General features: G+C 37.4%; 4 protein-coding genes across 7 annotated transcripts in view; 2 read left to right on the top strand and 2 right to left on the bottom strand.

Annotated features, from left to right (window-relative positions):
- Nucleotides 1–18,726: 18,726 nt before the first annotated feature.
- LOC105045041 (DNA-directed RNA polymerases II, IV and V subunit 9A) lies at nt 18,727–33,239 on the top strand. The gene is made up of 4 exons (XM_010923201.4): nt 18,727–18,886; nt 18,982–19,057; nt 20,841–20,999; nt 32,855–33,239. Exons 1-4 carry the CDS (start codon nt 18,858–18,860, stop codon nt 32,933–32,935), a joined length of 345 nt encoding a protein of 114 aa, XP_010921503.1. The 5' UTR covers nt 18,727–18,857; the 3' UTR covers nt 32,936–33,239.
- Nucleotides 33,240–58,630: 25,391 nt separating this feature from the next.
- LOC105045040 (uncharacterized) lies at nt 58,631–77,263 on the bottom strand. Of its 3 annotated transcripts, none has more exons than XM_073257671.1 (13): nt 77,127–77,263; nt 76,642–76,791; nt 76,322–76,439; nt 75,865–75,961; nt 74,193–74,299; nt 67,938–68,060; nt 67,589–67,742; nt 65,613–65,673; nt 65,122–65,486; nt 61,891–63,481; nt 60,669–61,129; nt 59,388–59,431; nt 58,631–59,175 (listed from the first exon to the last, which is right to left on the bottom strand). In XM_073257671.1, exons 2-11 carry the CDS (start codon nt 76,767–76,769, stop codon nt 60,874–60,876), a joined length of 3,000 nt encoding a protein of 999 aa, XP_073113772.1. In that variant the 5' UTR covers nt 76,770–76,791; nt 77,127–77,263; the 3' UTR covers nt 58,631–59,175; nt 59,388–59,431; nt 60,669–60,873. The 3 variants fall into 3 exon arrangements, with proteins under 3 accessions (XP_073113772.1, XP_073113771.1, XP_073113773.1); XM_073257670.1 differs by having other exon boundaries at nt 76,990–77,210; XM_073257672.1 differs by lacking the exons at nt 75,865–75,961; nt 76,322–76,439; nt 76,642–76,791; nt 77,127–77,263 and having other exon boundaries at nt 67,938–68,068.
- A 71-nt stretch (nt 77,264–77,334) lies between these two features.
- On the top strand, nt 77,335–84,545 carry LOC140858107 (peptide chain release factor PrfB2, chloroplastic-like). The gene is made up of 7 exons (XM_073257673.1): nt 77,335–77,916; nt 78,284–78,496; nt 79,491–79,592; nt 81,121–81,258; nt 81,795–82,099; nt 83,768–83,921; nt 83,998–84,545. Exons 1-7 carry the CDS (start codon nt 77,422–77,424, stop codon nt 84,133–84,135), a joined length of 1,545 nt encoding a protein of 514 aa, XP_073113774.1. The 5' UTR covers nt 77,335–77,421; the 3' UTR covers nt 84,136–84,545.
- A 14,372-nt stretch (nt 84,546–98,917) lies between these two features.
- The window catches only part of LOC105045037 (uncharacterized), a 36,536-nt gene continuing 16,267 nt past the window's right edge, over nt 98,918–119,186 (bottom strand). For both annotated transcript variants that reach the window (XM_073257669.1, XM_073257668.1), the window contains exons 9-24: nt 119,033–119,148; nt 118,791–118,894; nt 118,634–118,711; nt 118,352–118,430; nt 117,359–117,527; nt 116,417–116,487; nt 111,088–111,168; nt 110,932–111,002; nt 106,924–107,020; nt 106,782–106,841; nt 103,604–103,658; nt 103,099–103,499; nt 100,973–103,030; nt 100,296–100,865; nt 100,142–100,200; nt 98,918–99,224 (exon numbers count right to left, since the gene is read on the bottom strand). In XM_073257669.1, the coding sequence (XP_073113770.1) occupies nt 99,029–99,224; nt 100,142–100,200; nt 100,296–100,865; nt 100,973–103,030; nt 103,099–103,499; nt 103,604–103,658; nt 106,782–106,841; nt 106,924–107,020; nt 110,932–111,002; nt 111,088–111,168; nt 116,417–116,487; nt 117,359–117,527; nt 118,352–118,430; nt 118,634–118,711; nt 118,791–118,894; nt 119,033–119,148 (4,265 nt within the window). In that variant the 3' untranslated portion in view covers nt 98,918–99,028. The remainder of the gene's footprint in view (nt 99,225–100,141; nt 100,201–100,295; nt 100,866–100,972; nt 103,031–103,098; nt 103,500–103,603; nt 103,659–106,781; nt 106,842–106,923; nt 107,021–110,931; nt 111,003–111,087; nt 111,169–116,416; nt 116,488–117,358; nt 117,528–118,351; nt 118,431–118,633; nt 118,712–118,790; nt 118,895–119,032; nt 119,149–119,186) is intronic.

The raw sequence follows: 119,186 nt of genomic DNA, 5'->3' as shown, positions 1-119,186 counted from the left end.
GCATCCTTCCGATGAGGCACTCATTGATCGAGATCATCAGAGGTTCTATCAGGGTGACTTAATATGAATCAAGTGTTACAAATTTTGAATAGGATCGGACTGGGATCAGATCTACCGCATAAATTTTGGAGCAATCTCAGATCATCTTATTTTCATCTTCAAGTTTATCCTAGGGTCCATGATGCAATCAGAGAGGAAGAAAAGATCCTAAAGAAACAAAATCCGTAAAGAGAGAGAAAAATCTAGAGAGAGAATCTAGAGAGAGAAATTGGAGAGAGAAGGTAGAGAGAGGAGAGAGAAAAGAGAGAGAAAGGAGAGAGAGGAAAATTCTCTCTCTTCTTCTTCTTCTTCTTATATTTTTTTTATTTTTATTTTTTTTCTTCTCTTTTCTTTTTTTTTTTCTTTTCTTTTTCTTTTTTCTTTTTCTTTTCTTTTCTTTTCTTCTTCTTCCTTTCTTTTTCTTCCCGCGGCCTCCCTTGGCTGAAACAAGGGAAGACCGTGAGGTCCCCCCTCGGTGGCTCGGGCTCCGGCGGCTTGGCCGGAGATCCGGCAATAGGTGGAGGTGGCGGTGGAGCAAGGGACAGCCGGCGGCAAGGTTCGGCCGGCGAGAATCAAGAAGAGATCAGAAAACAGGGGATCATTACTTTTCTTTTGTTTTTCGATCATTGGCCGGTCACCGACGGCCAAAACCTTCAGGGAAGAGAGGGAGAGAGATGAGGGTCCGGTCTCGAGGATGAGACGCCGCAACCGACGGCGCCGGTGGCCGGAAAAGGGAGAAAAAGGTCCCGACCGAAAAGAGCAAAAACAGGGGTCATCTTGTTCATGGATTTTCCGGCGATCCTGACGGCCGGCGAGGAGTCTAAAATCATGGGAAGAAAGAGAAGAGGGAGAGGAAGAAAGATTGAACCCTTACCTGAACTCCGATGGCCTCTTCGACCTTCAATTTCCGACGAATACGAGAAGAGGTTGCCGCGGCTTCTACGGAGAAAAGGAGAGGAATCGGACTTGAAGATCACCGGTGGAGGGTCTTGAGAGAGGGAGAGGCTTATTTATAGGGTCCCTAGGGCTCGGGTGATCCTAGGACTCCCCTTCCATCCAGGATTCACCGGAGAAGAAGACTCCCATCGGGAGTCTTCTTCCGGTTCTGTTTCTCTTTTTTTTTTTTATCTGGGTTATTACAAGAGCTTCTGATTCTATCGCCATGGCTTCCCTCCATTTAGATTGTTTATTGGCTTAGGTGAAACAAATAGGCTCGGTCTCAGTGGAAATAGAGGTAAGGAAGGCTTTAGTGGAAATATAGGTAAGGAAGGCTTTATGTTTGCTGATGAAGTGGTCTTAAGTAAGGTGATGGGCGCTAGAAGCAAATGATCTAGAAGATGATTGGTTGGGTAGAGTTGCATCACATTAGAAATCAATGAAACATATATATGTTCTCTTGAGCTTGTCCGAACAGCATAATATAAGCTAAGAAAGTGTGGGAGCTGGCTACCTGCAGAAGTAGTAGTAAGGTTAGTGGTTTCAGCTATCAGCAGGACTCAGTGGTGAATATGTAGGAGCTATGTTTTATTTTGGTTTATATGTCACGCCCCGAACCCAACACCCGGGTCGGATACGTGATGGCCGCACACTCCTTAGAGCAAGCCCTAAAGAATATGCAAGGCCAAATTAAATCATTACAATCTTATCAACCATAATATTTAATTTCAACAATAATTCATAAAACTTGCATAATTACAATTAACATTCCTTCAATCCTCTGATCAAGTATCAACGGTACTCTATCTATGCATCCGCTCACTCACAAATCCATACCATAGCCAACTATGGACATCTTGTAACTCTGAGAAGAAAAGAAAGATAAGGGGTGTGAGCTTTACAGCCCAGTAAGAATTTCCATATCACACTGATATAGTACTATAGTCTGAAAATAAAGATAAGCAGTAAAATATAAAATCTCATGTTCAATGTCCAGAATAATGCAAACATTCATAAATTTTTCTGTCTTGTTAAAATAGATGCATCATCAGGTAAAACACTTTTGTTCAACAATTATTTCATGTCTTATCTTTCACTTCTCCTTTCATAATCACATGATTTTTAACATTTTCTTTCTGGCTCTGGACTATCCAAGTCTATACCTCAGTCATCATCCGGATCGAATCCACTTTAAAAAAGTCTTTCAAGACTGTCCCAGGATGAGCTCCTGGCCGGCTGTCCCACGTACCAAAGCCCGTGAGAGGCTGTCCCAGGCATAAGCTCCTGGCAGGCTGTCCCAGGCATGAGCTCCTGACCGGCTGATCCACCTGTAAGCCAGTGGGGGCTGTCCCAGGCATAAGCTCCTGGCGGGCTGTCCCAGGCATAAGCTCCTGACCGGCTGTTCCACATGACAAGGCTAGTCCATACCACATATCTCTTTCTTTTCATTTAATTATTATGTGTTGTATTCATCAATCAATTCTGTCTTGCATTATGATCAATTCAGATATGTCATATCCATATAATCATACCATCAATCTCTGATACATATATATTAACATAACATACTCATGTTCAAAATCAAATAACAGTATCTCAGATATAATAATTTCATCAATCTCAAATCCGACGATGCAAAACCAATGAGATAAACCAACGATAAAATAATATATATAATGATGATCATGTACAGAGATTCTTACCTTTACCGGTGACTGATCCAAACACAGAAGTCAATGTTCTTCTTTGATTTATGAATTTCTCTAAAAAAATATTCCACTCGATATCATTTGCAGACAATCATCTCTTCATAACCCTGATCAATATAAAAATCACATATGGAGAAAATTACCGATAATCGACCTGATAACACAAATCTAGGATCTCTCTTAGGATTAACCAAAATTAGGATTTACCTAAGTATCTGGATCCTCCACTGATCCATAAGACTTCTAGAGAGAGAAAATCCATGAAGAGAGAGAAAATTCTAGAGAGAGAAAGTAGAGAGAGAAAGTGGAGAGAGAAACTTTCATATTCTTTCGATGAGGCACTCATGATCGAGATCATCAGAGGTCCTATCAGGGTGACTCAATATGAATCAAGTGTTACAATTTTGAATAGAATCGGACTGGGATCAGATCTACTGCACGAATTTCGGAGCAACTTCAGATCATCTTATTTTCATCTTCAAGTTTATTCTAGGATTCATGATGCAATCAGAGAGAAAGAAAAGATCCTAGAGAGACAAAATCCGTAAAGAGAGAAAAAAGTCTAGAGAGAGAAAATATAGAGAGAGGAGATAGAGAGAGGAGAGAGAAAAAGAGAGAAAAGGAGAGAGAAAAGAGAGAGAGAGAAAAATTCTCTCCTTCTTCTTCTTTTTATTTTATTTTATTTTATTTTTTATTTTCCTCTTTCTTTTTTTTTTCTTTCTTTTCTTTTCCTTTTTCTTTTGTTTTTCTTTTTCCTTTTTCTTTTTCTTTTCTTTTTCTTTTCTTTCTTCTTCTTCTTCTTCTTTCTTCTTCTTTTCTTTTCCCGTGGGTTCCGTTGGGCCAAAACAGGGGACCGTGAGGTCCCCTCGTTGGTTGGCCGGGCTCCGACGAGAGGGTGACTTGGCCGGAGGTCCAGCAACGACGGCCGACCATGCAAGCTGGCCGGCGACTAGGTTTGGCCGGCGAGCTTTCTCCCTTTCTCTTTTTTTTTTTTTTTCGAAAAACAGGGGATCCATCCCCTTTCTTCATGATTTCCGGCCATTGGCCGATCGCCGGCGGTCGAAATTTTCAGGGAAGGAAGAGAGGGAGATGGGGGTTCGATCTCGGGGATGGGACGCCGCAACCGCGGCATCGGTGGCCAAAAAAGAGAAGAGAGGATCCGGTCGAAACAGAGCAAAACAGGGATTACCTTGTTCATGGATTTTCCGACGATCCTGACGGCCGGCGAGGAGTTTAAAAACATGAGAAGAAAGGGAAGAGGGAGAGGAAGAAAGATTGAACCCTTACCTGAACTCCGGTGACCTCTTCGACCTTCAATTTCCGACGAACACGAGAAGAGGTTGCCGCAGCCTCTACGGAGAAAAAGAAAGAAATCAGGCTCGAAGATCACCGGTGGAGGGTCTTAAGAGAGGGAGAGGCTTATTTATAGGGGTCCCTAGGGCTCGGGTGATCCTAGGACTCCCCTTCCATCCGGGATTCATCGAGGAAGAAGACTCCCTTCGGGAGTCTCCTTCCGCTCTGTTTTTTTTTTTTTGTTTGGGTTTTGGGCTTGATCCTGGGCCGGGATGTTACATTCTTCCCCCCTTCAAATAATTTCGTCCTCGAAATTAAGTTATGTTGTTTGAGATATATTTCAAAGTATGCATTCTTCATGTCATTCACAAACTTACGATAATGTCATATATTATTTATTTCTCATGATCTTGTTATAACAAAATTTATTTGAAATCTCAAACTCATCCCTTTTTATTGATTTCTCAACTTTTTGAAGAACTATAACATTTTGGACTTGTATTAATATACTACCATTATTTGTCTAATACATTTCACTCGAAATTCATAATTATCTCAGACTATCCTTGATAGAAAAAATAAATAAAGGTCAAACATCGGACACTCTTCACAATCATCGATTTCTTTCTTCACTTGACCTTCTAACAAATTTTATATGTAGACTCTCATCTTAAGAAAAATCTCAATCTTCTATATCAGTTTGAGTAACAATATTAGATTTTTTAAAAAAATATGAGATCTATGTCAGGACTTTCTAAGTTTGAACTAATATCAAAACTATCAAGCTATTAATAAACTTGAGATATCTAGAGTTTTTGGCATTATCTACAATGAAGCAAACTACTGACAAAATTATCCGGCTATGATCAGATTAGATCAAAATTTATAGTATCCTTTCATTATCAATAAAATCCTTCCTTATTTGCCACTAATGTATTCCATCATATCTTCAAAATCAAAGAATTAATATTTCTAATCAATTTAACCCACCATATTTTTGCTGCGCACTCTGATCTTAATTTATCAAATTATATAATTATATCAAAGATAAAAATATCCTTATATGTTAGATAGATCCAACCTTCAAATTTCATATAAAACTTAGGACAAAATTTTAAGTTTCTTTATCTTTACTACTTTTGGGTATAGCATATAAAAATTAAATCTTGATCTACTTCCTATATTTGAAATTATTGTATAAGTTTCATCACTCTTCAAGAATCCAACATATCTAGAATCAATTGAAGTTAATCTTAAATTTACCTTACAATCATTTAGATAATTTCTAAATCAATCTTTCTTTTTAAAAGAATTAATTCTAACTTGACAACTAAAAGAACTCAAGCCAACATCCTTATGAGTAGAATCAACTTGATTATTTCTTATAGAGCTCTCTTCATCACAATCCTTAATATTAATTAATAAATCCATACAAAATCTTATTATCCATACAAAATCTTGTCCCTTGTATAAGTCATTCCAAATTTAATACTAGCAAGATATCTTATTTCAATTCAGAAATCCGAACTCTGACTTGAATAATTAATACACTCCACTATCTTCAACAATTAAAGAATCTAATCCAAAGATGAAAATATAAATTATTAAGAATTTTATCATAACCTAAGTTCAGATATCACTAGAATTACAATTCTGAATAATTATAACCTTAAACTCAAATACCACTTAAATCATATTTCCTAGTGATCATAACCTAAACTCTAATATCATTCTATCATACCTTTAATGATCAAAATCTTAAACTCCAATATTATCAATCATACTCTGGTAATTATAATCCCAAAGTTTTGATATCATTTATATGACAATCCCTAGTGACCTTAAACTTGGGTTCTAGTACTATTCTGTCATATCCTAATCACTTGTATCATTATCTTCAAATAAACGTAACCTAACCTCTAAGCTCAGATGCTACTCTGTCACATCCTACTGATCTTACATAAAATTTTAATATCTCTTCATAATCTCTAGTGATCTTAAACCTAAGCTTTGATATTATTCTGTCATATTCCAATCACTTATATCATAATCCCTAATGATCCTAACCTATGCTCTGATACCATTCTGTCACGCCCCGAACCCAACACCCGGGTCGGATACGTGATGGCCGCACACTCCTTAGAGCAAGCCCTAAAGAATATGCAAGGCCAAATTAAATCATTACAATCTTATCAACCATAATATTTAATTTCAACAATAATTCATAAAACTTGCATAATTACAATTAACATTCCTTCAATCCTCTGATCAAGTATCAACGGTACTCTATCTATGCATCCGCTCACTCACAAATCCATACCATAGCCAACCATGGACATCTTGTAACTCTGAGAAGAAAAGAAAGATAAGGGGTGTGAGCTTTACAGCCCAGTAAGAATTTCCATATCACACTGATATAGTACTATAGTCTGAAAATAAAGATAAGCAGTAAAATATAAAATCTCATGTTCAATGTCCAGAATAATGCAAACATTCATAAATTTTCTGTCTTGTTAAAATAGATGCATCATCAGGTAAAACACTTTTGTTCAACAATTATTTCATGTCTTATCTTTCACTTCTCCTTTCATAATCACATGATTTTTAACATTTTCTTTCTGGCTCTGGACTATCCAAGTCTATACCTCAGTCATCATCCGGATCGAATCCACTTTAAAAAAGTCTTTCAAGACTGTCCCAGGATGAGCTCCTGGCCGGCTGTCCCACGTACCAAAGTCCGTGAGAGGCTGTCCCAGGCATAAGCTCCTGGCGGGCTGTCCCAGGCATGAGCTCCTGGCCGGCTGATCCACCTGTAAGCCAGTGGGGGCTGTCCCAGGCATAAGCTCCTGGCGGGCTGTCCCAGGCATAAGCTCCTGGCCGGCTGTTCCACATGACAAGGCTAGTCCATACCACATATCTCTTTCTTTTCATTTAATCATTATGTGTTGTATTCATCAATCAATTCTGTCTTGCATTATGATCAATTCAGATATGTCATATCCATATAATCATGCCATCAATCTCTGATACATATATATTAACATAACATACTCATGCTCAAAATCAAATAACAGTATCTCAGATATAATAATTTCATCAATCTCAAATCCGACGATGCAAAACCAATGAGATAAACCAACGGTAAAATAACATATATAATGATGATCATGTACAGGGATTCTTACCTTTACCGGTGACTGATCCAAACACAGAAGTCAATGTTCTTCTTTGATTTATGAATTTCTCTAAAAAAATATTTCACTCGATATCATTTGCAGACAATCATCTCTTCATAACCCTGATCAATATAAAAATTACATATGGAGAAAATTACCGATAATCGACCTGATAACACAAATCTAGGATCTCTCTTAGGATTAACCAAAATTAGGATTTACCTAAGTATCTGGATCCTCCACTGATCCATAAGACTTCTAGAGAGAGAAAATCCATGAAGAGAGAGAAAATTCTAGAGAGAGAAAGTAGAGAGAGAAAGTGGAGAGAGAAACTTTCATATCCTTTCGATGAGGCACTCATGATCGAGATCATCAGAGGTCCTATCAGGGTGACTCAATATGAATCAAGTATTACAATTTTGAATAGAATCGGATTGGGATCAGATCTACTGCACGAATTTCGGAGCAATCTCAGATCATCTTATTTTTATCTTCAAGTTTATTCTAGGATTCATGATGCAATCAGAGAGAAAGAAAAGATCCTAGAGAGACAAAATCCGTAAAGAGAGAGAAAAGTCTAGAGAGAAAATATAGAGAGAGAAGATAGAGAGAGGAGAGAGAAAAAAGAGAAAAAAGGAGAGAGAAAGGAGAGAGAGAAAAATTCTCTCCTTCTTCTTCTTTTTATTTTATTTTATTTTATTTTTTATTTTCTTCTTTCTTTTTTTTTCTTTTCTTTTCTTTTTCCTTTTTCTTTTGTTTTTCTTTTTCCTTTTTCTTTTTCTTTTTCCTTTTTCTTTTCTTTTCTTCTTCTTCTTCTTTCTTCTTCTTTTCTTTTTCCGTGGGTTCCGTTGGGCCAAAACAGGGGACCGTGAGGTCCCCTCGTTGGTTGGCCGGGCTCCGACGAGAGGGTGACTTGGCCGGAGGTCCAGCAACGGCGGTCGACCATGCAAGCTGGCCGGCGACTAGGTTTGGCCGGCGAGCTTTCTCCCTTTCTCTTTTTTTTTTTTTTTTCGAAAAACAGGGGATCCGTCCCCTTTCTTCATGATTTTCGGCCATTGGCTGATCGCCGGCGGTCGAGATTTTCAGGGAAGGAAGAGAGGGAGATGGGGGTTCGGTCTCGGGGATGGGACGCCGCAACCGGCGGCGCCGGTGGCTGAAAAAGAGAAGAGAGGATCCGGCCGAAACAGAGCAAAACAGGGATTACCTTGTTCATGGATTTTCCGACGATCCTGACGGCCGGCGAGGAGTTTAAAAACATGAGAAGAAAGGGAAGAGGGAGAGGAAGAAAGATTGAACCCTTACCTGAACTCCGGTGACCTCTTCGACCTTCAATTTCCAACGAACACGAGAAGAGGTTGCCGCAGCCTCTACGGAGAAAAAGAGAGAAATCGGGCTCGAAGATCACCGGTGGAGGGTCTTGAGAGAGGGAGAGGCTTATTTATAGGGGTCTTTAGGGCTCGGGTGATCCTAGGACTCCCCTTCCATCCGGGATTCATCGAGGAAGAAGACTCCCTTCGGGAGTCTCCTTCCGCTCTGTTTTTTGTTTTTTTTTTTTTTTTTTTTTTTTGGGTTTTGGGCTTGATCCTGAGCCGGGATGTTACATTGTTTATATATAGGAGATGGAAGGTATAACATGTGCAGGCGTAGTCCTATCAACATGAGGTTCCTCTAATGCTACCCTGAGGGTGATAAATTAGGAATAGGAAAGGAAAGTATATGTGAAGAGGAAGAAGGTAAGGCTGGATAAGAATAAAAAGGAAAATAAGATTCATGGAAGATAACATCTCGGCTAGTAAAGTAAGTTCAGTGCGCAAGATCATAAAGATGATGACCTTTTTGGCCATTAGAATTCCCCGCAAAAATATACTTCTGGGCATTTGGAGCCAATCTATTGGTGACTAAACGCTCATTAGAAGTGAAATGAAGACATTCAAATAGCTGGATATGGTTATAATCCACAGGGGGTACGTCTTTGAATTAAAAGGGGTGTAAGCAAGAGATTACTTAGGGAAGTGATGGTAAGAATGCAATCACCCCAAAAAGAGGAAGGGAGTTTTGCTTGAAAGCGAAGGGCATACACAACATCAAGTAAGTCTTGATATTTATGTTCAACCACTTCATTTTGCTGCTCCATCCCTTAGCAAATATGTTGGTGCAAGATGCCCATGGACATTAAGAAAACATTGCATTTGATTGGCAAAACTTCAAATCCATTATCAGAGTGAATCATTTTAATTAATGCAATAGCCATATTACATTGGATACATATGCATGAAAATATTGGAATATGAAAAGGATTTCAGTTTTAAATGCATCAAACAAATCCATTTTGCATCGAGTATAATCATCAACAATAGTCATAAAAAATAAGCCTCATCAGTGGAAACAATAGAATAACTACTACTTCAAATATCACAATATAGCAATTCAAAAGGAATCATAGACATAAAACAACTATTAAACAATGGTAAGCAAGATTGTTTAGCTTTTGGGAAAATATCATAAATAATATCATTATTATTAGAACAAAAGAAAAGAATAGTATGTAATTTATGTAGCTGGTTATGAGAAAAATGTCCAATATGCCAATGCCATAACTCAAATAATATGATGCTGAAAAGGATTTATGTGGATGTTCATATTCATGAAAGTATAAACCACCACTTTCATGGCTTCAACCAATCACTTTGCCAATCGAGAGGCTGTTAGGATTTGACATTTCGAAATTCGATTCACATTGAGTCCACAACGAGGTCCACAATAAAAAAAGAAGTCCAACGAGATCAAGATCACCCCAAACAGAGCTCGGACGAAGAAGATACGTGCTTTTGAAGTCGGCACAAAATCCGAGACGGCGGAGGACCGTTGGCGGCCGGCGGAGCGTGCGGCAGCGAATGGGCCTAGCTCAGGTGCAGGCGCACGAGCCGGCCCAGGCCCGGGCGCGTGGGGCATGCTGGCCGGCCCAAGCCCAGGCGGGCGCAGCCCAAGCCCAGTGCACCGCTGGGAGCCCGATTCCGCGGTCTACCGTGGACCAGGTGGTCCACAGCTAGGCGCGTAGACCGCATAGGCATTTTTCACATGTTTTGCACGATCCACGATACTATTTCATGGATCGATCATAATCGGACGGTCCAGAGAGCTTCCGATCTTGATCCAATAGCTTGGGGCTTGATCTGAGGTTTGTTTGGGTCAGTTTAGGGGATCTAATCATGTTCTAACACGGGTTAAGACCTTTAAAAGGGCCTGATGCTCAACAGAGGGTGTGTGGCTCGGTTTTATGCTATAGAGGACTCGTGAAAACCCGTGGAAGAGAGAGAAGGGCTGAGACATTGAGAGAAGAAGGAGTAAGGCTCCTAGATAGTGGAGAGCGGTCACTTCAGGATTTCAGGGGGTTTTTCAAGAGAGAGAGCTTTTGTAAGGGAGAACTTTCTGTGAGGGAGAAATTAGATGTACTAGGGTTGAGGGTGAGATCCTCTTGTAAATTTTTTTTTCATAGTGAAGTTTGCATGCCCCGTAGAGGTGAGTCCTTTTTGGCTGATCCACGTATTTTGATTATTTTTGTTCTATTTCTTCTTTCTTCCTGCTGCATCGCGTGGTACTGAAAAGGTTCTAGGAGGTGATGCCTTGACCAGACATACCCCCAACAAGTGGTATCAGAGTGAGGCGGTACAAGAACACAGATTGTAGTGATGGTGAGCAAGACTGAAGATGAAGAAGACGGGATCAATCAAGATGAAGATCAATAAGTTTAATGGAAAGAGCAATTTTTCTTTATGGCAAGCAAGGATGAAGGACGTGCTCATCCAACAAGGATTGTTCGATGCTCTCTTGTGCGAGGAGAAGCTAACCACTATGGAGGTGCGGGATTAAAAATGGCTACAGATGTAGACGGTGAGTACCATCTGCATGTACCTAGCAGATGAGGTGGTGATCCATGTGCTGAGCGAGACTTCCCCGATGATGCTATTGTCGAAGCTCGGAGAGTTGTACATGGTAAAGTCTCTTACTAACACTTTTTTCCTCTGCAGGCAGTTTTACTAGCTATAGATGGCTGAGGGACAGAGCGTGCAGGAGCATCTAAACCACTTCCAGAAGATCCTCTCTGACCTCCTCAGTGTTGGCGAGAATGTTGAGGAGAAGATCAGGATGTTGGTTTTGCTAGCGTCGCTTCCTCCTTCGTACGAGTCCTTGATGACTGCTCTTCTAATGAGAAAGAGCACCATCAAGATGGACGAGGTCACCGTGGTGATACTCCAAAATGAGGTTCTCAGGAGGGAGAACAGGGCTTAGAGCTTAGATGGTGGTAGCTCAACTTTGGTGACTTCTAGAGGAGCAGGAGGCGGTGGAGCGACAGGAGATTGCGACAAAGGCGGTCCAAGTCCAGGAGGGACTTGAGCAAAATCAGATATTATCGGTGTGAGGAGTTGGGGCATCTAGTCAGAGATTGCTCTCAACTCAAAAATCGGATGATGACTGCTATGGCGACGGCCAGCAGTGATTCAGAGAGAGATGTCCTGGAGATATATGATGAGGTATCTATTTCTTTCCAACAGTGGATATTAGATTCTGCATGCACCCATCATATATATTGCAGAGAGAAGCAGTTTGACTTCCTGGAGAATAGTAAGGACACTGTATATCTGTCGGAGGGATCAAGCTGTGCGATCAGAGGCATCAAAACGGTCAGCTGGAGGACACATGATGGTGCAGTGAGGAGATTGGGGGAGATCCAATATACATTTGATTTCAGATGGAATCTTATCTCACTGAGCAGACTGGATTCGAGAGACTATAGGACAGTAGCTAGTGGAGGAATTCTGAGGATGCTATGCGGCGATAGGATTATGCTGGAGGAGAAGAAGGGGAGCAAAAGCATTATTACTTGACAGAGAGTCTAGTGCGAGGTGAAGCTTCAGGAGCTAGGTGGAGCTCAGAGCGAGGTGGAGCTCCAAGTGGAGGTGGATCGGACACGAGACAAGAGACTCGGGAGGAGGAAAGGCGACGTCGCAAGGTGAGATTCCTATTGCCGCAGGATGATGCCCCGAATAGGTCTCAGATCAGGAGGAGCACAGTATACGATGGAGATGGGATCAAGTGGTTTGGCTCGACTCTCATATTTGCCCATCCATAATCAGCAGGCGATTGCCCTAGGGCATATGGCCGAGGAGATCCGAAAGCTCTCAGAGTTAGGACGAGGCCGAATATCAAGTCGAGGTAGAGATTGTTAAGATTTGATGCCTCAAGATTCGATCCATATTGAGCCCACAGTGAGGTCTGTGATAAAAAATGAAGTCCAACGAGTCCAAAATCATCCCAAACAGAGCTCGGACAGAGAAGATACGTGCTTTTGAAGTCGGTATGAAATTTGAGACGGTGGAGGATCGTCGGCGGTCGGCGGAGCAGCGACGGTGCAATTGCAGGCGGCGGGATGCAGCCCAGCACGCGGCAGTGCGCGGGCTAGGTGCGTGCAGGGCAAGGCCCAGCGGGCGGGCCCGACCCAAGTGCGGGCGCGCGGGCCGAATCTGACCCGGGCACGCAGGCCGGCCCAAACCCAGGCGGGCGCGACCTAGGCCCAGCCACCACTGGGAGCTCGATTCCACGGTCTACCGTGGATCGGGTGGTCCATAACTGGGCGCGTGGACCGCGTGGACATTTTTCATACATTTTGTGCGGTCCATAGCACTATTCCATGGATCGATCATTATCGAACGGCCCAGGGAGCTTTCGATCTTGATCCAACGGCTTAGGGCTTGATCTGAGGTTTGTTTGGGCCTGTTTAGGAGATCTAATCATGTTCTAACATGGGTTAAGGCCTTTAAAAGGTCCTGATGCTCAATAGAGGGTGCGTGGCTCGGTTCTACGCCGCAGAGGACCCGTGAAAACTCATGGAAGAGAGAGAAGGGCTGAGATGCTGAGAGAAGGAGCAGGGCTCCTTGACAGCGATCACTTCAGGGGTTCAGAGGGATCTTCCAAGAGAGAGAGCTTTTGTGACAGAGAAATTGGGTGTACGAGGGTTGAGGGTAAGATCTCCTCCTGTAAAATTTTTTTTCATAATGAAATTTGCATGCCCCATGGAGGCGGACTCTTTTTGGCTAATCCACGTATTTTGATTATTTTTGTTATGTTTCTTCTTTCTTCTTGCTGCATCGTGTGATACTGAAAAGGTCCTGGAAGGTGGTGTCCTGGCCAGACATCCTCCCAACAGAGGCCTTAAAAAACATCATAGTTAGAGAAAAAAAATATAGAACAATGCGTCATATGTAAGCTTGTGAATAGATAAAAGATTGTAGTGAAAGCTAGGGACACATGTAATATTTTTTAAAGTAAGATGCATGAGTGATAAGATATATTGTACTAATGTATGAATCATATACAATATTGCCATTAGAGAGGTTGATGCAAGAGGTGGTGGAGGATGTCTTAGTGGGGGACTAGAGATGTGGGTTGAAAATTATGGACTCGTTTAGTTCATAGGAAGAATTTTTTTTCTCAAAAAGTAACTTTCTAGAAGTTACTTTCTGAAAAATTATTTTTTAGACATAGAATTTTAGCATATTCGGTTGATCATAGAAAAATAACTTATTGCAGAGTGGCTTATGTTTAGTTGAGTATCTATTTTTCTGAAAAAATTATGTAGAATACCTATTATACCCTTAATAGATATAAGACCATACTTTTTGGCTCCTAAACTTTATATAAGTAATAATATTATATTTATATTAATTTAAATATAATATTAATATATTATAATATAATATTAGATCATAATAATTTTTTGTATTGATATAATCCTAATATATATTAATATTATATTAGTATAATATTAATATTTCAATATAATAAATTTATTAGTATAAATACTATATTAATATTAATAAATAATATTAATAAATATTAAAATTTAATAAATATTATAATATTAATATTAATATTATATTCATATAAATATTAGGATGATATTAATATAATATTATATTAATATTTATAAAAATAATATTTAAATAATTTTTTCAAGAATTTGTATGTTCTATAATCACATATTTACAACATCATCATTATCATAATCATCTATTGATATTTTATAAATTCTTTGTCATGCATCTTAAAATTGTATTTTTAAAAAGAAAAGCATGATCAATTTTCACTCCATGGAAAGTTTCAAAATCGGCTTCCCCTATAGATTTTCATTTTTTATGAAATGTGAGAAGTGCCATCCTATAAAAAGAGGTTGTTTCATTCTCTCTTTTCTTAAAACTCCAACTAAATTATAAGAGACCTCTTTTTCATTTTTCAAAAAGTATCTCTTTCCCCCTCTAAAACTAGTCATATACGATCAATAGCATCTAGGTTTATAATCTAAGAAGAAGGCCATGCAGAGGAAACAAAAAATCTAGAGTTGCCTGCAAGATTGTCCCGGTATATAGCTGGTTTGTTGACCTCATTAAGAAGGCACAGAAGCTATTGGTATTCTATTGTGGTTAATGCTTGGGTAGACTAGTTATTAGTAGACCCAGGCTTCGACTAAGAGCGATGCTCCGGCATGTAGGTGAGAATCCGTGGAGCCAATAGCATACATCCTTGGAGACTTGGAGTGATTGGGGATACTACAATGTACACAACACTCTCTAGTGCATCTCTTTTGATTTGGAGTGGAGCCTGCAATTAATAGAAGGCGCTCCTGATGAAGAGGAAGAACATGATGGTGCGCTCGAGCTCGCGGACAAGAGTTTTTCCTCACTTTTTCTCAAAAAAGGCAAAAGAAAAAAGAAAACCCATAACTCTTGATGCTACAGGAAAATTGGAGTGCCATGAGGTTCTAAAGTCAAACATACATATACAATAAAGCTGATGTATTCTCTATTGAAAAAAAAAAAAACTGTATACTCCTAGATTACTGATATTAATGGTGATATCTTAGTAGAATTATTCTCAGCATGGGACTAGGGAACTCGGTTTTGGCTTGTGTAGATCTTGCGAGAATTGTTCTATTCTTTTGTCTTAACATAGTTCAAGTGGTTAAGGCAAAAAGCAATTGCAGCTACTTGTAGCAGTACTCGAGAATTTGCATGGAAAGAGTGTCTACCAGTAGTAAAATTACTGATTAAAACTTGGATTTCTTATAGGTATTTACCTGCCCGGAAACCTTTTTATTCGCCAATATATTTCTAGAGCATTGACTTAGGAGGAAAGGAAAGGAAAAAAAAAAAAGTATTTTTTTTTTGATATTTGGTTGAAGTAAGAAACAACATAGCTTCGTTAAGAGTTCTGGTTAAGATATGATTAAATCATTTTGAACCACTAAATTTTTTCTTTTCATTTTTTTCTCAGAATTACTATTTTTTTGAAGAACTTTACGCTTATTAGACAAAAATCTTGTTTCTTTATTCTTCCTTCGATTTACTTTCCTTGAATTTTGGTTTTACTTTGGAAAAAGAAAAGTGACTTCCTCACAAGTTTTTCATCTTTTTTACTTTTTAGAAATCAAAGAGAGCTTTATCCCTAAAATGAAGAAAGCTGGTGGGATGCCACCTATAGCTGAAAGAATCACATTGCATGGAGGGAAGAAGATGAGATGGAGGCATGTGAAAGAGTTCTTTCTTACCCAAGTTTCTTTGGTCTTAGTGACAAATTAACATGCTTCATGTTATTTATTAATTATCGATTCACTATTTGTCCTTTTGAAAACTCAATTCCATTTCTTCATTTGTCCCCCTTCCCCATTTTTCATATTTATGCTGTACTTATTGGTAGCCCTAACTGTTCAAGGATGCAAAATGTGGAGATTAGTAAACTAGCTCCCCAATGGTGAGTTATGCACTTTCCATGGGTCGGTGATGCCCGAGGTGTCCATAGTGGTCAGGTCTCGGCAGGCAAGCATGTATCACAGATAGAGGTTACAACTTGAACTCAAGCATAAATCAATTTGTTGTTGAATTCAAAAATCTTGCACAACAATCCCATGTATCCTGCAATTGAATTCTAGTCCAGTACTTCGTCTCTTATCAGAGCATAAGTCTACCATGAGCGGAGATTACACCAGACTTTAATTGCACTTCTCATCACATTAGAAGACGTCAAAATATTACAAAATGAAAAGTATGCATGGCTTCAGTGAGAGTCATTCTCCGAGGCTTCATATGTACCAGATATTAATACAAAACCACCCAACACAAAACTATACCTCCTAGGTCAACACCGAGGACTTGCAGGAGACCAACTTGACCAGGTGTATTGACCAGGTGTACAAATTAAAGGCCCAGGCCCAGCCAATCCCTACCCGACCAAGCCCTAAAACCCAATTCTCTGTCCAAGAAGACAGAGAGATGGTGAGCGATGCTGGAGACTCGGGATCCTCCGTGCTTTGCACTGCGTAGGGCCCTACAACCTGCGTAGCCCTCGCATCGACTGTCTTTAAGATGGTCGGTTATTGCTTGTCATATCGTTTGGGCAGTATGAGTGTATGACCATCTCTATTCTGGATGCAGTCAACCATCTTCAAGATGCATTACATGGCAGCTATCTAACATTGTATATGTGTGATCCTTTGTGATGCAAATTAAACACGCATCACAGAGAATCTGAACTCCCCGTGAGGGAGGATCCTGTAGTTGGCAGACGCTGTGATGGCATATCTTTCATGCCTGCCGGCCATTGGATCAATTATTATACAAATCTCAAAGTGCTCTGAGCTCCATCATTCATCCTGTAAATAATCGAACGATCATTGGGCACAAACAAAGGGGTATTTTTTTTTTTTTTTTGGAAGGATTCAACCATGTTCCAAGAAAAGATGAGCTTGCTTGTTATACAATTTAAAAATAATTTTTATATTATAATTTAGTTTGGGTCGAGGCCGGAAGTCTCAATTTTTGAGTTAGCTCAGGCATGGTACCCTTTTATATTCAGATTTTAGATATAAGCCCGGAAATTTTTGTCCAGGGTCTGACCATGATCGAATCAGGAGGGCTAGGTTAAATGATGAGTTCTACCAGTAGTGCATCTTTTCCACTCCCACATAACTAGTATTGGTTGGGCCAAATTTTTCTGGGTAACACCATTTTCGAAACTCAAAGCCGCCTCACCACTACTTTGTGAACCCGAAAGTATGATCATTGAGATGCACCGGATCATCATCATCATTATTATTATTGGCTCTTTCTAACGGTATTTGATCCCAAAAACTCTAAATATTTAGTGGATATTTGATAATTAATTTCTAATTATTTTAAAAAAATAAAAATTAGGAGGAAAACTAATATCAAACGAAAGTCTATTTGAGTAATAGCCTCCCAAAGTGAACAGATTTATTGTTTGGTAGGAAATGATATTTCACATCATCCGAGTGATGTGAGTTAGATAATGTAATCATCTTATTTGGTATTGCAAAATCTCATCCAGTGATGAAGGATCCAGTGATAAATTCTGTGATAGCATCACTGCATGATGCAGTGATGCTATCACCACACATACCCCAAGTGATAGTACATCACTGGATACTGATGATGTACTGAAATTATTTTGGGATAAAAATATCTTTAGTCAGTAAATTGAAAAAAAATAAAAATCCTCCTCATCTTTTTTTATAGATGCTTATCTACTAGATGTATTTTTTATTTTTATTGATAGATTTAGTTAAATGATATAGATACCTTTTATTTATTTATTAGATACCTATTTTATTTCTATAGATAGATATAATTAATTGGCATAGATAGATCATGCTAAATTCTTCATATTTTTTTTTCTCAATTTATTTTGTTGGACTAAATCATTCCTAATGGACAGTCCTGATATTGATGGTCAAAATTGGCTGAGTCTAATCAAACTTGATTATATATAATATTATTATAATATTATTTTAATAAATTCATCAAAATAAATATCTATAATAATAAATAAATAAATAAATATTATTATTTTTACTACGGCTACATATTCTTATGAAGAGTTATAAATGAAGAATATTTAATCAAATTGTAGAGTAATTATTATGTAATAATGTATGAAGCTGTTTATGATATTTTATATATTATCACTATTGATAATATATCAAATATAATAAAATTTTATTTTCAATAATATTTCAATAATATATTAAATATGATGATTATATATTATTTCAATATTTATACACCATCTTAATATTTATATCATCTCAATGATCATATTATTTCAATGGTTATATTATCGATGATATACCGTATGGTATCTTAAAATATATCTTTCATGCGGATGCATCATTCCTCATTTTTGGGACGTTAACCGTTGGATTCCCGAATGTCACGACGCGAGAACAACGATCCCTTCGCATGAAGGATACAGCCCGAACCCGAACTGAACGGCCGAAGACCGACATTATACTTGGCAAGTATCCAACACTTGCTTACGCGTGTACTCTCACAGTCTCCAACGCTATGAAACTAAGGTTTGACCAGCGTCGCTTTGGACTTTTCACCACCACCCACCCACCCCACGCCACCCCCTCTTGACCATAAACAATGCCCAAAGCGTCCGTTTTACCTTCTCTAGGGTGAATTTCCCGACACCTGCCATCTTTATTTGTAACGGAGTTCACCGCATCTTTCCGGTACCCATTCCTCCAGGGGGCTCAACCAAAAAAAAAAGGACTTCACCATAGACACATATCAGAGGAACAGGGCAGCAATAGAGGAAGCTCAGGGCCTTAGCAGAAGGAGCAGCAGCCATGAGTACCATGACGTTTTGCCGAGAATGGTGAGCTCCCACCAAGTAAAAAGATTATGACTTCTTTAGTGCATCCATGGATTTATTTTGATATTTTTTTTCTTCTTCTTGTGTTGGTACAACAGCAACAATATACTTTACCCAAAGGAAGACAGGGAACAGAAGATCCTCCTCTATGCCTGCCGCAACTGTGACCATCAGGTCCTTCCCCTCTCTCCCTTTTAGACTGATCTCTTCTCTTCCAGTCTTGATGAGAGCTTATATGATCCAAGGCCTAAGGGTTTGTAGCCTTTTCTAATATTATTATTTCTAGCACTTGGTCCTCCATCTTGTAACTCGAATCTAAGTTATTGCATTTTAATTGTTGAATATGTTGCTCAAAACTGTAAGCAGGATGCAGGATTTCTGTCATTAGAGATTTGGGGCTAAGAGAGGAGGCTCTTGAGTGAGATTTTATGGAGTGCTACTGTTATAAGATGATCGGTTTGTTGGTTTGGCTTTAAAATAGGTGCCTTTGGCAAATAAATGCTTAAATTGTCTTTTAAGAAGCCTGGAGAGTCATTCTTTAATGGGTGAGATACCATGAGTGGATGCAAAGCGGTTATTATTGCTGTGATGCAAAGGGTTTTGGACTTAATTAGGGGCTCGATTCCACTCTTTGTGATGGAGGGTGAGAAGGGGGCCACTTAGGTTTCATCCTTCCAAAGGTTTTCAATTACTATTTTAGAGGAAAAAACCTTATCCTTTTCTGAATGCTACTTATCCTTCATTCTCGTTCCTCAAGGTGGAGAATTTGAAGAATTGCTGATCGAAATTTAAGTGGGAACTATTTGATCTTACTGGAGTTTAGGAGAGTGGATTGTTTAGTTTCCAGAGTCCAAATTTAAGAGCTTTCATAGAAGGAATAGGCTTCTTATGGTCTATGGAAGTTTTAAGACTAGTGCCAGAATCCTTTAAATGTTGTTCAAGGTTGATTGAGATAAATCTTTATGCTTAATTGAATTGGAGTGTTAATCTTCAGTGGACAAGCCACTTTTCTTGTAAAAGATATTTCTTAAGATTTCTTTTTGCTTGCTTTTGAGGAAAAGAACAAGGTTGAACCATGTGTCCAATGCCCTTTCATCACGGTACTTGAGGTCTTCCGTGAGATGGTTTTGAGGATTGAGGGACTCCACTTCTTTAGCTAACTTTTTTCCTTGCATATGTTCAACAATATGCTTCCACTCGAATTGTTTTGTTGAAATGGAGAATGTGAAATTATGCCTTAGTTTATGAACTTTTAAATGGGGAAAAATGAATCTTTCCTGGTATAATTTTTTTCATGCTTTTAAATGTGATATATGATACAAGAGAACCATTTCATGTGACATCCATGCTTGATGCTTTACGAGAAAGAGGTATATGTTGGAGGATATAGGTTAAATCATAATTGCAGAGCATCTCTTAAGTATACTAATGCTACATGTGTGAAACCATCGGCATGATTTATCTCTCCAAAAGCAAAACTTGTGCTGCATGGTATAGTTTTTTTTTTTTTTCTTTTTCTTCGATATCCACTTTTTATTCATCAACTTCATCTGTCTTGGAACCAATTTCTTTTCTAAATATTTATAGGTAGTGGCTGTTAAAGATCTGAAAATATGTGATTCATCCACTCATCATGAACCATTTATGCAATTCATGATGCCCTTTTTCTGCCAACATGGACTTTTTCTTTTTCTTTTCTTTTTTTTTTTTGGGCCACGTGAGGGGGTGGGAAGGCAGACTTGTTATAGGTGACGATAGATGAGTTCATTCATTTCTAATTAACAAATAATGCTTTCTTGCATGGACCCTACCTTTTAAATTGCATGGTCGCCTAGGAAACATCTGCACCTGCCTCCCCACCATATGTTTCTAGCACCTTAGCAGTGCTTGCATAACATTTTTCTCTTCTTTTCATGTATTTCTGCTTCTTAATGTTTGAAGATCTTTTTGCTGTCAGGAGGTAGCCGATAACAACTGTGTCTATAGAAATGAGGTACATCACTCCATTGGGGAGCGCACACAAGTTCTGCAAGATGTAGCAGCGGATCCAACTCTTCCCCGGACTAAATCTGTTCGATGCGCGGTGTGCAACCATCCAGAAGCTGTTTTCTTCCAGGTATATTCTTGTTCATGTTTTTTGTATATGCTGGAATAGGACCATGTATTTGGAACCAGTAGACGCATGATGAATATCTGATCTTTTTTCTGCCAAATGAAAGACAGAAAGAAGCATGTAAAGCTAATTACCAGAGACTTTTATTTGAAAATGTGTTAGTTGTAAATTTTGTTAGTTTCAAACTATTTCAACATGCATGCTTTCACAAAGAATTGCCAGCAAAAAGAAAGTGTAAAGTGTGAGCTGCTCTGTATCACTAACAAATTTTAAACTAGCCTTTTTTTGATATTTTACATATTAAGCATCCCCTTTATCTGGTGCCATCAATGCCATTACGGTACCTCCTATATGCATCCTGTGTTTACATAGAAACTTTGTAAAGTCTGTTTAATCCAAGAAAGTTCATAGAAAAGTAACATATAGAAGGTTAGCATAATATCTCTTTCATATTATTTCAATGTTACTGGGTTGGTGTTTAGTTTCTATAATGTTCTGTGTTCTACTTGATACATATATGGCAGTGTTGGATTTTCTATAGGTGCTATTGCATGCGGATTTCAAAATTTTTCTAAATCCAAAATACAGTGAAAAAATCAGATTAAAATAATTTTAATCTAAATATGCATCCATCATATGAAAGTACCTATGGATCTAGTTTATATACTGAAATTAACATAAACTGATTTTAGGAGCAACAAATGAAAGCCTGTAATCAATTCACATATTTGAATCGCTTTCCCTTTTGCTTCAAACCTGTAACTGGGGTTGAATCCAATTCAATCTCTGGATCTGGACCTGGACAGATTCTGAATCAGTAGCACAAGCGTCTTGCCTCTACGATTATCTACAGGGCCGACCTGGATTGTTTTCTCTTGGATCCTGCTTGCCTGAACTAAAGCCTAAATAGGCTTGAACTAAACTTGGAAAGGCTTTTAATTTTGAACTCTTTTGATCTTTCTTTCTTGATTTTTGAAGAAATCAAGAATCTTTTTTTGATCCTTTAACTAAATCAAGAACAACAACAACCAAGAAGTGGTTGTAACTAACTCTCGACAAACTTGAGAGTAAAGGGAACAACAACCAAATAAGTGGCGCCAACTAATTGACACCACCCTTATGTGCCGCCCACCCCCTTTTTGGCTCCAAGGGAGGACGCCAAGAGAGAGAAGAGGTATGGGCTAGAGAGAGGAAGAGGAGGGAGGCATGGCCCAGTGAAGGTGGCGGCAAGGAGGGAAGAGAAAGATCTTATGTCACAACTAACGGGTTAGGGTCCTTTATATAGACAACTTAAGCCTAATCAAATTAGGATCCCTCATTTTAATCATATTAAAATTTCTAGTCATAATATAGTTGGATCAATTAAATGGGGCGCCACCCAAAACACACCCAAAGCCACACCTTATTCTAGGCGTCCCATCGTATGGGACCTAATTAGATGCACAAATCAGCCCACATGGTTCCATAAATTCTCTTCAAGGGTTCTTAACTAAGAAATTCTTTTTCAATTTAATTCAAGTCATAAATTAATTATCCAACAATTAGATCTTATTGAATCAAATTCAATTAGGTTCAAATCAAGTGTAGGAATTGGTTAAAACTCATCATATAAGTAAACCAACTACAAGAGAAATTGGATTCACTCAGGTGCTAGCAAGATTAATATGAACCTAATAGGATTTCTCTAAATCCATATTAATTGGTACTTCATAAGTCTAATTATAATCAATCCAAATCTTCTCCTTTTATGTGTGACCTCCTAGGTTCAATTCTGTCTGGTAGTAAAAAATATCATGATCTCTATCATAGGTATCACTGAAACACCTTTCAGTGGGTCGGAACAGTTTCATTCTAACTCGATAAGGATCATTAATCCAAAACGATCCTATTAAACTCTCACAATCTACTAGTGACATCTAGCAATATGTAGCTGCAATCCAGCAGAATTGAAATAGAATCTCTAGGTGTAGTTAATGTACGATACAGTCTCTCTATCATGAGTCACGATTAGATGGTAGGTCATGGATAAATCGTCAAACTCCATCATCAGTCATATGATAGATCCGATCAATTCAGGTCCTATAGTGATTTCGAATGAAAACTCCTTTCCATTAATCACACTGCTATAGCCATAGATTTATAGACTCAGCTTCTCAAATCTCATAGGACTACTCTTTATCAAAGTTGATAGATCCCATCTAAATGAACACATTACTCACACAGCTCAACCAACTAAAGCCAACATCCACTACAAAAACTCATGATCGAGTTAATATTTATGTGTAGCCAAACTATAGCAATCTTACTGTGAGCAACTGTGACACCGCAACTTAAAGGATCAGTCACACAACTACAGCATCGAGATGATCACTGACGTTCGAATAAAAATTCATATAATCTCTCGTATGGTCACGCTCAGTACTAGTTGTTCTCTAACAACTATCCGCACTTTTCGCTTAGTGTCTCTACATCATAAATTAGAGACTCATCTATCTCAAAGGAAGCGAATCGTGCACCGATCTATCTGGATAAATCACCGTCTCCATGACTTCTATAATCGAGAGCAATTTAGGAATCAATCATACATGTTTCTAATTCTCAATATTTGAGAATATGTATCGTTATATCAATTTCAAAGATGATTCAAGGACACATAACACTTGAATGAAAAAAAAAAAATTCTTTATTGATTAAATCAATAGTTTAAGTATAAATTTGTATTATAGAATAAAAATATGTCAGCCAACAATTGATTTCTAGGGCATACGTCTAACAATCTTCTATTTGGATTAAAGTCAATTGGCCATTAATTTAAGTCTCATTTTCTCAAGATGAGCTTTTATTTTGGGTTGGCTAAACTGCTTTGTCAGCGGGTCTACCATGTTATTTGCAGAGTCTACTCTTCGCACCTCTATATATTTCTACTTGAGGTAGTCGCATATACCGCTGATCTATGTGTTTGAATATTTGATGAGATCTTGACTTCTTAAAAAAAGTATGGGGCCATTGTCTTTAAGTATAGTGTCATAGCATTTGATGGCACAATATCCAGTTCTGCAACTAATAAAGAATTAGAATGCATCCTATACATCTGTAGCGTACTTAGCCTTTATTGATCGGTTGCTTTGGAATCCTTCCAGCATACCAAATCAATGATTCAGATGCTCCTTCAAAGACCAATAACAAATTCTTATTTTTTTGTGAGTATTTAAGGATGTTCTTCACAGCTATCCAATGCTCCTGACCTGAATTCGACTGATATCTGTTCGTGATACTCACAGCAAGGACAATATCAGGTCAAGTACATAGTATGGCGTACATAAAGTTCTCAATTACCAAAGCACAAGGGATTCTACTCATGCATTCGATCTCCTCAGAAGTGTTAGGACACATCGTCTTGGAGAGTCGAATACCATACCTAAGGGGTAGCAAATTTTTTTGGAGTTTTCTATGCTGAACCGCTTCAACACCTTTTCTATGTACAGTTTCTGTGATAGGCCAAGCATCTTTTTAGATCTATCTCTATAGACTTTTATCCCAAAGATATAGGACGTTTCTCCTAGATCTTTCATGGAAAATTTTTTAGACAACCAAGCCTTGATCGAAATCAGCATGAGAATATCATTCCTAATGAGGAAGATGTCATCGACATACAGTACGAGGAAGACAAGCACGCTCCCACTGACCTTTTTGTAGACACAAGGTTCCTTTTCGTTTCTTATGAAATCAAACGATTTGATTGCATCATTAAAATGAAGATTTCAGCTTCGAAAAGCCTGCTTTAGTCCATAGATAGACTTTTGCAGCTTGCAAACTCGATGATCACTATCACTGAATATGAAATTCAGAGGCTGTTCCATATAGATATCTTCCTTAAGATGTCTATTTAGGAAAGCAGTTTTTACATCTATCTGTCAGATTTCATAATCATGGTAGGCTGCAACAGCAAGCAATATGCGGATTGATTTCAGTATGGCTACAGACAAAAAAGTGTTATAATAGTCAATGCCTTCGTGCTGACTATAATCCTTCACCACTAGCCTTGTCTTATAGATCTTTATCTTGCCATCGGTATCTATTTTTCTTTAGTAGATCCATTTACGTCCAATGAGAATAATTTTTTTCGGTGGATCTACTAAGGTCCATACTTGGTTCAAGTGCATAGAGTCAATTTCTGACTTCATATATCTAACCATTTTTTGGAATCGATGTTAGACATCGTCTCGTCAAAAGTATTAGGATCATCACAATGACCCCCATCTTTTATAAGGAATGCTTACTCTACATCCTGTTTCAGCATATCCATGTATCTTTCAAAAGGATGGGAGATTCTACTTAATCTACGAGGTGGATGTGGAACAATAACTATTGGCTCATCCTAGATGGGTTCTTGAGGATCTATAGCTTGTTGTTCATGAGAGACATTCTTATCAAGCTCAATTAACCTCCCACTATCACCGTTCTGAATAAACTATTTTTTAAGAATGTAGCATTGCGACTCACAATCACATTATGGTCATATGGAAAGTAAAAGTAGTACCCAATGGATTCCTTGAGATATCCTATAAATCGAGCTACAATTGATCTATCTTCTAATTTGTCAGCTTTCTGTTTTTTAACATAGCTTGGACATTTTCAAGTCTTAAGGTAACTCAGGCTCGGCTTCTTACTATGCCATATCTCATATAGTGTGGTATGAACAGACTTAGAAGGAATTCTATTTAAAGTATGCATCACGGTAAGTAAAGCATATTTTCAAAGAAATAAGGGTAAGTCAGTGAAGCTCATCATGGATCGGACCATATCCAATAGGATTCTATTTTTTTTTTCGGATACCCCGTTGAATTGAGGTGTACCGGAAGGTGTTCATTGAGAGATTATGCCATTTTTCTTAAGATATTCTAAAAATTTAGCGCTTAGATATTTTCTTCCTTGATCAGATCGCAGGATTTTTATGGGTTTATCTGTTTGCTTCTCTACCTCATACCTGAATTCTCTGAACCTTTCAAAGGCTAAAGACTTATGTTTCATAAGAAATACATATCCGTATCGTGACAGATTATCAATAAAGATAATAAAGTAGCTATAACCATTCCTGGCCTGCACATCAAATGGGCCACACACATCGGTGTGTACCCGGGCTAGTAACTCAGTGGTCTTTTTTCTTGTCCCACAAAAGGTAATCTAGCTATTTTCCTCGAAGGTATGATTCATAGGTCGGAATCGACTCGAATTTAACTAAGTCAAGGATCCCATCTCTTTCCAGTCTGTTTATCCTGTTTTCTCTAATATGGCCAAGTTTATGGTGCCATAAGTATTTATGATTAAACTCTTCTTTGGGTTTTTTTGGCCTACGACATTTCCTACCTGCTCATTTAAGTTCATATTAGCATCAACATGCAAGTGATAAAGACTGTCAATTAAAAGATCAAATGCAATCAATTTATTTTGTAAATAAATAAAAAAAAATTTTATTAAATTGAAAAATATATTCATCCTGTGCGAGTACAGAGATCGAGATCAAATTTTGGCTAGCTACAGGAATAAAATAATAATTTTTTATATCTAATTTAAAGTCTAATGGTAATCGATGAGGGTAGGTTCAATGATTTTTGCAGCAACTTTTGTTCTATTGTCGATCCGAAAGATCATGTCATCTTACCTCAATTTTTTACTTCCTATTAGATCCTACATTGAAATACATATATGTGCACTCGAATCTAGTCTAATACCCAATTAAAAGTAGAAAAAATTGTTAGGTTAGATTTTATTACAAGTATGTCTTCATAAGGCATTTCACCCTTTTTCATTAGGCTCTCCAGGATAGAGTGCCTTGAACCTTTCAAGGTACTCTCAGCAGTGATCAGCATATTGACTAATTTGGATAAGTTGCGATCTAATTTATTCATGTGGTAGTTTACGATAAACTGTCCAAATGAACTGGTCAGAGATTGGAGGATCAAATCCACCTTTAGCTCTCTCTACATATTTAGCTCGAGCTTCTCAAGTTCCTCTAGATCTTTGATTATAGTCATACAGTGATTGTGAACTGACTGCCCCTGGCGTATCTTCATATTGAACAATCGGTTAGACAGTTCGAAATGTGCGGTCTGGTTCTGCTCATCGTACAACTCTTGCAAGTGAGTGATCATGGCACGAGCAGTGGGCATGTGCTCATATTGACTCTGCAACTCATTTAACATCAAAGCCAGCACATAGCACTTCATCCTTAGGTCATCATCCGTCCACTTGTCCAGAGCATTTTTTGCTCTGCGGTAGGATGGGCTAGTAAGACTGGAGGGTCCTGATCAAGTACATACCCAATCTTTTTGGATATCAGGATTATCCTGAAGTTTTTGAGTCAGTCGTTATAATTTGTACCAATCAGTCGGTTGGTTTCAAGGATGCGGGCTAGTGGGTTAAAGGACGACATTGTTTATCTACGAGAGTAGAGATTCTAGTTAGACATTTGTACTTAAAATTATATTTGCTTTAGAGATTTTTAGATACAAATAGACTTCCACTATTTTTTTCGGATTTTGATACTCTCCGGATGAAAAACGAAAATCTGACTTGACCAATGCAAGGTTTTTAGTGGGTGCTGCGGTCCCACCGATGTCGTGCACTTCACCTAACAGTTATTGATGATACGCACATCGATGCGTAATTTTTTATCCAGATGCTTCTTTAAGCATATTGCAGTGACTTGGTCTCTAAGTCATGAGAGCTCAGATAATACATATTGCTTCCACTCCTTAGTTAAGCTTGACCCATTGTTCACTAGTAGGTGTAAAGCAGTCATTGAGTTCCTCAGATAATATATATTGGGCCCAACCCCATCTTCATCCTGGAACAACTTTTTGTTAGTAGAATGGTTGTATGTTTCCGATGCAACTGAATCATTGTAACCAATCAAGAACAATCAACGTCAGTACTATGCTCGTACTTCTACAACGGTGGAGGACCATAAGGCTTAATGTTAATTAGGAAGATTTTGATTAGGTCTCATCTAATCAGTCATCACATGATCGATCTAATTAACATGGGCTAAATCAAAATTCTTTAATAATTAATGAACCCAATCATCCAATTGGCCAGGTAAGTAAGACCGATGGGAGGGTACGCCATTAACTCACCGTAGGCAAAAATTGTCCAGGTGAGTAGCCTCCCAATTAAAAACCACCGATCGAGACTTGTCTTAGACACCAAATGGCTTATTGGTTAGGTGAATTGGATTCAAATAATAAAGTCGAATTAGGTCTTAGGTTGACTTGATTTTATATATGGGGTTTAATCAACTCAATCTACAATACTTGTAGAATTATAAGCTCAATTGATCTAATCCAAATCAACATTTGATTTGATTTGATCAATAGCTACATCAATTTCAATCCAATATGATCTAATTGTAATCTAAGATGCAATTCATTGACCTAATGCAAAACTATCCATGCTCATCGATTCATGCACATTAATTTCAGATCATTGAAACAGATTTCATATTTATATTAATTGCATAAAAAGTAAGTTTTTGATTCTTAAAACACTTTCAGAATATGTACGCAATCATATATTATATACATAAAATTTTTAAAATTTTCAGAAATTAATTTCAGATCTAAACATGTTATTATATATCGTATATACGAAAAATTGAGATCGCAGAAATTTAATTTTTATAACTTATGCATGCTTTCATATATCGCATATATGAATAAAAATCAGATTTAAAACACTTTTCAGATTGAATATAAACATATACATTTCATGTATGATCTATAATCAAAATTTTGAAAATAATTTTTAAAATTTTTATGCTACTTTCATATATATGAACATGTAGCTCTGATTTCACTGTTGGATTTTTTTATAAATGCTAGTGCATGCGGATTTCAAAACTTTTTAAATCTAAAATGTAACGAAAAAATCATATTAAATACTTTTAATCTAAGCATGCATCCATCATATGAAAGCACCTATGAATTTAGTTCATATGCTGAATTAACATAAACTGATTTTAGGAGTAACAAACGAAAGCTTGTATTTAATTTACATATGTGAATCGCTTTTCCTTTTACTTTAAACTACAACTGGGGTTGAATCCAATTCAATCCCTGGATCTGGGCCTGGACAGGTTCTGAATTAGCAGCACAAGCGTTCTACCTCTATGAATATTCACAGGACCGACCTGGATTATTTTCTCTTGGATCCTGCTTGCCTGAATCAAAGCCTAAATAAGCTTGAACCAAACTGAAGAGGCTTTTAATTTTGAATCCTTTTGTTCTTTCTTTTTTGATTCTTAAAAAAATTATGAATCTTTTCTTGATCCTTCAACTAATCAAGAAGAACAACAATCAAGAAGTTGTTGTAACTAACTCTCAACAAATTTGAGAGCAAAGTGACCAAGAACCAAACAAGTGGCGCCAACTAATTGACACCACCCTTGGGTGCCGCCCATCCCTTTTTTGGCTCCAAGAGAGGACGTCAAGAGAGAGAAGAGGCGTGGGCTAGAGGAGGAAGAGGAGGGAGGCATGGGCCCAGTGAAGGTGGGGAAGAGATCTTATGTTATAACTAAAGGGTTAGAGCCTTTTATACAGACAACTTAAGGATGTCCTAATCAAATTAGGATCCCTCATTCTAATCATATTAGAATTTCTAGCCATAATATAATGGAACCAATTAAATGGGGCGCCATCCAAAACACACCAAAGTCACACCCTATTCTAGGCGTCCCATCATATGGGATTCAATTAGATGCACAAATCAACCATATGGTTTCATAAATTCTCTTCAAGAGTTCTTAATTAAGAATCTCTTTCTCAATTGAATCCAAGCCATAAATTAATTATCTAACAATTGGATCTTATTGAATCAGATTCAATTATGTTCAAATCAAGTGTAGGAATTGATTAAAACTCATCATATAAGTAAACCAACCACAAGAGAAATTGGGTTCATGTAGGTGCTAGCAAGGTTAACATGAACTCAATAAGATTTTTCTAAATTCATATTAATTGGTACTTCATAAGTCTAATTATAACCAATCTAGATATTTTTCTTTTATATGTGAACTCATAAGTTCAATTCTGTCTGGTTGTGAGAAATACCATGATCTCTATCATAGGTATCATTGAGACACCATTCAGTGGATCGGAACAGTTTTACTCTAACTCGATAAGGATCATTGATCCAAAACGATTCTATTGAGCTCTCATAATCTACTAGTGACATCTAGCAATATGTAGTGGTAATCCAACAGAATCGAAATAGAATCTCTAGGTGTTGTTAATGTATGATACAGTTCCTCTATCATGTGTCCCGACTAGATGGCAGGTCATAGATAAATCGTCAAATCCTATCATCAGTCATATGATAGATCCAATTAGCTCAAGTCCAATAGTGATTTCGAATGAAAATTCTTTTTCATTAATCACACTGCTATGGCTATAGACTTGTGGACTCATCTTCTCAAATCTCATAGGACTACTCTTTTCTATCAAAGTCGATAGATCCCATCTAGATGCACACGTTGCTCGGATAGCTTAATCAACTGAAGTCAATATCCACTACAAAAATTCATGATCGAGTTAATGTTTATGTGTAGTCAAACTACAGTAGTCTTACTATGAGCAACTGTGACACCACAAGTCAAAGGACCAGTCATACAACTACAGCATCGAGATGATCACTGACGATCGAATAGAAATCTATATAATTTCTCGTATGGTCACGCTCAATATTAGTTGTTCTCTAACAACTACCCGCACTTTTCGCTCAGTATCTCTACACCATATATTAGAGACTCATCTATCCTAAAGGAAGCGTACCGTGCGCTGGTCTATTTGAATTAATCACTACTGTCCTATAATTGGAAGCAATTTGGGAATCGATCATATATGTCTCTAATTCTCAATATTTGAGAATATGTATCGTAATATCAATTTCAAGGACGATTCATGGACCCATAACACTTGAATGGAAAAAAAATTTGCCTTTTATTGATTAAATCAATAGTTTAAGTATAAATTTATGTCATAGAATAAAAATATGTCAACCAACAATTGGCTTTAGGACATACATCTAACAGATAGAGCATGAGCATCCATGGATTTCTATGGTAGCACCATGAATAGCGCATAACAGAGTAGCACCTAATACTCCAACAATTCCCATCATATGAAATGGGTTCAACATTCAATTATGAAACCCTTAGAAAAAGAGGATGAATCGAAATATAGCTGCTACGCTAAAATTGGGCGCAAAGAACGAACCAGATTTTGAATATTTACTTGCAGATTATCATGATATCTCTATTCGATTTACAGATCTTGTTCTAATGCTCCATTAACCACTATTTTCTTGAGAAAGTAAAAAATGATGGTATTGACCTACCCAAGGTTCCCCGTATCGATACTGAACCCCATATCAGTACTATTTTATTACAATATTGACACCCACTTCAATGTGATACGAGACAGTGTATCGGTCTGATACCAGTATGGTATGCTTGATATTGTATGATACTGACTGGTAGGGCAAACCTTGGACCTTCCTGTTGATTATTATATGCAATGGAACTAATTAAACTAACAAATCAAGGATCAATACTTCTTTTAGCGAGTGAAGGAGATATAGAGATTATTCTTCCCGATAACAGTTAACAATAATTTTGCAAATGTTGATATTGGTACCTATAATGGTAGTGTCCTGAAAAATGAGAGAGAACTTCGGCATAAAGAGTCTATCCAGAACTGTCCTTCAAATCTTGATCGTCCATCTACCCAGAGTTTTTTTCTGGTAAGTTAAAAAGCCTTTAGTCATCTTGAAGGAGAACCAGGAAGGTTGAGGATATTGCCCCTGTGCCAGTTTTAACTTTTTGGGTACTCAGGGCAAGTTCTCCCTGCCTTTTATTTTGAGCAAAGTTCTGAGGACAAGTTAAAAAAGCACAGAAGAAGCTTCCATGTTATTTTCTCCACATTGTCTTTCCATCCCTGTTCTTTTTTTAATTCTTTCTTTCTCCAAAATAGCCTCTAGGCCAGTGAGAATATTGAAACTTTGCTCACAATATTTGTTGATAATTCTCAAAGACACTGAATGTTGCTCATTTACATTATCTTTAAACAATTAGCAATGGTTGTGCTATCTTACATGTCACGTAAGTGTCAAGGCTGTTACTTTTGAACACTTGTCAGGGCTGTGCTATCTTGCGTGTCATGTTAATGCGAAGTGTTGTTCAAGAAGGGGCATGCTTCCTAGTTGTTGATATTTGCTCCTGAAAAACTTTAATGTGCTAATTCTTGTTTATTGCTATTATGATCTTCATTGGCATTTTGTGTTAAGCTGGTGGCAGAGAGCTAAATTCGTTTACTGCCACTCAAATTGGTGGTATAATGTCCAGAGAGAACATCTCTAGAAGAGCCTTCAGACATCAGTGAACGGATGATTAGTTCTTTACATCTTACTATTATTCTATTCTTTGATAAGTGGTTGTGTTACTGACTGCAAATAAAGGTTCATCATGGATCAAGTGAGAATAAGTCTAATAAAGGCTCAGTAGAACATTGTCTTGAGCACCATTAGTAGCAATGTCTGTCCATTCTAATATTGTAAGAGTCTTTGTCAATGGGTAAATCTGTCATTTAATGAACAAAATGACCTAATAGAACGGTTTTATTGTTTTTGCCCATTATTATTCATGGTATGATTATAAGCTTATATTAATTTATGCATTCATTACTCAATGAGTAAAGTGCATACTCTGTTTTGTTCTTGTTAGATGATACTAGTGAATTTTGTCATGCTTTTGTAAATGTCTTTCATTTTAGATGCATTCATATTGGATGGTAAAAATTTTGCAGGCTACCAGCAGGGGAGAGGAAGGTATGACTCTGTTCTTTGTCTGCTGCAACCCGAGCTGCGGCCATAGATGGAGAGATTGATGGAAGTTGGTTTTTCTCACTTTTTCTGAGAAATGAGAATGATGGTTGTGTATGTTGGCTCTCCTATTAGGAACTTGCTAATAAAATTCACATGCATGTTTAAGGTATTGTTTTTGAGTTAGCAGAAAGTGATTTCAGTACCAAGTGTTAGTGTCTTTTTTTTAATTATTATTTTTAATTTTTTGTTAGTACCAGGTTTTGGATGTTCTTTGAACATGAATCTGGTTTGGTGTATCTTGCTTGAATGCCAGTTCTTGATGCCATAAACGCATATATGATAAGCGAAGGTAATTTTTATGAAGAACTGGGAGATATTTTTGTGCCCCTTACATTCACCATGACTCTTTTTGTTTGGAATATCCCTTTGGAGTGAGATATTAAGCTATTTTGAAAACATTAAGCTAAAATCATAAACTTAAATTAGTTTGAGGGTACTAGCATGGTGAGTCAACTGGTTAGATGCTAACGTCAAACTTCAGAAAAAATATCCTTATGATGTATGAACGTTGAGCTACAATAAAGTGCATTAATTGTGGAATTCTTGTAGAGATCAGACAAATTTTTGAAGTTTAGAGGGCTTCTTTTTAACTTGTTGCAGTGTAGCTTCTCATGTCAAGTGCCGAGGGACAAAGGGAGTTGGGGGTTTCAAGTAAATGAAGGAATGTTGTTGGTTGGTTCACCTTCCAATTAGGACGTGGGTGGTTCAGTTTTTTTTTTTTTTTTTTCTCCTCAATGTGTTGGGAAAAGATCTCTCATGAGTATGGAATACGGATCTTCTCACTCAAGATCTCAATATCGATGATGGTGTTGACGCTACAGCAAAAAATAAAAGGAGAGATAAAATAAAAAATACAATCAAATATGTGGATCAGTTTAAAATTTATCTTCATGAGGTATGCAAGTTTCATTATGAAAAAAAAATAAATATAAGAAAAATTATATTTTTAATTTTCATATATAATTTCTCCCAACAAGAAGCACAACTCTTACAAAAAGCTCTCACAACTCCAAGAAGACTCTCTCACAGGCCTGTCATGCTAGGATCCTTAACGCCCTTGGATGCTTCTGGTGATGCTATCAGCAGGTACATCATGTCTAAGCTTCTGCTTCTACACTCGCGGCCACTCCCACGATCGTTTCAGAACACTCTCGGTTGATGTTGATGCTCTTTGCTGTAGCTGCTTAATCAAGCTGCTTTCTTTTTGCTGCATAGTCTCTTAAACCTTTTTTATAGACCCAAAACTTAGTTTGGATCGAAATCATAATTTCATCATACTCAAAATGTCCCTGATCGTTGGATCACACTCATGGAGCCACCTGAGCCATCCGATCACGTACATCAGTCGCCTGATCATGACTACATGCAACCGCCATCGTTGAATCACGCAAGATCACCGTCCGCACATATTATAGCTGTCCAATCGTGCGTCACGTCGCCCGCTCGCTCACGCTCGCTAGTGCACCGTGACTTCTGGTTCTTGCACCGCAGCGCTCCACGCGTAAGGCATGGACCGTGATTTCCTCTTGTGATCCACCGTGGACCACATTACAAACCATAGGCCGCACACATCCGCACTTAGGCATGCTGCAGGCCCCTTGGGCTGTGCGTTGTAGCCCCATTGGGCCGCATTTTTGGGCTCCTTGCATCGTGCGCTGCATACTAGGCTTTTCCGCATCTGAATTTTTCTTCTGTGGGTCGAATTCGAAGCACCAAATCCCAACAATCTCCATCTTAACTCGACATTCGGCCTCTACATGATTTTGAGAGCTTTTGGATCTTCTCGTCCCCATATCCTAGGGTATATATCTGGCTACTCATAGATGGACAAACATGGGAGTCAAGCCAGCCGTCGATCTCATCTCTATCTTGTATGATCTGAGACCTGCTCGGGGTAGCCTCTTGGCAATGTCATGTATCATCCTTCCGAATCTCTTATCTTATATCCGATCCACTTTCTCTTGGAGCTCTACCTCACACTAGCCTTCCACTGGCACCTTCTATGGTAGACGGCTTCTCTTTGTACAGGAAGCATCGTTCAACCCTCTGTAGTTGATCTCTACCTTGATTGTGCCTGACTTTTCTATCTTCTTCAATCCCGATCAACACCACCGCAACCTAAACAACCTGGTGCTTTGGTACCATCTGGCTCTAATACCAATTATTGTAGTTTTGATATCACTTGTTGGAGAAGGATCCCTCATGAGTGCAGAATACGATCCCCCCAAGATCTCAATGCCAGTGATGGTGTCAACACCGCAACAGAAAGAAAGAAGAAATAAAATAAAGAACACAATCAAATACGTGAATCAGCCCAAGGCTTACCTCCACGGGGCATGTAAGCTTCACTATTAAAAAAAAATAAGAACAAGAGGAGATCTCATCTTTTCAACTCTCATACAAAATTTCTCTTCAACAAGAAGCACAACCCTCACAAAAGCTCTCACAACTCCTCCAAGGAGATCCTCTCATAGGCTTGTCGTGCTAGAGTCCTCGATGCTCCTAGATGCTTCCTATGATTCTCTCAACTGCTATATTATGTTTCAGTCTCTGTCCTATTAGAAAATCACTACGGTTTCGTGCATGAAGTTTAAAAATTTTTAAACATCTAAGCAGTGGAAGTAAATCAATTAAAATATTTTTAATTAAACTACATACCATATCTAATTTGAAAACCGTAGTTAGGATCTTGACGCGAACATTCAACCACGATCTGAAATCTGAAAAAAAAACAAACAGTTAGAAAAATAAATTGGAGATCAGATCTCCATACCTCAGATCTGTGGATGTTTCGGGTTCTGATCGTAGCCGTGCATGCACCCGACCTCTACTGGTATCCATACGAGATGCTTAATCAGAGCATCGAGATCATCGGTGTGCTAGCACCTTGCAGATCTCGCTCCTCATTCTTGTTCTAGATCTCTTCTTCTAGATCTCGAAGAAGGAGATCGCTGTGCGAACTCTTTTGCGCAGATCCGATAGGATCTGAACCAGATCATCATGAAGAGAAGAAGAACCCTTCTTCTTTTCATCTCTCTTTTTTCTCTTTTTAGATCTGATCACCATCAGATCTGAGCATTGGATGATGGAGAGAAAACAAGAGGAGGCGTTGGGAGAAGAAGTTATGATGTAAGAAAGAAGACTTTCTTCATCTCTCACGCACACCCTCTCCTTAACGCTCAAAAGATCTCATTTGATTTAATCTTAGGTGTTGAAATTAAATCAAAGATTGAAAAGGTGTGGAGATAATGATGTGATGCAAGAAAGAAATATCTTCTCACCATAAATGCACGTCCACTTTTTCTATTATTTTTATCGCACAAAAATAATTCCTTACACTCCCAATCTGATATGATTTAATCCTATTTTGAATCATATTCAAATAAAAAAAAATCTGGATGAGAAAGAATACCAGATAAGGTGGGGCGCCAACTATTGGTACCCCCTCTTCTTCACACACGTAAGAAGAAATAAGCAATGAGAAAACCATCACCCACTTTCCTTCTTGGTGTGATATTTGGAGAGAGAGTCCCAAAAACCTAGGCTCTCTGAGTAATGGTTCATCTAGTTCAAGTTGGGTTTTAATCAGATTCAAATCGAGTCCGAAACGAGTCGAATTAGAAAAAGTTGTCAAGCCTGATCCAATGAAGCTTGAAATCCAAATTTGATTTGGATAATTGAACCCAATTAACATTAAATTAAATTAAATCTAATTAAATAAAATTTGATTTAAATTAATTAATACTTAATTCATAATTTAATCAGTCTCAAAAAATTATAATATTTATAATTAAGTTCCTGCACCAATAATTAGCAGCTGTCAAAACTGTAACGCTTATAAATTAGCAGTTTCTAAAATTCAAACTATCAATCCGATTGATAATTTGAATATGATCCAAGTCATTGATTAGATCATGCTCTTTTTGTGTGTCATCCCTCAGATTCTATTCTGTCTGATAGTGAGATATATTATAATCTCCATCACAGTATCATCGAAACTCTTTTCGATGGGCTAAAACGATTCCAACTTACCTCAACAAAGATCATTGATTCAAAAATGATCTTAGTGAGTTCTCACGATCCACCAGTGACGTCTAAAAATATGTAGTGACAACTCAGTAGAATAAAAAAATACGAACCTCTAAGTGCAATTATCGTGTGATACAATCCCTCTATCGTGAGTTTCGATTTGACGGAGGTTATAGAGAACTCGTCAAACCCCATCATCAGTCATATGCTAGATTAACTCGACTCGAGTTCATCTGTGAATCCCGTGAAAATTTTTTTTCGATATTCACACTTACTCTGGCCAGAGATTTTCTGAACTCAATCTTACAAATCGCATAGGGCTTCTCCTTTTCTACCAAGATCAATAGATTCTATGTAAGTGCATCCTACTCTAAATAGCAAACCTGAACCTACAATAGCCAAAGTACACAGCAAGGACCCGAATGGCTAGGGATCAAGAAAACGTGAAGTCAAACTAAGTAGCCTCACTGCGAATAGCCAACACACTGTAGGTCAAAAGACCAATCACACCACTGCAGCATCGAGAAGATCACTGACGAGTGAGTAGACATTCAAGTAATTTTTCATTTTAGTCACGCTCAGTGTAAGTGTTCTTTAACAACCACCTATATTCTCATCCTAGTGTCTCTACACCGCAGACTCAAGACTCATCTGTCCTAAAGGAAAGTGATCCATGCACCGATCTTGAATGAATTGATCACTGTCCTCTGTGACGATCCTTCGATCGGGAGCATTTAAAAATTAACCACTAATGATGTATGTCTCAAATTCTCAATACCTTGAGAATATACAAAATCATCTTTGTTAATTTCTAAGATAAATCATGGACACATATGACATGATTGGTTATTAAAACTGCCCATCAAGTACAAAACATGCCTTAGAGTAAGGTATGTGTCAGTCAAAATTGGCTTCTAAGGCACACATATAACAAACTTCCATTTGCACTAAAGCCAATCTGCCGTATGCCTGAGCCCCATCTTCTGAAGATAGGCTTTGATGTTTAGCTGGCTAAATAACTTGGGCCTACCACTATTATGTGGAGTCTACTCTCTGTACCTTCATATATTTTTATTTGAGGTAATCACGTATATCTCTGCTGTATGTGCATGGACTTCTGGTGAGACCATGACTCCTTAGTAAGGGCTATGAACTATTATCTTTGCAGTACAATGTCATAGCATCTAATGATATGACATCAAGTTCCGTGATAGGTGTATAAATTTGCTCATAGAAATATTAATTTACGAATCAAATTATTTTTATTTTTTTAAAATTAATATTTTTTTATATATTTTATAGAAAAAAGCTACACCAATATGAAGAGCCCGATCTGCAGACTTAGAGGATCAAACGAGATAAAAAATGGAGTTAAAATGAAATTAAATTTAAAGTCGGAAGTCAATTTAATCCAATACGTAAGTCGTTGGTCCACCATGGACCATTTGATCTTCATGCAGCTCACAAGAAAAAAAATTATTTTGGATGCTTCACGTGGAGGAGAAAACTAGCATATTGTGCATGAAGCCCATGTGCATTCAAAGCAATTAAAGAGAAAGAGAGCTGGTATATATTGGGTTTTGGTGAGCTGCTGGCATGTGGGATATGGCTGATGAAGAACATGATACATAGTGAACCACATGAACACAGGAGGCCCATGACAAGGGTGCATGAGACCAAATGCTGGGCGATCGCGGGAAGAAGGAAGAAGCGGAGTGGATGCGGTGCAAGCTTGGGATGCGAATGCGGAAAGAAAAAAAAATTATATTTTTAGAATTTATTTTAAAGCCTTAATCGATTGTTTTATTCTCTCTTGCTCTTGAATCTTATCCATCCATTCGTACTTTCCAAATTAAATCCTAACCATTCATCTATCCTCTCTTTTTAGTCCCACATCGGAAAAATATAAAATCCTCCTCCCTGCCTACATCTATAAATAAAGCCTAATACCTCCATTCATGGGACATCTCTCTCCACTCCATAATTCTTGTTGGGGGTCTGTGTGACAGGCAGACATACCCACCTTTAAAATTTTTTAGCCACCTTGTCCCACTTTCTTCCATCCTTCCAACACACAAGAAGGAGAGTCAGCCAGGAGAAGGTTAATCCCAAGCCAAGAGAAGGAGAGAAGTCTGGTTCTGTAAGAGATTTTATTTTCTGTTCAAACTCCAAGCCTTGTTAATGGCTTAGGAGTTGAAAATTTTTGTATCAGAATTTTTATTCAGAAATAGATTAGTTATTTTTTTTTATTTAATTTTTATAATTTTAATTTTGCAATAGGATAGTTTAAATTTTTGCATCTTTTAATTCTGTAATTTTTAATTTTCGCAAGTTCAACTCTAGCAAGTAGAATTAGTCTTTATTTTATTTTTGACGGTAAATCAACTATGTTTGGCTAAGTAATCTCTCTGGGGTTTGCGATGAAGCTAGATCATAAATAGAAATCTGCTCTATTCAATTTCTCTTTTCGAGCTTTTAAATTTTTAGAATCCTTCTCCCTTCATCTCTCTCGTCAAGAAACTTGATGGGCTATTGTTGGGTCAGAATCTCTTCATAGTCCATGCTTGATTCGATGTAAGAGGGATGATTGATAGAAGGATCACAATTTTTTAAATCATTTCTTCTCTTTCCATGTGAAATCTTGATGGGTTATAGTTGGGTCAGAATCCCTTCATAGCCTATACTTGGATAACACAAGAGAAGTGAAGAAAGGAAGGGTCTCTTAATTAGGGTGAGAACAAAATATTTGATCGATTATAGTTGAGTTAAATCTCTTCATGATCCATGCTTGTTCATATTTTACACCTTGATTAAGGGACATTATAAGAGAAATCATAGGAAGGCTCTTAATTCATTGGTTTCGTAGATTCAAGAGCCCTAGATCTTTTAGATAATTTACCTTCATAATTTATTAGTTTATTGCTTTGGTAGTTCATAATTCAACAAACAATCTCTTCCCTTTTTCTCTAAAGCTCGTCTGAGCAAGTATTTAAATACAATTCAAAATCCAATTCCTCGTGGGATCGACTCGTACTCGTCGGACGTGCTACATTGCACACCGTGCGCTTGCGGTAAATTTAAGACACATCAAGTTTTTGGCGCTGTTGCGGAGAATTGATGTATTTAAATTATATTTCAGATTCTTATTCTTCGTGCTTTTAGTTTTAGTTTTAGTAATTTCTTTCTATTTTCTGAATTTAATCAAAATCTATCCTGACATAAGGTTGCCCTGACATATCGAAAGTTACGTTGTATGGTTGTTCTAGGATATATTTTGATTTATATAAAAAAAAATTTGTTACATTTAATTTTTAGATTTTTTTTTTAAGTGCTGCTTATTTGCTTAGTTAATTTTTCACTTTTAGATTAGAATTATCTCATTATATTTAGATTGCATAAGTCTCATTTTTCTTATTAACTGATTTATTTTTTTTATTTCTTTCATAACTCACTAATCCAAAAATTAACATTTACTTTAGTTCTGTAATTAGATTAACATAAAAAAAATACCAATCGCATAAGATTTAATTAATATAAAGAAATAACTAAACTTTAAAAATCTTTCACTTTATTTGATCACCTTGCTTTCTTTGCATTGCATTTTCATAATATATCTTAAGGGCATCATCCATTAATCAGATAAGGTGGGGATTTGATTACCCTTCTTTAGCCCACAAATCACCTCCTTGCATCTACATAACCTAATCCTTAAATAAAATTAATTAGACGCCAGCCTTAGGGACATTCAAGCTCATAGGATAAGAAAACCTAAAAGTTGGATCAGGTTCAAGTGGGTTAGCCTGTCAGTGTCTAGAAAAGTGGTTCAGAAACTACGTTCCGAAGAAAAGTGGTTATCTAATTAGGTCCATTGCGAAAGCACAGAGAACCTCCCACCAATCTTACACTTACCTGGCTGATTCAGTTAGCCGATTTCGAACTTGGAGTGCTCGAAGGCGACCTTAACAATTAGGAGCTGTCTAGAATTAGAAAAACCTTAGTCAGTACTCCTTTTCTTTTCTTTTCTCTTCTTTTGATTGAAAACTTGATTGAAAAAAAAAATTAAAATAAAAAAAATAGAAGAAAAAAATACTTTCTTCACTTCCTTCGTGGAAAAGGATGTCAGGTCGACTAGTAAGAATTAATTGGATTTCTGTTTCAAACCCAACAACTTCTACAATGGGAGAACCCAATCAACCCCAAATCCTTAAAAATTTATGTTATCCAGTCGGTTCCGTCCAATCTTCTTGCATCAGGTTGCCCCAACCCACTGCAAACAACTTTAAAATTAAACCTCAAATCATTAATATGCTTCCAAAATTCATGGGAATAGAGGATGCATACATATTCATTAGCGAGTTTGAAGAGGTTTGTGCAACAATGAGGCTGCAACAACTGTTAGAGGACGAGGTTAAACTAAAACTGATCAATTTTGCCCTTAAGGACAATGCTAAAAAGTGGCTCTATAGTCTTCCAAACTAATCTGTCACAACTTGGGAGGGTTTTGTAAGAGTATTCCAAAAGAAGTTCTTCCCCCATCACAAAATAGCTAGGATTGGAATAAGATAAACCAATTTTACCAACTAGCTGGGGAATCATTCTGAAAATACTTCGATCGCTTTAAGAACCTCTTGACCCAATGCCCACACCATGGAATAGAAATCTGGAGGCTATGCCAGATAATTTATGAACGGCTAGATTCAAATTCTAGAACTATGCTAGAGTCCATATGCCAAGGTCAATTTATGTATAAAGAATCCACTGAAGCCTGACAATTTCTAGAAGACCTAGCTGAGAAAAATTTACAATGGGAAACAACTAGGAAACCTGAGAAACCAACACCTTCAAGAGAAATGCATCAAATTCAAACTTTCCTAGCTGCAGAGGCCAAAATAGCAACATTAACACGTAGGTTAGAGGCCTTAGAGCTACAAAGACCAACCAGTGTGAACTAAGTTTTTGCACCCATGTGCAATGCATGTAGTGCACCCGATCATGTCCTTGAGGAATGTCCCTTCCTGATGAATCCAATAGAAAATGGATGTGCACAGGTAAATACCACATACCAGAAACCAGTGAACAATCCCTATGCACCCACATATAACCCAGGTTGGAGGAATCATCCAAACTTTTCTTGGTCACAAAACCCAAATGTAGGTGGTCCTAGCTACAGCCAGCAAAATCCAAGGCCTAACCCTATGATAAACAACCCACCAGGCTTCAATAATAATGAAAAGAAATTTAATTCTCTAGAGAAAAGTTTAGAAGTCCAGGCCAAATGCAATACTGACACCAATGCCACACTGAGCAATTTCATGCAAACCACGGGTCAACTCATAAACACTAACTCCCAAGCCATTGTCCGTTTGAAAATGCAAGTGGATTAGCTAGCTTCTAATGTGAGCGAGCGAGAATGAGGTAAACTACCAAGCCAACCTGAACCTAACTCGAGAAACCAAAATGGTCCACGACCCCAACAAGGGAACCAAGTCAGTCATGTGAATGCTATTCACACCTTAAGATCTGAAAAATAAGTGGACAATAAAGTAGGTACATCTGATGATAGAGAAAATTCAATTGAGTCACCTTATGAAAAACCTACCTTACAAACTCAAGCTCCTGAAATTGATAGTACACCAAGCCCAAAATCCAAAATTCCTAAAGCTCCTTTTCCAAATCGACTCAAGCCCAATAAAAAATCAAAATATTTGGATAAAATTTTAGAAGTGTTTAAGCAAGTCCAAGTAAATATCCCTCTTTTAGACATGATTAAACAAGTTCCAACCTATGCTAAATTTTTAAAAGACCTTTGTACCAAGAAAAGAGCCACCAATGTACCTAAGAGAGCATTTTTGGCAGCAAGTGTGAGCTCATACTTATCTAGTCATGTGCCAATAAAATATAAGGATCCAGGATCTCCAACAATTTCATGTGATATTGGAGAAACCCATATTGAGAAAACCTTGCTAGATTTAGGAGCTAGTGTAAATATTCTTCCATTTTCAGTTTATAAGCAATTAGATTAGAAAAACTTCTACCGACAAATATCACATTACAATTAGCAGATAGATCTCTTAGGATCCCTAAAGGAATGGTAGAAGATGTTTTAATCAAGATTGATAATTTTATCTTTCCTATAGATTTTATCATTTTAGAGATCAACCAGTTGCGAACCCCAAGGGTCATATCTCAGTTATTTTAGGAAGACCATTCTTAGCTACTGCAAATGCTGAAATTAACTATCGAAATGGACTTATAAAGCTATCTTTTGAAAATATGATACTTGAGCTAAATATATTCAACCTAGAACAAGAATCCATCCAGTATGCTGATGTAAATGTAATTCAAGAGAAAATTTATGAACCCATTGACATTAGCGATGAAGAAGTCGATTTCGAGTCCAATTTTTGGCCAATCAATGAATCTGAAGAAATCAATAAAATTTCTATAGATAATAGGAATAGCCAGAGACAAGAGCCTTCCATTGAACCAATCATAAAAATGATTAGTCCATCATCCAAACCATCAATAGAGAAGGCAACCAAATTAGAATTGAAATCCCTCCCCAAACACTTTAAATATGCATATTTAGGTCTAGAAAAAATATTGCCTGTAATTATCGATCTGACCTAAATTCTAAACAAGAAAAGGAGTTGCTAGAAATTCTGAAAAAGAATCATGAAGCAATAGGCTGGACCATGGCTGATATTAAGGGAATAAGCCCTTCCATAGTTCAACACAGAATTCACCTAGAGGAAGAGGCCAAACCAACTAGAGATGCTCAGAGAAGACTTAACCCAGCCATAAAGGATGTAGTCAAAAAGAAATTCTAAAGTTACTTGATAATGAAATCATCTACCCCATCTCTGATAGCTCGTGGGTAAGCCTGTACAAGTGGTACCTAAAAAGTCTGGGGTAACAGTGGTCCAGAATGAAGCAAACGAACTTATTCCAACTAAGATACAAACGGGTGGAGGGTCTGTATAGACTATAGAAAATTGAATGTTGCAACAAGAAAAGATCACTTTCTATTGCCGTTTATTGATCAAATGGTAGAAAAATTAGCCGGACAAGAGTTCTACTGTTTTCTCGATGGATATTTCAGCTATAATCAGATCCCTATAGCCCCGAAGATTAGGAAAAGACTACATTCACTTGTCCATTTGGAACCTTTGCTTATAGGCATATGCCCTTTGGATTATGTAATACGCCGGCAACCTTTCAGAGATGCATGATCAGTATTTTTTTGGATATGGTTGAATAATTTTGAAATTTTTATGGATGACTTTTCTGTCTTTGGTCCGACTTTCTTCGAATGCTTAGATCATCTGAGATTAGTTCTAGAAAGATATAAGGAGAAGCACTTAGTTCTTAACTGAAAAAATGCCAATTCATGGTTAGAGAAGGGATAGTTCTTGGCCATGTAGTTTTGAAAAAAGGAATTGAAGTGGACAAGGCCAAAGTAGATCTTATTGTAAGTCTTCCACCACCCAAATTTGTCAAAGAAATTATTCATTTCTAGGACATGCTGGATTTTATAGAAGATTCATTGTCAATTTTAACAAAGTGGCTGCCCATTAACTAATCTCTTAGTAAAAGAAATCAAATTTGAGTTCACTCATGAATGCCTAGAGTCTTTTGAATTTCTTAAAAAAGTACTCATTTCAGCTCCTATCATTCACCCTCTTGTCTGGTCTAAACCTTTTGAACTGATGTGTGATGCGTCTGATCATACTGTGGGTGCAGTTTTAGGTCAAAGAATTAATAAGCTTCCTAGAGTTATTTACTATACGAGCAAAATCTTAAATGATGCATAGCTTAATTACACTACCACTGAAAAGAAGTTCCTAGCCATTGTCTTTGCCCTAAAAAATTTAGGTCCTATTTGGTTGGGTCACACACCATTGTCTATACTGATCACTCAGCTATTAGACATCTCCTAGCAAAGAAAGACGCCAAGACGCACTTGATATGATGGATCTTACTCCTTCAAGAATTTGACCTAAAAATCAGGGACAAAAAAGGTATGAAAAATACAGTAGCGGATCACTTGTCCCGAATCATAGTCGCACCATCTAGTGAATCACCTATCAATGAATTTTTTCCTGATGAACAGCTCATGTCTGTGTCCACTGAACCATGGTATGCCGATATTGTCAATTATTCAGTCGTTGGTAAAGTTCCTTCTCATTGGACTACTCAAGATAGACACAAATTCTTTGCCCAAGTGAAGTATTTCATTTGGGATGATCCATACTTCTTTAAGCAGTATCCTGATCAAATAATTAGAAGGTATGTCCGGACAATGAGGTTAGAAGCATTTTATCATTCTGTCATAACCAAGCATGTGGTGGTCACTTTGCGTCCAAGAAAACAGCTGCTAAAGTCCTTCAATGTGGATTTTATTGGCCCAAATTATTTAAGGATGCATACGAGTACTGTAGAAGTTGTGCTCGATGCCAACAAATAGGGCGAATCACTAAGAGAAATATGATGCCTCTCAATCCAATCTTGATGGTTGAAATTTTTGATGTGTGGGGGATCGATTTTATGAGTCCATTTTCAAACTCATTTGAAAATGAATACATTTTAGTAATTATCGACTATGTCTCAAAGTGGGTACAAGCTCTTTCTGTAGATCTACTGATAGCAAAGTGGTCATAAAATTTTTTAAAAAATATATGCTCTCCCATTTCGGCACTCCTATAATAATTATTAATGATTGGGGGATACATTTTTGCAACCGACCCTTTGCCACATTAATGAAAAAATATAATGTCACTCACAAGTTGGCCACACCTTATCACCCTCAGACTAGTGGACAAGTAGAAGTGTCCAACAAACAGATCAAACAAATCTTGAAAAAAACTGTTAATACTAATAAAAAAGATTGGTCTAGAAATTAGTTGATGCACTATGGGCATATCGAACCGCCTTCAAGACCAATTTAGGAATGTCTCCTTATAGGATTGTGTTTGAAAAATCTTGTCACTTGCCTATTGAGCTAGAGCATAAAGCCATGTGGGCCATTAAAAATTTAAATATAGATTTGGACGTAGCTGGAAACCATAGGAAGCTTCAAATTAATGAATTAGAAGAACTTAGAAATGAAGCTTACGAGAATGCTAAGGTGTACAAGGAGCAAACCAAAGTATTTCATGATCAGACAATTATGAGAAAATTATTTACTCCTGGATAAAAAGTTTCTTTGTATAATTCTAGATTACACCTATTTCTGAAAAGCTTAGGTCTAGATGGATAAGACTTTCTTAGTTAAAGAAGTCTTCCCACATGGAGCTATGAAATTAAAATCCAAGTAATGGTGCTGTGTTTAAAGTTAACGGTCAAAGATTGAAACCATTCTTGATAACTACCCAAAGAATCTATTGACGAAGCCATGGTTCTCTATGAGCCAATTTATCATGATTAAATTGCTTGAAATATTTTATCTGGCTGAAGATATTAAACTTAGCACTTCTGGGAGGCAACTCAATTTTTTTTTCAACTAATATCTTTTCTATTGAATAAATAGAAATACCAGTCTTCGGACTTCGTGGACTTTCAGACCAACATCGCACCAGATCACCTTCAACAAAGAACACATATTCATCAGGTGACATCTTTCTTTTTCTTAATATCTTTCTTTCTTCATTAGAACTAATGATATTTAAGTTAGAGGATAAAAAAATAAAAAAATAAAAAAAATATTTTGAGCAAAATAGATTAGGAAAAGAATAATAAGAGTTAAAAATATTTGCTAATGACTGTAGTGAGTTAAGAAGTAGATTAGTGGACAGACTTTTAGCAGTTTACTTAGATCATTTAAAGGTTATTAGCACTTCTAACTGCACATGCATGCTGACAAGGCAAATAGGTGCTGGTTATGAGGCCGACTGAGGACTCAATTATCACTTAAAATTAGTAATTGATATACACTCCAATCAAAAATTTGAATTTGAAAAAGAGCTACTTGCCTAAAATAAAAACACAGAGTATATATGGATTGCCCAAAACTTAGTAACCAGATCTCTGCACCTAAGTCAAGTGTGAAGGTTCGCGTCAAACAGTGAAGGGAAGGCCAGATGCTCAACATGTAAAAAAAAAAAAAAGAGAAGGCTGTGTGAAAGCTACCTTAAATTCATGAACTTCATTTAAGGGTGTATAGAAAATTAATCAAAATAAGGTGATAAGAGAAGATACATTTATCCTTTACAAGTTAGCACTCAAATGCTAAGTTGGCCATCACAAACACAAGTGCTGTAGATCTTTCGATGTATTCTAAGGAAGTTTCTAATTGTACTAACTATGAAATTTACTTTTAAAGCTCAATATTTAATTAGTAATATTTGCTAAACTCTTTAACTTTCAATCCTAGATCTATTTTTGTAAAAGGTGATCTTAATAAATATTGTTTAAAAAAATAAAATAAAAATAATATATATATATATGGCATTGCTAAGAGACTAGCAATAAATAAGCTGGGGGATGTGATAGGTGTATAAATTTGCTCATATAAGTATTAATTTATGGATCAAATTATTTTTATTTTTTTAAAATTAATATTTTTTTATATATTTTATAGAAAAAAGCTGCACCAATATGAAGAGCCCGATCTACAGGATTAGAAGGATCAAACGAGATAAAAAATGAGTTAAAATAAAATTAAATTCAAAGTCGGAAGTCAATTCAATCCAATACGTAAGTTGTTGGTCCACCATGGACCATTTGATCTTCATGCGGCTCATAAGAAAAAAAAATTATTTTGGACGCTTCACGTGGAGGAGGAAACTAGCATATTGTGCATGAAGCCCATGTGCATTCAAAGCAATTAAAGAGAAAGAGAGCTGGTATATATTGGGTTTTGGTGAGCTGCTGGCATGTGGGATATGGCTGATGAAGAATATGATACATAGTGAACCACATGAACACAGGAGGCCCATGACACGGGTGCATGAGACCAAATGCTGGGCGATCGCGGGAAGAAGGAAGAAGCGGAGTGGATGCGGTGCAAGCCTGGGATGCGAACGCGGAAAGAAAAAAAAAATATATTTTTAAAATTTATTTTAAACCTTAACCGATTATTTTATTCTCTCTTGCTCTTGAATCTTATTTATCCATCCATACTTTCCAAATTAAATCCTAACCATTCATCTATCCTCTCTTTTTAGTCCCACATCGAAAAAATATAAAATCTCCCTCCCTGTCTACATCTATAAATAAAGCCTAATACCTCCATTCATGGGACATCTCTCTACTCCATAATTCTTGTTGGGATCTGTGTGACAGGCAGACATACCCACCTTTAAAATTTTTTAGCCACCTTGTTTCCATTTCTTCCACCCTTCCAACACACAAGAAGGAGAGTTAGCCAGGGGAAGGTTAATCCCAAGCCAAGAGAAGGAGAGAAGTCTGGTTCTGTAAGAGATTTTATTTTCTATTCAAACTCCAAGCCTTGTTAATGGCTTAGGAGTTGAAAATTTTTGTATCAGAATTTTTATTCAGAAATAGATTAGTTATTTTCTTTCTATTTAATTTTTGCAATTTTAATTTCTGTAATAGGATAGTTTAAATTTCTGTATCTTTTAATTCTATAATTTTTAATTTCCGCAAATTCAACTCCAGCAAGTAGAATTAGTCTTTATTTTATTTTTGACTGTAAATCAACTATATCTAGCTAAGTAATCTCTCTGGGGTTTGTGATGAAGCTAGATCATTAATAGAAGTCTGCTCTATTCAATTTCTCTTTTCGAGTTTTTAAATTTTTAGAATCCTTCTCCCTTCATCTCTCTCGTCAAGAAACTTGATGGGCTATTGTTGGGTCAGAATCCCTTCATAGTCCATGCTTGATTCGGTGTAAGAGGGGATGATTGATAAAGGATCATAATTTTCTAAATCATTTCTTCTCTTTCCATGTGGAAATCTTGATGGGTTATAGTTGGGTCAGAATCCCTTCATAGCCTATACTTGGATAACACAAGAGAAGTAAAGAAAGGAAGGGTCTCTTAATTAGGGTGAGAACAAAATATTTGATGGATCATAGTTGAGTTAAATCTCTTCATGATCCATACTGTTCATATTTTACACCTTGATCAAGGGACATTATAAGAAAAATCATAGGAAGGCTCTCTAATTCATTGGTCTAGTAGATTCAAGAGCCCTAGATCTTTTAGATAATTTATCTTTACAATTTATTAGTTTATTGCTTTGGTATTTCATAATTCAACAAACAATCTCTTTCCTTTTTCTCTAAAGCTCGCCTGAGCAAGCATTTAAATATAATTCAAAATCTAATTCCTCATGGGATCGACTCGTACTCATCGGACATGCTACATTGCATACCGTGCGCTTGCGATAAATTTAAGACATATCATTCCGCAACTATCAAAAGAACTAGAACGCATCCTGCACATCTATAACATATTCAACTTCTATTGGTCAATTGTCTAAAACCCTTCCAACATATCGATCCAACATTACTTAAGCTGATGTAGACATTCTACCATCAACATCAATGTATCCTCCCACTCTTAGCTCTAACCTTTCTTCAAAGACGAGGAATAATTTCTTAGTGCTTCTCAAGTACTTAAGGGCATTTTCACAGCAATCCAATACTCCCAGCCTGGATTCGACTAATATCTGCTCGTGACTTTCACAGCAAGATATACCAAGTCAAGTACATAGCTTGACATACACTCATACCTAAGAGGATAACAGATCTCTCTTGGAGGTTTCAATGCTGAATCTTTTCAGCACCTCTTCTATGTACTTGTCTATGAAAATCAAACATCTTTTTAGGATCTATCTCTATAGACTTTTATTTTTAAAATATTTGATCTAGATCTTTGAAAAAAAATTCTATATGAAACCAAACATCATAACCGATGTTAGTATGGAACCCTCCCACTGACCTTCATGTAACTACATGATTCCTCATATCATATCGTTGTAGGTTTTTGGAATCATCCCTATGCTCCCAATCTCCCTCAAGAAACACTTTCTCTGAATCCTTTGTAAGAATACCAAGTACCTTTCTAAAAAATGGAAGATCCTACTAGATCTTCGAGGTGGAGGATGTACTACATATACTGGCTCATCTTAAATAGGTTATACAAGTCCTGTGACTCGTTGTTCTTTAAAGATTTCTCTTTGAGTTCATCCTCCTACTGTTTCTAAGAAAATAGTATGATTGCTCACAATCATATTGTGAACAACTAGGAAAAGAAAGTGACATCCCAAACCCTTTTAGGATACATCATAAACGAGCTCTCACAGATCTATCCTCTAACTTGTCCATCATATCATATCTCATATGATGTGGTGAAACCAACTTTAGAAAAAATTTAATTTAAATTTCAAAATTAAATCTTATTCCTAAAGAAATAATAGTTAATTAGTAATATTCATGATGGACTGAACCATATCTCATATAATGCTATTACTCCTCACAGATATACCGTTCAGCTGAGGTGTACAAGAAGAATTCCATCATGAAATTATGTCATTCTCTTTAGATAATCGATAAATTTTTATTTGGTATTGCATCTTCGATCTGATCGAAGTACCTTTAAAATTTTTTTATTTATCTTTTTTACTTCATATCTGAATGTTTTGAACCTTTCAAAGTATTTTAGATTTGTATCTCACATATATACTAATACCATGACAGTTCATCGATAAAGGTGATAAAGTAGTAATAACCTCCTAGTCTGGCTCATCAAATGGGTCATGCACATCGTATGTGTACTAGAGTAAGTATCTCAATGGTCCTATTCTTTTAACCCATAAAAGATAGCTTGATCATTAATCCTCAAAAAGATGATTCACAAACTAGATATGACTTAATAGTCAATGAGCCCAAAGGTCCATTTTCTTCAGTCGATAAATCATTTTTTCTGATACACGACCTAGCCAAAAGAACCATCTATATACTTCAGGTTATTTAGTTCTGGATCTCTCAAACCCAACGGCATCACTATTTGCTCAAATAATTTTTACAAATACATTACGATGCAAATAATAAAGAATTAAATCTAAATAATAATCACGAGATTAGGTTCGACAGTCTAGTGCAATTTTTGCACCATTGCTGACTCAAAAGAGTCACTTCATCTTCTCTCAGTCCTCTTCCTTCTTTAGACCTTATATTAAAATACTAATATGCATCAGAATCTAATGAAAAAAAAAATTGTAAGATCAATTTTGAGCAATTCGACATACCTTCTGAAGGCATGTAAATGATTCTTTAGGTTCTCCAAGTATGTACCTCTGAACTTTTCAAGATCCCTTATTTACCAGCATATTGATTAATTCAGTTAAAGTGCTATAATATTTATTCATATAATAGTTTCACAAACTATGAATTAGAGATTGCAGGATCAAATCCATTAGCAATTTCTTATGCATGGTCATGTTGAGCTTTTCAAGCTCTTCAATATCTTGATCATCGATCATAGACAAACTACCCATCACGTATCTCATGCACTATACGACTCTGATCATCTCACAACTATTGCAGATGATTCAGTATGTCATTGGCAATCTACATGTCCTTATGCATATTTTTGATTCCATCAACTATGAAGTCCAATTTATAGCACTTAATCTAATTGTCAATGTCCAATTATTTGTCAAATATAGCTCGTTGACCATGAATTAGACAAGCTGATGACATTGGGTTAATCTGATAAAAAATATGGCTTAATTTCTAAAGCTAAGAACTATTCTTAGATTTTTGAGCCAGAATATATAATTGATTTCGATTAAGTGGTTGATATCTAAGATTCGAGCTTAACGGTTGGAAGCTGAAGAATTGATCATAGAGAGTAAAATTTTAATTAGATGATTATACTTGTAATAGTTTGTTCTAAGGACTTTAAAAACAAACAAAAGACTCTCACTAATTTTTTGAGTCTCTCATACTCCTCAGGTGGAGGAACAGAATCCCTAACGTGATAAATGATTCTATGGGTGCTGTGGTTTCATCGATGTACGGTACGTCACCTAACATTATCGATGATACGTATACCAATGCATGGATAACTTTTTGTCCAGATGCTTCTCCAAGTTGCAGCGACTTGGTCTCTAAGTCCTGTAGCTTCACCTAACAGTTATTGACATATTTCTTAGTTAAGTCCGACCCACTATTCACCAGCGAGTGCAAAGTCGTTATTGAGTCTCTCACCTAATAGTTATTGGGCCCAACCCAATATTTATCCCGGGGCATCTAATGCCAATAATGTGGTTGTGCTTTTCGATGCAACCGAACCATTATAACCAGCCGAAACGATCAACATCGAAAAAGGCACCCACATCTCTACAATGGTGGAAGATCAGTAGACTTAATATTTAGTGAGAAGATTTGAGTTCAGGTCTCTTCTAATTAGTCACATATATCTGATGTAATGACTAATCTGGTTTGAGTCAGCATATTTCATGTCTGATCAACTTAGTTGATATGGATGAACTCGAGTCAATAAGTAACCTAATACAAAACTTAATATCTCAAGATGGCCAGGTAAGTGAAGATGAGTGGGGGTCCTTCTGTTGCTTTCCTTAGACACCAAAGAATTGGTCAGATCAGACAACGAAATCAATTAAATAACTACCATCTAATACTTGCATTAGACACCAAATTGGTTGATTAGAATTAATTAGGTTAACTATAGATCCAGACTCGAACCGCTGAGCCAAATTCGATCTTGACTTAATCAATTCATATTACATGTCAATCAATTTGACCAACTACAACTAAATTTAATTTTGAGCTCCTTTGACCTAATCCCAACCAACTCTTAATTAGGTTTGATCAACTGCTCAAAATCAAAAAAATTCTAATCTGATCTAATCAATGACCCTAGTTGTAGTTTAGTCTCTAAACCTAATTTGTTCAACCCATACCCGAAGCTCATGTTTTATATATTGAAATTTAGATCTTAAATTCGTAATTTTAGATCTTATAATTTAAATCTTAATTCTCAATTGAGTACATTATGTACATGGATTTAAGTTTAGATCTTGAAATAATTTTTAATCTAAACTATTTATATTGTATCTCATACAATATGATTGTCTATAGGATCAAGTCGATTCACTCTGGTACACGAATCGACTTATCACAGTGAGTCGGCACACATTGAGATAAATAGAAATTATAGACCTAGCCTGCACAATTGAGTTGGCTCATCAGCAATTGAGCTGACCTACTAGGGTCTCGAATTGACTTCAATAAATTAAGTCGACTCTCCAAGCACTCAAGTCGACCCAATTGAGAATCGAGTTGACTCCTAGGCATACCAGTCACAGTTTCATGCTTTTATGCAAACAGAACCTAAGATTTTGGATCTAGGGTTTTGCAGAAATTAAGTTTTAGATCGTGTGCCAAATAATATATAAAATATAATATTTTAATGATCTAAAATATATAAAAATACATGCATAATCTATTTAAATCTAAAATATGTATCATATATAATTTTTCGTTCGCTGTTTATTTTCATAGAAAACATCACAGTCGGCACCCCTACACGTCATAAAAGAGAACCCATCAAATGGGCAAGAGAGGACTTTAATCCCTTCATTATCTTATGATCGGACGGTCATGATGACTATCTCAATTGATTACTAAGCTACTAAGAATTTAATCTAACATATCATATATGCAATCAATTAAAAATCAGATCAATTATCTTTCACATGTCAAATATATGAACAATAACATCGAATCTATGCATGTAATAAAAATTTTAACAATTATACTAGATCCAAATTAAATCTTAATTAATATTTTTAGATCTAAAATTAATTTCATATTTGAATATTTCATGATTTATTTCATATCTGAAACAATCTCAAATCCAAAATAATCCTATAATCATATTACAGCACGTAAAAAATTCAGATCTAACCTTAATCGATTTCTACATCGTTCTACAACAACCGTTCAGCATAACAGGATTATGCCAGGGCAGGGCAACCTTATTTTAGAACGAGTAGATCATCAAACTGACCTTTAAATTTAATTTCTACAAATCAGATTTCAGATTGAGAGGTTTTCATGTTCGTATCAGAATCTATACTCTGATACTACTGTTAGAAAATCGCTACAGTTTCATACATGAAGTTCAAAAAATTTTAAACATCTAAGTAGTGGAAGTAAATTAATTAAAATATTTTTAATTAAATCATGTATCGATCTAATCTGAAAATCATAGTTAGGATCTTGATATGAACATTTACCACGATCTGAAAAAGAAAAATAAACAGTTAGAAAAATAAATCGGAGATCAGATCTCCATACCTCGATCCTGTGGATATCCTGGATTCTGATCGTAGCCACGCATGCGCCCGACCCCTGCTGTATCTACACAAAGATGTCTGATTAGAGTATCGAGATCACCGGTGTGCTAGCACCTTGCAGATCTCGCTTCTCATTCTTAGATCTAAATCTTTTCTTCTAGATCTCGAAGAAAGAGATTGCTACGTGAACTCTTTCGTATAGATCCAATGGGATCTAAACTAGATCACCATGAAGAGAAGAAGAACTCTTCTTCTTCTCTTCTTCTCTCTCTGTTTTCTTCTTAGATTTGATCACCATCAGATCTGGGTGTTGGATGATGGGGAGAAAACAAGAGGAGGCATTGGAGAGGAAGTTATGATGTAAGAAAGAAGACTCTCTTCATCTCTCATGCACACCCTCTCTTTAACGCCCAAAAGATCTCATCTGATTTAATCTAAGGCATTGAAATTAAATCAAAGATTGGAAAGGTGTGAAGATAATGATGTGATGCAAGAAAGAAATATCTTCTCACCATAAGCGCACGTCCACTTTTTCTATTATTTTTGTCGCACAAAAATAATTTTTTACACACCCAATCTGATATGATTTAATCCTATTTGAATTATATTCAAATAAAAAATATCTGGATAAGAAAGAATACTAGATAAGGTGGGGCCCAATAGTTGGCGCCCCCTCTCCTTCACGCGCACAAGAAGAAATAAGCAGCGAGAAAACCATCGCCCACTTCAATTCTTAGCATGATATTTGGAGAGAGAGTCTCAAAAAACCTGGGTCTTCGAGTCATGGTTCATCTGGCTAAAGTTGGGTCTTAATCGGATTCAAATCGAGTCCGAAACGAGTCGAATTCGAAAAGGCTGTCAAACCTGATCCAATCAAGCTTGAAATCCAAATCTGATTTGGATAATTGAATCCAATTAATATTAAATTAAATTAAATTAAATTTATTTAAATTAATTGAGACTTAATTTATAATTTAATCAGTCTTAAAAAAATTATAATATTTATAATTAAGTCCCGTGCTAACAATTAGCAGCCGCCAAAACTGTAACGCTTACAAATTAGTAGTTTTTAAAATTCAAACTATCAATCCGATTGATAATTCAAATATGATATAAGCCATTGATCAGGTTATGCTTTTTTTGTATGTAACCCCTCAGGTTCTATTCTGTCTGGTAGTGAGACATATCATCGAAACTCTTTTCGATGGGTTGAAATGACTCCAACTTACCTCAACAAAGATCGTTGATCCGAAAATGATCTTAGTGATTCTCATGATCCACTAGTGATGTCTAGCAACATGTAGTGGTAACCCAACAGAATAGAAAAATATGAACCCCTAGGTACAGTTATCATATGATACAATCCCTCTATCATGAGTTCCGACTTGACGGAGATCATGGAGAACTCATCAAACCTCATCATCAGTCATATGCTAGATTGGCTCGACTCGAGTTCATTTATGAACTCATTAAATCCAGAGATTTTCTGAACTCAGTCTTACGAATCGCACAGGACTTCTCCTTTTCTATCAAGATCGATAAATTCCATCTAGGTGCATCCTACTCCAAACAGCGAACCGAACCTACAATAGCCAACATACACAGCAAAGACCTGAATGACTAGGGACAAAAGGAACATGCAGTCAAACTAAATAGCCTCGCTGCGAATAGCCAACACACCGCAAGTCAAAGGACCAGTCACACACTGTAGCATCGAAAAGATCACTGACGAGTGAGTAGACATCCAAGTATTTTTTGTATTGGTCACGCTCAGTACAAGTTGTTCTCTAACAACCATCTGCACTCTCATCTTAGTGTCTCTACACCGTATATTTGAGACTCATCTGCCCTAAAGGGAGGTGATCCATGCACCGATTTTGAATGGATTGATCACTGTCTTCCGTGACGATTCTTCGATCGGAAGCATTTAGAAATTAACCACTAATAATGTATGTCTCAAATTCTCAATACCTTGAGAATATACAAAATCATCTTTGTTAATTTTTAAGACAAATCATGGATATATATGACATGATTGGTTATTAAGACTGCCATCAAGTACAAAATATGCCCTAGAGTAAGATATGTATCAGCCAAGATGGGCTTCTAAGGCACACATCTAACATGCCCTTGCACTCACGGCCATCTCACAATCGTTCCAGAATACTCTTGGCTGCTGTTGATGCTCTTTACCGTAGCTACTCATGCCAAGCTACTTCTCCTCTGCTCCAAAGCTTTTCAGACCTCTTTTATAGGTCCAAAACCCAGTCTGGATCAAAATCGTAATTTCATTAGGACTCAAAACATCCTTGATCGTTGGATCACGCCCGCAGAGCCACCTAAGCCATTGATCGCGCACATCAGTCGCCCAATCATGACCTCATGCAACCGCCACCGTCAGATTGCACAAGATCATGTCTGCACATATCGTGGCTGTCTGATTGCGTGTCGCATCGCCCGCTCCTGCGCTGTGCACCATAACTTTGGGTTCCTGCACCGCGACGGTCCATGCGTAAGGTGAGGACATGGCTTCCCCTGCGGTCCACCATGGACCGCATTATAAACTGCATGCCGCATGCATTTCGGGCCGCATGCCGGCCGCATGCCCGACTGGGTTGCATGCGCCCGTGAGCGGGCCCAGTGCACTGCAGCCACCTGGGCCGTGCGCTGCAGGCCCTTGGGCCATATTTGTAGGCCCCTCACTTCATGTCTGCATGCTGGACTTCTCCATATTGAATTTTTTTCCTATGAATCGAATTTGAGGCACCAGATCCCAATACAATCCAACTCTAGCATTCACAGATCTGATAGTGTAAGGGTTCGGTCATTTAGATGGGCAAAATCGGTTTACAGGTTGGATCTGCATATGTTAAGGTGTGTACGTTCCCGGTCTCCAGCGGGTGGTAATGTTTAGAAAGTTTAATTTCCTTTATATCCTTGGAAAAATTTACCAAGGACAAGTGTTCAAATTCACACACAAAAAAAAAAAAAAAAAAAATGGCAACACACGTACGAAGAATTATGAATTCACAAAAAGAAAAAAATACTGGCAACACATATTTGAAGAAATAAGAAGGTATGAGTGTGAAAATATGTAAGGTTTGACTTCTTAAAGAAGAACATAATTGGGTCAATTCAGGTCATGATCTAGTAGCTTTTGCTAGACTTAGATCGGATCTTGAAATTTTTATGAGTCTACTTTTGGACGGAGTCAAACAAATAGGCCTGATGGATTCAGACTAGGTCTGGTATTACAGACTAAATGGTCCTATTGTCTCCGTGACAGCTCTAGATAAAATGTTACAGGAGCTAGTTGAATACACAGCCACAGATTTTGTATTATTGTCATCTGTGAGCATTTGGATTTCAAGATGGAAAGGTCAATTTATTGATATAACCCTATTTTACTGAATGCTTCCTTAGGTTTAATTTAATTTCTTTGCTAGCATTGGGCATTTGCCTTGCAGATTTCTTGTTGGAGCAGTGGACCATGGTGCATTCCCTCTCATCTTTTGCAAATGTTTTATCGTCGATGGTGATTTGAACAGTCTATACTTCATAGACAAGAATGAAGTGTGTTTACTTAGAATCAGGATTTATAAGAGCAAAGATCTAAATGAGAGAGATAGGTAGTTGCAAAAAATTGCATGTTGATAAAGAGAGATGGTATGGATGAGTTGGTCAGAGAAGACATTAGAGGCAGTCTGATAGTTCACAGTGAAAACTCCAGCATCCGGCGTGCTATACACACTCAAAATAAGACTTTTAAAATAGTTAGGATTTTTAGAAAAGAAAAATATGAAGATTTATTTTTGAATACTAATACGTGAGATTATATTTTTGCCCTGCATTTAAAACGGGCCTTGCATCTTTTCAAGACATGGAATCCAGCTTCAACGACGATAGGGATATATATTATAAAAAAAAAAAAGAAAAACTTTGCGCATATTTCTGAAGGAGAGAGATGGGGGGTCACTGTGCAATGGGCGATGTTTACACGAGGATGGTAGATTTAGCCGTTTCACACACACACACACACACAGATGGGGAGTCACTTAGCACAGCCTCGTGTTCCTAAATACGAGTTTCCATTATAATAATGAGAATATGAGACATATAACTTGGGAGATTATACCAGGCCACAGCCTGAATTCCCTCTTCAAGCTCCCTACTGAAATTCTTGCAAAGAGCCAGCAGGCCGAGCGTTCTTCTGCACGATCCAACAGAGTGCAAGGAATTTGAAAAGCTAAGGATATATTTGGTTGCGAGAAATCCATACAAAAAAATAATTTGTCATGAAAAAGAAAAAGTTTTATGGAAGCCAGCCATAGACTTCCCAATCTGTTAATGTTCTAACAAAAAAAATAGAAATCAGATTTTTTTTCAAAAAAATTAGCTTTCCATTTAATTCTTTTATGTCCAGATATATCCTAAGGTGACAAAATCCGTACATCAAATGAAAATCTTGCATGCAGCACATGTTGTCAACTGTGACGTGGATCACTTGCGAGCTACCATCTATCTAATAAGGAACAACAAATGCTAAAGGAGTTTTCAGTTTTCAAAGAGAAATTAGAGGTATATTTGGTTTGGAGGAGATGGACTACAAAATAAGAATAGGTATGAATGACTTCCATTCTAGTCATTTAATTCAAAGGAGTCCCTCTCAGATTTCAAATGGCATCAGAATGATCCAATCCTCCAAAATTTGATCCCCACTCTCATTTGGTAATCAAATCTCATTTCGATTTCAATTCTGACTATGAACCAAATGCATTGAGAGATATGGCCTTTCCAATTCCTATTCCAATCGGAAACCTGATGCACCCAAGATGTTAAAGAGATTCATCCAGTTGGTTTGTTTCCCTCCATCCCTTTTTTCAGACGGCCAGCTTTATTTTATTATAAAAGTCATGAGCTTCTGAAAAGGAAAAGTGCCATAATGCATTATTGACATACAAAAGCACAATTCTTTTTGCAAAACAAAATGCTCTGCTGATATGACACACTAATGTTTTCACAACCAGATACCATGCGTTTCCAGTTTAAGTGCAAAATTGCAGAAGCAAAAGCTTCATTAAGAATTTTGAATAGAACTTTCTACAATTGGACAAATATCTTGGACATGCTCACCTGATTTTAAGTAGTGTTACAAGGAATTGAATAAGCAAAAGACCCTGCAATGTTGAAGAAAATCTGTTAGATGTTAATATGGAAAGAAAAAAAAGGCACTTCAATCAAGATATGCTTCAAAATGGATGAATAACAAAGCCACAAGCAAGACTAAGAGAAATTGGGTAGTGCCACCCAATTCACATAAAGGCCTTTCATCAGATAGCTAGTAGATAGGTCACCTGATTCACATTCAAGTGTTGTCTGATCAGTCCATGGGTCTCATTTGGCAGGTAAGGACTAAAAATCAATTCAATGACCAGACCAAAGTGTTGGAATGTCACTCTAAGGACAATTTGCTTACTCTTGCTCAAGGTTAAGAGTCATAGACAAGTGAAGAAAAAACTTGAATAAAATTTGACACCAAAATCACATAAAAGTTCTATATATATAAGAAAACACATTTAACGAGGAACATGATCAAACAGCAGATTTCACCTAACAGTCAAACGTGTCTCCATTTTAGAAAACATATGTGTGCAAGCACATGCTGAGTCAGCAGGACCAAAGCTCTGTTCAGAAATTAGAGTTAATTCAAGAATGATACTGTCTTTTTAAAATAAATGATAGACCATCTTAACTGAGGAGATATAACATTAGTCACGAACTACAACATTTAATTGCCTCAAATTTACACGTTTTGGAAGCTTCCTATCAGAATGGTACTAATAGAGCTAATGCCAGAATGTATGGTCGGCTATGAATTAAGAATTTGTAATGCTGATCAAGAAATTCAAGTTTAATGATTCATGAATCAAAATTTAACAGGTTTAACTGCTTCTGATCCATACCAAATCAGATCAATGACTCCTGCTATTAAAAGCTGCCTATTTTGCATAACCAAATACACAGGCAAGAAACCTCAGTAAGTATTTTTCTGTTTTCAGGCATTGATCATGAAAAACACTATAAAATTTTATATTTTCAATTTTTAAAAACCATAAACAAAATGCTCATAGAGCTTCCTACCTATTCATAAACAGGTCAGATAATGAACTGTTTTCCAGTATCTGAACAAACGGTTAATCATTAGGCATGTGCCTCCTACCATATATTTTGTCTATTATTCCTAGGGGATCTCTGTGGCCAAGTGTATTGATATATATTAATTTGACTCAACAGCATTCCAAAGGGTTTCAAGGAACCCAATCAATTCTTTTTCAAATCAAAAAAACCCCACCTGCATGAACATCGATGGACAAAAATGGAGTGACCCCATAAATATAGTTAGACTCATCGTACCTTAATAGGTACACTTAGATGCTTGAAACAAGCAATTCCCAAGTATGCAGTAGAAAATCCAAAACTCACAACAGCCAAATCCTGAGGTGGAGAGATTCCAACAACCAACTGAAAGAGAGTGATGCCAACCGCATTTCCAGTGATGTAGAGGAGAATATGTCAACCTGTCAACTTCTGGACCCACCATTTGACACTAATCTTTAAATCATGAAGCTCTGGTTGCATACAAAGAGGCAGATGCAGCTGAAGCCTCTGCTATTAATGAAATGGGTTGACGGGCTTGCAAACAAGCACCTATATCAAATGGGTGCAACTGTGATCCATCAAATAATAGATTGACACCTGGCTGGACTACTTCTCTACCATCTGTATCATCTGATTCAAGCTTTACTGCATTTGTGGAAGTTGATTCTTCAATAGGCCTGGTGGCAGCCTCATACACAGGACTTAGTGCATACGACCTGTTGACAGGAAATTTTAAAATATTAGATGGAATGGCATCAACCTTGATTCTTATACTTATAGAAGATTAATAATCTCACATGCTTCAATATGGTAGAAGTTCTATTAATTAAAGATTTATTTATTTTAAAAACCAAATAAAGTAGTTTAACAATCGATACCCATACTAATAACAAGACTTTTTGCCTACTATGCCAAAATATGGGTACTTGCAAGTAAAGACAGATTGTTCAAAATAACAAGTATGATAAGTCATACACCAATACGTACTTTTCATATCCTATGGTGTCATATTATGTTAATCTACACTTTGATCGAATATGAAATTCAGATTAAGTGAGCATACTTCGGAAGTGTAAAGGAATTAAAGGACAGCTAGAAGAGCATATCAAACATAACTAGTAGTTGCATCGCGTGAAAAAGAGAACAAGGTTATTTTTTTAACTAGGGTTAGTATGAAAGCATGTAGGGAACCTACCCAACCATCTAAACTTGTCGGAACCAGAAAATATAAATGAGTAATGTAATTCACCCTGTAACAGATCTTTCACTATTACAGAAAAATTGAACATTTCAATGACAGGAGGGATATGAAAACATGGAAGCATATTCTCCTGAAATACAATTTATGAACTAGAGTAGCAGAATTGGTTCTGTAATTGACATCCCTAAGTTTATTGAAGCACTGCAAGAAACACAATAGCAGACGGTAATAGGCTGATAATGCATTTTACGTTGTTAACATTCTTTATAGAACTACCTGAGAATGTTCCCATCAAAACTTAGAACTTCAGTCCGGCATCGCTGTCGATTAGCAAGCTTGAGCCTCTGGTGATCACTGGAGGCTCCAGAGATTGGTGTTGAAGGATCCAGTGGACTCCACCTTCCACTAGCATAGTTGATCAAAGAGCGGGGTGACTCCCTTACATGTTCTGTGCGGTAAAAGAGCTTTGCAGTAGGACCGGTTGCTTGGTATTCAGAACAAATTTCACGTAACCTCTTTCTTAAACTCTGCATTGCATCATGATGTTCATTAAGTGAGTCTGTTTGTAGTAAATGAGATGAAACCACCCTTTCACATATTCTACTACATAATTTTGGATTGAACAGGGGGACTCCAAATTCCAAGCTTAATGGAACCCATTCATATTTTTCATTATCAGGGAGAAACATGTCAGATTCACTTTCTTTCTTAAGTCTTAAAAGGCGAATATATCCTACAGTACATAACTCAACTTTCCTTGAGAGATCATCTAATAATGAATTTAAATTGGCACTTTCTTCCATGGACAATCCCAACTCCGATCCTATGGGTGGAAGTGATCCATCAGAATTCTTAAGGGGTAGTGCAATATCCACTGTCACAATTCTTCCAGACTTATTAAGATCATATCCACTCAGAGGTTGCACCAGCACGGCTGAATGCTGGAGCATTGAGTTTAAACAGTGTAGAAGTACATTTCCATTAACCAAATTCCCTTCAAACTTGCCTCCTAGTCCGCCTATTACAGATCCATCCCAAGACCATATCAGGGCCTTTTCGCAGCTTGCTAATGGTGCAGGAACCAATCGTAGACGCTGTCCTTTCATTAGAACAACTGAAAGTGGTCCACTAGACATACTTGTATATAGTACTAGCTTCATCCATGGTGTCATAGAAGAATAAGAAGGTGGTCCAAAATGGATGGGACCTGAAGGTCCAGGTAAGACTGATGAAGAAGGAAGTGGAACCATGGATACAATAATGTCATAGTCCCTAAGAAGTAAGCGCTCTAGTGTTGCTGGTGGAAGAGCAGCCAAGCTTTCACAACGAAGGATATCAACTCGGTATTTCCTTTTTCTCTTCAGAATTGTTTTTTCAGCATTTGGGTCCTCTAACAACATTATGTTCTGACCATTCTGCAAATCGTTGTTTGGTGTGAGAGTATTACTTTCAGTTGAAGTGGTTGAAAATGAATCAGGAGGAACCTCTGTAGCATTGGATTCATTTGCAGAGCAATCAAGTTGAGGCAGTTCCATATTATCATTGTAGAGTGTCTTTGATTCATTAATGTCAGAATCACCAGAGTTCTCAATGGTATATCTATCAACTGTAAGGGAAGTAGCCTCATTAGAAGAAAGCTCCACATCAACTTGATCACTAGCTTTACCAACCACTTCATTAGTAGCCACTCCACCAGATTGCAGGCACTCCAGAATACATCGAAGACTATATGCATGGTTAGCAAATTCTTGCAATTCACCCTCAAACTTTTTTCCTTCTAAAGTAGCAAGATCCCTGCAAAGTTCTGCAATACAAGAATCACCAAGTTTTCCTGCTTCATAGAGTGTCACAGCATGAGACTTCAGTCCTGCAAAAGTTTAGCAAAAAATGAGGGCAGTAATCTAAACTGGCTTAGATTATTATAAACAGAAAGAGACTGAAGAACCAAGAACCGACTAGAGGATTAAGTGCTAAACATGCATCAGTGCAAATTACTCTATGTATAATTTACTTCCATAGAAAATTTGCTCAACGTAAAACCATCATATTGTGCCTCTGGTATGCTTCATCATAAGTATTTAATATTGGATAATGCTGCCGAAAATGAAAATCTTTTGAAAAAGATAATTTTTACCAACTATGGGCAGATATAAAAATCAATGCTTGATAACAGGATTGCATAGACTAAAGATTGATGAGTAGTTGGGATCTAATCTTAGAAAGTCATTTGTGAACAAGACAACCTATATAGCTTATGCAGGAAAATGTTGATTGAGAGAGAGAGAGAGAGAGAGATGTATCTTTCTAGACAACCAAGATTGAACCAAGATGTCAACCAAATTCCTGCCACTAATCAGCACATGCCTAGCACGACAATCATGTGTGTTTCAGTTGTAGGCATTCATTTCAGATAATTCTTGTCATTAAAATACAATTAGTTCCTCAACTTGCACTGAACTGCTTTCAAGATTCTCTAGTCAAACAATTCTGTTGTTCTAATTCCAAAAACACTTGCAGCTAGAACACAAGGACCTCCTAAATATGGACAGTCAATGCATCAGTTACAAGCAATGAAAAACAGAAAGCCCTCCTGGTTCTCCACTATAAATGATAGACACCAAGTGTGCTAGAAATATTTATGCAGAAGATTGTTTGTCCCACTTTCCTTTTGTAAGACCTTGCATTACGTTCTTCTCTTAATAAAGATTCCCTTCTATATTCACTCCTTGATAGACTACTAAGGAAGGAAAAACACAAACTAAAGGTATGAGAGTTGGAGTATGTTTAACAAATAGACTGAATAATCATGATTTATGGGATCACAGCCATCTTTTACATGATCCTTCACACTATGCAAACACACACACTTTTGCCCTCACACCTATATTCAAAAGCCAGGGTTTGTCGGATACACATTTAAAACACCTTCATAGGCATGAGAAGGCATATTGCACATTTTGTATATAAGAAGGTATATACAGATTTTATGATACTGGTTTACTTTTATGAACAAGCACTGTAAACACAAGGGACAATTTTCACCTTACTAACACTATTATTTGAAGTCAGAGAACAGAATTCCTAACAGAATGATGTATCCTATTACTTGATTGAATCAAATATTAATATAAGTTTTATTAGTTAGCACATAAGTGCAAATATCAATCCATCATCTGGCTGGTTATACCTGGTCAATTCGCTTGGCTTCTTAAATCATATGGTGATACATATAGGTTACATAGTGTTGGGCAAACAATAGTCTTCTATCAAGAATATTTGCAACTCACAACAATGACCAAGGTTGAATGTTTCTTCTTTTCTTTTGATAGGTTTATCATCTCAAGCTAGTTGTTAGTATATCTTCAAGTTTTGAATATAAACATGAGCCAATATTTCAAATATATTTAAAAGATAAAGAAGTTAGAAGAGACCCAGGTCAGCAAAAAAAACAAGGAAAAGCCAACAAGATTGCAATACAAAAAAGGGCATAAAGTAAAAGGATCAAACCTGGTGAAAGAGAACCCATCATTAGATATGAAGTTATATTAGCATCCACAACAAAAGCAACATGAGCATTATTGGAAACTGGCCTAGGTTTTTCTGTTCCTGGACCATGAACTTGTTGAGCAGATTTTTCTGAGCTGATACTAGCATTTGAACCATCTTCATCATCGCTGAGTATATTACTAGGAGAGCCAGGTATTATTGAATCTTGAAGAATAGATTCTGGGTCTATAAGCTTTAAAGCCCAGCCCAGTCGGCAAGCAAATGATGCAGCAGCCTGTAGCTGAGAAAGATCAGCCTGCAATGTTGCAGCCAATTCAGCAACAGTGGCATTCTCACTCGAGACAACAAAAACAGCATATAATAGCCTGCCAAGAAGATTCATGATATTAGAAAATAACATCTATGTAAGTCAAATGATATGGGCATGCCCAAAAAAAAATTCCTTGTTAGTATATGTTTAGAAATATCTTATTGGACTCCAAGGAACTTACTCTTCAATAGGATCTTCATATGACTGCTCTTTGTTAGAAACAAAACCTTCCAGCCTGGAAACTGAATCAGTATATGTTAGTGATATAAACGTCGTACAAGTGAACAAGAAAATAAACACAGAAAAAAGGACAAATGATTTACATTTTGTTACCGTTTTCTATTAAACTAATTAAGTCTTGTTTGATCATGAAATGTTATCAATTATATATAAAGGAAACTCTTGGAGTCGGGCAGGCATACCCGAACTTCAAAAGTAGTGATAATGCACACATTCATTTCCTTTTTTTTATTTTTAATTCTCTATCATTTTCAGTCTTTATGCAGACAGTCTCTCCAAGCCCACTTCGAAGTCAAAACTTTTATAGAGTCCAAACCTTTATTGGACTCCTCTACCAAAATTTTTCTTAGAAAAATACATATTGGCAGGAAAAAACAATAGATAGCCTTCTGGAAAATTTACTGCCATCCATATTTTCCATGTACATGGATAGCATATGCTAATAACTAGTAATTCTAATGCAATATACCAGGAGCACAAAAAGTGAAAATATAGCAATTTATATGCATTGCTTTCTAAATGAAATGATATAAACTAAAAAAAACTATACGGCAATATAAAAAGCAAAACAGGGACAAGTAAACCAAAATGGCTTATAATTGACCACAGAAATCCAATTGTTCATACAATTTTATTTTAAGGCTCAAATATGTTGATTTGAAGATTTGATTTAAAAATAAGTAGGATAAGAGGTTTTCCTTGTTTTGTAAGGTGGATAGAAAAGGCTAGGTTTTAAACTGAAGACAATAGCCAATTTGAAACCACAACAGTATCTGCAGGATGTAAAAGCCAAAATAATTAGGCTATAATATCCATATAGCACACCCTCCCATTAAAACTCATTTCTGTTTACTATGAATCTTCACACCTTAAGTATCCTTGGCTTTCGTGGCTATTGTTTAGCCTTACATCATTCTCTTCAACGTCACATTTTTTTTTTTCACCAGTGAACAGCTCCACTTTAAGCTTGCAAAAGCAGCTTCCTCAATCATAATTTAAATTGTATTCCAAGTCAAGCACATCATTGTAAACCACCAACATAATATACGACTACTTCCAAGGAGCAAGCGAAGAGTATTAAACAAAAACTCATTATCTAACTAGAGGCAGCCACCCAGCAATCCAAAAATGCTATAAGAGCATAATGAGGTGATAAAATGAATGATAACAAAAGTCTTCTTTAATAACATAGTAACATCATACCATTTAATTTATAATATTACATGCATGGAAAGAAAATCTGGTGTTTCAAGCAAATTCCCATTAATTGAAGCTCTGCTTTTAAAAGTAAAAGCATGTTTTATGGATAACATGATCAATTAATAGGCACCATAAAATTTTGACAATAAATAATAAAAAAAAAAGAGAGAAAGGCCGGATACTTCACCATAAGGAATAACATAACATAAATCAACTTAACAGAAATGAACATTATAAATTATAATAGTTCAACTAATTTTTTCCCACAAGGCCACGACAAAGCATGATTTCTCAGTCCTCTAAAGAACGTTCATCAACACCCAAAATAAAGACTAGCATCAAATAAAAGTAATGTAGGACTTTAAGCTGATAAATGAAACATTAAAATGACTAGAAAGATGTAACACAAGTAAACTAAGAAATATTAAAATAAAAACATCCAGCAAAAATCAACTCCTACGGTAGCAGACTTATTTAGGTTTCTAAAGCATAACCAAGGCATGTCGACCAAGAATCATGGTATCCAACGGATAACAGCAATTCAACTATACGTGAATCACATAAATACTATGCCTAGAGATCATTATTTAAAGCCATATGCAAATACAAGATCAGTCCTTGATAGAACAGTTGAGCAAAGTTTCACGATGTAAAGACTAAAAGAGATATTGCATTGCTATAGAAGAACAACAAATGTAGTTTAAGTTCATTACATACCTTTAAAACGATCATCAGGATACACAGGGACATCAAAGTAGATTAATCCCCTTCTATAAAGACCTCTTAAGATGTCAGGATCAAAGAGAACAAATGAATTTGCTTCCTCCTTACAGACTTTATCTATTGTTGCCATTTCTTCTTCTGTGAGTTTCTGTAAGAGAAAAAGAAAACCTACTAGCATCAATTACATTAACTATGATTTACCAGTATTATAAAAAGCAGCACCATATACATAAATGAAATCCTCATGAAAATACATGCCTTGAGTTCCTTTGCTAGACATTGTCACATACCTATGTTTATTTACATTTCATGAATAATAAATAACTTTCGTAATGGAACTCACCTTAAATTCTTCTAGTGTAAAATTAACAAGGCAAACTCCCCACCATGGTTCAATTAAGAAGTCCACAGGTTGTGTGGGAAGTAATTCTTTTGCAATCGACTTGTTCAGCTTCCACATTATTTTCTGTAGATCTCCCAAACAAAAAGCAATAGTCAAGGCAAGTAACAAATTCCAACTCATGAGAAGTTAAAATTCGTTCTTAAAAGGCATAAAATATTAAAGTGTGAAAAAATAGAACATTAGACATAAAATGTTCAGTAATACACATCAAATACAGAAGATGCTGCAGCATGGAAGATGTTTGTTAAATGTCATCTCAAGTAAAAGTGACAACAGAACTAGAATAGTGGTAAACATTAAAGAACAACATCACTAGCTTTCTCATGGAACAAGCTATATTATCTGATTCTATTAACTAAATAAAATGCTAAAAAACAAACTAGACTACAAACTATTCACCTAATTCTGAAAGGCAGAGCCAAATTCCAATATCCAAGTCTACATGTGCATTTACATATAACCACTATAACTTTCTGATTCTTTTAACTTCCTCGAGAATAATACAGTTACTCAACCACAAAGGCTCGAAGAGAACTTTAAAAATGTGGTAGACAAACTGGCAATAACATATGCATTCAAACATTGGGCGCCAAAAGGTGGACACACAACATGTGCAGCAGAAACATGAAATTAACAAGAATTTGGAGGTGACGGAGTACATTAAAGATAGCTTAGGAAGGTGATGGAGAACAGTCCTCGTCAACAAGGAGGCACAATAAAGATCGTAGTCAGTCCCGACAAGAAGCGTATCCAAATTTATGGAAGAGCCCACATAAGAGGAAGACCTAAAAATATACCTATGCAGTAATTTAGAAAGAGTATGCAAAACTGTATGATAGATTAAAAATATATATGCATATAAAAACTGGCCTGAACAATTAGATTTCACATAAACTTAGAAGTTAAACTAACCATCGACCTACTTCATCCCACTCCTATGTTGCTCAGGTCAATCCATATTTTAGCTTAAGATAGATGAGACATACGGGAATCAACCACCAGTGTTCACTCACTGTTCACTACCACATTTAATCATCCTTTTCTCTTCCAATTCTTCCTCCCTTCTTCTATTCATTTCTTAACACTCCATGCTCTCTCTTCCCTCCTTTTAATCTTCTTTATCCTTCACTCCATCTTCTTACTGGTCATCTATTTTCTTTTCATTTTTTTCCTTCTTTTCCCTGCTTTCTTATCATCTTCCTCCTTTTTCTCATGTGTCTTCTTTTCTTGTTCACTGCCTTAGGTCGGTTTGTGAAAAGCTGGTTGCCTTGACAAAGTTGAAGCTGCCCTTCTAGAAGCATTCAACCAAGTCATGATACCCAGAAACAAATACTAATAACAAAATGTTTAGAAAGCAACTTTGAGGCTGAGCACAAATTATGAAGTGTTTAAAATGCCATCCTCTACATTTTTTTGCCACCGGCAGCATTTGAGCATTGCAGTAGAAAAACAATTGACTATGGATCACTAGACATGGTAACATTATTTGATTATAGTTACAAAGGTTACACAATGTTCTAGCAATGATCTGCAAGATTAAAACCAATAAAATTATAGAGAGCAACGCACAGTAATTAGATGATAAGAAAGGTAAAGATATGTAAATAAAAAAATGTAGGTCGGAATTTTCTTAACATCATGAGAATCTGATGAGACTGTTGAATCACTTTTTAAACATCATTTTCTACAAATACATGGTTCAGAACCTGCTTGTACAACTCAGTATCTGCAACATGAACAGTTATTTTCTCGGCATGGGGAATCCAAATTGACTATTCAAAACAAAGGCTGAAGTTATGTCATACTTCATTTAACACAACATAAAGGATTTCGTTAGTCAATAACATGTGTGCATTTCATTGTCAAGATGTAGCACCAGGTCCGTACAGTATGAAGACAACCTGAGACAACCATAAAAAACAAGAACAAAGAGGGAAAAACAAAAATAGACTAAAAAATTGGTATCTTGGGATGCCATGCCATCCCAAGTCTTCGGAAGCAATGGACCCTATCTACCTTGGCCAGGAAGGACCAAGACGACCTTATCTATAGAGACCCAGGGTCTCGGATGCATCCCAACACCTGATCTCTCTCTGCTCTGGTACAATATCACCTAGATGGATTTAGACGGACTAGATTCTTAATATTTCAGCACATGTAACACTAGTTAGAGTTTGGAAAACACTGATGGTGTCTTCAACATATAAACAGACTATCTTTTTTCACACAAAAAGCATAAAAGTCGGCTCCAAAACCTTGCTCCATCACCAGCAACCACTTCCATGCACTTCCACCCATCTTTAGTTCAACAACTTTGATCATTGCTTAATCATATCAATTTGAATCTTAGTTTAGCCACAGTTTTGCTCCTAATGTTCTATAAGGGTATTAGTTATATTATGATTTATCAATGAACTAGCTGAATGAGCAAATATTATTATTTTGTAAGATTTAACATAATTTTGTATTGCTTCTTTCTAGCCATTTCTTCATTTTAAATCACCCCTCTGACACTTGCTCTGAATTCAGGCAACTAAGGTTCTTAAAGCAAATGTAAAGTAAGCCATACTTAATGTAATTTGTGTCCCTCACAGTCCCTCCATTCTTATTATACTTTTATTGTTTGAGGACCCATACCAGGTGAAAATGTTAAATTTAAGACTATATTGGTATTCGCATTTGTATTATGTTGTCACACACTAGAAGACTAATGTGTAGACCTCCAACTTGCTAAAAGATATAGCTATTGCAGCCCAAGTTAATAGGATATCATCAAAGTGGTTTTGCTCCTTTTGCTTATAGATTTGTTTTCCCACTTCTTGCAGTCTTTTGTTTCTTTTTGTAATTTGTACCCAGTTCCCAAATTTCATACAATTTCTGATGGAAATGGAAATGCTTAAAATACAGACTCTGGACATGATAAGCAATTCCAAACCAAGATTCTAATTCTCAGTCCATATTGGTCCCTTAATGATGACAAATAATATGAATGGACAAATGACATTCAAACAGCAACAACTCTGACAAAAGCTAAACAAAATCAATGAATAGAGTTAATAGACCAACTGCATACCTAACATAGCACATATTACAACAACTAATAATAACTACTCAAATTTGGATGAGTATCTTCTGTCATCATTTTGAGAATACGAGTTCTACCATTTCTCACAAATGTGCTCAAGCAATAAAACTAAAAAACCACCCAGTGGTGAGGCGATTGATCCAGCAACATAACCCCCATATATGTGTTTTCCTTGAAACTCGCTTGACTGGTCAAAGTGTGTTCTAGCCGGATGCCAATTGCCCCCAATTGGTGCTTCGATGCCGTGGAATTGCAACGGCTGAAAAGAGGTACCGTTGAAATTTTGCAACAGGGTTTTGCAAAGGTGGGATGTTTTCAACAACTGCTCCCAGCAGGAAGTCTTTGTGACCATGGAACCTGGTATAGAGCCATGGATTTTGTTTGCAGCATATTCAGATACAGAATATAGGCAAAGGCGAATCCAATGGTCAGAAGCTTTTGCATTGATAAACCAAGGTTTGCCAACAGTGACTGCAGCAGACTTCAATTGTGTTGATGGGCCTGCTAAGAAGGGAGATGGGGCAAGGATAAACCATACTATGAAAAGATTGGAGTTAGAGAATTCCATAACTTCATATCTTTTAATAGCTGTCTGATTTCAGGTATTTAGCAGTGTACTTGGCATAATAATCATAGCAATCAGGCCAGAGTATGGGACCGCATTGATAAAGCTTTTCCGACTAGGAGCTGGATTTAGAAGTTCCCAAACTACCCAGTATACCATTTTCCTTATATTGCATTTGATCATTGCCCTATTCTTGTTGATCTCTCTTTGGCTACATCTCAGAAACCCCCTTTTCACATTGAAAAGTTATGGCTTTATTACCCCCAATCATGGGATATTGTTCATGGTAATTGGAGTGTTCCAGTCAAGGGTGATGTCATGTAATGAGTGATCATTAAGTAGAGGTTACAAGAGGAGACTGCAGCATTGGAACAAAACAATAGTGGGTAGCATTTTCAAAAGGATTGAGGAAATCGAGTCTGCCACTGGACCCTTCCTTCCTCAAGATCAACTTTGATGAAGGTGTGCATCATAGGAGAGCCCATGGTGCAGTGGGTTTCATTATCAGGAGTCATAGCTGCTCTTTTCTTGATGCAGGAGGCACTCAGATATTTGAAAAAACTATTCTGATGGCTAAACTCTAGGAGCATGGTAAAGGGTTGACCTATACTGTTAAGATCCTAGGTGCATCACACACTGTGCTAGAGGGGAACTGTAGAACAGTGATTAAGTGGTTGTCAAACATGGTATCTAATGGTGGTGGTGCTCATCCCCTACTACAGGACTGTTGGCAGATGGTCATCTTTCTAGACTATTATGATGTAACGCACATTTATAGGAAGGCAAACAGTGCAGCTGATTGAATAGAAACCTATGCAGCCAACCTCACCCTAGTAACGTAGTGGGGGATTATGTATTTATGGCTGCTCCTCGACTCCTGGAAATTTTGTCCTCAGATTCAAATGGATGTATTTATACTGAAAATATATAATATATCCAGCCCACCAACGAAAAAAAACCACCCAATTCCAAAAGCTCAATAGGCTTACAAATGAGCTGGGTTCAGGCTGTCTCAAAAGATGTAATCCCAACCCAATCAGTGTTCAGGTCCATGATATTGATTTGGATCCAAGCAACTTGGATGTAATTCTAATACTAGTCAATCTAAAGTTATCTAAGGTCCAATCGATGATTTGGAAGCCAAGTTATTTTGACAAGATCGGATTTGGTTTAGTACAATTCATTGAAGGAATAAAGTCTAGAATTTAACCAAAATCTTACACAAGGTTCAGTATAAAGGGAAAGGTTCGACGAAACTTGAGTCCAGGCATAGATGCTATGTAGCTTATACACACTAAAGTGCACTAGCTGCTAGCATCCACTCCAACTGCATGCATTTTCTCACGTTCAAAGAGAAAATGATAGAAACTACCAACCAATAAAGGGAAATACCAAAAACAGCAAGAAAGAATTCTACCTGATATCAACATCTGACTGTTGCAGTGGTACAAATTTCATATATCAAGCAAGTGAAAATATAAAAGAAGCTAAAGAAAGGGTTGAAAGCAGGTCAAGTTGGATCGGGAATTAGCACACCTCAGATCCAATCCATATTTGAATCAGGTCAGAATATTGAATCCAAGCCTGATCCACTTTCATTTGGGTCAGGTTGGATCAGGTTAAAGATTTCTTTTTTTTTTTTTTTTGTTAATCCATCAGGCTCTTTAGTCAAACCAGGTCAAGAATACTCTAGACACAAACCATAAAACATGTAAAATTGGTTACTTAATTATATCATTAACAGACTGTGCAAGAAAATAACAATTAAACATGTAAACATTTGATTGACAACCACATATAATTTATAGCAAACAACATAAGTTGGTTACTAACAACATTAAAGTTATTAAAAGAAAATTATTCTGGTAAAACTTTAGAGGGTTATGCAATATAAAAACATGGTTCCCTGTATTGGATTATACCATCCTATACCAGGTGTACTGTATTGTATCGACAGCAAATGATACTAGATGCAAGGGGGTGTGTTGGAGTATTACTACCACAAACTGACTTGTACCGACACTATACCAGCAATGTATTGGCATGGGTACTAAAATTGGAACAATAAAATATGATATAAGGTAATAGTTTTGGGTAAGTTTAGGTTTCCTTAGGTCCAGATTAGGGTAGGTAATGATCCAAATCCAATCCATTTTACAGAAGGCTCATATTTTTCGATCCAAGCCTAATCCAAATAACATCACTTCAGAACTTCAGCTCAAATCCATATTGGCAGCAGGTCAATCAAATCCATTTAAGCACAATGGCAGTCAATATGCTATGTAACTTGTGAAGCACTATTTTTGTGGGAAAAAATATTGAAGAATGCAGATGTATCTCACATTATGCATAAGCACAAGCTATCACTTTCAAAATTATGTAAATTGTCTATGGACCAACATTGAACAACATGGCAATCTTTATGCTTCAACATATATAGAAGAGTCAATGAATCAAGAATAGGTACAAAGTTTTGAAACAATTTTTTTTTGAAAGTACGATCCATCTATTGCATACAATTGATGTGGGCTTATGAGATATATACCTTTGATCTGCACTTATTCATAATATCAATAAATTCATTTCTTCCAATTCCTGTAATCCTCAAGGCATCTGCAGCACTGAAATTAGGGATGCTGTCATATGGTTGCTCTGCAAAAGTTCTTCAAACATTAGAACTCATGCAGACTAATTGTTAGGTAAAGCAAGTAGCAGGTACAAATTTCCACAAAACAGTTACCTACTTTCTAGTCTAATAAGATGAATATATAGCAGAGAAAAGAGAAGAAAGTTCAAGAGGAAAAATTAAATAAGTGGATAAAATCAGGCAGTACCACACCATTGGTAATCAATCGATGGATGGATGGGTCGATCCATCAATCCATCAATCAATAAATGAGATTAACATTTCTCCAGTCATGATAGCAAAAAATGAAATGAACCTCCAAATGATGTCCATAAGCAGACTATAGAATTCTAAACTTCTAGAAGCTCCTATGGAAATGCATGCCCATCTGTCTAGTAGTGTGATTTCAGATGATTTTGTAAGAAAGAAAGTGGGATTAACTTGAACAAGATCTCTCTCTAACTTATAAGAGAACAAGGGTTAAAAAAAAAGAATACAAGACAAGAACGTTATTCACAAAGATTTACATGAAAAGCATGCATCTCAAGATTTCTGCAAAAGCATAAGAATGAAAAGGTGAACTTATTACTAACTACCAATGATGAATCACAGGGGGCAGCACCTTAGAGGCTGTAATTGAGTAGCCAATATGAAGTGAACATGCAGAAACATTCAGCAAAAACTAACTACAATTAGAAATTGCCAATAATGTGAAGAAGGTACTGGTTACCAATAAAGTAATCAGACATTGCACAATCCGATAATTCCAGGTCTTCTGTTTGGCCAGTGAATTACTAACTTTTAATCTAGAATACACCGTGTAAATGAAGCCTAGATTAATCTCTGAATTTCTTGCAACAAAACTAGAGTAAATGGTACAATCGACCACTGAACGGTAAATTCTGGTAGTAGATTCATAACAAAAAAAAAGTTTTTGTGTTTGTTCCAGAAGAGATGAAACAAAAGATACAATAGAACTAGGATAGTTATCGTATAAGGTCTACCCAATGATAGATGCAAAGGCACATTATAGATCGATAAGAACATCATGAACTATCCCACAATAAAACCAGTTGTTACTAATACCTCCTTATTGATTCCTTCTTCCATAACCCAAGCTTGAAGAAGAAGAGAAGAGGTCCCCATGGAGAATGCAGTCAGAAATCCATAATAGAGCCCAACCACAATGACAGCATACTCCAAAACAAGTAAAAGAATTTTTTTTAAAAAAATCATGTCAATTAATAAACACCATATAACTTATTGTAAATCTGTCACCTGATAAGCTTTTTGTTTACATGAATAAAACATTTTTCTTCTGATGAATCACAGGGTACAGAAATTGCAGAACAAGATCTAATGAAACATTGGAATACAAACTTAAGAAACAGTTAACTAGAATCACAATCATACATATGGAACCTGTATAAAAGTATAAGAGGTTCCTATTCTGCCATCTAAACTATTGCACTAAGAATACTTATAGAAGAACATACAAAGGAAGGTTCATTAGCCAAACAAGGGAGGAAGGACATGGCTGGAAAAAGAAATGTAAAAAGGGCAATATCTATCAAAAGGTATTAGACATTACCATTCTTCATAACCTCGAAGATCATGTCACAGTAATATCTAAATGGTGAAATTCTCATCACTCGACAAACATATTCTGCAAGATGATATGGAAATAACTGCAAGTACACCAATATTAAGTGAATAAGATCAATTGATAAATAGAAAGTATTGCAATGAAACAAAAAAGGTAAAAAAAAAAGTATAAAACACCAAAGTCCGAAGCGCATATCAAAAGCAACTTTTTTGACTTGGAAATATGGCATGAGATTAGTATGAAACCCGAAAAAATGGGAAACAAAGAAACCAAAGGAGTAAGTTTTGGTTCGTGGTTGCTCAAAGTCAGATTCCAAAGGAAAAGAGGTTCGGTCACATAATCACTACAAGGATTAAAATATAAAACTGGCAAAGGAAGACTCCGAGCTAGTCTACATGCAAAGAAACAAGTGAATAGAGAAAAAGGCAGGATGCAAACATACTGCAAGATTTTTACGCAAATAGCGCATCATCTCTTCATAATATTCTCCTTCTTTACAAACTTTACGTGCAAAAGAGGTATTCCATTGTAGTCGTTTTCTGGTACAATACTCTATTATCCTGCACTTGAAGAACCAAAAATAAATCATTGCATGGACTAGCTTATATCAAAGTTACTGAGTATCTGACCCATTGACCGAAGTTAAAATCAGCCATGGAAGTGAACATATATGTTATTTTTTAGCTTGAAATGGTGCATTGTGCTTCTTTTGATCAACAAAAAATGTGTAAGAGATCAATAATGTAACTTAAAGAAAACAACCTCCTGTGCCACTCCTCTTTCGAGGACAGGATAGCTTGAAGCCGTTTCGGAAGACTCTCCCATGGGCATTCTTCCCTAATCGCCTTTAAAAGAAGCTGCTCCTCGATCGTTGCAGGTATGCGCTGCATAATCTCGAACGGGCTTCCGATACTGAAGACAATACCAAAGAACAAAGAGGCCCTTCCTCATATGCACCAATTCAAAGAATCCAAAAACTTATAAAAATCGACCACAAAACCACAAAACGACTTCAATTGCATTATACTGGACGAGTAAACTATCAGATTCTTGCAAAATATTCAAAACTTTAAAACAGATATAAACTAACATCTAAATAATCAAGCATACCAAATTAAAGTGTAGGAGATGGAGATTTACGAACGAATCTCTAACAAAGACATCCCAGATCCATTCTTTCTAAGAAATAGAACTTGAAACGAGAGAGAGGACAAAGGTTTCGCAGGGATCGAGATCGAGAACGGTACCGGAGAGTAGCCTAATATCGGAGTTCTCGTGTCCCCTCCGGCGAGATCCGCGCGGTGTTTCTGTGAACGAGGTGGGGGTGAGAATAGTCTAATATAGAAAGAGCAGAGAACAGGTAGAATAAGGGAAGGGAGGAAGGACGAATGGTGAGCCGAAGACTCGTTCCGGTCGGCCCCCTCTTTAAGCGGGCCTAGACCCGGTTCGGATCGATGATTCGTCTTACTCCTAACTTTACTGTTCCGTTCGGACCTACGGTCAGACCCGAGGGCGCTAGATAGGGAAGCGTTGTACAGCGCGATGCAAACCTCGTTGTACATAATAGCCTTCGACTCCGAACCCCCCGGCTTCCGATTCCGGCCACCAGTAGAGAAAGTGAAGCGAATGGGTTTCTTCTTCGCTCTAGAGAGATGGTGCTCGAGAGTTCGCCCTTTCCCGTTGATAAACCCTAATGGAGAGAGCTCTATTCTCGCCCTCGTCTCTACTTCTCTGTCCGGATCCCAATCAAGAACCTTGATCTCCTCCCATCCGTTTTTTGTTAGCACTTTCGGGGCTTGTCGTGGGTCCAATGGATCCTGTGGGAGTGGGAAAAGCCTGGACTTTGCTTCTCTTCCGAAGCTCAGATGGTTCTCTTCTCAGGCATCAGCTCTCTCAGAGCCCGCGACCTCTGATGGGCTCACGGTGGACGCCATCGTCGCCAAGGGCTGGCCGATACTTGATGAGGGTGAGGGCGATTGGAGGAGCCATGCCGCAGCAATTGCTCAATCCATTCAGCTGATCAAGAAGCGATTGCAGGTAGACCTTTTCTCCTTTTATTCATCTTTGCCTCGTTGCTCTTTCTTTGATGCCTACTAGTTTAATTACGCTCCCGTATAAATATCTCAATATTTTCATGGTTTTATTCACAGCAATTATATCTTATTACTAAATTTAGACTGCTTAATAGGTATGGGTAATCGATATTTTTGATTGCCTTAGGAAATGAGTGTTTATTATTGTGAAGTCTAGATGCACTACTTTGGTTTTAATAGACTTTTAAGCAAATGCTTTTGTACTTCCTTCTTCAACCTCTCTAGAAAAGAGAAATCATACTTATGTACATGCATGCTTAAATATGACATCGTATTTAGCTCTGATATTAGAGTATTTTTCTTGCTGGCAGTGGAGAAATATGATTGTCAGGTTGGAACAATTGTCTGTGGCACTGAACAAGTCGGACCTTTGGGATGATCCTGTTTATGCGGGGAGAATTAGCCGTGAGCATGGTGAACTTATGGGTAAGATAAAGGATGTAAACAGATTTGAGCAAGAGCTACTTGAGCACATTGATTTGTTGAAGCTTGCACGTGAAGAGGATGATAAAGAGTTGGAATTGGTGAGCTCTTGCTTCTAGGAATGTATTTTTATGTGCTCCTTGTTCAATTTTGATTCCAGGGAGAAATGTAGATGGAATTTTTTTTTCCCGGATATGGTTAGGTGTTTGGTGACAAGGCAGATATTCCAGGTAAATCACGGAAATGGTTCATTTTGCAGGGATAGACTCATGTTTAATGTATTAATGTGGGTGGTTATAAATCACCTGAACTTCTCACTTAAATATCATACCCCATGTTTTCTTGGTCTGTTCTGTTACTGATATAATTCTGATGCTCTGTGTATTACCTTTTATTTCTAGTTGAAACTCTATTTCCAACTTTAATCTTGGCAAACAAATTTTATGATAGTAATCAATGATGGAGGCAGATGTTATTATAGGCTTATTTTGCAAAATATATCTATTTGTTGTTTTCACATTGCATGATCTATATTTCAGTCCTCAATATGGTATCTTACCTATCTTATTTTGAGTCCTCAACTGTTTTCTATGTTCTTTGACTGGAATTATGGCCCCATCACTAGGCATTAATACCAAATCCTGCCTGTCCAAAATTCCAAGTATTTTTCTGTGGATGTATGTTAGATAGACAAAAAAAAATATGCTAAAACTTGCTACAAAAACCTCCCAGTCTGTTTCATCGTCATATTGACTTCCTCTTTGAGCACATGAACCAAGTGGGAACCTTTCAAGGAAAGAACATTGCCTCTTAAATACCATATCAGCTTCCAGAGGTGGATTTGCTAAACTTAGGCATGCATATCCGGTCGGAAATGAGCGCATTACAACACTGCTGATTTCGTATTGGTAGAAACAGTCATATCATGATGACTGTTATATATTGATTATTTTAATTGATCACCTTCTAAGAAGTTCTTCTCTGGTCCTTGGAGAGAGTTTTAACGATGTATGTTAATTTTTTCCTTTTTCTATTTTATTCCTTTGATACATGCAACATTGACAAGTTTTATTTTGTCTTTGTATGTCTGTGAAGGAATCTATGAAAGCACTGCTCGGTATGAGAAGAAATGCAAAGGAGAAAGAACTTGAAGCATTGTTATCTGGGGACCGTGATTCATGCTCTTGCTTTATAGAGGTTATTCTTGTTTCTTAGAGTTCTCTAGCACTTTAACTGCAGCACATGAATTTACATTGTTCTCCGGACTTAGTTACTGAGTTAATATTATAAAAAGCTCTGTTTTTTTTTTATTTTATTCTTCTTCCTCATATATCTAGGATGTCCAGCCTTATGTATTTAGCATGTATATGGTCATATATACTCTTTTGTTTCTTCAATATCTTAATACATGATTTTGCAATTTCTTGATCTATGATTATCAAAAGAGGCTTCAAAGTGAAATGGTTATAGAAAAAAAGGTAGAAAATATAGGGTCTACATCATAAAGCATCAATAGAGTTTTTTGAAGCATGATCACATCTGCAAAATTGGCAAATCATCGATCTTAAATTATGCACTATAGGTTAGGACTTCTAAAACACAGCCAGTTGGCAGGCATATGACTTTTTCCATTTTTCTGCCCCAAACCCCTCCCTTCCGTTGTTCCATGTAATACTTAAACCATAGATCAAAATGCCCCAAATGTAATCTGTTTAGTTGGACAAGTACATGTTTCACTCTTAATGATCTGGACAAGACCCAAAGGATGATATAGTTTCAATGCTTGGAAACCTTACTATTCTCTGTCATCTATTCTTATCTTCCTTTTACTTCAAATTTCCCAAATAATTTTATTCAATTCTTGGGGTTTAAAAATTATTGCTGAGTCTTCTGGTTTAGATGTCTAATCATATTTCAACAGAAATGAAATTTGGAAGAAAATTCTGCAAACTGCAACTATGATTCATACACTCAGAGACATCTTTAATTCACACTACTATAACATGGAAAGTTGGTGAAGGTATTTCTCACGCCATAAGTCATCTACAATCTAGAACTGACTCATGCACTTTTAACACTGAATGAATTAACTGTATTTCAATAATGCATAGCATAATTGTTTATGGTATCTATCACTTAGACCCCTTTTATGTACTTGTCTCCTTTTCATGGCTGTCTATTATATTATATTGATGATCAACTGTGAAGCAATGAAGACAGTAGCAACAAAGTTGAACTGCATTACATTTTTGATATTGCTATGTAACAATGTGTTCTAGCACACATTCCTCAGTGCAGGGTGTATTGATTTACTTCAAGTTGCAGCAGATGAAATGGGATAGTCTTGAGTTCCGAGGCAAATTTAGATATAAATAGCCTATAGTTCCTGGGATTATTGCTCCAAGTGATGAGAACTTACAGTTTTCTCTGACATAGATTTCTTTAGTTGTCCTCATTGAGCCGTTGTTGATTTAACATTTAGTTTATCCCCACTCAACCAATTCCCTCTAGCTTACACTATAGTGATGGCCTTTCAATATGTTGCTTTATTATTTGTCATAAATTTCTTGGAGGCATTTGCTTCTGTTTCCCGATCATTTTTAGCATATGCATTAGTAAAAATACTTTCACATAAAAAATGCAATATTTTCTCATGCTCTTGAAGATCATTGAATTCTTTGATTTTCCAATTTTAAGAACTCAGGGTGTTGATAATGTGATTCAGGTTCAAGCGGGAGCTGGAGGAACAGAGAGCATGGACTGGGCTTCCATGGTTATGAACATGTACAAGATGTGGGCTCAAAGCCATGGATTTGCAGTCACAGTGCTCGAGGAAATGCCTGGTGAGATAGCAGGAATCAAGGTTCATTTTCTTAACTTGTTGTCTTTTCCATTGTTTGGTTCATGTTCATCATTACAAAAAAAAAAAGGACAACTTTTTTTATTGGTGAATAAACATGTGGACATTATAAACTCTTCAGAAAAACCTCAAGGTAATTTTGTTTTAGCAATTTGACTTGAGACAATATCTGAGTTTCTCCAAAATTCAAGATTAATGACTTCCAGTATATGTAATTTGGCATGATTTATTCCATCTGCATACTTGAAAATGCATTATTAAAGCTACGAAACAACACGATGCTTAAGATGGCATGCATGTTGTTTATATGCCTGTCATAATGGCCAACAGGAAACTCAGGGATGGATGTCATTCTCAAACCATGTTCTCTGCCTGTTCTGGAATATACAGTCACTTGTTGCAGATCCTATAAACTCAATCTGTGCTTGTGTAAAAATAATTTTTTCCTTTTGCATAAACTTACAGTGAGCTTTTAGTAGTTCTGAATATATTTATGCAGTAATGTGGAGTGTTATTTATTTAATGGTTGATCTCTTCAGCGTGCAACAATCAAAGTTGAAGGTGAAAATGCATTTGGATATGCTAAAGCAGAAGTTGGGGTGCATAGGTTGGTGCGAATATCTCCTTTTGACAGTGCAAAGCGCCGCCATACTTCTTTTGCTGCTGTAGCTGTGATACCAATACTGAGTGATGTCTCTACCCGATATCAGATTAAAGAATCAGATCTTCGTATAGAACGGTTTCGTGCTGGTGGTGCTGGCGGTCAGCATGTTAACACAACAGAGAGTGCAGTGAGAATAGTACACATTCCAACAGGAATATCTGCTACGTGTCAGAATGAAAGGTAATTTTCATGTCTCATATTTTCTCATCCTAGCTGTTCTTCTGGTTTATAATCAATAATTAGTATAAACACCATCATTTTGTGTGAATGAAGTTTTGTAGACTGTCAATGCTTTTGATGTCCTATACAGTAGTTAACAAATATAATTGCTATAATCAAGGTTTTAAATTTCATGGAACAAAGCTATCTTGGTTTTCCCATGGAAGGGAACGTACCACCATCCCGCTTTGTCCCGAGTCCCAACATTTGGGATAGAGGATGTCTCGGGACGTCGATCGGGATACTAGGACACTAACGGGACAATCCTGTTCACACATGGGATAGCATCCCATTTTGATGTCCTGCGAGATGTCTCGCTAAGACTTGAATCCTTGGCTATAATCATGTTCTGTTGACTTGTCACTCATCGATAATTTTTTTTTTTCTAACATGTTTAGTTTAAGATATTTTTCTGATATTCATGTCACTTGGTAAATAAACACCTACTTTCTGCAGCTACACTTAAATTGTTTCTCTCACTTAGACATAGTATATGAAGAGGGCTATTTTGTTAAAAAATGAGAGGCTCAACCTGCCCACCTTGATGTCATTAATATGATGAAATAGTAGTGCAGAAAGAAAAAGAGGACTAAATGTGTTAAACGTGAGATTATGCAGGGTAAATGAATAGTAGTGCAGAAAGAAGTTGACTCCGAGATGTTTGGGAACCCTGCTATTGCTGGACCTAAACTTAAATTCCTCTCGCATCTCTCTCAAGTGGCCTCTCCCTCAACCGATGTCCTTTCTTCTCCTCCCCACCCCAACCTTCCACAACACTCCAGAAAAACCAAAAAAAAAAAACAAAAACAAAAAGAAGCTAACTCAGCTATCTGTCAGGAGGTTCAGCAATCCTGCTCATCCTGAACCCCTTCACAACCACCACCTCTCTCTGCACCTTGTTCAACCTCAAATCCTCTGCCACCACCCCCTCTGTCTGCATCTCAGTTGACCTCTCATTCATCATAGCCTCCCAGCTTGTTGGCCTCTCAGTCACTCTCTTCTGACTTTCTCCTGATCCTAGCTAATCAGATTTTAAGGTAACATGGCCTTGTCTAAGCGTAGCTTAAGCAGGGTCTTCCAAGCTCAGTTCAGGCTTGAGTGGCGCTCAGGCTGGTTCATTTAATCATCATCAAGCTCAAGCTGGCCTCATCTTGCTCAGATTTGGTTCCTTTAAACTTAAACCCCTTGTCTTGACCTAGCGGAACTCCATTAAGTAGGGCCTTTTCATTAAAGCTGACCTTTCAAAAGAAAAATCCAGGGAGATTGATATGGTTTTTTGCCATGCTTTTTTAACAGGACAATGAGAAAGATTTGTTGTCACTGAAAGCATGCAACTAATCATAAATTTTTTTCTTTGATGCGGACTTGCATTTGAAAAAATTGACAGTGCAAGTCATCCGTGGCTGAAAAATGGATCACCCAATGGAAGTGTCATAAAAAATTTCTTATGAAACAGATGAGTTCCATTTCTAAGAAACTGTGCATATAACTTCTGGGATTTGGCTTTCTTTAGCTTCATTGTAATTGATGACCTGTCTTTTTCAACCTGACAGCATCTGTAATTATTCTAAACTCTCATCTTCATCAACATAGTGACAGCATTACTGATACGAAGTCCCTAAAATGCAGATCACAGCATTCCAATAAAGCATCAGCAATGGCGGTGCTTCAGTCTCGGCTAGACCAGCTTGAGATGGCCCGCCAAGCTCAACTGAATGCAGAGCACACTCATTCCCTCACCGAAATCAGTTGGGGCAACCAAATAAGGACATACGTGCTTCATGTAAGATACTAAAGACCGATTTCTCGGTTAATAACTGTGGAGTTTAGGGCCCCTAATCTGCTTTTTGCCTCTGCAGCCATATCGCATGGTCAAAGATCTCCGAACAAACTATGAAGTTTCAGACCCTGATTCCATTCTCGATGGTGATCTTGATGGTTTTATTTTGAACTTCCTATCTGCATCACTGGATAAAGATGAGGGTAACACGAGTTAGAGGTTGCTATTTTTAATTCCGATAATCACTGATGAGCAGGTGAGAGAAGTTGAAAGCAAGCTTCACCTGGTATTTCTTTAAAGAGGGCATGTCTGGTTTTTGCTGCTGCGGCTACTCAGGTGTCCCACAATGATCTGTTTAATTAAGTAAACAGAAGCCAACCATACAAGCAGGGCGCTGGCCATGCCAGAATTAGGTTGGCACACATCTGCAGAAGGAGAAATTAGTTACGCTTATATAGCAGTTCTTCATGTCATACGTTTTTGCTTTTTTTATAGATGAATTTTTACGGCTATTTTAGAACGTGAGCTATTCTCCAAGCTCGTGTAACGAACGCTCGGTTTTGTAGCTGATCGCTATTTATTTGGAAATTTGAGAGTTAAACCATGCTGACATGCATACTTTGTTAACCTATCATCTTGTATTGTTCTGCCCGTAGAGAGTGTGTTGGAGGAGTCACGGGTTATTGCTCACATCCTTCTATTATGGAATAGAAAGTTCTGAGAGTGAAGATGAATATAAGCTATTAAAGTCTTGTTTTATGCAAAAATAAATGTATTTTATGGACACAAGGACTTGGTTCTTATCCCACCTTATTCCATCAAGCGCCCATTCGAGGGAAAGGCCACGCGCGTGTGCCTTCGTTCACGTATTATGGTCTCGGCCTAATGGCGTACGTGCTAGCACGTCCACGTCCACGCGGCCTGGGACCAGCCCATCAACAATCCACGTTGGAACGTTCACGATGACTTTAGAGAAAAAAAAAAAAAAAAAAAAAAAAAAAAAAAAAAAAAATATATATATATATATATATATATATATATATTAGTTAAAATAGACGTACGAGCCTCTGTCCACTGCATGTTCATGTTCTTTGATAATGTTCATGTTCTTAATTTGACGTGCATGGGGTTTTTATAGGAGAGGTGTTTCCGATAGAGTGCTTATTTTGTTTTTTTTTGGTTTTTTGTTTTCGGACCTTCCACCTTCCATCCTTCCCGTGGCTTCCTCATCCCCCACAATCACCGTCCGATAGCTTCTGATAGAGCCCGGACCCCATGATCGCCACTTGAGATAGGGCCATTGACGGCAACACAGTTGGCTTAGGCGGTCGCGGAGGCGATTGATATTAACGGTGAGGATGGGGTCGCTAGTGGTCATGTCAATAAAGATAGAGTTTGGGGAGAGGCTCGGGAGGACGTCGATGGTGGGGTTGAGAGAGACACGGCAGACATCGGGGTTGGTGGTCATATCGACAAGGATAAAGCCTGAGAAGAGGCCCGAGAGAACATCGGTGGTGGGGTCGAGAGCGAGGCGGCGGACATCGGCAAGCTAGCTGATAATGAGGAACAGAACCGGCCCTAGGGCAGATTGAAGTAGGCGACCGTCCCAGGGCCCGGTCAAGTATCCATCAGTATAAACAAGAGAATAATGCATGAAAAAGATGAGTGATCTTTGATCAAATTAATCTCAACTGTCATTCTAATTAAGACCATTCATGCCTGTTCATATTGCAGAATAATCTTAACAGTTGATCATTTTTTGATCATTGTACGAAGATCTTAGTGAAATTATATATATATATATATATATAGACAAGTAGAAATTAGAAACTACATATATATTTTTTTTCTCCGATTTTTATTTGTTCGAATAAGATAGGGTTGTCATGGTGGGACAGTATTCGATGGGTCAGGGATCGAGAAGGCTTCGGGTCCTGGTCAAATATCCTGTTAAGTTTTAATAGAAAATGCTTCATTTTTTCATTTGGCCCCAGGTCTAAAAATATCAAGAACGGCCCTGATGAGGAAGATGACATCACTGGCACGAGCGACAGTGAGGGAGTAGTCGGCGAGGTGGGCGCCACGATCGACAAGGGGTTGGACCTTGGAGGTGGTCCAACGGAAGATGGTGAGGGAGTAGTCGGCCGAAAGTAGGTGGGCAGCCATGGATAGACCCATGACGCCATGGAGGTGGGGGAGGAGGGAGGTGCAGCAGCGGAGGCCAAGAATTTGATCAAGGGCTTGCTGAAGAAGTTCAGAGAGATGGTGATGAAAGAGGAGGCCGAGGAGGCTAAGAAGCAGCTCGAGGAGGTCGGAGCGAAGGTCTCCATCATTTAAATTCCCTTTGGATTGGTGAGGGATGCAGGGAGAATGACAAGAATCTAATTTCTAGGTACGCAAGATCCAATCTTTTTACTCTTTCTCCGTTTAATTTTATTGTTTGTAAAATTGAGGGGATATGCTGTGCACTGTTTTGTAGTTTTGCTTATTTGTATTTATTTAATATCTTCAACAGGCATGTTGATTTGTTTCTGCTCGAATCATTGCTTTGACATGCTCTTGCAATGTATATGTTTACTATAGCATCGTTGGATTTGTCAGGGATTGCTTCATATTATCATTTGATGTTACTAATCTAATCCTTCTGATTTGTTTATGTAACTAATTTGGCAGTGAAAATTCATCGGAATGCCTATGTGGAGGGGTTCGGTTGTTGGGAAGAGGATTTGGTGTGAGGTGGGGGAAAGGTGGTTTGGGGATTAAGAGGACTCAGATTGCTGCCTTGTGCCTTGAATTAAAATGAAGAACATTTTGATTCGCACCTGTCTTTTGAGACGAAGTGCTTCTCTTTGGAGTGGTGCAACCCAAGAACCCACTCCCTTATTTTCCCTTCATGAGATTTAAAGCAAAAATCCAAAAAAAAACTTTGAAACCTCACGTGACTGGCACATGAGGCAGGGAAGTAGACTTCTGATGGAGTTTGTTTCTTTTTTCCGTAGAAGCTTATAACCCGTGGCAAATTATTTCGAAATGGATTTAGAATCTCTTGCTAGAGTCAAAGGTGTGAGAGGAGAGGATGAAGGAGAAGAGGATGGAGAGATGGAAGAATTTAAAAATGATTAAAGATAAAAATAATAAAATAATAATTTATGAAGGAATTTTATGGAATCAGGATCGTCTGATCTCCACAAGATTTGTCCGATAACTTATAATGCACGTTCTATACAAAATACAGTTTTTTAAATTATTTTTAATTATTTTTAAAATATATATAATAAATATAATAAAATAAATAAATAAAATTTAATATTATTTTAAAAAATTTATATCATATGCATTGCATGGGATTATAAGCTAGTTTAATTAAAAATTTGGAGCTAAGATTCCAGGAACAAATACCATCCTTATGCCTTTGTTCTGGCGATACAAATAATTGGCCCCATCCTAAATAATACTGCAACAGATTACTTGATGATCACTTTTGAAAAAGAAGATGTTGAAATGAGCTGTAAATTTCTCTGATTAGGAATGCAATCATCTAATTAGAGGAAAATATATTTGTATAATTCCTAAATTGAATCCCTCTGATTAGGAATGCAATCGTCTAATTAGAAAGAAATATATTTGTATAATTCTTAAATTGAATCCCTCTGATTAGGAATACAATCGTCTAATTAGAGGAAAATATATTTGTATAATTCCTAAATTGAGCCCATGAAAATTAATAAAAAGGGCCCATTTGGTCCTAGAGATGTATCCCTTCTTCCTCTGAAATTTTCGTCTTCACCCTCTTTTCTATTCTTCTTCTGTTTATACTTCTGTTTGTCAACATGGTATCAGAGCCTATTTAGGGAACAGAGTGCTCTGTTCCGCCTCTTCAACCGCCGATCGTCTACAACTCAAATCTCTCCTCTCAAACAGAGTGGGATCTGTTCCCCCTTCAAACCATCGCCGCTGCTCTCTCTGTGGATCCCTGCAAACCTTGAAAGCCATTCTCCGTTTCCGTTAAATCTCTCACTCTCTCTCTCTCGCATCCCTTCATCTTCATCACCGGCTCTGCTATGATCGCCGCCTCCGCTGCCGCGGCCATCGTCACCGCCGTCGCTGCCTGAGCCTTCTCCACTATGATCGCCGCCTCCGCTGCCGCAGCCATCGTCGACGCCGCCACTGCTGTCGCTGCTTCTGCCATCGCCACTGCAATCGCCACCGCTGTCGCTACTACCGCCGCTGCCATCGACGCCACCACCGTTTCCACTCAAGAACTACGGGGTTGAAAACGGTTCTCATCCCTTATTAGATGCTGTTTTTTCTGGAACAACAATGGAGCGTCCAGTTTTGGAGTTTCTGAATATTATCAAGGCACCTTTCATGGAAGCAGAGATTCGATATTTTTTCGTCATCTGAGTTTATCTCAGATCGTTGGTGAGAAAACTTCAATTTCCTCCCTCAAGATTGTTCTTGTTTACTTGATCATTTAAGTTTTTTTCTTATGGATGATAAAACTCCTTTAACCATGGAGGATTTAGAAAAGTTAATGGTTAGGATGATGGAATCTCGTATCTCGGGTAGTGAGTTTTCAAAGATCACCCTAGAAACTAACCCGGTCAAATTGGATGGGCCGGGTACCTACTTAAGTTGGACGCGACATGTTCGTCTAATTTTGGATTCTCACAATCTTGAGGGGTTTATAAGTGGTACTGCAAAAAGGCTAGAAGGAGATGGGATAGCTGTTAGACAGTGGAATTCTAATAACTCTCGGGTGGTAGCATGGCTCCTTGCCTCTATGGTACCAAGTGTTGCTCATACGGTTGAGACACTAACGAATGCTTATGAGTTATGGCAGGCTATAGCCACAACTTATTCTTATAAAGGCAATAATATGCATGCCCATAAGATCCAGCGAGAGCTTCGAGGACTTAATCAGGGTTCCCGATCTGTAACAGAGTATGTTGGAGAATTAAAAAGGTTGTGGAACGATTTTGATTTTTATAATCCCTTTACCCCTACTCATCCTGGTGATGTTGATGAGTTTCGCAAATGGATAGAGCGACAGCGACTTGTGGATTTTTTGGATGGACTAAACCCAGAGTTTGAGTATCGACGCTCTTCTATTCTTAGTACACAGAAGTGACCAACTCTTGATGAAACTATTTCTTTGGTTCTTAGTGAAGAAACTCGATTAACCACTATGTCTTCTTCTATGAACACAGCTATACGATCTACACTTGTGGTACAGCCTAATACTCTTGGAAGCTCTACTCCTAATTCTGCTCAAGAAACTCAGCCTCGACCTCGTGGGGTTAAAATTTGTGACCACTGTCATAAGCCGAGCCACATCAAAGCTTACTGCTATGAGCTACATGGTCGTCCAAATAGAGGCCGTGGTCGTGGAGGTGGTCGTTTTGGTAGAGGCCGAGGTCAGTATAATCAGGCTCATTTTTCTTCTATAGGAGATTTATCAGTTGAAGAAATGCAACTTTTGAAAAAATTCAGATCTGGTGTAAATATTTCTGAAAGCAGCACTTCCACAAAAGATTCTTCAAATCAACCAGCCAGTTCTCAAGATAATTTTGCCCAAATAGGTATCAGTGATCAAATTCATGCTCTTAACTGTAGTAATTTTTCTCCATGAGTTGTTGATTCTGGAGCATCCAATCATATGACTGGATCTTTTAGAGATTTTGTGTCTTATATTCCCTGTTCCGGTCGTGATAAAGTTCGTCTTGCTGATGGCTCCTTTACCCCTATTTCTGGAAAAGGATCTATCAAATGCACTTTCGAATTATCCTTATCATCTGTTCTACATGTCCCAAGATTTCCTATAAATCTCCTATCCATTAGTGCTATTACAAATAATCTTGATTGTGCCGTAACTTTTTTCAAAACACATTGTGTCTTTCAGGAACCAAAGACAGGGAGGAAACTTGGGACTGGCATAATGCGTAATGGGCTCTACTATTTGAAGGGAGGAGTGTCTGAAGGCTACTCAGAAACCAGTTTGACTGTTTCATCTTCACAAAAGGAGGATCTGTTGCTCCAACACCGCAGGCTTGGTCATCTTTCATTTACTCTCTTAGCTCGTATATTTCCATCTGTTTTTGAAACATATAAAGAGAAGCTTGTATGTGATGCCTGTGAACTAGCTAAACACACTAGAAGTACTTATCCAAACTCAGGCCGACGTAGTAAAGCAATGTTTGAGGTAGTTCATTCTGATGTATGGGGATCCTGTGGGACCACCGCTATTTCTGGTCATTGGTGGTTCGTCACTTTTATTGATTGTTTTAGTCGTTGCACTTGGGTTTATCTATTGAAAAATAAGAATGAAGTATTTCAGTCATTTAGAGATTTTCATAAAATGATTGGTACTCAATATGGAGCAACTCTTAAGATTTTTCGCTCTGACAATGGGATAGAATATCTTAATAAAGAATTTGAGGAGTATATACATAATAATGGAATTATACATCAAACGACGTGTGTTGACACACCGGCTCAAAATGGAGTTGCTGAAAGAAAGAATAGACACCTTCTTGAAGTGACAAGATGTTTGATGTTTTCTATGAATGTTTCTAAATTCTTATGGGGAGAAGCAGTATTAACTGCAGCATATCTGATTAACCGAATGCCACTTCGAACTTTGGACTACAAGACTCCTCTTGAATGCCTGCAAGGAACTAATTCTTTTATAATTCCCCCCAAGGTATTTGGTTGTGTTTGTTTTGTTCGGGATCATCGACCTTCGGTTGGCAAGTTTGACGCTCGTGCCCTCAAGTGCATTTTTGTAGGATATTCAGCTACTCAAAAAGGATACAAATGTTGGTGTCCGACTGAGCGGAAGATGTTTATCAGCATTGATGTAACATTTCGGAAGTCTGAACCATTCTATATATCTTCTGTGTCCTCTTCCTCTCCCGTTATCTCTGGAACTGGTCGAGAGGGGGAGTCTTCTGGAGGGAGTCCTATTACTGTGGATGTTACTGTGGATGTTGGTACAAATGGTGCATCTGACACTCAAGGAGAAGCATCTGACACTCAAGGAGAAGCATCTGAAACTGCATCTGAGACTCTCCCACAGCTTGTTTTATCTGATTCATCTCCTCTCTCAGAGTCTATTACGCATTCTCCAGTCTCCAGGTCTTCCTCTCCTGTCCCAACGGTTTCATCTTCTATGACTAATGGTAATTCTCCTATACCTCCCATCCAGTTTACATTAGATAATGATGATCTAAATGTTCCTATTGCTTTACGGAAGCCTACTCGTCATGCTGGTATTCCTACTCGACTTAAGGATGGAGTAGGGTACAAACATGACATCACTAACTTTGTATCCTATGAGTCTCTCTCTCCATCTTATCAGAGTTTTATAGCTTCTTTGTCCTCTGTCTCCATACCCGAGAACTGGAAGGTTGCTAAAGAAAATCCCAAGTGGAAAGCCGCCATGCTTGAAGAAATGCAAGCACTAGAAAAAAATAATACATGGAAACTTGTACCTTTGCCAGCTGGTAAACAAATTGTGGGATGCAAATGGATTTTTACAGTTAAACAGACACCTGAGGGTACTGTTGAACGGTACAAAGCTCGCTTGGTAGCAAAAGGATATACACAGACTTATGGCATCGACTATGATGAAACTTTTGCACCTGTTGCAAAAATGAACTCTGTTAGAACCCTTATATCATGTGCTGCTAATTTCGGATGGGATCTGTTCCAGCTCGATGTAAAGAACGCTTTTCTTCATGGAGAACTTCAGGAGGAAGTATATATGGATGTTCCTCTAGGATTTGCTACTGCTCAAACAGTGGGCAAAGTATGCCAGTTACGACGATCTCTTTATGGTTTAAAGCAGTCACCTCGTGCTTGGTTCGACCGCTTCCGACAAGCAATTATTCAGATGGGGTATAAACAAAGCAATGCAGATCACACACTCTTCTTTCGGCACAACAAGGGTAAGATTGCTATTTTGATTGTCTATGTTGATGATATTGTGGTCACAGGAGATGATTCTGAGGAAATAGCTCATTTGAAGGCTCAGCTAGCACAGGCATTTGAGGTGAAGGATCTTGGATATCTTCGATATTTTCTTGGGATAGAAGTTGCTCGTTCTTCAAAAGAAATTTTTTTCTCCCAAAGAAAATATATTCTAGATCTTCTTACAGAAGTCGGTATGTTGGGATGTCGACCTATTGCTACTCCTATTGAACAAAATCATCGACTAGTAGCTGATATCGGTGTTCCTATTGATCGAGAACGTTATCAACGATTGGTAGGACGTTTGATTTATCTATCTCATACACGGCCTGATATTGCATTCGTCGTTAGTGTGGTAAGTCAGTTTATGCATGATCCACGTTCAGTTCATATGGATGCTGTGACACGGATACTTCGTTACCTCAAAAGCTGTCCTGGTCATGGTTTACTTTATTCTAATCATGGCAACCTACGGGTGGAGTGTTATACAGATGCTGATTGGGCTGGATCACTTGATGACCGTCGCTCTACCTCAGGTTACTGTACTTTTGTTGGAGGTAATCTAGTCACTTGGCGAAGCAAGAAACAGAATATAGTTGCTCGATCTACTGCTGAAGCAGAGTATCGAGCTATGGCACATGGCGTGTGCGAAATTTTATGGTTGCGGATCTTGTTATTGGATCTAGGTCTTTATCAGTCATCGCCCCTTATGTTATATTGTGACAATAAGGCAGCAATCAATATTGCTAATAATCCAGTACAGCATGATCGGACGAAGCACATCGAGATCGATCGATATTTTATCAAGGAAAAGCTTGATGCCAGAATCATTTGTATGCCTTATGTGCGATCTGCTAGTCAACTAGCAGATATTTTGACCAAAGGTCTTAGTGTGCCTTCTTTTTCATTTATTCGTGATAAGATGGGTCTTTATGATATCTATAACCCATCTTGAGGGGGAGTGTTGAAATGAGCTGTAAATCCCTCTGATTAGGAATGCAATCATCTAATTAGAGGGAAATATATTTGTATAATTCCTAAATTGAATCCCTCTGATTAGGAATGCAATCGTCTTATTAGAGGGAAATATATTTGTATAATTCTTAAATTGAATCCCTCTGATTAGGAATACAATCGTCTAATTAGAGGAAAATATATTTGTATAATTCCTAAATTGAGCCCATGAAAATTAATAAAAAGGGCCCATTTGGTCCTAGAGATGTATCCCTTCTTCCTCTGAAATTTTCGTCTTCACCCTCTTTTCTATTCTTCTTCTGTTTATACTTCTGTTTGTCAACGGAAGAAACGCTGACATAACAACTACTCCGAGCTTGGTTGTATGTGCCAGTCCTGCAAGTCAGCCCAAGCTATCCGCCATTCACACATTCCACTTCCCAGCTCCCATGGCTCATGCAGCGAACCAACAGCCACTTTCTCGACCCCTCAAGCTGGCGGCATTAGGCTATAAATGTACCGTCTTTGCAAATAGACACGGTCATCAGCTCCTCAGAATAATCTTGGTGGCCAGTGATCCAAATTGCTTTTTTTCTATACAAATGTTGATACGAAGAAAATCTTACCTCAATCGAAACCAACATATTAAGTACCAACATATTAAGTACCTCAGGTGTGGCCGACCCTTAGTTCTGACCGACTGAGGTATTTGTATGACTAATCTAATTCGAGAAACATTATATTCGATAATGTTGCCTAATTTATGCCAACTGAAAAAATTCCAAAATCTGCAAAACAACTTGCTATGAGCAAATAAGAAAGAAGATAACGACATATCTCTCCAAATAAAGTAGAAAATAATATGTATATCTTGCACAATAAGATAAAACTAACAACTTGATTCTCTTTTCTTATCACGGCACTTCCATTCTCACCTATAAATAGAGGGTCAAATGAGACCCTCAAGGTACGCACTCACTTATCTCCAAATACTCACTCCTTCCCTTTTGTTTTCAAGTTTTCTAACTAGAACATTGAAGGATCCTCATCAGAACCAACTCCAGTTAGGAACTTATTTTGTAGGTCAAGCCGTCGCCGTCTAGCATAGCCACATCTCTTCTCCGATTGATCCAATCTCGATCAAAAGACTAACGACAATAGATTGACGCTAGAGGAAAGGTTCTCAGCCCACACTTGGGAAGAAGCAAAAAACCAAAAATCATGGCCCTGCGCAAAGGAACCTCATTGTATTGTTCAAACGCCACTAGCTTATGGCTAGTCAAGATGCAATGTCTGACCGTTGAGGTCTCTGCCAACATCAAGGTGCCAGTTCAACAACCAGAAGTGCCGCCTTCCTCACAGCCCATCATTGGGATGACCTCCGACCAATTTGACATACTCATTTAGTAGGTGCAAACTCTTGCTGCGGCAATTCAAGCAATATAGCAGGCTAACGCAGGCACCTCGGAAGGCATCTCGACCATCACCACCTCACCTCAGATAATAATAGAGATAAAGGAGAAGCTATCAAGAGCAAGGAGGATGTGGGTCTCATCGATTCGATGTGATCTAGCTGCAAGATGAGATTGAGGAGTTCATTCGGTGTAGACAATTAAACAAATTCCTGAGGCATCAGAGAGAGCAACATGAAGCTTTGCCTGAATTACCTCATCTACCTAAACCACCTCGGCAAGAATAACCTATGAAAAATCAATCTACTATCGAGGTAATAAACACCATCACTGAGGGCAGTTCGGTGGCATATCAAAAAGCTCGACAATACCAACCAAGAGGATAGGCTCTAAGAGAGATAGACTCACACAACTCAAAAACTCTCATGGTGAGAGGCTCCCAAGCCCTCATCTCTTATTTTATTTTCTTTCTTTCTTTGTAGGTCCATAGATCTATGAGCACTCAAGGTTGAGATTGAGGTGAAGACTAAAATCGAGGCTGAAGTAAAGCCCAAGCCTGACATCGAGATGACCCAAGGCTAAGATGAGCCCAAGGTGGAGGATGAGATGAAGACTCAGGTCGAGGTCATCAGAAGGTTGAGGTCATGAGAGAGCCAACCCGACAAGGCTAACCTAGCAAAGCCAACCTAAAAAGGTCAAGATAGAAAGCTGACATGATAAAGCAAACTAGAGAAGGTCGAGGTGGAAAGCCGACCTGAAGAGGCCAATCTAACAAAGCTGACCTTAGAAGGCCAAGATGTGAAGCTGACCTAAGCAAACGACCCGACCAAACCTCATTCATAAGAGTTGGATCGAAGACCTCGGACAACCAAAAAGAGAGGGATAACCCCATAAGAAGACCCTCAGATAGCCCCTTGTTCCGAAGATAAGTTGAGCTAAAAATTTTGACTGTGTGAGAAGCGAGGAGTAATCTCATAAGAGGACTATAGAAAGCTTCAAAATCTTATCCATGATGATCTGGATTGAAGATTTGGAACAACCAAGAAGCGAGAGGTAACCCCATAAGAGGACTTTTGGATAATCTCTCATCCCAAAGATAAGTTGAGCTAAAAATCTTAATCATTCGAGAAGCGAGATGTGACTCCATAAGAGGATCCTTGGAAGTCCTAAAACATCATCTCCAATAATCTGGGTCAAAGACCTCAAAGGATCAAAAAATGAGGGATAACCCTATAAAAGAACCCTCAAAAAGCCTCTCATTCATAGGATGAGCTGATTTTAAAACCTTGGCCATTTGAGAAATGAGAGGTAATGATTCGCCTTGCCGTGAGATGATCAAAGATAAATTACTGACCTCAACTATATAGATAGTGTGAGTCAAATTCGTATCCACGAGGATCGTGGGTTGAGTTACGTTCAAGTACTAGAATTAAAGAATGATTGAAATTAATTGATTGACTAAAATAATGCTAACAAAAGTCAAAGTAAATCAAATGCTATCAAGAAGTAGTCCAAGAATTAGGAAGATGTCTCGGAATTTCACCTGGTTACCTAACAGACAGTTAATACCCTCCTTCGATGCAATGAGTCTATATGTCACCTATCAAGATATAACCTATCTGGTGGGAACACGGTTCATACCTATTAGATCACGACCCGTTCCTCTACAGTATAGGTTAGTCAAGATAAGATGCATACAAGGTAACTAAAAAGAGAATAAAAAATAGACATTTAATAACGGATCTTTTGTTTTATAAAAAGAAGAAGTATAAAAATAAATAAAATAATAAAAATACTGCTTATTACACTTCAAAAATTTTTTGAGAATTGAAAAATTTAACCGGTCGTTAAATTTTTGCTCGCTGATATCTTGGGATTAAGAAGACTTCTGGGCAGCAGCAAAATGAATTTGGGTGTTTGGATGGTTAGGCTAGATGAAGTATGAAAATGGTTTTAGGTGGAAAAAAAAAGATCGCCGGTTTGTGGCCTGAAAAAATCCCCCTTTCAATCCTCTGCGGTCTTTTTTTTTTATAAACTTCATACCACGTATTTGTTCCGTATCGCATCCAACAACCTATCGTGTTTGTTCTGCCCGTTTCATCTTATCGCTTCGCATCCAACAGCCTGTGCTTTTTTTTCGTATGAACCAATGCATTTAAACCGTCGGTCCGCTGCACATCCACGTGAAGCTAGCACTTTTGAATCCACGTGTGCTCACTAGTTTTCGCTTTTGTGTTCACCCCTGCTCGCCAGCTTCCACGCACATTAAGCACGTTCATTTGAAGCCCACGTGAAGCTTCCTCGTTTGAAACGTATGCCACCCACTTTGGTTTGCAACAGAAGCCTGCCAAAACACCCAGCGGATTCAAATCGTGCCTACTTGCTTGGTCCCACACGTTCACGTCCAAATGCTTCCCAAACCACTGAGTTCCTATTTTCATGAGCCAGCCCTCCTTTATTTTTGCCTCTGCAAGCATGCCCAAGCCAAGCCGCGCCCAACATCCATTCCTTGCACAGCACATGGATCCACCGTGCATCCCATGCATAGCTCCATGCTCCCAGTTATACCAGGATGTCCATCGTGTGGGTCCCCTCCTCTTTTAAGCCCTTACGTGCTCCACATCATGCCCATTGCATGCACACAACCTAGTGTGGATCTCCTCTACTTTATGCACCACACCACCACTTTGCTTTCTTATGAGCCATAGACCTCCATGAACCTATGGATTGCTATGAATCACGTGAAGACCTGATCCACCATAGACCATATTATGGATTTCCTTTTGAACTTTATTTTGACTTTGAGTTAGGCTTGATTTTGGGCATTACTTGGACTTCAACTCAATCTCCTAATTACCTACAGAAGAGACTAAGAAGCATCAAAATTTAATTAATAAAGATTAAATAATATAATATTTAATACTTTTAATATTATAATTCATATATTGATCGCACCTCCCAATTTGAACTTTACTCCTCTTCGAGTAAAAAAGATAAATTAGCAATATGTACTAACTCAACCTTGAATTAAAAGTATCTTGACATCCTTGAAGGTGGTTGATATCCGACCAAACTATTAAAGAGATACTTCAGATTACTAATTCAACCCAATTAGTGATTGAGTATTAGCCATAGTAATTCCTAGAGATCTTCTTTCACCAACTCTCCACTTCACTCTTAAAGTCTTCTAACTTGAAAGTTTTCTATAAATGTTAGAGGGAGTCATGAGATATGGTTTATCAAGTTGATTAATAAGTATTGGATCTCATCAGATTTCTCTTTTTTCTATGAGACCATTATTATTTTTTAATTATTTTCTATATTTTATAAATTTTAACTCTTTAGAAAGCTTTTTTTTTATTTTACATCCCTCATCTTTTTTTATTTTTTAGAATGCATTGCACTTCTCGTAAGAAATACGTTTAGATTTCTTTTTTAGTTGATTCTTTGTTTTGGTATTTCACATACTTCATTTTATATTTAAACTTCACATTTCTTTCTATTTTTTAATTATTATGCATTATTGCTATTTCCTAAAATTCAATCTAATTATTGTACACCTAATCGCTTGGATGAATTTTTAAACAAGATGTGCCCTATAGCAAACAAACTTGAAACTTATATATATATATATATATATATATATATATATTTGATAAGATGAAGCATCTATATAATTCTAATATAAATACAACAAAAAAGATCAAAAAAAAAAAATCCTAAATGAGCAGTGACAAAACTAAAATATCAAAAACCAAAAAGCTTCGTCAATGTGCTGAGTAACATGATCCAACCTACAGTACTGTTTACCTTGTGATAAACATGCAAAATTCATCTTATTCTTTTTTCTTGGACCACGTTGATTTTCACCTTCTCATTTACCGATTAGGATAACGGCCCTGACATCTCTAAAGAACTAGGCAGGCAGAACCCAAAGTCTAAAAGTGCCATAGATCTCAAAACAAAATATTAACTTTCCAAATACAGGTATCTACTTTCAGATTTCCAATATCATACATCTAAGAGTCCAGCAAATTGTTTCAACACTTTTACTAATTAATGTCCGCTAGATTTTACTGGTAAGTTCGTAGATAACATCAAAGAAGAAGGTTCAGCCCTGCAGTTGCTAGAACTCGCCTTAACGACGAAGGCAGAAATTAACACAGACACACCTTCATTGTCATGCTAAAATGAAAAACCCATTAATAGCAGCAAGAATATAAACCTTTTTGGGGACACAAAAGGCAAAAGAATAATTTAACTAGAAAGCGAAACTAGTGCTTTAGAAATATAAAATATGGAACTTGAGATGGCTTGTTGACACATATGAAAACAAATTGAGCAATGAAACCACATATTCGTCTAATTACGATACACATTAATGCCCTTCAACGAGACTCCGAGTACGGAAAGAAAAGAACACCGCGCACTTAAAGCATCAGAGTGCTGAAGAGAAAGCTACATGGGAAAAATAACAAGCTTTACTTTCTTCTCTTTATTGGAAATGGAAATGGGTCTATACATAAATGAATCTGGTGGGTCGTTTCCCTGTACCATCTCTCTCTCTCTCTCTCTCTCCATCCTCTCCTCCAAAAGGGCCCTCATAACAATCTTCCCAAATGTAACTAATTTCTCCCAAAAAAAAAAAAATCGATCAATGGGTAAATAACTGCTGGCATGTGAAACTATAAGTTAAAAAAGAGTTATCTACAGAAAAGCAGCAGCTTAGACCTCATCAGAAACAATCATCCTTCTACAAAATTGTTCCATGTCCTACAATAATGAAAACGTGCGTGTGATCCAATCAGACAGTCGTCTCATCTTCATTGTCATCTCTGCACTTTTGCCAAAGTAGGACTCGGCATTTGAAAGCATAACTGACGCATCATGCTTCACTGCCTCCAAAGTGCGATAGTAATTGTTTTCTAGTCTCCTCTTGATTACCTCAAGGGACAGTGGAACAGGGAACCTGCAGGCAAAATATGCAACCAAAACATTTCAATTATCCAAATTTCTAGCAAAAATGGAAAGGGAATTAAAATATATATATATATATACACATTTCAATTATCCAAATTTCTAGCAAAAATGGAAAGGGAATTTATATATATATATATATATATATATATATATATATATATATATATATATATATATATATATATATATATATATATCTCCATCATCTGGACATGCCTCCCTCCCTCTCTAGTTATATCTTCTGCATGGAAGCTTAAAGCACCTCAGGTAACATATTCATGAATGGCAAGTGGTTTTCCAAACATACTGGTTTTTAGGCAAAAATGATAACGACAGTTACAAAAGCCATCTTCCATCCATCTTTTAATTCTGAGTCCTGTAAGATTCTACTGTAGAAAACATATTCCTTAACACGACATGCTTCTTTCAACACCTACCATTTCTATCCAAGTTTTCACCCATGGTGGATGATTCACAAGTGACAATCATTTCAGGGTCTTATCACTTTTTACTTCCCTACTTTCCCGAAGCTAGCTAGTTACTACAACATGCACACAACAAAAGAAAACACCCACACTAATTCATCTGACTACTCAACCAGCCAAATAGAACATGCACAACCATAACAACCTCATCTTTACCATGGTCAAATTATGCCCCCGCATGAGGCCCCACATTCATTCAGTTCTCTGAAGCTCAGCAAGCATTATCCCCTCAAATCAGAAAAATGATAACGATGACAAATGACGATAACTACATATACTTTACAGCCGGAACTATAATAACCTAGTCAATACAAGCATTAACAAATAGAAGTTTGATCCCTCACTTCTGCAGTTAATAGCATCACAAACTGCACAACTAACTATAAAATCATTGCCAAAAAAAGGAAACATATAGTAGTACCTGTTTAGAAAATCAGACTTCTGTGCTACCTGATTCAATTTTTGAATACCATAGCAGTCCTGAAAGAACGGCAAGGGAAATAAAATAAAATAAGATCCATATACCAAGTCAAAAAAAAGAAAAGAAAAGAAGCTACAATGCACATCTGGTTCACCTGATTTCTGATTGAGGTTTGTTCTATCTTGGCAATACTTGATAACAACCGGCTCCTGGCCATGTCATCAATATGGGGATGCTCCCACTGGCTATCAGCATCATGAAGTTCCCATGGACTATGTAAATGCTGGCCAGAGGAATCACTTCTGTACTGAATAACATATCTCTCCCATGGACTCTCCAGAAAGTCCAAAGATTTAGGCTTTACTGCCAAAATCCGACCCTCCCACCAACTCCCACCATCTCCATCCTCATTCCTCCACCACACCTGACACTTGTCTCTGTGTGTCCAGTTTCTCTCAATGGCAGCATCATAACGTGTCCTTTCCACAAGGAAGTCAGGAAAAGCAACAAGCTCAGGCAAAGTGACTTTGAAGGCTTTACCAAATCCACTGGAAGAAGGATCGATAAATTCAAGTGTAAGTTTGCAGCAGCTCTCCCCAGATCCAGGAAGAGTAGAGTAATCAAGGCCTTGAACTTTGCAAAATTCTACAGCTTTTAGGCTTTTGATCAACTTCCAAGGCCCTGCTTCATGCGAACGAGAAGTTTTGATATATTCTTCATGGCCCTGAAATAGAAGTTACAAACATAAATAGATGATGGTAACTTAGATATATATTTTAAATTTTAATACTTGCAAAGATCATATTGCACCAAATTACAAACAACAATTACCTGTCTCAAGTATGCAACTTCATCACCTTGTTGCGGAATATATCGATAGCTCTCCTCATGCTCTAACAACATCAGCCATGAAAGTTTCCGTAATGGTTGGTATTTTCGCTTATCTAAAGGTCTTGGGACACGAGAGCTATAATTTTCTCTTCTGTTTCTAGCTGACCGTAAACCAACAGTCATATGTGAAGTTGACTTCCATTCATCAGATAGAAGTTGATCGCCACCATTTAATATCAACCTTCCTCCACTTCTGGATGTTTCTAAAGAACCATGTCCTTGTTTCACTTGGAAACTACCTGCCTTAGGTGTAACCTCGTTTGTGCTTGCCCTCGTGCCCATGGATCTTCTTTGACGGACACCATCAGCCACATCATCATTGAGATCCGCTTTCATCTTTCCAGTTTGGTTGTTGCAATTTGATGTGCTTTCATCCACTCCATGGAAATCACCATCGGAATTCTTCCTACACCTGGATGACTTTGACCTTTTATACACAGCATTATACATCTTACCATGGGACTCTGCTTGCAACTGCTTTGAATCATGTGAAATGGATGGCGCACCATTTTTATTTGCCCACATCTCCAAGCTTTCTGGTGCATTATTCCATGCACCATGCTCTAGACTCTGTCCACTAGTACCCTCATCCTCTTCATGCACCACAGAAACTACATTTTGTTCATTTGGTGTTGGACTGTCAGACATTAATTCACAGTCAGAGCTCCTCCAATCTTCAACTGCAACAGATTTTAACTTGGAAAATGAATTGCCGGTTTCCTTAGCTAGTTCTCTTGATCTGATCCTTAGCCTAAGACAGCTGGGCTGAGCATTTTTCTCCACTTGATCATGGTCAGCGTTGTTCTCACTGCTAAATAAATAACCATTTTTATTATCATTCAACACTTCAGATCCTTTTAGCAGCACATCAATACCCTTCGATTCACTGTTCTGAGGGCTCTCTCGGTATTCATCATCCATGCGTGTCGTTGACTCAGTTATGTTGCCATTACATGTGACTCTGATTGTGAACTTGTTCTGTTGATCAATATATGGTGATAACTGTGCAGGTATCAAAGACTTTTCCCTGCTATCAGAAGAAAGCTCTTCAACTCCTGCACCGCCCAATCCTTGGGAAACACCATCTTCAACTTGTGCTTTATCTTTGTATCCCATTCTGTCAAGACTGTTTCCATAAGCTTGGATCCTAGAGTTGGAGGATGTTCCATACTCATCCTCTGATTTGAGATGCCCATGAGTGTCACTTCCAATGATGCTAGGACCACCTGGAAATGCATTACGTGCAGGCCATGTATCTGTCACTGAAGCATCACCCAATCTCAGACGCTTAGAAGAGCGCAACTTTACTTCTCCCCATTTGATTGTGCTACCCTGGTAACCTGCAGACAAGTTTGGCTTATCTGACTTTTCAGTTAGCCCTATTTCTCTGATATCATCAGCTGTGTTACTGGAAATATGTGCTGGCTTGTATGTTCTATTAGAGTTACCTAAACCAGAATTTGCTTTAGCCAATGACTTAACAAGACCATCCTGCTCATCACATTCAACTCTTGTTCTTTCAGAAGACAAAATGGCTTTTGCATCACGACGTGGCAACTTCAAGACTAATCTCCTCCTACTTCCAGTGTTTGCTTGCGATTCAATAGGGGAAGGTTTTGCAACATCTTCATACTCATCTCTGGAGACTTCCTTCTCCCTTGCATGTTTTATCTGCTTATTCTGCATTGACTTGTCAGACTCGACACTTTGAGTGTTCGAATCTGGAAGCAACGAATCACTTTCTGAGGTACTGCTCTCCGAGTCATCTTCATCTTCTCCGTCTGTCGAAGCTCCAGTTATTTTAGAAAATAAATTGAGAGCATTGCGCGCAGCACGTCTTTGAGGCCGCAATGACTTTGATTTAGATGATTTTTTCCTTGAAGCCAATCGTCCATTTCTTGACCTCCGTGGTCTATGAGTCCTTGATAGAGTAGTGCCATCGCGCTCATCCAAGTTCCTTTTCTTAATTCGCCTCCCAGAAGAAGTAGTGAACTCAGCCTGTCAAACAAAAAGCCAAATTTAAATTGGAGCAAACACGAAAATAAATTGTGTGTAGTATTTCTTACTTCTGACTTGTGCTTCTTCCTTTTAGATCTCCGGCGGCTCTCATTATTATGGTCAACTCCACTGTCATCTGCACTGCACACAGGCTCTCCTGAGGAACTGCTGCTTAGACTTTCACGCTCCCCTTCACTTGAATATTCATCAGCAACATTGTACTCAGAATCAGTATCATCACTTTGTACTTCATTTTCTGGTTCCCAGTCAATGACATCTACAAATTCTGGTAATGGCTCATTCCACCTATCCAGGTCTACAATTGGCAGCATTTGATAATCACCAGTGTTGACATTGTAACTTGGGCCAACCGCAAATTTTACTGAAGGAGGACGCCACTCAATACCCAGGGTTCCCAACCGACGCTGCTGGTACATGCTCTGGTAAGGTTCAGGGTATGGGATCATGCCTGGCATTGTGCAATTAAATCGTCACAAATTAAGTATATCTTGAAAACCATTAGATATACAAGTAGCTTCTGATCGCCTGATAAATATAGAAGCAAGTGCATACTTGAATCGCAAAGGAGATCCTGAACATTCCTTCGATATGGTGCAAGCTGAGTCTCCTGAAGCAAATACAGCAAAACTTTGAGGAAATACAATGAGAACAATCCATAGAAACAACAACACAAACTCATTAACATCAAATTTAAGCCCACTATGGCCATGATGAAGGTGCACAACTTGCCCTTGTAAAACATTCAAAGAATGATGAGTTCCATTGGAAGAGAGAGAGAGAGAGAGAGAGAGAGAGAGAGAGAGAGAGAGAGAGAGAGAGAAGAAAACATTGAAAACAGTATGTATATTTTGCAAGTCATTTGAAAAGTCATAAGCAGCCTGTCGTTTCTGTCAACTTCAATGATAAAGTTGAACTACGTGATTACCTCTGAATACCAAACATATTGCAATGGATTCTGCACTTAGAACCTCTAAACAACATAGCCAAACAACAAGGAGGAACAAGTCATCACAATATAGATTTTGAAGTTAATTTAAATCCAAAACAAAGAAACCTTTTTTAATTTCTAAAAAATCATAATATGATCCAAAAAATTCAAACAATCAACCTAAGATATCTGGTTTAGGCGGATCAACTTTAAAGTTAGCTAGCTTCTAGGTTAAAATTTAAACCCAAAGCCACCAGCCTGTCATTGAAACCTCATTCTTTTGATCCATACTCAAACCAGTTCCTCTTTTCTTGAGAAAGAAAAGAAAATTTTCTTAGTTAATAAGACTAAGTATCCCAATCATCCAGCACACAAATTGCAGTAAAAATTATTGATGACTGGGATATTTTTAGCCTAATAGTCATTATAACGTAGGATAGCGGATAAATAATGGAGCAACCTATTTAGCAGATGTCTCCAGTGTTTCATCAAAAAGATAAAAACTAAGGCAAACTGTATCTCTCAAGAAAAGACAGACTCATTTAGGTTTGGACCAGCAAAAGAAGACCATAACATCATAATCCTAAAAAATAAAAAAATAATAAAGAATAAAACATTATAACACCAGCGCAGCTCCTATAGCACATCCCATGATGACTCTCTCTCTCTCTCTCTCTCTCTCTCTCTCTCATCTTCCTTGCACAGCTATGAGCCTCCTAACACAGGAAAACCCTGTGATCTAATGCATCAATTCAGGGGAGGCAATACTTGCTATCACAAACCAGGTGAACTCGAACAATTATCAAGATGCAGGGACAGAGCCAGGAGGCACCACGGCCCCCAAGGAGCTGACATGTGAGCACCCTCTATTTTCTATTTTCAGATATGACCCATGATGCCCTTTCATGCAGCCAATTTTCTTGCTTCTCATCACTTCTTTTACACGTCAATCTCATCCAGTGGCCAATCACAAGACTCCTTCGAATAAAAAAAAAAAAAAGAGAGAGAAACCAAATTAGCAAAGAGTTTTGGTAGTTGAATGTTGGGTGCTAATCAAGAAAGAGGATTGGACCAGTATAAGGGGTGTGGCAAATGATAGAGTGGGGAAGGAGAGAGAGAGAGTAAAAAGAGTTGGACGCTAATCATGAGAGAGAATGGAGGTGCACCAATGCAAAAGAAGGGGAAAGTAGAGTAATTGAGAGAGAGAGAAAGAGAGCAAAAAATTGGGCACTAATCAAGAGAAAGGGTGGAGGTGCATCAGCCAGAAAGAAGGGGAAGAGTACCTGTGAGAGAGAGAGAGAGAGAGAGAGAGAGAGAGAGAGAGAGAGAGATGGCTCTAGTTTCAAAGCAAAAAGAGAAAAGGTAAATAAGTTTACCTATATAATCATGTTTTCTTCAGATAGTTGTTTTGTTTTATATTACAAAATTAGTTCTAATATTTAATTCCCTTTTCATATGTTTGTTCATAAGACCCTAAGTAATCCAATGCTATTGCATTGTATTTTTATATTTTTTATATGCAATGTTGTAGCATTGTATGTCATTAACCCTTTTCATATATTTCTTTATGTTAGGCAGATTTAAGTATGAGATTAACACAAAGATCATTGGAAATTGATGATTTTTATGAGATTGGTTACCATGGATTTTTTTTCTGTTTCAAAATATATCTTTCTTGAATTACTGGCAAGTATGATGAAAACCCTCTATTATCTTAAACATAAGGTATCTGTTGTACTTCTTTAACAAAGATAAGCATATAAACCTATAATCCATATATTTTTGTCACGTAAATTTTGAAATTTTCTCTATTGGTGATAATGCCAATACCTTGCCCTGGAGGATAAATTTTTTAATCCCCTACATACCAGATGCTCATATCCACTTCCTGTTTGAAATCCCAATAACAATAATAGAGATCCTAATCAAAATAACACTAGTTTATAGTTATAAATTCTAATAACAGCAATGGAAATATCATGTGCAATGTTATAAGGAACATCTGATCAATCAGCACATTCAATTCTAGAAATAAAGTAATGTCCGCCGGTTCTGCAGTCATTTTCTTACTCTCAAACAACAAGAATCAAAATCTGCAAACATATTTATAGAATAAATGGAAATAGGATGGAGGGCTCTGACCTAGATTGGGTTGGTTAGGTGATGAGGAATTATAGATGCAAAAAAATATTGAAAAAGAAGATTAAAGTATCTGGTGATGGAAGTTCACAGGATGAGCTTTGGCCTACTTATGGTCACCAAATAAGAGTTTGACTGTGGTTAAAACAAGGAGAAGGATGGTAAATAGCATCAACCAGTTCTGTTATGCAGAGACACAACCTTCATTAATTTTAAAATAGGCATAAAATGGAAAGAAAAAGCAATTGAAATGTAATATAGATATTTCATCAAATCAATATTTTAGATACAGATAATATACAACTAAGTCAGCATACAAATCAGCAAAGAGAAGAGCTCTAGTATGCAAGAAAATCTGACTTCAAAAGAATATTTTTTTGGATTGATATTTTACTTTATTAATCTAAATGTTCCTTAAAATTTCACCGAAGTCAATGTAAATTTTCAAGAAATAAAGTATCTTTTATCACCTTCAAAATTTCATGCAAATGCAAACACAACCTAATATCAACATCGACTCTATGGTAGATTAGAAATTTATCACTTTGAGGCCACAATACTCATATGACCCAAAGAAAATGTTTCTATATCTATATAATGAGAGATATATCTAATTAAAAATCCTGCAAATTTATATTGAGAAACATAATAATGCTAACAAACCTGATCTAAAACATTTCCATGAGTATCTTGGATAAGGGGGCGATAATCTCCAAGGAAAAACTGTAACAACAGAAGATAATGAGTACCATAGTCTTGCATGCATGATACTAAAAGAATATATCAGCTGATATCATGTTTATACCTGATCGTATTTCGCATCCTTCTGAGACTCCCCTTGCCCAGTGGCGATTATAAATATTTGTCCAACTTCATCTGAGAGAACAATTGATGTCCCATCCCTGGGTTAAAATAGAAAAGGACAAAAGTCAAACCTCACAATTAAGCAGCATATGTTAAAATAACTGATTATGAGACTGCCCGCAATAATTAAATTGATATTAACATATTTATTCCACAACAAAATGGCTGACGTAACACCAGAAAAGCAAATGAAAAATAAAATTAAATAATTTAAATCCAATGTTCGAAATAAACCAAAGGGAACCAAGAGCACTTCTCTTTCTGCTGACCACTAAACCAGTCATTACAGGACAAATTCAGTACTTAATAAATCTAATTAACATATAAAAATACAAAGCAATTGCAACTAGACTACTCAACAAATATTGCACCATTAACTTCCCGATTCATTTAACTGAACTTTAATGATGGCTCAAGCTTTAATTACTGATAACTGATGAAAGGATAGTAATTTTATATATGAATATCTAGTTCAACATTTAAGCTCGAATAAGCATCTATATGATGGTTGAGGGAGGTCAGATCACAGATGACTGCAACAACTAACTAAAATTATACCCCAAAAAATGGTAATTTTATATATGAATATCTAGTTCAACATTTAAGCTCGAAGAAGCATCTATATGATGGTTGGGGGAGGTCAAATCACAGATGACTACAACAACTAAAATTATACCCCAAAAAAAACATGTAACAGCTGCAGGAAGTTTCCATAACATCTTCACTTCTCTCCAAAATAATTGACAAATCATCATCATGTTACCCTTTTCTCCTATCGTAGTTATTATCAATGTTGTTAAAGGCTTTAGGCGCAAGGGGTCCCTAGAGCCTAAGCGCAAGGCACAGGCATGCGCCTGAGAGAAGTCAGGCCCCAAAAACAGAAAAACAAAAAACTACTATAGGCAAGAATTCAAGCAAGTAAAAAGTAGCACCCTATTATTAAAGTAACAAACAGAAAAAGATCTAGCTATAGGCAAGAAGTCCAGCATGTAAAAACTAGCTCTAATCCAAAAATAATCAAATAAGTGCTTTCTAAATTTCTTATTGGCTAATCCTCATCATCATTATCATCAAGCAACCAGCTTCATCATTTTCTTCTTGTTCTTCTCCAATATCTTTCTCATACTCATCATCTGTCTCCTCCTCTGATTCATCTACAAGCTGCACTTGGGATAGTCTACTAGACTTTGACCTTGATAATAAAGCTGAAGCTCCCTCTTTAAAAAATGTTTTCACACTAACTCTAGTACAATAAGCAGACTCATAGGCTCCAGAAGCTTCAGCAACAAGATCCCACGTCAAACCATCATCACTATCACTCGATACTTGTTCTTGTTCATCATTCCCATCTGTATGAACACACTTCATTCTTCCAGTCAACCACTCATTGCAATCATCAATATCTTTTAATGATATAAGGTTATGTGATTTTGTCTACTATATCGATGCATCAATGCCCGATTAATGATGTTTTCTCTGTTTAATGCTTTTTTCACTGTAGCAGAATGGAGAATAGTGTAAGAAGAAGAAAAAGAAGAAGGAGAAGAAGAAGAATAACAAGACTAAAAGGTTAGGAAGCAAACTAATGTACTCTATTATGCTCTGTTTTCTGGTCAAAAAATAGAGCACAACAGAGCATGTCAGAAGAAGAAGAAAAGTAAGAAGAAGAGGAGGAGGAGGATTGGAGGAGAGATGACTTACATGGTGTTAGGCAATGAGATGAGATGGAGGTAGTTCTTATGCAACGAGACGAGATGGAGTCTGATGGAGATGCTTCGGCTTTTGCCTTCTGATTTTTTTAGGCTATTCCAAGAGCCTCATGTAGGTTTTTAAAGTCCGTTTGACTTTCAATGATGCCTTTCTAATCTCTATTTAGTATAATTAACCTTTTCTATGTACCATAACTAACATTTCCTATTTCTTAGAAACTAAAAATTAATACTTGCTGGAATCCTATGCCTCTTGGGCACCTCATTGCACATCTGAACAATGAAAAGGCATGCGCCTGAGGGCTGTCGCCTCGCCTAGGGAGTATAGAGGCGATGGCCCTTGCATCTAGCGCCTTTAATAACGCTGGTTATTATATCTCTTCTTTTCTGTTAATTATGACATATGTATCCATGCTCAAGCATAGGATTTAACCTTATACAAATCACACAAAAAATGACCATGGAGATCTAAATTGATGAGAGTTATTGAACTATGGATTGTGTGTGTGAGAATGATACCTTCACTCAACAAAGATGCTGGCAACTTGTGTTTGTCAGTGTATTATGCATGTGGGTAGACAAAATTAAAAAGTTATTGAAAATACATGTTGAGCAAAAAAAGTAAAATAATGCCAATGGAACCTGAACACCAAAAAATGATTATCTTCCAGTTTTGAGAGGCTATATGCATTAAAATTATCATTATAAATAGTATAAATCATCTTCCATATTGTTTTTACAGACGGGCAAAGTTTTGAAAGAAAAAATAGGATATATTTTGACAAGAAACACAAGGAGAATGCAAGAGATGCAAAGAACTTCAGATCCTTGGAGTGTCTCTAATGCCATGACCACTACCATAACGCGACATCGCGGCCACTCACAATAACAGAAAATGAGTATGGGTTCTGAATGTCATTACATACTTATCCATCTCTATTGCTGTTGTAACTTGTAACAGGAAATAAAGGTTAGTAGATGAATGCTGATGACCAAAGATTCAGCTTATGAGAAGGTGGATAGAAAACCTAATATAAAGAACCATCCAGGCAAAAGGATTCAGGTACTCTTCAAGAAAACAGACAAAGGTAGAAAGATCATTATCAAGCACACTAAATTCCCAATATTATTAGCCCACAAAAATCTAAATGTTTTTATGGACAGCCAGAGCAGACAACCTTATGGAAAGAAGAACCCTCCAAGCAAAGGGATTTAGGTACTCTTCAAGAAAAACAGGCGAGTGTTGAAAGATCATTATTAAGTACACTAAGGTCCCAAGAATATTAACCCACAAAAATCTCCAACTGGTTTTATGGACAGCATGATTTGATCAGTACTCAGCAAGTAAGAGGCTGTTGAGAGACAGATGATTCTAAATACAAAATTATTTCTAAGAAATTCAGAAACCCAGTATATCATGAAACATAAGAAAGAAAAGAAAAAAAGAATCGTCTAGACTACTATTGTTCCTAAGTAATGAGTGTTTTATTTTTGAAGGCAATAAAACTTCTATACTTAATTGATCCATCAAACTGGACAAATCCACTTCCTGGAACAAACCAATCATACCAAGGGAGTTGTCTTCAAGTATAGGTAATCAAAGAAAATGAACTCGAATAGGCTTTTATGTCCTAAATTTGGAACTTAAGCCATAGGGTGACAAGGGTCAAGATCACATTCATCACGAAAATTGTACAATTACCGGGGCCCATATAAAAATAAGGCCATCTGCCTGAATTCAACTGAAAGAGCTCTTATGGATTTGAAGATTGTTTTTGTCATCATGATATATAGCTTGGTAGAGGAAGGGAAGACAAAACAGGACCTCCATGAAAATAATCTCAAAAGCAATAATGGATGTGATAGTCACTGTTATCATTCTAAATATGGCTTCATCTTTGGGGACAGTCCAATGTTAGCACTGCATCTTCCTTCATGTGTTTGTCACCATACAGCAAGCCACACACTGGTTCATTCTGGGCAACCCAAAAAAAAAACTCACTCCAAACTTAATCTTGAGATGCTCCGAATTCCTATAAGTCACAACTTGTTGAAAGAATGACAAAGTATTCAAATAAGCAAGCTATGGTAAAATCAAAATTTTACACTAAAATAAAACATACCAATGAAGTCATTACAAGTAACAATTCAAGTATGAAATGTTTGAATGTATGAGGTTCTTCTCATCAACAAAGATAATATATATATATATATATATATAAATAATGCAGCTAACTTACGGAGAGAACTTTCCATCAACCAACTTAAAGCGTCCAGTTTCATAGATCTGTACTGGTGTGCCCTCCCATATCTAAAAGGAACAATTAGCAAGGGATTCAACACATGAAGAATTATGAAATTACACAATAATATGAAAGACCATCTCAGAAACTCACATCCCAGATGATCGTCTTTCCATCATACCCAGCACTCATAGCTATCCGAGGATTGAAAGGATGCACATCCAAGACAAATGTCTGTAAAAAACAATAAGGAACATAAAAGAATGAAATCTTTCAACAAGATCTCCTTTAGCACATCTTATAGAATGAGCACTAATCAACAGTCACTTTGGCACTTAAGTAATCCACATGTTGAAGACAATAATTACGCCGGGTCAGGATGGGAAAACAGGTGGGAGAATGCTTTTATACAGTAAAGATCTATTCATTCTTTGAAGTGCATAAAATTGGCAAGCTTTGAGGGAGTATATGGAAAGCAGATGGGTGAAGCTAAATCCAACATTTTTCTGATGCTGCATATCAGAAATGGTTGATGTCATTATCAAACTAAGGAACTCATGGGATCCCAAGTGTGTGCTCATCTATTTAGCAAATTTACCATTCAAATCTGTTACACAGTTTATTAAGGTTGAAACTCTCATTGATACACAAGAAACAAGAGAGAGTTGCAGTCTACACATGAAAAAGCTTGCTGGTAGAACAGACTTTAGTATCAGCTTTTTTAAGAACCGATGGTGTAGTGCTCAGATATATATGAGATGGAGCCCCTTCAAAAACCAAATCAGGCCATGACAAAAGGTATAAGAAGCCGACTTTCAATAAATATCATTCAACAGATGAAATGGCAACGATATGTAAAGAAATACAGAGTTTCTGCTAGGTCTTATTATAAGTTTCCATTTTCATAAGAAATAAAAAAGCAAGCTCGCAACTATCTTTCATTTAGCAATGTCACTATAGAACAATTACGTCAACAATGCTACTTTGCTAGTTATCAATTATAATCTGATAATATTTTCATTAATGTGGTCCACAAACGCATCATTAAGTTTTTGGTAGACTTGCTCAGGAAATATCTGACGTCCAGTCAAAACCCATGGTCATGAATATATCCCGAGATAATATTTCAGCATCTCCAATCTAATAAAAATAAGACAAACATATATAGATATTGCCTGCTGGGGAAAAAAAAAATCCAAGGATGCTTAGAGGTGCCAATATCGTGTTGTTTAATTTTTGCATTCTGAACAGAAGTGCAAAATAAGCTTTTAAAAAGTAATAATAAGTGCAGAAAAGTATGTTGTTTGAACCATACTGCTGAGACATGAAAACATGACAGCACATAGGAAGACTGTAGCATAAGAGAAAAATTGATAATTAACTGTGGCATAACACAAAATGAGTCAGATTATTGGCTGGTAAGGGGAAAAAGTTTCTGTGAAAGAGAACCAGTCAAGATGGCAAGATCAAGCACACGGAGAATAACCATATAAAACATGTTATCCATCTAAGCATAGGCCAGAGACAATCTTGGTGAAAAGGGAATCTCCAATACAAGTGGAAGGCTGAAAGAAATATACCCATGAAGACTACGGTGGAACAAAAAGAAGAGATGTGAGGATACTTCTCATTTTAAGGAATTGGGCTCGGAGTATAACTAATCAAGTAGCATCAAGAAACATGAAATAGCTGGATTCTTAATTTTAAAGACCAATGGCTGATGGATGCATGTTATAATTAGACTGAATATGCATTAGTTAAGGTTATCACGTTATAAAGAATGCAAAACCTTCAAGGTTATCACATTCAAGTGAAATCTGACTCGGCCATGAACTACAGTAATATTTGTGGGGGATCTCTTTCTTCATATCCTTCACATGATATCCAAAATATTTTTCTTCTCCCTCATGTATCAATACACCCAACTATTTGTATGACAACAAGCCAATGACATTTTTTTCCTTTTTGAGTAAAAGAGTCAAAAACCTCTTTGGTGAGGTCATATATGTCCACTTCCATCACATCTTTCTCAGACAGACCCTGCATAAATTACCTTTCTAAGTGGCAGCACAAACCATCCACCCAACTACCTCCTCCCACCAGGATCAGAACCACCAATCAACAACTCCATCCACTCATATATTGTAATAGTTTCCTCATCAGTCTAAACTAAACTCACATGTACTGCAACTTGTAAGTGCTCACTGAACCTAGAATTTTCCAGATTTATTAAGAATATGAATTCTAAACTGTAATGCTCTTACTGTACGCAGAAAACAGGGTTTGTGGAACAGTAATTTTGTAGGATCCAGTAAAGATAAGTTAATTCACGAAAACACGGAAAGATTATTACCCCATGCATAATATATTACCTATCTAAATTAACCATTTTTTTTTCTATTTTTTGCCACAAAATAATTGCTTCTGCATATGGTACAGATCAACAATTGCTGAACCAACCCGAACCAGGTGGTTCAGCCCATACCAAATCAAACCAATGCCAAGTTGGGATGATTTAGCAACTTGGGTCAACTCAGTTATAATATCATGCACCCCCTCCAAAAATCAATGATTTGAGAGCTCTCTCTCTCTCTCTCTCCCCCCCTCCCCCAACCAAAAAATTAAAAAAAAAAAAGAGGGGGCACCACTTGCTCCCCCTCTTCAATGCTACAGTGCCATCACCGCTAAGCCTCCCCCTCCATCTTTCTCTCCATAGGGTGTTGCTCACTACCCTCTCTTCGATGCCGCAACACCGTCACTGGTAAGCCTCCTGTCCCCCTCTCTATCCCCTCCTTCCCCCCTCTCCCTCACTTCATCCCTCTCTCCTCTCTTTCCTTGTTTCTGTATGCCCCGGCACAGCACTGTTTGAACCAATACTATACCATGCCAGTCACCCGTCGATGGGAGCCCCAATACTGGTTTGGCAAACCTATAGATTCAATGTTGGTTGGTGCCAGTCCATGGCAACCAAGCTGAATGGTGATAGATCAGGGCCCTCATTGGGCACAACAATGCCTCAATACCCTAAGATAAGCAACGTATTCACCCTTGGTGGTTCAGCTCAGATTACTACAACTAAGGTACTGCTTGGAACTAAGCCAAAAAGGCTCTCTTTTGTTTCTTTTTACCTGAATGGCCTTGCAGTCATGCAGGCTATTGGGTCCACCATCACCAAACCAGCACTTGAATCCTTGATTTTTAGGGATAGATTCTTCATATCTTTAGTCTACCTTCATATGACCTAAGAGTTGAAATCCACGCATTGGATTCACAATTTTCAAAGTTATGACACAAAGGAATCAGCCTATTGATATGTTCAAATAAATATATAATATATACTACACCAAATGTCAGAAAATAGCATACATGGTGCATGTAAAAGAAACACTGTAATTTTAAACTTGCTGCATTTCAAAACTGTTCACTTTATCATCAGCTTCAGGGAACCTCAAAGAGTGCTAAGATAAATGGCTAGTGAGAAAGTTACCAGCCCCCAAAATTATCTCCCTGCAATATTCCATATTACAATTATATGAGGGGGTAACTCAAAATTCAACCTAGAGGTGGCATCATTTCCTAAAGCACAAAAACAGGCAATTGCCACAATCATCCTACGACGTTTGTCTTCTTAAAAAAAAAAAATAGGTGATTAAGAACTTGGAGAAAATGCCACCATAAAAAGTTGGATCATGCTACTATGATATTGCATGAAACTCACATGCCATCATGTCATTATGCAGTGCCATCATCCTAGTATCACATGCAGTTGCCATTACATCAACATGTAATATCAGAATGCGGGAATCATTAGCAGCAGCTGCTCATGGAACATGCCCAATTCCCACATCATTAAGCTGCTTGCCGTGCAGCCACACAATCACTTGGAGACATTATCCCTATCATTACAAAGTAATTCACTTTATTGCCTCGTCATGGAAGAGACTATGGGAGGAAAGATCCTCCCTCCCACTCTCCAAAAAATGTGCAATCAAGTAGAAAGCCAACTGCCTAGGGCTGGAACTAGGCTCGAGCCGGCCCGATCGGGCTAGGCCCGAAATAGTTCAGACTGGGCTTGGGCTCAATTATAAAGCCCGTTTGTCTTACAGGTGGGGATCGGGTATACATTTGGCCCGGCCCGGGCCCGAGCTCGGCCCGAAGTCCAGACTGATTAGGAGTCGGGCCTGGGTCCGCAATCCAGCCCGATTAGGACCCAAATCCTACAATGAATAACACGCCATGTTACCCCTTGAATTTCACAAATTCCCGATTGTAAGCTATCCACCGTGCATATGCTCCGAGATTTACCTTTGTTGATGCGGACCTAGCTCCTTTTCTCGTGAGTCACAACCCTTCCAGAGGTTTCTCCTCCAGGCCGCTGCCTCCTCCACGGCCTTCCGTGGGGCAGCGGCGGCCTCCAACCAGTATCCCTAATGCTCCTCTGGCTCTGGACACGCCGCCTCCTCGCGCTCCTAGATCGCCTTCCCCTCCTCCGACGGTGCCACCGCCTCCAACTAGGCTCCCTTGGATCGCCTTCCCCTCCTTCGATGGTGCCACTACCTCCAACCAGGCTCCCTTCTGCTCATCTAGTCCTCATCATGCAATAGCCACTGCCAGGGATGGAACAATTCGGAACCCAATAGGCCTTAGCAAAGACCCAGTGGTGGTCGATGGCGGTCGTCATCGGAGACCCAGTAGGCTTGAGCGACCTCGTCCATCAGAGAGGAGCACCAGAGTAGGGGCTGGGGATTGGGCGATGGGCTTAGAAGTTTTTTTTTTTATATTTTTTGAAAAGAGGGAAGAAGCTGGTGCGGGCTATGTGGCTAAAAATCGGACTGGCCTAATTGGGTTCCGACCGACTTGGGCCCGGGCTCGGGTCGAGCTCGAGCCTGAATTTTTCAAAAACTTTCGAACCTAAGCCTGGCCTGAAGCTGGAAAAAATATTTCGGGCTGGGGCCGAGCCCACTTGCAGCCCTACAACTGCCTCATTCAAATGCTCCCATGATAAGAAGATTAAGCAACCATCATTCACCTGAAGACAAATCTCCACTAATAAATCTTTCTAAAATGTAAAAACCCTTTCAGTGTAACAAGGCAATCATGCTTACTACCAAATTATCACCAACTCGGCCCCCCGCAGCCCCACCCGCCCCCCGCCCCCCCCAAAAAAAAAAAACCCAAAAAAAGGGAAGGAAAAAACAAAAGGAAGAAAAGAAGAGCTTGAGTTTGATACGAACTTTAAGTCACATTCAGACAAATGTTGGCAATGTCACGGAGTGCTGCATGAAGGTGTATGTGTATGTCCAAGCATGCGTGCATGTGAGCAAGAGGCTAAAAGAGATCTAATGGCTTAACCTAACAGAAAGACTATATCACTATAAGAATGTAAATGTGTTGTTAACAAGAATTCAGGTGGTATATCTATCACTGGATACAATGCTAAGAAACATATCAACATGAAGCACTACAATATTGAAAGACTTACTGATTCACTATGGCCAATCAATGAATGAACTAAACTGCCATCAGAAGCATTCCAAACACATATTCTGCAGTCTACAGAAACAATGATACAGTTAGAATATGATATAGGATAACCACGAAACAAAGCAATTCTTTAAAGCCTTCGTAATTGAAAACAAAATCCAAGAACATAACTGAAGAATGTTTATCAATGGAGAGGTCCTCAAACACAATAGATAATATAGAAATGCAACATGAAAAGCAATATCACCTAAATCCCCTTAAATCCAATTAAATATATCCAGATGGCAGATCCATATAATACCACAAAATCAGCACAACAGTATTGAATGTAATAAGATGTTTCATTTCTTGTGCATGGTTTTCCTAGCTTAAATTAGAAAACACGAGCATATCTCATAAGATTTGACTCATGAAGTAGTCCCTTTAAAACCATTGTTTGCCACAAATCAAACTACCCACCGTTGAATAGGTACAAATGCATCTTGAACTGACTGATGTGCATTCCTTATTTCCATTTGTAAATGCACTATGGCATCAAAATATGAAGACACTAATTGCCTGATCCCACAAGGAAAAGATACAGAAATATAAGATGGAAAAAAAGCACACAATCTAGGATCAAAATCACCAAGACAAACATGAAGCCCTAAGAAAAGTGGATTAGATTACACCAATGTAAAAACTAGATGTCATTTAAATTATGTAGATTGTATAAGATGATCACTATAGGGTTCTGATAGAATAAGATAATTATCTTTCACAACATGGCCATCTTCCATTTATTAGAAGGCTGGAGCACTGGTTAGGCCATTAGACCCATCTTTGCAGTCAAATATGCATGCTTAACTAATAATATTCAATAAATGAATGAGGTTTTAAATGCTCTTGGAAACATCTTTTCAGCCCTTAAAGACACATACAAAGAATACAGCATACTTACCCATGATAGCAGCAAGCACAAAGCGATTATCCAGGCTCCACACAATCATATTAACACCTCGAGGAGTTGGCTGAAATCTCTGACGTGGACCTCCACGAGGAGGTTGGGGAGGCATAGGTGGAGGAGGAACCTTAAGATGGTAAGCACGTGTCCAGCGCCCAACTTTTCCCTAAGATTAAAGAAAAAACTGAAATCTTATAGCATGGGAAATCCAAAAGATAGAAAATGTAACCTTTAGATATCTCTGTCTAATGCAAAAGCCATCTATACTGAAAAAGTCATAATAAGTGATCTCACTTTCAAGCAGGTGAAAGCATATAATTAAGGGAAAACAAAAGTTTCGATTTCTAATCAATGCACAATATCTAAGGATTCAGGTCTCAGTGAGACATCCCACGGGACACCGGGATGGGATACCATCCCATGTGTCGAGACAAGACCGTCCCGCTAGCGTCCCAATGTCCCGATCGAGATATCTTGGGACATCCTCTATCCCAAGTATCAGGACAGGATGGGATGGCAACACGTCCTATTCCATGAAAAAATCGGGACAGCCTCGTCCCATGAGATTTAAAACCTTGATCTTAACAAGCATAACCAACCAATGAATTAATAGATCTAGTTCCCAGGAATTAACAAGAATTGAAATTGGAAAGGTCCAATCATATAAAGAAATTATTAAACCAGAATGTCAACGATGAAACAATAGTAGAATGAATCAGATTACTATTAGCATGATCTGGCTGCTAAATGCTATCTTCTACAAGAAAAAAGATTTATAGACAGAAAAAGAAAAAGCCAAATCAGGAAAAAAGTTTCAATCTTACAAAACATAAAATGCTCTAAGAAAAAAAAGCTGGTGTCCTGCTCAAATGTCTACAAGAATATCTGTTTCCTTTTTTTCTACTAATAGTGAAACCAAACGTACTAATCCAACTAGAAGGAATAATAAGGAAACTAAGAAGTAACATTACTGAGTTAAATTGTGCTCACATGAGATCGTCGGGATCTTGGAATCCAAATAATTGCACTGCCATCACGGGAGCACGTGACAATGTTGTCATGGGTAAACCTACAAAAGTTAAATATTCCAAGGTTGAAAACAGGACTGAAAAGGAAGAGAAATTGGAGGGAAGATACCATGAAATAATTGACCAGATTTCCGATTACATAGGTATTTCACACAATTTCGGCAGGATTGTTTATCATATATTTCCACATGCATGCCTAATAAGTAGATTAAATGACAGCGACTCAAAAATGAGAGAAAGTAACCAGGAATTTTTGAACTTTGGAATATTATCCTCCTTTAGAATATCAGCTGTAGATGATCTAGAAGCCACAGCACAGCCACTGAATCAAGAGAAAGCAACCATGATCAGACTATATAAATAAGCAGAAAAATAAATGCTTTCCGACCCCGCCAACTAACCTGAATTGCACATAATTAACATCATTTTCATGACCCGATAAAAGATCCATCTCATGATTTGGTTGGTCAGAATCATCAGTGTTGCTCTTACAAGCATTCCAGACCTGCAACCACTAGGCTCATAAATGAAGTCTCACTACACGAGGAACTCAGTAGCCCCATATTGTGTATTCATTCCAATATTAACCAAGATAAAACCAAATTAGCATTGCAAACTTATTGACATTCATATTTAAGCATACCCTCGCATATGTGTCCGAGCTGCCAGTGACAAATACAGTTCCATTAGCATTGAATGCACAACATAAGATCTGATGACTTTGTTGAACAGTACTAGGAGAAGGATCAGAGCTCTTTACTGGCATCAATTTCATCATTATGTGTAACATCTCAGCA

Source organism: Elaeis guineensis, chromosome 5 (assembly GCF_000442705.2).
Source record: "Elaeis guineensis isolate ETL-2024a chromosome 5, EG11, whole genome shotgun sequence".
Taxonomy (NCBI): Eukaryota; Viridiplantae; Streptophyta; class Magnoliopsida; order Arecales; family Arecaceae; genus Elaeis; species Elaeis guineensis.
This window is presented reverse-complemented; position numbering and strand designations above follow the sequence as displayed.

Coding starts and splice junctions, on each gene's coding strand:
- LOC105045041 (XM_010923201.4), top strand. CDS start 18,858: ATGAGTACCATGACGTTTTGCCGAGAATG. Junction 18,887..18,981: donor ATGACGTTTTGCCGAGAATG/GTGAGCTCCCAC, acceptor TTGGTACAACAG/CAACAATATACTTTACCCAA. Junction 19,058..20,840: donor GCCGCAACTGTGACCATCAG/GTCCTTCCCCTC, acceptor TTTTGCTGTCAG/GAGGTAGCCGATAACAACTG.
- LOC105045040 (XM_073257671.1), bottom strand. CDS start 76,769: ATGCAGCGCATACCTGCAACGATCGAGGAGCAGCTTCTTTTAAAGGCG. Junction 67,743..67,937: donor TTACACTAGAAGAATTTAAG/GTGAGTTCCATT, acceptor TTTCTCTTACAG/AAACTCACAGAAGAAGAAAT. Junction 61,130..61,890: donor TTTGATGGGAACATTCTCAG/GTAGTTCTATAA, acceptor TCCTGTCAACAG/GTCGTATGCACTAAGTCCTG.
- LOC140858107 (XM_073257673.1), top strand. CDS start 77,422: ATGCAAACCTCGTTGTACATAATAGCCTTCGACTCCGAACCCCCCGGC. Junction 77,917..78,283: donor TGATCAAGAAGCGATTGCAG/GTAGACCTTTTC, acceptor TCTTGCTGGCAG/TGGAGAAATATGATTGTCAG. Junction 83,922..83,997: donor TAAGGACATACGTGCTTCAT/GTAAGATACTAA, acceptor TTGCCTCTGCAG/CCATATCGCATGGTCAAAGA.